The sequence below is a fragment of the Anolis sagrei genome, chromosome 4, assembly GCF_037176765.1.
Source record: "Anolis sagrei isolate rAnoSag1 chromosome 4, rAnoSag1.mat, whole genome shotgun sequence".
Lineage (NCBI taxonomy): Eukaryota > Metazoa > Chordata > Lepidosauria > Squamata > Dactyloidae > Anolis > Anolis sagrei.
In genome coordinates, this window is record NC_090024.1 from 191,506,547 (window position 1) to 191,650,725 (window position 144,179).

At 40.4% G+C, this 144,179-nt stretch overlaps 1 protein-coding gene and 1 long non-coding RNA gene across 3 annotated transcripts; one reads left to right on the plus strand and one right to left on the minus strand.

The window, feature by feature from the left end:
• The first annotated feature begins 26,148 nt into the window (after positions 1-26,148).
• LOC132773659 (uncharacterized) lies at positions 26,149-65,475 on the plus strand. 2 transcript variants are annotated; one of them, XR_009631335.2, is made up of 3 exons: positions 26,149-26,233; positions 41,569-41,619; positions 65,386-65,475. It is a non-coding gene; the product is annotated as an uncharacterized lncRNA (long non-coding RNA). The 2 variants fall into 2 exon arrangements; XR_009631336.2 differs by lacking the exon at positions 26,149-26,233 and adding an exon at positions 31,348-31,470.
• On the minus strand, positions 63,884-87,129 carry FMOD (fibromodulin). The gene is made up of 3 exons (XM_060773034.2): positions 86,885-87,129; positions 74,723-75,733; positions 63,884-65,972 (listed from the first exon to the last, which is right to left on the minus strand). Exons 2-3 carry the CDS (start codon positions 75,708-75,710, stop codon positions 65,821-65,823), a joined length of 1,140 nt encoding a protein of 379 aa, XP_060629017.2. The 5' UTR covers positions 75,711-75,733; positions 86,885-87,129; the 3' UTR covers positions 63,884-65,820.
• Positions 87,130-144,179: the final 57,050 nt, after the last annotated feature.

A 144,179-nucleotide genomic window follows, 5' to 3' on the forward strand; every position in this document is an offset into this window, starting at 1 on the left:
ATGCAGTCTTTGCACTGGTCCTATTCAGTGCTCCTCTTCTGAACTGGAAGTAGCTGCCACCTTCAAAATCATGGCTGCATTATCTCACTTCTCCTCCCTTCCTTCTTGGCTCAGGAAGAAAAGTCCAGTGGTTTTTCAGGGCTCATGGTACTGGAGAACCATATCACATTCTCCTCCTGATCCAGAGAGAGGTGCTGCTATTGCCTCTGAATTTCAACAGCAATTATGATTGACCAATTCAGACATCCTTGTATAATCTGGATGAGTGCCATGACAGCTGCAATTATATGTCAGTGCTGACTTTACAGGCTTCCAAGAGTACAACTGCATTCCCAGCTGCTTCCACACTGCAGTATTAATCCTTTTTGACACCACTTTAACTACCTTGCCTCAGTGTTTTGGAATGATGGGAATCGCAGTTTTATAACTTTAGTTTTTTATACCAAATAATGTTGGTGTTTATTTGTTCAGTCGCTTCCAACTCTTTGTGACCTCATGGACCAGCCCACGCCAGAGCTCACTCTCAGCTGTCACCACCCCCAGATCCTTCAAGCCAGTCACTTCAAGGATAACATCCATCCATCTTGCCGTTGTTCGCCCCCTCTTTCTTTTTCTTTCCATTTTCCCCAGCATCATTGTCTTCTCCAAGCTTCCCTGTCTTCTCATTATGTGACCAAAACACTTCATGTTTGCCTCTAATATCCTTCCCTCCAGTGAGCAGTCGGGCTTTATTTCCTGAAGTATGGACTGGTTGGATCTTCTTGCGTTACACTCTTGCACTCTCAGAATTTTCCTCCAATGCCACAATTCAAAAGAATCTATCTTCCTTCGCTCAGCCTTCCTTGTAGTCCAGGTCTCACATCCATAGGTTATAAGGGGAATACCATTGCTTTAACTATGCGGATCTTCATTACCAGTGTGAAGGAAACATTTTCTGATTTACTGGTTGCAGTCTGCATCTGCAGTAATCTCCACACATAGAAATACAAAGTCTGTCACTGCCTCCATGTTTTCTCCCTCTATTTGTTAGTTATCTATTTGTTGGTGCCTTAATAAATGCCAAATTCCAATGATTCCATTGTATTGAGCCATGGCATTTAGTAGTAATGAACAGTATCAATTCTATAATGTAGATGCAATTTTCTCCTTGTCTAAAGTATTTTCCTTCTTTGTTGCTTGTTTTCAGAAGTCCTTTCAGGCAAGGAGATTGGTGCCACTCCATGCAGTAGTGTTGTAATGGTGTGCATGGGTGCAATGTGTTGCCCTACTTTTTTTTGCTATTATGTGTGCAGGTTAAATGCCTGCTTAGTGCTACTGTTCTGTTCTGAGCACCCATGAGAACCACTTCTAAAAATTAGACATACAAATGGCTTGACCTGGAGCCCTTTCACACACCATAATTATAGTGCTATGAATAGCTGCCCTGTCAACATCCTATGGAATTCTGGGATTTGCATTTTAGGGTAATTTCCCAGAGAGCTTTAATGTTTCAACAAACTATTAAACCCAGGTTTCACAGGATGTTGCCATGGCATTTAAAATGGGATCAATGTGCTATAATTGTGGAATAGGTCTCTGGTATAAGATTAAATAGGTGTGTACAGTCAAAGAGGATGTTCAGAGTTTCTTGGAGGAAGGGCAGGATACACATACAACCAACACTTACTTGGAAATTAAAACAAATCACCCTATGAATACACACAATGGCAACAGCAACAACAACACCTCAACCAATTTCATTAAGGAGGTGTTTTTTTAATATACATGTCTCTTGGAAAAGCTATACTTAAACCCAAGAAAAAGAGTTTTGACATTTGAGCATCCTGGCTGGGAAATGCTGGAAATGTAGTCAATGAAGTATGTTTTCAAGTTTCTGTCTCAAATCATTATTGAAATCTGTATTAAAACAGACAAACAGACATTCACAGAGATAGCTGACATTTTCAACCCTTCCTTCCTTCCTTCCTTCCTTCCTTCCTTCCATCCATCCATCCATCCATCCATCCTTGATTTTCAGTTTGGTTTATACATTGAGTATAATTTGAACCTGGTGGTTCATTACTACACTGAAAACCTTCCTGGAATCAAGATGAAAAATCTAATCGATGGCATTACTCTTCCCGACCCAACTCCATGAAGGAAAAGGGATGTCTTGTGATAAGGTCTTCATAAGTCAGAGTGAACATGAAGGTATATAACGACAACCCAGGAGCCCCCGGTGGTGCAATGGGTTAAACCCTTGTGCTGGCAGGACTGAAGACCGACAGGTTCCAGGTTCAAATCCGAGGAGAGCGTGGTTGAGCTCCCTCTGTCAGTTCCAGCTCGCCATGCAGGGACATGAGAGAAACCTCCCACAAGGATGGTAAAACATCAAAACACTGGGGTGTCCCCTGGGCAACATCCTTGCAGATGGCTAATTCTCTCACACCAGAAGCGACTTGCAGTTTTTCAAGTCAGTCCTGACACAAAAAACCAAGCCCATTAACATAATGGATATCAAAGTGTTGCCTAATGAACATGAACACGCTTACTGTCATTGGTAAAGATCAGGACTAGTGACTGCACAAAGCAACTTCCTGAATGCATGCATTATCATACAGATGTTTGTCATCTTCACACATGACAATACACATCTCTCCATAGCAATGTATTCCATATTACTGTACCTTAGAGGCTTATACAGTGGCTCTTACAATTACACTCTTCAGAACTTTGTGTTGTATAGGCTAGACATTAAATGATAGAGATCTAAGAACAGGGTGTTTGTTTATTTGTTTTGCACATCTGTCACTCAGTTCTGCAATTACTATGTGACAGACAAAGCTCCTGGGGAGATGGGAAAACTCAGATTTCCTGAAAGCTGGAGACAGTGTGTGTCTGTAGTCAAGAGATTTTCTCAAAGACACCCACATTGTCTGCAGGCAGCAAAAAATCCCAGGTGAGTCAAAGGGGGTTGGGAGGAGCTGTGTGGAACAGATCCCAGCTGATAACCTTCTCTTTTGCATATTCTACAGTGCACCAACTGTTCCTTGTTCACAGCTGCCTCTAGGCAGACAAGGAAACAGCCTGCATAATAAAGACTTTGGTAAATAATAATGCCCTAGTTAAAAAGAGCTGACTTTGCTCTCAGATTCATTTCCACTGCTTATTTCAGCATCAATATAAAAGTCCAGATTTTTTAAAAAAAAATATTGTGTTGCTTTTCTGCTTTCTAGCTGAATAAATAAATATCTTGTCACACACAGGGTCATTCTTGTTGCTGTTTGGCTGCATGTAAACATCACAGAATCACATTTTCATGCTCATGTTCATGTTGGACGCATCGACAATCTGTCACCAAGGAGCTAAACATCATTGGGGACTTTTATTCAGCACATCACCATGGGGAAAACTCTATGCAATGCTTCTGGAAATCATTCTAAAATCAAGGCCTTTTTCTACACCAGAGTGGTCACATAACACTAACAAAGAGAATTTTACATGCAATTTGCATATCTTAATGTAGGTTATAATTGTGAATACAGAAATATTAATTATAATTTAAACAGAAATAGAATAGAATAGACTGTGATGAGGTCACAGATATGCCTGTTCAATCTTTTGTTCAGGTGCTAATTGTGGACAGACTATGTATTGTCGAAGGCTTTCATGGCCGGAATCACTGTGTTGTTGTAGGTTTTTGGGCTGTATGGCCATGTTCTAGAAGCATTGTCTCCCGACTCTGACCTTCCTCTATGGCAGGCATTCTCAGAGGTTGTGAGGTCTGGACCTCACAAACTCTGAGGATGTCTGCCATAGATGCAGACGAAACGTCAGGAGAGAATGCTTCTAGAACATGGCCATACAGCCCAAAAAACCTACAACACCTCTGTGGACAGATTGCTCAAGAATCTTGCTCTCCTATGTTACCTGATTTAGTGATTTGCATTGGAAAGGGCTTCTAATAAAAGATCCCTTCAAAGAGCAGGCTGACCCCTGACAGCACTTAAAAAAAGATTGCCTTCTATAAAGCATAACATATGGCTACTCTAGTCCATTTAGCAAAATACTTTCTAGGAGTTTTCATATATTGCTTTGCAATAGTCCAATCACAAAATAACCAAGACATGAATAACTGTTGCCCCATTGGACTGATTTAGGAATGGTCACAGTTGGGACAGTAAAACATGATTATGGAATTCAAAGATATAGAATGCAATGCAATGAAATGCAAAGATACAGAATGCGGGACTCCTGGCTAGACAACAGTACATGTGAAAAAGATATTGGAGTCCTTGTGGATAACAAGTTAAACGTGAGCCAACGATGTGATGCTGCAGCTAAAAAAGCCAACAGGATTTTGGCCTGCATAAATAGGAGTATAGCATCTAGATCCAGGGAAGTCATGCTACCCCTCTATTCTGCCTTGGTTAGACCACACCTGGAATACTGTGTCCAATTCTGGGCATCACAATCGAAGAGAGATATTGACAAGCTGGAATGAGTCCAGAGGACGGTGGCTAAAATGATCAAGGGTCCAGAGAACAAGCCCTATAAGGAGCAGCTTAAAGAGCTGGGCATATTTAGCCCGCATAAGAGAAGACTGAGGGGAGACATGATATCCATGTATAAATATGTGAGGGGAAGTCATAGGGAAAAGGGAGCAAGCTTGTTTTCCGCTGCCCTGGAGACTAGGATGTGGAGCAATGGCTTCAAACTAAAAGAAAGGAGATTCCATCTGAACATTAGGAAGAACTTTCTGACCGTGAGAGCTGTTCAGCAGTGGAACATTCTGCCCCAGAGTGTGGTGGGGGATCTTTTTATGGAGGCTTTTAAGCAGAGGCTGGATGGCCATCTGTTGGTGTGTGTGCTTTTAATGCGATTGTCCTGCTTTTTGGCAGGGGGTTGAACTGGATGGCCCACGAGGTCTCTTCCAACTCTATGATTCTATGGAAATGTTTTCTACACCACCAGCTGAAGATCCAAGGACTCTGAAGGATCCAGGAGCATTCCCAAATGACAAACATGATCTTTCAGAGGGAATATAGATGCATCCAGAACAGACTGAATACAAATCCCTTGGCCATGTTCTCTAATGACCAACAGCACCTTTCTTTTGTCTGTATTTATTTGCGCCTTGCTTGCCCCCATCCAAGCCATTATCAAACTCAGTCAGTGTTCAAGGGTGTTGATTGTTTATCTGCAATCAGATGATAAAGGGCATTGAAGCTGAATGTCATGAGCATATTGATAACAATTCAGTGGTGCTAAGAAACATAAAGGACAGCAGAGAACTATGTAGGATACCACAGATCAATGTCTGTGACACCAGACATAAATTTCCTCAATATGATTTATTGAGCAAGCCAGACAGAAAGATCTGTACAATTCCCCCAAGACTCTGCCTTGCTGGAATACCACAACAAAGGTGGACATCATAGTCAAAGATTTCATAAGTCACCGTAAATCAAGAAGGATTAATACTTTCTCTATCTGATTACCATCATAGGCCACCCCCCAAGATGACCAAAGCAGTCTCGAGCTCTGTCTTGAAATTTAATTGTATGCTTATTTGAAAAGACTAGGTGAGGGTCATTCTTGTCAACGGAGGATGTGCTACTTGAAATGGATTCTTTTACTAATGCTTCCAGTATGGCTTCATTTAAGAAGATCAAACTCTGTTTAGTCTACGTGTTGAACAGAGAAATCCGCAGTACTGCATGTGCTCACAAGTTGTGTCAGTGCAAATATCTGCAGAAACTGTGTCTTCACATATATCTCCCAAATGTCCATTGCTGCAGTTCCCTGTGCTGTATGAAGAGTTTTGATTTCAACATAAAATTAAACAACTCTTTCACCTATTTTTGTTGTTTTTGTTGTTATATGTCTTCAACTTGTGCCTGATTTATGAAAACCCTAGGGGGAACCTATCACAAGATTTCGTTGGCAAGATTGCTGTTCAGAGGCAGCTTGTGTTTGCCTTTCTCTGAGACTGAGAAAATGTGATCCATACAGAATCATCAGGAGAAAATACAGTACCTTTGATCCATCATATTTTGATTCATCAGTCTTTCACTCCTTTGGTTAAGTGGCATGTTCCATCCTATGACATCCTGGGATTTGAATTTTCTTGTGATACTTAGAACTGCCTACTTGCATTGTGGTTCAGAGGACTGGATTCAAATTCTTCAGCAGAGAACTCGGGTACTAAATACTCTGAAGATACTATATCTTATCTCAGAAGCTAAGCAAGGTTAGGCCTAGTTGGAAACTGGGGACTGCCAGAAAATACCAAGGACTGTGGGTTATATTTCAGAGCAGCCAATAGCAAAACCATTCCTAGTGTAAGAAAACACTTTATATTTCACAGGGTTGCCGTAAGTTGACAGATAACTTAAAAACAGGTGTGCACATACACATGCATGTGTATGCACACAGAGATACTTAGCAAAGACTTGTAAGTAGCTTACCATAGCATCATAGAATCATAGAGTTGGAAGAGACCTTGTGGGCCATTCAGTCCAACTCCTTGCCAAGAAGCAGGAAAATGGCATTCAAAGCACCCCCGACAGACAGCCATCCAGTCTCTGTTTAAAAGTCTCCAAAGAAGGAGCCTCCACCACACTCCAGGGCAGAGAGTTCCACTGCTGAACAGCTCTCACAGTCAGGAAGTTCTTCCTAATGTTCAGGTGGAATCTCCTTTCTTGTAGTTTGAAGCCATTGTTCTGCATCCTAGTCTCCAGGGCAGCAGAAAACAAGCTTGCTCCCTCCTCCTTATGACTTCCTCTCACATACTTATACATGGCTATCATGTCTCCTCTCAGCCTTCTCTTCTTCAGGCTAAACATGCCCAGCTTTTTAAGCCACTCCTCATAGGGCTTGTTCTCCAGACCCTTGATCATTTGAGTTGCCCTGCTCTGCACACATTCCAGCTTGCCAACTTCTACCAAACTACAAACTCCAAGATTTGATAGGATTAATCCATGGCAGGGCTATCCAACTTCTATGACTGTGTAGTATACATGCACTCCAACGAATTCAAAACAGGCAATGGGGAAAGGGATTATTGGGCTGCTGTGAGTTTTTTGGGCTGTATAGCCATGTTCCAGGAGCATTGTCTCCTAATGTTTTGCCTGCATCTGTAGTTGGCACTTCAGAGGTTCTGTTGACAGAGGTTCACAGATGCAGCCACAGATGCAGGTGAAATGTTAGGAGAAAATGCTGCTGGAACATGGCCATACAGTCCAGAAAACTCACAGCAACCCAGTGATATTGGCTATGAAAGCTTTCAAAAAAGGGATTTCTACCATGGCCTTTCTTTGGCTTGTATAGGTGAGACATTGGTGGTATCATATTGCTTTTGACAGTGTTTCTTAATACCTAAATGTATATGTTCCTATTCTGACATTTGTACATTTTTGGTGCAACACCTGCCTTTGAATGAATTTTATATTTTAACTCTATATATGGGTTAATTGCTTTTAAGATAAAACACACACGTTTTTACTCACTTTCATATGTTTTCAATCAATTCTGGTTTAAATAATTTGTAAGATGCCTTGAATCCCACTATTAGAAAAAGGTTGAATATAAAACCACAACAATAATAACAGCAACAGATCAGGCTATTGTAAGCGTGCAAACTCAGAGCAGAGTGGAAGTTCCAATGGGTGGCTTCCGAAACCTTGCAGCATTGGTTCAAGTATGCATGGGGAATGTGGTGTTATCTGCAGCAGGGGATGCGACTCCAAGCTGGAAGGCACGTTTCAACTTGCAGTCGTGTCAGGAGGTAAACATTTCATGGCCCCTGGGTGGGACCATGATGAGTGATTCAGCTTTTATTTTTAACCAGCTGGTGCAGAGTGAAAATAGCTGAAGAGCCTTCCTTTCTAGCTGTGTGTTCCTGTGTGCCAGGCCTTGGGCGCCAGGTGTTTCCTGAGTTGGCTTTTGTTTTCGGCTCTGGGGGAGGCAGGAGGGGAGGAGCTGCTGAGCTGGGCTCCATTAAGACCAGTCAGGCAGCCCTATGAGCAGAAACGCCAAGCACTTGTATCTGGGGAAATCAGTCTCTGGCCTAGAGCACAGTTTCAACACCTGCCTGCCTGAAACCGATGAGAATGGGGTGCGGGGACAAAAGCATTAATTCAAGTCATGGTTTCACTGCTCCTCATTCATTTCGGCTCCACCATTTTATTTTTTAAAAAATCCAGGATAATTAGCATATCAATGAAATACAAAACCTACCTGGGCCATGTACATTTTCTAAAGGACGTTTACAATCCTTGTGGTTGATCTCAGACCTTGGGAAAACTAGTGTCCCTCAGAATCGAAAAAGGAACACTAGATTGAAGAGCTGAAGAGTGGGTGGTTTCTTTGATATTTCCATCTTAGGCTGAACTAAAGTAGAAGTTCACACTTTATGCATTTGTCATTAAAACACAAAAAACCAACTTCCATCTTTAGCATTGCAAATTGCACATTGTGGGTGATTTTTACCAAATGTATGGCTGTAGCTGGCTGTAGCTTGACCTGGAAACCTTTCAAATCTTCTCTTTTATGGTGTGTGTTATTTGAGAAAGTGTATTCTCTGCAGAAACAAGTGAGCCAGTAAAATGATCCCTGATGCAGCTTAAGTTAAGAATTGGGGCTTTATAGAACATGAACACAATGTAAAGTAATGGATTTAGATGTCGTATACTTTGTTTGCAGTGTTTGGAGGCTGTGAGAAAAGTGCATAGCTTGCAAGGTTGACTTAATTAACTAAATTAGCAAAGCCACAGACAATGAAGCTCTTTTTTAACAAAGTCTTTATATACTCCAGTTCCCCTTTCCTACTTGTCTTCTATCTAGTAGGAGTTTAAAGCATTGGGAGGATAGTGAAAAAAGGCTGGAGAAAAACAGACATTTGGTTTTGGATTGCAACAGCAAGGCTATAGTAAACAATGCTTGCAATGGGGAAAAAACAGATTTGACTATAATCTATCCTACTGTAGTTGTGTGTGCCTGGCTTTTTTTCATGTCAGGAGTGACTTGAGAAACTGCAAGTCGCTTCGGGTATGAGACAATTGGCCATCTGCAAGGATGTTGCCCAGCAGACACCCAGATGTTTTGATGTTTTACTATCCTTGTGAGAGGCTTCTCTCATGTCCACAAATGGGGAGCTGGAGCTGACAGAGGGAGCTCATCCACGTTCTCCCTGGATTCAAACCCTTGTGCCGTCCTGCAGGCACAAGGGTTTAACCCACTGTGCCACCCAGGCATGTAGCCGGGGGGGGGGGGGGCTTGGGGGGCTTCAGCCCCCCCGAAATTCTGATGGTGGTCCGCGAGAAGGCCTTACTGGTGCATTATTTAAACTGCTATGTTTATTCATATCATGATCTGATCACTATACTCAATATATCCCATATGCATGGGGGTATTGGGGTAACGATACAAAAGGTTTGCTAGGGTAGACCCTCTTTCACTCAGACTCAGCCCCCCGAACCAAACTCAGCCCCCCCGAATCGAACTCAGCCCCCCCCCCCCCCGAAACAAAATCCTGGCTACGGGCCTGGTGCCACCGAGGACTCTTGGTTAAAACAGACAAAATAAAAAGCATCTGCCTCCATAATCTCTTACTGATCACACATGAACTGCAAAACAGAGAGAAAAGGTCTGTGGAACAGTCAATTAACAAGTTATTTTGCATACATAAATCAGTTTCTGTTTTGTGTTTCTGTACTATTACTTCCCTAATTGCATTAACATATGATGGCAATGGATTATAATATAAAGCAAACTGTTACTTACGAAAGAAAGCTATGTGGAGTAATATGAACCACCACCCATTGCATTTCTATTTGAATATCAAAGTGATATAAAATGTGCAGTTGAATTCAATATTTTACTTCCCTGGGTAATGCAATCCTATGTAAAGGAACATGTTGCATCATAGAAAAAGCTGAGGTTTTTGTTTTTGTTTTGTTTTTTGTGTGAAATTTCAGTTATTAAGATATACATGCATGTCCATCTTCTATCTCATTTTCTTTTTTTCTGGTACAAACTCATCTTGGTGTGGGTACATCGACACTACACAAAACACACCAGAGCACTACATAAAACACATTATTAACTGTCATAATAATAATAGTAATCATTTTTATTTATTGCCTACTTCTACTTTTGGCTCGAGGCGGGGCACAACATAGTTAAATACATCTATAAAATCACATATTAAAACATAGTTAAAATGCAGCCATAAAAGCTTATATTACACATATACACACATATTAAAATACACAAGACAAAGGTTAAAATGCAATAAACATAGACTGGAATTTAAAAGTCATAATTTGAACAGACTGGGTAGGCCTGCTGGAAGAGATAGGTCTTCAGCTGTGTTTTAAATTCCGACAGCTTATTTAGCTGTTAGATCTCTTCTGACTGGTCAGTTCAAAGGTCTATCCTATGGAAACCTGCGCAATAATAATAATAATAATAATAATAATAATAATAATTTATTTCTAGACCATCCTCTCTCCCTGGAAGGACTCAGGGTGGTTTACACATAAAAAGGCAAATATTCAATGCCTCAAAGTGGGTACAATCACATCCAAATAATACATAATAATGAATGGTAACAGCAGAAAACTTACAACGAAGGTATTCAGCTTCAAGATTTTTTAAAAAAAACGAACAATCCATTAAGGCATAAAAACTTAAACATAAATAAACATTGCAATGTACACCCTAAAAGCAAATTAAGAGACATTACATTAAAAATGGCTGACAATGGTGTTTCATTTAAGAAGAATCATAGCAGCAATATAATACAAGTGGGTTAGCCAGCATTTAAAGTATCCCAATCCTCTTCTCTCCATACACTAAAGTGCATAAGTACGTTTTTAGGAGTTTCATAAAGGAGGGGAGGATGGGGGGCATTTTTATTTCTTTAGGGAGTGAGTTCCAGAGATGAAGAGCGATCACAGAGAAGGCCCCCTCTCTCATTCCCACCAACCAAGCTTGTGATAGGGGTGAGACTGAGAGGAGGGCCTCCTCTGTAGACTGCAGTGCATGTTTGGTCTCTCCCAAACTAGAAATCCCAAGATTCCATAGGATACAGACATGTAAGAGAGCACAGCATAATTGTGTACTGTGAAAATGGGAGTATATCAGCCATGAGAGTGGAATGAGGCTGGAGCTACACTTCCCTATATTCTGGAATATGATCCCAGATTATCTGCTTTGGATTATATGAGTCTACACTGCCAGATAATTTGGGATAAGCAGATAATCTGGGATCAGATCCTGAGATATAGGGTACTGTAGATGCAGCCTGAATCTTGTTGCTCATTCTCATCCAATTGTGGCTATGCAATAACTGAGTGGCTGGATAACATCTCTATGATTGCCTCTTAATGTGTAGTTCTCATATCTTCACACAGATCTTTGTATGAGGGAAACCCTCGATGAGGAAGTAGCAGTACAACTAGGTACACTTCCCAGATAACTAGGTACAAAACAAATCCAAGATATTGCCTCAATAGCCTCATCCCCATCTTCCTAGGAAACAAAAATGCTCTATATTTATGTCCTCTATTTGCTTAGGTCTTTATGGAGGCTCTTTAAGATTATGCTAAAGCAAAATTCTGGATTTGGATGAAAAATTCAGCACCTTATTCATTTCACACAGAACTGTGGGAATGGAGTGTCCACACCTAAAGTTTTATGTGGGAGTCCTTAAATCTCCATGTATTTCTTGTTCTTAAAATTATAATGCAAGAATGTTAGCCATTGTTTCTGTAAAACTTCCTGATACTAGGATATTTCCTAGTAAAAAAACAATGGGAGGGGAAAAAGCCATCCGGACTTGGAAAGCAGAATGTCTCCAACTAATAACACCCCGACTGAACTTCACTTGCTCACAGAAAAGAATTCGATGTTTACTCACTAAGAATTACCTAATCTTTTGATGAACCAAAATGAAAATGAAATCAAAGGTTCAGGAAAAAATGTTGGATTATCCATAAGGGCACTGATGGCTTCTGAATTTCTTCTTGGTTGGACTCTGAATTTGAAGGTGCTTTCTTATGTGCTGAACCCTACCCACAAATAGGATCAGCAACATGGACAGCTCCCCTAACATATGGACTGAAGCCCAAAACAAATCTGCTACCTTACAAATGCAGATATCACTAGCTGCTACTCGCCATACAGTTGGGAGATATTTAAGGGGTCTCAGAAGATGAACAAGGCTATATTAAGAAGGCCAAGGGACATATGAGATGTTGTTAGGATACACAACAAGAGGGTTGACATATCTTAATATTCTTTACCATTTACCACTAAAACATTTTGTGGGACTCTGGGGCCTGGGTATATTTTGCAGAGGACCGTTATCTGTTTGAAGGGTTGTCAGAGGGCTGGCCTCTATTTGAAGCTGCTCTCTATTTCAATAATAATAATAATAATAATAATAATAATAATAATAATAATTGTTTATTTACATTCCACTTTTTCTCTCCACAAGGAGACTCAAAGCGTTGCAATACAATTAAAAATCTACAAATGTGTTGTTTATTTGTTCAGTCACTTTGGACTCTTCGTGACCTTATGGACCAGCCCACACCAGAGCTCCCTCTCGGCTGTCGCTACCTCCAGCTCCTTCAAGGTCAAACCAGTTACTTCAAGGATACCATCCATCTCTCTTGCCCTTGGTCAGCCCCTCTTTCTTTTTCCTTCCATTTTCCCCAGCATCATTATCTTATCCAAGCTTTCCTGTCTTCTCATTATGTGGCCAAAGTACTTTGCCTCTAATATCCTTCCCTCCAGTGTGCAGTTGGGCATTATTTCGTGGAGTGTGGATTGGCTTGATCTTCTTGCAGTTCAAAACACTCTCAGAATTTTCCTCCAACACCACAGTTCAAAGCATCTATCTTCCTTTGCTAAGCCTTCCTTATAGTCCAGCTCTCACATCCTTAGGTTACTATGGAGAATACCATTGCTTTAACTATATGGGTCTTCATTGCCAGTGTGATGTCTTTATTCTTCACTATTTTATCAAGATTGGTCCTTGGTCTCCTCCCAAGAAGTAAACATCTTCTGATTTCCTGGCTGCAGTCTGCATCTGCAATAATAGTTGTGCCTAGAAATACAAAGTCTGTCACTACCTCCATGTTTACTCCCCTATTTTCCAGTTATCAATCAGTCTGGTTGCCATAATCTTGGGTTTTTTATGTTTAACTCCAACCCAGGTTTGCATTTTCTTCTTTCCCCTTGGTTATCAGGTTCCTCAGCTCCTCTTCGCTTTCAGCCAAAGAGGAGCTGAGGGACCCGATAACCAAGTGGTATCATATGAATATCTAATGTTATTAAGACAGGAATTTAACTCCAGCCTTGGATTCATCAAGCCCTGCACATTAAATGATGTATTCTGCATACAAGTTGAATAGGTAGGATGAGGGTATATAGCCCTGCCGTACTCCTTTCCCAATCTTGAACCAGTCTGTTGTTCAGTGGTCTGTTCTTACTGTTGCTACATGGAACAGTAAAACAGGATTGAATATTGTTGATAGTAATAAAGTAGCCAAAGTATATTTGATGTTTTATTTATCTGCAAGTATACAAGTAAGTAACCATATAAAAGGAAGTTAGTTGTCAAGTACTGTCTAGCCAACTCTTACTTTTGGTGACTTTATCCTAAGATTTTCTTGACCAGATTTATTAAGATGAGATTTACCATTACTTTCTTCTGTGACTGAGAGACAGTGGCTCAAGGTCACCCAGAGAACTCTATGACTGAGTCAGGATTTAAACTCTGATTTCTTAGAATCGTAGTCTAGCATTCATAACACTGCACATGTTCTCTGGACAAGTTTAGAAAATTGTACACTCAATTTTTCCCAACTTTCCCTGGGCACTGGAAAAAGTGTGTAATTCAGCTTTAGTATTCATATAGATTAACATGTTAGTCTCTTTTGGCATAAGTAGACACAAAGGACTTCATTACCATCTTAGAAACAGAAAAGAAAGACATTTCTAACACAAAGTGTAATGGATTTCTGTACACATCATCAGATGCAAGATCAGCAGTGAATATGTTCAAGTCATCTGTCATCCATAAAAGCTTCTGTCAGAAATTTCATTTTCCCAGTTAATACCATGGAGAGCCAGCATCATGTGGTGGCTTGAGTCTTGGTCTCTAACGGTCTGAATCCTTTTTTGCCCATGGAAACTCCCAGTGTGGCCTTGGGCAAGTCAAACTCTCTCAGTCCCAGAGAAAGGCAATGGCAAACCCCGTTCTCAACAAATCATACCAAGAAAATCCTGTGGTAAGTTCACCTTTGGGTCACCATCAGTTGGAAACAAATTGAAAACACACAACAAGAACAGTTAATCTCAAAGGTGCTACTAGATTTCTTTGAAATCTTGTTTCAGTTACTCACTTGCTATGTTTAACTATTCTCTGGGACAACACTGAAGTTGGTAACTTGTGATCATTTCTTTTTTTGAAGTGTTCAGTCATTACTTTTCATAAGGAGCTAAGATTCACATGCCTGCACCTGAAACAACCTTTGAAAAGTTTCCATCATTTATCACCATGAGTGGTGGTATGTTCCCTCAAACAAAAGACTTAAGATACCACTTAAAGATAAACAATACTTATTTCCCACCACAGTTCTCTTTTTTGCACATTGCCTCTTAAAAGCATGTGGGACCCAGATGACAATGATAAGTAAAAAGGTGAGGGAACATCCCTCACAATAAAGTTTAGATCATCTCAGATAACACACTTGCAATCTTTAAAGATTAGGGTTGATATACACACATACACACACATACACCCACCCACCCACACACACACATATACACTCACCAGTGTGAAATTATGCAAATTATTCAAATTATACAAAGTACTCCAATTTACAATTTAATTATGCAAAACTTTATGACATGTATTTACCTATATAATATTTTAAAGTTTACAAATACTAGAACACCAGATATAGTATAATGTTTAAAGTGGAACAAAGACCCAAGTTCAACTCACTGTTTGACCATGGGTTGGCACTGCCCTCAGCAAACCTACTTTAAAAGAGAAAGAGAAACTATATAAGGCAGTTAATCAACCTGAGGGCTGGGACCTCAAGGGGGTGTCTGAAGGGTCACCAAAGACCATTAGAAAATAGTGTTTTGTGTTGGTCATGGGGGATCTGTGTAGGAAGTTTGGCCCAATTCTATTGTTGGTAGGATTCAGAATGCGCTTTGATTGTAGGTGAAGTATAAATCCCAGCAACTACAACTTCCAAATATCAAGGTCTGTTTTCCCCAAAATCGACCAGTGTTCACATTTGGGCATATTGAGTATTAGTGCCAAGTTTGTTCCAGATCCACAGTGCTCCCAGGATGTAGATGAACGATAACTCCAAAACTCAAGGTCAATGCCCACCAAACCCTTCTAATATTTGGTCATGAGAATTCTGTGTGCCGAGTTTGGTTCAATTCCATCATTGGTGGAGTTCAGAATGCTCTTTGATTGTAGGTGAGCTATAAACCCCATCTACTACAACTACCAAATGGCAAAATCAATCCCTCCGCAACCACACCAGTATTCAAATTTCCATGTATCGGGTAATTATGTCAGATTTGGTCCAGTAAATGAAAATACATCCTGCATATCGGATATTTACATTACGATTTGTAACAGTAGCAAAATTAAAGTTATGAAGTAGCAACAAAAATAATTTTATGGTTGGGGGTCACCACAACGTGAGAAACTGTATTAAGGGGTCGCGATATTAGGAGGGTTGAGAACCACTGATATAAAGTGTGTGTGTGCGCACCTTCCTGTTGCCTATTGATTTATCGCAACTCCATGAATTTCATAGGGTTTTCTCAGGCAAGGATTACTCAGGGATGATTTTTCCAGTCCCTTACTCTGAAATATGACCTACAGTACTTGATATTCATTGACAGTCTTACATCGAAATTCTAGTCAGGGTTGACACTGCTGGATTTCTAAGATCTGATGGGATTGGGTGCCTTTAGTACGCCGTTTTGAATCCCACCCATGGGAAAAAGTGGGATAGAAATGAATTAATAATAATAATAATAATAATAATAATAATAATAATATTCTAGGGTCTTTAAGGTCTGGATGTGTGTATTTATAGTGTGTTGCAAATAAAAGAGCAGAACAATTTTAACATATTTGTCATGCACAGACACTTTCTCTTATATTCTCATCAGACCACTACTTTGTTGTCAGTTTTCACTGATACCAAAAACCTTTGAACCCATGGAAATATTGCAAAGGCACTTGAGAGAAACCACCATCTGATTCCCAGAATCAGAAGCAGAAGAAAGTGAGAGCTTAGGCTAGTCATTAAAATGGAGGGGAAGCATGTTTTGATTTTCTTGAAAGGTACACAATAAATATTTTATTATAACTAGAAAATGGTCTACTGCTACTTTATTTCACCTAATTCGCCCTTCATCAAAAGATGCATGATAAGCAGTTGAATGATAGAACTTCTATTTCCCATCTTATTGTAATTGATTAATGTTAAGCAAACCAAAGAGAAATGTCTATACATTTTAGGTTTCCATTCCCTCTCACCTCCCTAATTACAACTTCCCACCCAAACCACATGTACAAATATTTACCAACTGAGGCAACTCTCCATGGAGAGGATAAAGTGGGATGCAAAGATAATAGATCTTGTTGTTTTCCCTGCAAATGAGTAACACAGCTACTCGCTTTAAAAAACTTTGAAAGGTATTCAATGGTTTAAAAGTGAAAAGATTTCAAAGCAAGTGCCAATGCAATGTGGCAGATGTGTTTTCCTCCTTAACACCTTACTTGTATTTCTCAAAATAGTTATTTCTACATCTTCACCCTGTTAATGACTATCGTATATTGTTTCCTGAAAGGGTTTACATTTTCCAGGTAAACTGTATTCCTCTCTTATGCATTTAACTGAAAACTGTTAGTAGACAGTTCAAATGGCCTTAATAAATAAACGTGGAGCTAGTGCATTCAAAAGGAAGTCAGTATGATGTATTGGATTGGGTGTTGGACTACAGCTCTGGAGACCAGGGCTTGACTCCCTATGATAATTTTGCCTTCAGATGATTTGAAGGCAAACAACAACAAAAACATTCTAAAATATGTTACTTTTTCTTTACTACAGTTTGGACCCATTTCTCCTCCTATTCAGCACTCTTTGTGCCTTTTTCCAGGTCTTTCTTTCATCAGAGGTGCATCATTAACCATCTTATCACATGGGGGTCCCTTCCCCCTGGTGCCGTCTGGAAAGCAAATGTGGTGAAATGGCAGGTGCAGTGACACTTTCCCCATCACATAGGGGAAGCATCACCCAAACAGGGCAGAAGTGTGCTGGCTCCATTGGAGCCAGTACAATACAGGAAGGTTCCCATGTTTGGGGGGAAGCATCCAATGATCGCCTCCGTCCCTGAAAAAGGTTCGAAGTGTCCTCCTTAACACTTGTTTTTCTAAGTGTGATGAGGTCCTAAGTAGCCACTTTAGGGAGCAGCAACTTAGAAAGGGATCTGTGAATAGCATAGGTCCCCTCTCCCTGGAGAATCATTGTTGTCTTGTTCTGTCACTATGTTCCTAATTCTCCCATCCCAATTATTCTTCCTCCTTAGACTCCATCATGCCCCTCTCTGTTGCACTTTCTAAGTTGCTGCAGCATCTCCTATTCCTTCTGTCCTTTCTACACCTTGTGACATCAAATCTTCATCAGTACATTTCCTGCTATTTGCACCCTGCCATTGCTACTCTTGTACTCCTTTGCCTCCCCTGATTTCTTGCTCTCCCTTAATCCCTTCCTTCCTACTCACTTTCTCACCTCACCTCACACCCTCACAATGGATCATTTTCTTGTTCTTTTCACTACCCTGCTGGTATCACTTGCTCTCCCTCCTATCCTACTTCTTTCCCTAGCATACTGCCTTCTGCTTGTTCCCACCTCTCTCACTTGCATCACTTTTTGTGATTGTACTCCTTCTTTACATCTTGCACCCAACTGATCTCAGTCTTTGTTTGACTCACCTTTGGAGTTCACTGTAACACCCACCCTTGACTTCTTGAATTCTACCACCAGTATCATTTGGTCTCCCTTCCCTTCCCAGAAATTCCTAAATGAACTTGTTTCTTTCCGAGTGATGCAGAAAATTTTGAGTTTTTCTAGGTCCTGTGGATATTGAGGGTTATTTGGCAAGCTGAGTCGCCTGCGGGCTGATATGGGCGGGATATAAGTGATGTAAATAAAAGAAATAAGCTTTGCTAACCATGGATATCTCAAGTCAGGAATCAAGAACTTCACCAGGTTGAAGACTTTTTTTTCAATTTGGGGACACTCATACAGCATGGATGCTGAAAGGGTACAAGTATAAAAGCCTAATCATGAGCAGACATTTTTATACACAATAATTCTCATGCACTAACATTGCCATGTTTTGAAACTCCCTCCCTTTCTCCTGACTGGACAGCGCTGAGAAGCCAGCCAGCACCTCCCAGGCCTCTGATTAGTCAGGAGGCAGGTCTTAGCCAGTGCATGCCATGACTGGAGGAAAAAATTGATATCCCAGTTTTCTCCAGATTGATCAGGGTTAACCTGAGGTGTCATTTGGACTCCTCAGGTAAACCCTTGATCCATCATGGGTTATAGGGCAGTGTAGAAGGGCCCTAAGTCAAGCTGATTCAAGTAACAGGGATGGTTATGGTGCAAGGCTGCTATTGGGCTGCAATAGTACACCACAAAGTGACTGAAAGTGATATTTTGGCATATTGGAAACCACTTCTGTTTATTTTATGTGGACATTTATGTATTTAATTTACTGTTTGGATGTGAGATTGGAGCAAAACAACATTTCCATGCTTAAATTGCCCATCTGGAGCTAGTTTTGGGGCATATTTAGGGAGTCTAGTGTATAGAAAGTCAAGGGAGCAACAGCTGCACAAGACTCTCCCGAGGACTTTTGATATGGTTGCAAATACTATTTCTGAGCCCTGCTTTAGCTCCTTGCTAAGTTTGCTGACAAAGCATGGTTTTCATCTTTCCCCCAAAAAGGGAACTGGGGATTAGTAACCAATGTTTGCATCATTTTACTGTATAAGGAACTTATTTAGATTCAGAAAATATAATACTCAGTGCTTGATACATTTTCAACAGTCTGTCTGCAGAAACACAAGAATCTGTAAATCTCCTGCCTATACTATAGGTTTTTCAGTCCAGTGCTTTTAGAAACTTTGATGAAATTATAATCCTTGTGATGAACACATGAGAGCTGACAACTCTGTGTAGTATAAATAACCTTGTAGATTAGACAGCTGGTATGCACAGGCTGCTGCCACTCATTGTGCTGACCTGTATTGTCTCATTGTTTCCTCTGGTTCTTTATCTGGTTTGTTGCACTCAGCAGTTGTCTCATATTTAACATCAAAGTGCTTGGGGTTCAGCTTCCTGCTTTGTGCTTGTATGAGTCCTGATGCTTGGTTGCTATAGTTCATGTACATATCTTATATGTACTGTATATACTCATGTATAAATCTAGTTTTATTTAAAAAATGGTCCCAAACACTTGGGCTGATTTACTGGTATTCATGGGTCAATGTAAGTATTGTATTTGATTCTCATCAAAAAAGGAACCATCTACTTCTCTAAGTAGAATGGTGAAAGATGAGAGCTCAGTCTGTTCAGGGAAAATGCAAAAGAAGCACTGACCGCCCTCACCCCTCTTGCCACCTCTGAGTTTTTTGGATGGGAAAACAGCGGGATGGCTGGCCTCATAAAATGGCATTCATACTTTCTCTTCTCTATGGAATGGCCCTTGACTTATCCACAAGTCACTTCAAAATCCATGATTTTGGCCCCCAAACCTGTCCTCAACTTATACATGATACTGATATGTACATGACTATAAGCAGTACTAATACAGTGTTACATGCTTACAGACATGTGTGCTCACATAAGAAAAATGGTGTGGCATAGTGGTTTGCGAGTTGGACTACAACTCTGGAGACCTAGGGTAAAATTTCCACTCAGCAGTTAAAACCCACTGGGTGACCTACTCTCAGCTTTCCCCCCCACATGACAAGATTGCCTTGATACAACTTGTTCACATACATCTGAATGCCTAGGATCACATTGTGCATTCTAGGCTTAAATCCTGCTTACTCAGTGGGACTTGCTTCTGTGTAACTATGTCTAAGAATTGTTTTGTTAATCACTGCAAATTAACCTTTCTCAATCACAATCAAAGTTGTACCCTGTTATTTTTTTTTTCTGGGTGAGTCATTTTCAGAATGCACAGTTAAGCTTCCAAATGGATCATTATTTCTCTACGCTGCCAATATGTACTCCACATTTTCTATAACCAGTTATTCTTAAGGAGTTACAGATATTACTTATTTTTTGCTACAAAGTAATATTTACTCATTATAACAACATAAAATGGACCTCACCTCTAAATCCAATGAATAACAAAACTTCCCACATAATTTAAAAAGAAACGCTCACATTCAGAAGACAACAAATCAAAAATATTCTATCTTTGTATGGTCTTAATAAAACTGGTTGTTGGAATACATCCACTACAAATCCCAGAATTACCCAACTGGCACAGTCAGTCCCCAGGCTGGCTGGGAGTTTGCAGGAACTGTAGTAGAAACCCAAACTTTTCCAGAAATGTTCCTTGGAGAGCTGCCTTTAACACAAAGTGGGGCAAAGTTGTGACCCTATACAGGCAACTGGGATGGAATTTAAACATTTTATCGATGTGAAATCAAACTTTGAGTATGGTCTTATATCATAAGGAGGTGGTTACTGATACATGGATCTGTGCTGGGTTGGCAGTTGTCCAGTAGGAAAAGCACATGGACGAGGCAGCTCCCATAAGCAGACAGATGGGATCCCACGCGGGAGCAAAGAACCCTCCCTCGATTTGCTGATTATCTTCCTCCAGGCTTTGAGACAGGAGCAGACTTGCCTCCCTGTCTCCTGTCCCCCCAATGCCATCCCTGGGTGAAGTGTTTGGCTGCTGCTGTCTGCACCATTCTCATTTATGACCTGTTGTGGGATAAAAGAGGCTTGTTCCCTGTGACACGCAACTGGTGTGGGGGCAACTGTTGCCATCTGTCTAGTGGGGGAGCTTAGAGAGGTGGCGAGGGGAGGGGAAGGGAGGTGGCCTTTTTGTTTTGTTTCTTCTTTCACGCACCACTAAGCCGTACCTTTTGTCTTTTGGGGTGGTGGGGGTAAATGGACCGAGGGAGCTTGGGAGCAAAGTGGCCTCCTTTTATTTGTTCATTATACAGGTCAGAGCAACAGAGCTCTCCCTCGCTTCTTCAGGATTTGCATGTTGATTTCTGTGCACAGAGATGCTTCAAGGGCCTTGCAGCGGCCGAAAGACAACATTCAACCCACTTTCTCTTTTCACCCTACACCATAGTAGGCTTCTCAATGTTACTCTCACATCCCTTTGAGTTAAGAGGCATTTGAAGTTTCTCTGCAGACAATGACTTGCAGTGGTTGCAAAAGAATTCTGGGAAAGGCTTTCAACTTCCTTATTCTTTGGCCTTGGGGACAGTGGTTCATGGAGTTTAATATCCTCCCTTCCTCTCATATTCTGTGGGGTGTGGAACAGGCAAAGTAATTACTTTGAGCACAAAGCATGCTGGAAGAGTTTTATTATTTGAGTGGAGGTGAACTGCTTGATGCCAGTCACCCCTCTCATCCTGTTGAGGTTAAGGTAATTTATTCACATTTGTAGATGTGGAGCTGAGGCCCAAGACTGCCAAGACAGTCTCATTCATGGCTGACTCTTTGCTTTATGCTACCACATCTCTTGACAGGTTTTCCCTACTTCAATGAAAATAAAAATAACTAGAACATCCATCCCAGTTCTTTACATTAGAGCATTTTCTGTGCACAGACTCCAGGAAAGTTTTCTAATGTCTAAAAGCTACATGTGATTGCCATGGTATGAAGGTGTCAATATCTATACAAAGCACAATGTAGAAGACTCAATGGCATTTCTATCCTGTAGGACTAAAAGAAGCACAAGAAGCAATTGTCAGGCCACCACAGAAAGCATATAAAATAGTTTATTCTTTGACAGCATTTTATTACAATAGAAATCGAATTTTAAAAAAGGAGACCCTGAGATGTAGGCTAGGTAAGAGGGGGAGCTTTTGAAACTGTTGTCATCCATATTTATTTATTTATTTACTGCATTTATATACTGCTTTTCTCCCCCTGAGGGAACTCAAAGTTGTTTCCAACATTATAAAGGCAAAATTGAATGCCATACATACATCTGAAAACCAAAATCTATCTATCTATCTGTCTACCTACCTACCTACCTACCTACAAGAAAGGGGATCAATTAACTATAATTCAGACTGTATCACTATGGCCCTAATCATGTGCAGTTGAAACAGCTACTTATTCATTATCATTTCCCTTTATATTGACTGTGAGTGCATCGGGGCAGGGATTTGTCTTTTTGTACTCTGTAAAGCATTGATGGATAAAGTGCTGGCCCAAAAGCTTCCACCATTTTCCAAAGCCCTTTTAGTTTCCCCAAATTTGTTGGGTGCAATTTCCATCTCAACCTGCCCATTCACAACTGTACTCCTTTTTTTGTCTTTTTTTCTGCAAAATGGGGAGAAAAAGCTGAAAATCCCTCAATTTGTATGGTGGCTATGTTGGGTGGGCCACTCTGGGAACTGTAGAAAAGAAAGGACCCATAAAGGCTGTCTTTAATCCATAAAGACAGCCGCTTTCCCCTTCTTTGTCATCTAGCATTTTAATAACATACTCCTGGAGGTACTATGACTCTCCTGTTGTACATTCCAATTACTGTTCCTCAGATGTTTAGAAAAATCTGCCTAATAGGAAACAATGTCAACAAAACTCTGTTATATCCCCAGGCACTCACAGCTGCCAGATAAAAAAGAGATGTTTTCATTTAAGTTTGGGAATGCTTTTGGGAGGATATTGGTAGTATACTAGCTGATTAAAATGTGTCTGCATGGAGGAGGTGAGGGAGACAGAGCTTGCTCGCTGATGGAGAGATACCAGGGACTTAGATGTGCTGACTCAACACACCTGACCCCCATGGAAACTGTGTCAGTCCTTGTGCAGATTATCACTAACCCTAATGAAGAAGCATAGTTACCGTGGGTGGCACAATCTGATATAACACTACAAACCTTGTGACAGATAATAGTCTATCCTCCTTATCCACTGACTCTATATCAACCAGCCATGGCTTTAAAACATTTTTACAAAGCCATGCAAACTTTGATTTTGCTATTTTATATGAGGGGCACCTATTTACTTTGTTATTATACATGCAGATTTTGGTATTCAAGGAGTCTCCTGAAACTCAGCTCCGGCAGATCTCTATATTTCTTCTTAGAGGCATGTCTTGTTTTGGTGCTGCTTTTTGATGCTATGGTGAGGAGTCAGATCAGTTCCATGGTCATTATACGAGCCCTAGCTGATCCAGCAGTAATGTGGGTCAAGGCCACTTAATGTGGCCTTGCCCCACATTACTTAAGGATGATGGATAATTGCAGTGTTTATATGTTCCATTTCTTGTTCTACTATGTTTACAATCCCCAATTCATTAGCACAGTGCTACTCATTCAACATAATCCAGAAGTGTGATGATGAAGCAAAGACAACAAATTTAGTCTGCCTTAATAGGACCGTAGTTTCTAAGACAAAGGAAGTAATAGTCTTCACTAGTCAGTCTTTATCAGGAGTACTACATTCAGTTCTGGGCACTATATTTTAGGAATAATATAGACATGTTGGAGGAGGTTCAGTGAAGAATGACAAGGAAAATAAATACGTAAGAGGTACATATAATGAAGCATATGAAGAAGTGTTGAGGGAGCTAGGCATATTCAGTCTGGTGAAGAGATTATGAGGTGACATGATTACACTCTATCTAAAGGGCTATTACAGAGAGGGGGTGCTGGAGTATTTTCTGCAGCCCCGACTAGTAGAAGCAGATGTAATAGCTTTGTAAGTTACAGGATTTAACATTACAAGGACCTTTTTGACAATAACAACAGTTTAAGCACAGGAACAATTACCTAGTGAGATAGTGGGATACTTTTCTCTAACAACCTTCATAAAGAGGCTAGAAAGCTACCAGTTGAGGATGTTCTATCTGGATTACTTGCATTGAGTGAGGGGCTGGACTTGGTAGCCTTTGGAGTGACTTCCTCCACTATGATTCTATGAAAATGTATTTAGTATCAAACATTCCCAACAGTTAGAACCAATAATCCAGCAATAAAGGTTCAAATGCAAATTTTGAAGGGCTACTGATAATCTTATCATTAACTGGGGATACAGAGAAGAATTGTCCATCTTCGTATAAATGAGTTTTCTTCAAGTGACTATGGGCTCTTCCACACTACCCTTTATCTCAGGATCTGATCTTAGATTCTCTGCTTTAAAATGGAATATATGAGTCCCCATTGACAGATAACCTGGAATAAACAGATAATCTGGGATCAGATCCTGGGATATAGGGGCAGTGTGGCAGGGCCCGATGTGACTTTCTTCCAAGAACTATACTCCTAATCAACAGAACTAACAAAAAGAACCAAATGGTTTTGTTGTCTAAGGGCCCTTCCAGACAGGCCCTGTATCCTAGGGTCAGATCCCAGGTTTTCTGCTTTAAACTGGATTATATGAGTCTGAACTGCCAGATAATCTGGGATAAACAGAAAACCTGGGATCAGATACTGAGATATAGGGCCTGTCTGGATGGGCCCTAACTTAATTTACCTGCTGACTCAACTTCTCTGATAACATATCATTCCAAATCCTATGCCTGGCCGGGACAGAACCCAAAAAGGAAGGACTGAATTTGCTCCAAGGAAACAGTTGGCTAAATATTCCTCTGCCTGCCTCTTTTCTGCTTCAAACTGCTCTTTCCTCAAGCTGTTTTCCCATACAACTGTAGATTTGAGCCACATGTTTTTGCACAGAAGGAAGTCTGTCTTCACAAGGTTAGAACTACAAACCTCAGCAGCGGACGTTCTGTGGCATCAGTGCCATCATTGCTGCTGAGAATGTTATGCCCATGAATCATATGTATCCTGAGATACAGCAAACAGGATATTTGGCACTGGGCACCGATGTTTCTTAAGACTGAAAAAGAAGAAGAAAGTCTTGAATGTGTGTAAGCAATTTCTGAGGAGTATGAATGTATATATCTCTAGTGAGTAGTAATGCATAACTCTGTTTTCTTTTTCTTCCTTCCTTCCTTCCTTCCTTCCTTCCTTCCTTCCTTCCTTCCTTCCTTCCTTCCTTCCTTCCTTCCTTCCTTCCTTCCTTTCTTGTATTTGTAAACCACTTTCTCTCTCTCAAGTTGTTGTGTTTTAGCCACCAACTTTCATGTTTTTTTTTCCATTATATTTATACTGTTTTTATTTTCCCATTGTTACTTTGTTAATCTTAAAACAATTAATAAAAGTTATTTTTAACCAAAGAGTGATGGGGGAACCAGGTATGAAGGCAGGATCTCCAATGGTGAGAGGGTCAACCTTCAATGTTGTGTCATACTGTACTCTGTGCATACCTTTTTTGCATAATGTTTTGTGAAAAACAACCAAACCACTTGTTTTACTAAATATGTATAACTTCTATGAGGTATAAAACTGTGTAAAACTGCATTGACTCTACTATTGTTTGATGCACATACATACAAACTATATTCTTTCATTTGATTCTATCTTCCCCTGTTGTAGTCTTGTTGTCCTCTGCTTTGGCTCCCAGTCCTAGTAGAAAGGTAGAATATAAGTTAAATGAATACATACGCACATAAATAAAATGCTAGAGGGAGTGAAGTTGTATGTGCTATTCTGGAAAGGTGAGGATGACTCAAGAAGAAAATTGTTACCAGCTCTACTCCCAGTTGCCCCCTAAACTCCAAACCCAAGAAAAGCCAGGCACTGCAGACCAAGAGGATGAAAACTACCCATAAAATTGCAGTTTATTGAAAAAAACAGCCTGGTCTTTATTTGTCCAGTGCAGACAGCCAAATAAAATACATGATTTGTGCTTTAAGGCAGCTTTTTATTAGGGGAAGGGGATCTTGGGGGTGGGGAGGGGGGTGAGTGGGCAATGAGTATGTGTTCAGAAGAGGTGTGGAAATTTTAAAGTTCCTCTTGGCTCTGTTTGTTCATAGTATGTGATTGCTAACTTCTTCTTGGCTGCTTCTGATGGTGAGTGTTGATTTATTGTGCAGTCTCTTGAAATCTGAGCTTCTCTTTCACAATGATGTTGTTCAGAACCTTGTAGGAGGAACATCTGCCATGCTATGAGGAGCCTGGTCATTGGCCAGGATTGCCACACATCAGTATGTGTGTCTGCTATTGTCATTTATATTCTTTTACCATTACTCAGAATTCTTATTTACAGTGTCAAAAGTCCTTTTGGTTTAAGGTGCCCAATTGATGCTTTCCAGATATCTTTTTATCTTGGGGGTTTGTTCCTTTGTGTGAGAAACCACTTTTTGTACCTCCTTACTAAACAATGAACATCATTTTCTTAGATCATTTTGCCTCTCTACAATTCTATAAAAGGGGCAATTGTTGCAGGGCTTTGATATTATTAGCTTTCAGATCTTGACTTTATAAAAAATCCAGTTTCCCTTCCAAAGAGGTGCCCTGCTTATTTCATTTTAATGAACTCAAATATGTAGAGGAGGGGAGATTGCATTATTATTGTTGTTGTTATTGTTGTTGTTATTATTATTATTATTATTATTATTATTATTATTACAACTACCTCGCTTTATCTCTCCTGGAAGCGGCTTGACATAAAAGTATTAGATACAATTTAAAATATACAAATACGCAAACATTAAAACAGAACTAAATATAAAAAGTATAAAAGTTCACAGTTAAAATCCATTAAAACATATTCAAAGTGAAAAACAAATACTCTTATTAACTTTCTTCTTTAAAAGCCGATCTGAATAAAAAGGTTTTAGCCTGCTGCCAGGAAGACAGCAGGGAGGGGCCATTCTGGCTTCCTTGGGAAGAAGGGAATTCCAGAGTCATAGAGAAGCCACCAAGAAGGCCCGCTCTCTCATTCTCACCAACTGGGTTTGAGATGGAGGTGGGACCAAGAGAGGGACATCTCCTGAAGAAATCGGGGCCTGGGCAGGTTCGTACAAGGGGATGCGGTCACCCAAATACCCTGAACCATCTAGGGCTTTAAAAGTCATAACCAGCACTTTGAATTGTGCCTGGAAACAGACTGGCCGCTAGTGGAGCTTCAGGGGGTTTTTCTGCTCGCTGTAGCCAGCTCCAGTCAGCAACCTGGTTGCAGCTTTTTGGACCAGCTGAAGTTTCCGGGCACACTTCAGAGGCAGCCCCACATAGATTGTGTTACAGTAATCCAGACAGTATGTAACTAAGGCATAGACCACAGTGGCCAGATCTGGCTTCTCCAGGAATTGGCATAGTTGATGCACAAGTTTTAATTATGGAAAGTCCCTCCTTGCCACCACAGCTACCCGGGACTCCAGGTTCAGTGCTGAGTGCAAGAGGACTCCCAAACTGCATACCTGTGTCTTCAGCACCGGAGCTTGGGGAAACAATACATTAAACACAGAAATTTATTTATGATGAATTTCGCTGGTATCTGAAATAAATTGGATTGCCAAAAGGATTTCAGAATCCAGCAAGTGGCATGTGTTTGTTGATATAACCCTTGATTATGAACATTATCAGATGACAGTGGGGTGTGTGTGTGATCATTTTGTAAAGTGAAGAGAGGAATTGTGAATAGATAGTAACTTTTAGTCCTCTGTCACCTGGTTTCATGACTTTTCCTCACATCAGAAGTATCAAATTTTGGAGTGCTTCTCCAAAGGTACCCGCCATCTTCCTCGTCATATAGAGCCAAGAAGTCTCCCCCCGCCCCACATTTGTTTTTAAGAAAAGTATTTCTACTGATGGGCCCATCTTAAGATTTATGTAATATCCAGGCAGGATTCATAGAATCATAGAATCATAGAATCAAAGAGTTGGAAGAGACCTCACGGGCCATCCAGTCCAACCCCCTGCCAAGAAGCAGGAATATTGCATTCAAATCACCCCTGACAAATGGCCATCCAGCCTCTGCTTAAAAGCTTCCAAAGAAGGAGCCTCCACCACACTCCGGGGCAGAGAGTTCCACTGCTGAACGGCTCTCACAGTCAGGAAGTTCTTTCTAATGTTCAGATGGAATCTCCTCTCTTGTAGTTTGAAGCCATTGTTCCGCGTCCTAGTCTCCAAGGAAGCAGAAAACAAGCTTGCTCCCTCCTCCCTGTGGCTTCCTCTCACATATTTATACATGGCTATCATATCTCCTCTCAGCCTTCTCTTCTTCAGGCTAAACATGCCCAGTTCCCTAAGCCGCTCCTCATAGGGCTTGTTCTCCAGACCCTTGATCATTTTAGTCGCCCTCCTCTGGACACATTCCAGCTTGTCAATATCTCTCTTGAATTGTGGTGCCCAGAATTGGACACAATATTCCAGATGTGGTCTAACCAAAGCAGAATAGAGAGGTAGTATTACTTCCCTAGATCTAGACACTATGCTCCTACTGATGCAGGCCAAAATCCCATTGGCTTTTTTTGCCGCCACATCACATTGTTGGCTCATGTTTAACTTGTTGTCCACGAGGACTCTAAGATCTTTTCACACGTACTGCTCTCGAGCCAGGCGTCACCCATTCTGTATCTTTGCATTTCATTTTTTCTGCCAAAGTGGAGTATCTTACATTTGTCACTGTTGAACTTCATTTTGTTAGTTTTGGCTCATCTCTCTAATCTCTCAAGACCGTTTTGAATTCTGCTCCTGTCCTCTGGACTATTGGCTATCCCTCCCAATTTGGTGTCGTCTGCAAACTTGATGATCATGCCTTCTAGCCCTTCATCTAAGTCGTTAACAAAGATGTTGAACAGGACCGGGCCCAGGATGGAACCCTGCGGCACTCCACTTGTCACTTCTTTCCAAGATGAAGAGGAAGCATTAGTGAGCACTCTCTGTGTTCGTCCACTTAACCAATTACAGATCCACCTCACCGTAGTTTTGCCTAGCCCACATTGGACTAGTTTTCTTGCCAGAAGGTCATGGGGGACCTTGTCGAAGGCCTTACTGAAATCCAGGTACGCGATATCCACGGCATTCCCCGCATCTACCCAGCTTGTAGCTCTATCGAAGAAAGAGATCAGATTAGTCTGGCATGACTTGTTTTTGATAAATCCATGTTGACTATTAGCGATGACTGCATTTGTTTCTAAGTGTTTGCAGACCGCTTCCTTAACAATCTTTTCCAGAATCTTGCCCGGTATCGACGTGAGGCTGACCAGACGGTAGTTGTTTGGGTCATCCTTTTTTCCCTTCTTGAAGATTGGGACCACATTGGCCCTCCTCCAATCTGCTGGAACTTCTCCCGTTCTCCAAGAACTCTCAAAGATGGTTGCCAATGGTTCCGAAATGACTTCCGCTAGTTCCTTCAATACTCTGGGGTGTGGTTGATCTGGCCCTGGGGGCTTGAACTCATTAAGAGCGGCCAGGTATTCCTGGATGACTTCTTTCCCAATTTGGGGTTGGATATCCTCCAATCCCTCATCCACTCCATCTTGCTGAGGTTGAAGACTCTCTTTTTGTGAGAAGACCAAGGCAAAGATGGCATTAAGTAGTTCTGCCTTTTCCCTATCCCCTGTCAGCATTGCCCCATCTTCTCCTTGAAGAGGTCCTATCGCCTCCTTGTTTTTCCTTTTTCTACTGACATAAGAATAGAAGCCCTTTTTATTGTTTTTAATGTCCCTGGCAAGTCTGAGCTCGTTTTTTGCTTTAGCCTTGCGGACCTTTTCCCTACAGGTGTTGGGTATTTGTTTGAATTCTTCTTTGGTGATTTCTCCCTTTTTCCACTTCTTGTGCACGTCTCTTTTGTGTCTTAGCACAAAAGCAGCACAACAGAATGCATGTCTGTTGCAAAAATTCAACACGCAGGGCACAGAGGCACATCTATAGGTTTCCGGGTGCAGCTCCTTTCCCTCCAGTTGTGGGATTCAGAGAGGGCATTCCAGTTGCCTTCAAATAGAATCATAGAATCATAGTTGGAAGAGACCTCTTGGGCCATCCAGTTCAACCCCCTGTGAAGAAGCAGGAAAATTGCATTCAAAGCACCCCTGAATACACAAGAATGACATATGCATGGTTTGATTTATTAAGATATGGATTCTGCTGATACTGAAACAAACAGGAATGCAATACTACAATCTTGTACTATGTTCTTCAGAAGGTGTCAATCCCATGGGTCCATGGTACAAACTAAATGAGAAATCCTCCCCCGGCACAATACATAGTCACTAGTTAGTGCAATAGGTGGAGTGTCTGAGCCAGATTAAAACTATGGCACAGTGGCGAGTTGTAACGCTTCTCCTGTGGTTGTCATAAGAATAATATTCCATCCTGCACTTGTTGCTTACAGTGGGAGAAGGGCCCTCACTAGTATTACAGTTAAAAATTTGAAGAGCAGGTAGGAATTGTGTGATTTTGGTTGAGTCTGCAATGGGTAAACAATCCCTTCCTCCAGTGCTGATCCAATTTTGCATTTTCATACATCCATTTGTTTAAAACAATAGCACTCATATAGCACCCAGTACAACAAGGTTGTATCAAATATGTCCTCAAGAACATTCAGATAGAATAAAGGGCCTAATGCACTTCTTTATTTTTTTCTGTTCTCAATTGTCTAGTTGGCATGATGTTCACAAGTCTTCATATGTATAAAATGCCAAAGCACATTACTATGGAAACATTCATATTGTAATACCTATCGCCTACACCTTCTTGTGTGGCAGGATGTAACATGCAGTGAAAAGGGTTTTCACCCGTATTTTAAAAACCTTTTCATGGAATTCTGATTAATCATTTTTTAAACATTTGCCCTTTCATAATTGTTCTGCAAACTGGTAAAAGCTGTAAAATCAAGATTGTTCAGTCACACTAAATCCTTCCCATTGACTCAGAATGTGTGGCTTTATTGCAAGCTATGCATTAAGTCATCCCTGCCAATTCATAATGTAGCAATATGTTTGTGTGTGTGTTTTTTTAAAAAAATCATTTTTGTTATTTTGAAAATGGACAAAAATTATACAACAAAGTTTGATTGATTTTGCAGCTGCAAAATAGCTGCTGCGGTCAACGTCCTTGCCAAAGATTTTGGATTAAAGGGCTGTGCTGCAACCTCCTCCTCCTCCTCCTGATTGACCAATGTTGTAATAGCAGACTAATTGACTCCCCCCACTGCACACACACACACACACACACACACACACGGCCCAGGCAAAGCCAGACAGGAAAGGAATTACTTGTGATTTGCATCACCTCCCTTCCCTCCTGGTCTAATGGCTTGAGGCACCCTGGAGAGAGATGGCAAGTTTTAGGAGGCAAGAAAGGTAATAAAAGGGGGTAGAAGAGGCAGGCACAGACTGGATGTGCTAACAACTATAAAGATGAGGCATGTTGTTTTAGCTGTGGAGTCTTGATGTGAACCATCCACAACATGCACACACCCACACACCCACCTTTTCTCCTTGTTCTGAATGCTACTTAATATCTTACAAATCTTGGCTCAATAGACATCCCTGTAATTTTACACTAATTTCTACATTGGCTTTCTTTCCTATCTCCTGTTTTGGTCTTGCTTGCATTACTCATGCACTGAAACCACATCTCGTTGCTCCCTAAAGGCAGCTTGGAGTGTCCCTGGCAGTTGCTGGTAGAGGAGATGGGATCAAAGCACTCTTTCAGCAAAGGCGCTGCCAGATACCCTCAGTGAACTCTCAGCTGTTATTTCTGCAGGAATTCTCCTTCTCAGCAATAATGAAGGGTCTATTTCCCAACCCTCTCATCTCATATACTCAAGGAGAATTTTAACATATGGGAAGTGACAGTAACAGCACTTTGGTTACTTCAGACTAGACTTTTGAGTGCATTTGACACCCAAGGGCAAATGTGTCTGCTCATAGTGTAGAATGGCCTATTTGACTAGGGCCCCTTCCACACAGCTGTATAAAATCCACATTGAACTGTATTATAAGGCAATATAGACTCAGAAGATAATAATAATAAAAATAATAATACTAATACTACTACTACTAATAATAATACCCAGGGTCCTTCTACACAGACATAACCCAGAATATCAAGGCAGAAAATCCCACAATAACTGCTTTGAACTGGGTTGTCCGAGGGCCCATCCAGACAGTACCTTTATTGCGGTAACTCCCGCAATAAAGAAGGGGCTGTCCAGACAACGTTCTGGATAGTCCCAAATTAATTTGCCACAAACCAGGAAAACCCTTGTTGTTCATTCGTTCAGTCGTCTCCGACTCTTCGTGACCTCATGGACCAGCCCACGCCAGAGCTCCCTGTCGGCCGTCACCACTCCCAGCTCCTTCAAGGTCATTCCAGTCACTTCAAGGATGCCATCCATCCATCTTGCCTTTGGTCAGCCCCTCTTCCTTTTTCCTTCTACTTTCCCCAGCATAATTGTCTTCTCTAGGCTTTCCTGTCTCCTCATGATGTGGCCAAAGTACTTCAGCTTCGTCTCTAGTATCTTCCCTCCAGTGAGCAGTCAGGCTTTATTTCCTGGAGGATGGACTGGTTGGATCTTCTCGCAGTCCAAGGCACTCTCAGAACTTTCCTCCAACACCACAGCTCAAAAGCGTCTATCTTCCTTCGCTCAGCCTTCCCAAAGGTCCAGCTCTCACATCCGTAGGTGACTACAGGGAATACCATGGCTTTGACTAGGCGGATCTTTGTTGCCAGTGTGATGTCTCTACTCTTTACTATTTTATCGAGATTGGACATTGCTCTCCTCCCAAGAAGTAAGCGTCTTCTGATTTCCTGGCCACAGTCTGCCTCTGCAGTAATCTTTGCACCTAGAAATACAAAGTCTATCACGGCCTCCACAATTTCTCCCTCTATTTTCCAGTTGTCAATCATTCTTGTTGCCATAATCTTGGTTTTTTTTATGTTTAGCTGCAACCCGGCTTTTGCACCGGAAAACCAGGAAAACCCTGGTTTGTGGCAAATTAATTAGATAGTGGATTTATTCTGCACCTTCTTGGGAGGCATGGGATAAATCCACTATTTCCATTCTCACAGACACCATTCTCACAGTTTACCGGTAAACTGTGGGAATGCCCACCCCCTCCCCACAACCCCCCAGACCCCTTAGAAAAGTAATAAAAACTTACCTGTCTTGAAACAGGTTTTGGGCCACTGGCTACTTATTTGTGTGTGTGTCATTTAAAAAAAAACCCAAAAATATAATTGTTTTTATTTAATTGTGAGTTAAACACATATATTTGCTTTGTGTTTTAATTGTATTTTTCTTCAATTTCACTGTAAACTGCAATTTTGAAGAGAAGCATAGAAGTGCTGGACAGAGGAGTATAAAGGAAATTTTTCATCAGTTTGGAATGGGTTGACGAAAGGCCAAGGCGCAAACTGACTTGCCTCAAATGGCAGCCACTGTGCCGAGGAAACTGAATTGTTTTATGGCTGAGGACTGGGGTGAAGTTCTTAAAAGTGACTAATTCCAGGGTGGGGAAATACTAGCAGTTGCCATGAAGCAGCAGTAGCAAGAATAAGAATTGCAACATAATATAGGATAGCATAATATATTTATCTGAAATACCCATTTTCAGTGTTTTATAATTGCAGTCATCTCACAAACGTTTTTGGGCTATGCTGATAACCAGTGATACACAGTCCTTTTTCTAATCTCTGTGCCATTTTCTGGCTTTGATCCATGTGTGTGTGTGTGCATGTGTGTGTGTGTGAGAGGGGGGGGGGGAAAGAGAAATGTAGCCTAGTTAATGTACAGATATTACAATCATACTTGTAACCACAGGCTTAAATGGAAGAGGCTAAAGATGGCTAAAAATACATAAATTTCCCCCCACGTCTGTTGATTTAAGGGGAGATTGTTTGAAATAGCTGACAGGGCATTTTGGAGAGCTGGTATAACAGAAGCTGAAGAAAGAAAAATTGAAATCTGAGGGGTTTTTCATGCAGCATTAAAGTGCCTTTGAGCCTATTGTGCTTTTGTGTGCACATGTGTATTGATGTGGGATATAATGTGCAAGAGTGTCATTTGAAAACTCACAATTCTAGCCAATTCATATCATAGCTATGAATTAGCAGTGTGTGTGTTTGTATACATACATTTTTGTATTTACTCTGCATCACAATCTACTTTTAAGCATTAAAAGTGCTCCGAACACTTCAGGCCAGCAGTATGTGTTTCTAATTTGCCACTTTCTCTACTTCCCTAGATCTTTTACCTATGCACAATTAAGTAGAGTAGCAGGAACCATTCATGGTGACAACCAGAAAATACTGTGTGGGGTGCTTCACTTTAAAAAAAATTACACCTCTGCCTGCAGAATAGACAAAAGGGCAGGAAGAATGTCTGCCTGCCTTTCTTTGCTTCGGAGCTGTGAAAGGACAGGGAGGCAGATGTTAGCTGGAGCCCTGTTTCCAAGGGTAACCCTGGAGTGCATATACACACGCTTCTAGCCAGCAGGATTGGGTTGGTGTCTTTTCACTCCCTACCGTTCCCATGCAGAGTGTCTTGTGCATTAGGGGGAGGACAAATCCCAAACAGAGCTAGGACCCAGAGTGGTGATCCCCTTTTTTCTGGTGTCAGTGTGAAAAACAGCCAGATTTAAAGGAGGGTAAGAGCACAAATGAGCCCTGCCTGCCAGAATCCTGACCTTGTCAAGCATAATCATGGAGGGAAGCCAAAACAGCACAGAATTCCCCGCATGCGATGCCAGTCCTGGGCCTTTGTCCTTTGCAAGCCCCTTTTGGAGCCACGGCATAGATCACCAACATGTCTTTTTGAAAGCAAAACAAAGCAGGACTTGATATTTATGGCACACGAGCTGCTCGCGCATAATGATGCGTGGCGTACAGTACAGTGAGACAGATGGTCAGTTAAACAAAGAAGAGGAGGCATGAATGAAAGCTACAGAGACTGGGAAATTCTTGCTCAGCCTCAAGCCTAAATATAGTTCTTGACGATAATTGTTTTGGTGAACGCAAGGGGAATATTATGGCATTGTCAGAACATGCTTGATGACCAGATGCAATTCCAGACTGAGAAAAAAAACCTGGCCTGGGGGGCGGGGGGAGATTGAGAAGGGCTGGATTTTCATTCTAGATTCCATTTGAGGAACAGTATGGGGGTTAAAGGAATTAGCAAAGTAGATGGGTTTTGGTGTGCAAAATGAATAAAAAAGAACCACGAGGGCTGAATTAAGCTCTCCTTTGTGTTGCCATTTAAAGGGAAGCATGCTCTTCTTTTTATTGTGACCAGGAGTGTTCTGGCTGCTGCAATTGGGTGATGTAACATCTAGTGGTTTGAATATAAGGCAAATTATAAAACCCCTAAGTTTTGTTTAAGTAACTATTGTAAGCCAAACTATATATTTGATCCGCCAGAGTTGTCTTCTTCTGCTGAAAGCAGTAAAATTTGACCATACTGTCAGTGAAGGAGAATAGAACCCTTTCATTCCATGCTTTTCCCCTGATACAAAAAAGGTAGCCCCCTCAAAATGCTATTGAGTAGTAAAACACACAGATACAACTGGACTGAGAAATGTATAAGATATGGTCTGCATGCAGTCTGTTTGACTGAAAGTCCCATTTGGCACTGTGCGTTTGTCCGAACACTGAGCTAATTAATGAGAAGTAGGAATATGCTTTTCATTCAGCTCCAGGGATTGTAATTTCGGGTAAAAAATCAGTTTTTGTATGATTAAATGGGCGGACAATTTGAGAAGGCCCATTCAATTTAGAGAATGGGAACAAATATGGAACAAAAAGTTGACATATACTTATGCCATGGACTTGAAGGAAAATTGGTATAAAATGTTCTATAGATGGTATCTGACCCCAAACAAATTAAGTCACATGTATAAAAATGTCTCAGACAAATGTTGGAAGTGTGGTGAACAATCCGGCACATTTTACCACATGTGGTGGACATGCAGAGAAACATCTAAGTTCTGGTCATTAATTCATGAAGAACTACAAAAGATATTCAAGAGGAAGTTTAAAAAGAAGCCGGAATATTATCTACTAGGTTTTACGGACTCAGACTTAAAATTGGATGAGAATGAAGACAAATTACTCACATATTTTACTACAGCAGCAAGGATTATCTTTGCCAAATATTGGAAAAATGAACAGATTCCGACTATGGACGAATGGAGGGAAAAGGTTATAGAAATAAGAGATATGGATGAATTAACTTTTTTGTTGAAGAAAAATACCGGGAAACCATTAAAGAGAACAGACTGGACTTTTTTCTATGACTATGAAAAGGAAAATATAGAAAAACATTAGAGGTTAAGAAAATATAAGTTAGTTTTAGAAGAAATGAGAGAAGATCCCGAGGCTGGAGTGGAAGTCATTTTAGAATAGATTAGGTGTGTTTTCTTTTTCTTTTTCCTTTTCGTTTTTGTTTTTGTTTTTTGGGCCCTATTTTGTGCCCCCCCTTTTTTTCTTTTCCCTTTGATTTTTTCCTTTTTTCCTTTTTTTGGGGGTATTGGGGATTCCTACTTTCCTATCCTCTTTGTTATTGTTCTCCCTCTTTCCTTGTGTTGATGTGCAAAATGTTCAATAAAAATATTTTTTTTAAAAAATCAGTTTTTGGGCTGCCATGTCCTAAGTAACAAAAATCCTCTCAAAACCTGGCCAACAGCACTTCCACTTGTGAAAAAAGGTGCCAATAGTGTGGTTCATTCTGCTTGGGATCCAAAGATACTGAAGATGACCTTCTAAGCCTTGGCTTACATTGGCATCCCTAAAATATGCTATGGTCCTCTGTACATGAAGAAAGCTAATCCCATTCTCCCCCTCTGATCTAAATTTGTGTAGAAGAATCTTTAAAACATATTGCTATGAGAAATTGCAATGGTAGTGACTTTCTCAATCGCCATGTGATTTCTGCAGGAGTAGTCAAATAAATTATTTTTCACAATATTTCTTACTTCAAATTGTTTTCCAACATTTGCTTTAGTCACTTCCAGTGCTGCATGAAGATTTACTCCCCCTTTCATCTTCAATCCCACTTTGACTCCTAGGACCTCTTCACATGGGGTAAAAACATGTGGCTTTGACAGGGCTTGCCATGCACTATCACACAACGTGTGGCAGGCCATGCCCACTTTCCTCCCAAAGTGGAGGTGAAGCACCGAAAGGCACTTCACCCTCCAGTACAGAGAGGAAAGCACCATGCAGGTAGCTTCGACTGAGCTACTCGCACTTTTGATGCCAAAAGCCCGTGTGATGGCAGAAAGGGTGATGGGGCAATATGTGTTGCTGTGTTTTGCCAGCCTTTATGCCATGTGATGTGTGTGATGTGTCTGTGTGTGATGAGGGAGGACGGGCACACAGAGTCACCCCACAGGCTTTCCCTTTTGCCAGTGAAAGCCAGTGAGACAGAACAGCTCAGGTGGGCCTTGTAACAAGGTTCCCAATCTACCAGTGAAGAGTTGAGTCTGCAAACCTTCTAACATGTTATATTTTTCTTGTGCAAAACTCCGGTTCATACAACAGTTTATGAAAATCCTGCTGCTGCAACATATTTCACAACAAAAGTTTATTTTCTTCTTTTGAAGAGAGGATAATGAAAAGAAAGCAATGCATTGGTGCTTTCTATCTATTTTGGACATCTCACATGCATATCCGCTGAACAGAGCAACGGAAAGATGGGTTTCTGTTCCTGTTACATAGTGCTAAGCAATATCCCAGAATACATAGTGACCATTGGAACATATGATCCTGAGAAAGAATAATGGCATTTTCAATACTGCCTGGTGACTATATGGTAGAAATAGGGAATTCTGTATCTCCAGTCGTTTGTTTGGAGTGGTGCTCACCAATAGTAGTGGCAGTTGCCACTACTGCAGTTATTTGCATTCTGCCCTTGTAACTGGACAGTATGGCTGCAAGTCAACCTGCTTTTTATATCCTTCACAATGAAATGGATGCAGCATGATACCAGGGTTGGTGGTCGTATTATCCTCAAATGATAGAAATTATTCAATAGCTTTTTTAAAATAAAAAAGATGAGAAGTAGGAGGGAGGTCTTCAGTAGCTTTAGTAGAATCTGCACTTTCTTATTTGAACTGCATTATATGGTTGGTGTAGATGCATATAATGCAGTTCAATGCGGTTCAAACTGCATTATATCACAGTGTCAATTCAGCTTTTTTCAGAATAATGCTGTCATTTTGGTTCAGCCCAGTATTTCTACTGAAAAAAAGTTTTGCAAAGTTTTATTTTAGGTATGATTTTAAAAAGTATTCATAAACCATTCATTTTACACATAGATACTAGGAATGATAGAATGAAAACTGAGAATGGCTCTAGTCCCTTTAATAGGTGTGTAGGAGAGGTAATTTAAGTAGGTGTCTCTTCTCACACAACCAAGTAACAAGTAACAGTTGCTGAGATTTCCTCTTCTACACAACCATTTATGGGGCCAGGAACAAACTTCAGCTTTCACTCTGGCAATCCTAACTAGTGCACAATAAGGATTTATGAGAAAATGCAACAGCATAATGAAATCGCCTTGCAAAGCTTGAGGACAGGGTTAGTGGGGGAAGGACCGGGTAGGCACATCATGAGCAACAATTCCATGTGAGATGAGCACCACCATTAACTGTTGTTATTTGAGTGGGAGGAAAACAAACATGGATACAAAAGTTTTTATTTCCTTGGTTTGCTTCTGATACGATACATTAATAAAATAAACAATCTGCTTCCAGCCAAGACTGTCTGGTATCCATTGCCCTAACACTGAGTACATTGCCCAACCTCATGCTGTTACCCAGAGATTTAGCTTTGAGAAAGGTTGTTCCTCCATGCATTTTGTGTAAGACTGTACATGAATGCATTTGTATGTGAAAAATTGTACATGCATATATTTTTGTGTGAGAAAATGCTGCAAATATATGCATGTGCGTGAGTGAAAGGTTGTGCCCAAATTTAAACTGTAACTTTTAACCTACACTTTATTAGTATTAGTGTCATTATTTATTTGTATTTTAATATATGCATTTTAATAGTTATATAGTTTATCTGTCCATTTTAACCATGCTGTATTCTGCTTTGAGCTATAACATGAGATTGGTAACAAATACATTGAGTATGTGCATGCATTTGTGTGAGAGAAAGCTTTTGTGTGTATGTGTTTGTGCATACAAAAAATAGTTCTTGCATGCATTTGTGTAAGATTGTACATGAATGCATTTCTGTGTAAAAAATTGTACATGCATGTGTGAAAAAATGCTGCAAATATATGCATGTGGGTGAGAGAAAGGTAGTACCCGTATTAAACTGTGACTATTAACCTACATTTTATTAGTATTAGTGTCATTGTTTATGTGTATTTTAATATATGCATTTTAATAGTTAAATAGTTTATCTGTCCATTTTTACCATGTTGTACTCTGTTTTGAGTTATGACAAGAGATTGGTAACAAATACATTGAGTATGTCCATGCATTTGTGAGAGAGAAAGCTTGCGTGTGTATGTGTTTGTGCATACAAAAAGATTGTATGTCCATGAGTGAGAAAGGTATGTGCATGCATTTGTGCATGAGAGAAAGATTGTATGTGTGTGTGTGTGAGAGAGAGAGAGCGAAAGAGGCTAATACAGGAGTTGTAGCACTGGTAGAAAAAGTAGTGCAATTTCCTAGGTGTAGAGGAGTGGGGAACAGACTTGATACTGAGGATGCATCTACACTGTGCAATTAATGCAGTTTGACATCCCTTTGACTCAGATGGCTCGATGCTACGGTATCAGGGGAGTTGTAGTTTGGCAAGGCAGGGAAGAATAAAGACCTTGTGAAACTACGCAACACTAGGCCATGGTAGTTAAAGTGGTGTCCAATTGCACTGATTCTAGAGCAGGTAAGGGCAAACTTTGGCCGTCCAAGTGTTTTGGACTTCAACTCCCACCATTCCTAACAGCCTCAGGCCCCTTCCTTTTCCCCCTCAGCTGAGGGGGAAAAGGAAGGGGCCTGAGGCTGTTAGGAATGGTGGGAGTTGAAGTCCAAAACACCTGGACAGCCAAAGTTTGCCCATACCTGCTCTAGAGTGTAGACACACCCTGAGTTTCTATTTGCCAAAGTGATAGGCCAAATTGGGCATGTTGTGATTTTGAGTCCATGGAATAGGATGGTGGGAGCCCAAAGTGCAAGGTTCTCCTGTACCCAGAAGGTTGGGTGGTTTTGCTCTGTGCCAGCCCCCCTCCTGTCACAATTGGCATCCCTGGATGGGGACATCACAAAAACTCCCATCCCTTTAGGCTGGGAAGAGCCCGGCTAGCTGACAAGCGGTTGATGGAGGGCTCTTTGCCCACTCCCAGCCCTGAAGGGAGGCCTGTTGTTTGAGGCACCTCCTCTCTGCCTGTCTCTCCTGGCAACAGAATAAAAAGGCCTCTTTCAACAGCCAGCCAAAAGCTTGCCTACCCTGGCAACAGTTTTCTGATTGGCTGGCAGGGAGAGACAGGGGTCCAATTGGCGTGTCCCAGCTCTGGAGAGATAAAAAGGCGAGGCGTGGTTCTGTCTATTGAGGGCTTTTGTGGGCGAGGGAGGAGGAGGCGGAAAGGAAAAAGGCTTGCCTTAGAAATGAGCCTGGAGGGCCGGGAGGGAGGGGGGCCTTGGCAGCTGCTTGTTATTGCTGCTGCATATTTTCCCATCTCTGACCTGCTTTTCCTAAGGCCTCATCCCGTTTCATTGAACAGCGCACGAAAGGTGACCCCTCACACCCCCCATAAGCCTTACCGAGGCAGCTGGATTAGGCAAGGCAGGAGCTTCAGACAGGCCTTGGTTCCTATCCAGAGTGGGATGCATTCAGAGAATTTGACGTTTTACTCAGACAGGGCCATTTTTCCTCAGCTTAATTTGGAACAGTTCTTTGTACCCAATTTCAGGCTGCAAGGACATTGTCCTTGCTTGAAGTAAACCCAGTTGAAAAGGAAAAAAATAATGTTAGTCAATATATGCGACACCCGTACGTTATTATGGCACACTAGAGAGACAATCCCATCCACACATCCACCCCATGCATTTGTGTGTGTGTGTGTGTGTATAGCTATCGTATATATGACTATGTATCTATTTGTACACATATATGTTAGCATATATACATGGCATTGACCACTGCCTGCCTACTTTCTCCCTTCTCCTGCTCTGAGGACCTATCTCACAATGTCTCCATTGCAACAATCTGGCAATGGCAGGCAGGCTCTCTTTGTGGCTCTTTCCTTCCTTTGTCCCTTATTTATTTATTTATTTATTACACTTGTATACTGCCTTTCTCAGTCTATCGGCGACTCAAGGGGGTTTACAACAAGTTATTACACATAATATCAAAATACAGATTAAACATTAAAAACAGTATAAAAACCACAACAGAAACAATAAAACCCTTCCCCTCTTGCATTTGTCACCTTTCTTTCCCAGTGACATCACAGAGGGCACTTCACCTAGCAACAATCTTTGTGCTACAGGCAGGTAAGTACACATACTATGATTTTTATAGATATACACACATACAATGTATAAGGTACCCCCTCCCCCAAATGTATGTACCCTTGGACAACTTGCAAGAGGTAAGGTGTGTCTGAAGGCTAAGCAAATGTGTGTGTGTGTGTGTATATATATACATAATATATACAATACAATATAATGGTATAGCAACAAATAATCAGAATCTAAAACCTTGCCTTATCCCAGCCATCCTCCCTCTCTTCCTCAAGTTACAGACATTTACAAACTGTCAATCCTCTTACTAATAATAAATGTTATAATGATTTAGCATTACAAATTGCATCTTAAGTTACAAATTTATGTAGGGTGTTCATATCTGTGCAATCATGTATTTCTCGCATTGTGTTGCAAACTTTGTGTGTGCCAAAAATTGCAAATTTCACAATTTTTTCTTGTAGTTTTGTGACACTTTTATACTATTATATATTCATGGTCCAGAAGGTAGAAGAGGCAACAAGGGGATTGGCTACTTTTGATCTCATCCTAACAAATGTGGAGGACCTGATCGAAGCGGTTGAAGTGGTAGGATCCTTAGGGGCAAGTGACCATGTGCTCCTGCAATTTGAGGTACAAAGGGAGTCCGAAATTAAGACAAGTTAAAGCTGCATTTTGGACTTTAGGAGAGCTGATTTCCAAAAAATGAAGGAAACACTGAGCAGCATTCCATGGACACAGACACTAAAAGACAAGGGAGTTACGGATGGATGGGAGTTTCTCAAGAGTGAAATACTCAAGGCGCAATTGCAAACCATGCCAACAAAGAGAAAAAATAGGACAAGTGCAAAGAAGCCAGAATGGATGTCCAAAGAACGTCTAACTGTGCTAAGACACAAAAGAGACATGCACAAGAAGTGGAAAAAGGGAGAAATCAACAAAGAAGAATTCAAACAAATACGCAACACCTGTAGGGAAAAGGTCCGCAAGGCTAAAGCACAAAACGAGCTCAGGCTTGCCAGGGACATTAAAAACAATAAAAAGGGATTCTTTTCTTATGTCAGTAGAAAAAAGGAAAAACAAGGAGGCAATAGGGCCTCTTCGAGGAGAAGATGGGGCAATGCTGACAGGGATAGGGAAAAGGCAGAACTACTTAATACCTTCTTTGCCTCGGTCTTCTCACAAAAAGAAAGTCATCTTCAACCTCAGCAAGATGGAGTGGATGAGGGAGTAGAGGGTATCCAACCCCAAATTGGGAAAGAAGTCATCCAGGAATACCTGGCCGCTCTAAATGAGTTCAAGCCCCCAGGGCCATATCAACTACACTCAAGAGTATTGAAGGAACTAGCAGAAGTAATTTCGGAACCATTGGCAATCATCTTTGAGAGTTCTTGGAGAACGGGAGAAGTTCCAGCAGATTGGAGGAGGGCCAATGTGGTCCCAATCTTCAAGAAGGGAAAAAAGGATGACCCAAACAACTACCGTCCGGTCAGCCTCACGTCGATACCGGGCAAGATTCTGGAAAAGATTGTTAAGGAAGTGGTCTGCAAACACTTAGAAACAAATGCGGTCATTGCTAATAATCAACATGGATTTATCAAAAACAAGTCATGCCAGACTAATCTGATCTCTTTTTTCGATAGAGTTACAAGCTGAGTAGGTGCGGGGAATGCCGTGGATGTAGTGTACCTGGATTTCAGTAAGGCCTTCGACAAGGTCCCCCATGACCTTCTGGCAAGGAAACTAGTCCAATGTGGGCTAGGCAAAACTACGGTGAGGTGGATCTGTAATTGGTTAAATGGACGAACCCAGAGGGTGCTCACCAATGCTTCCTCTTCATCTTGGAAAGAAGTGACGAGCGGAGTGCCGCAGGGTTCCGTCCTGGGCCCGGTCCTGTTCAACATCTTTATTAATGACTTAGATGAAGGGTTAGAAGGCAGGATCATCAAGTTTGCAGACGACACCAAATTGGGAGGGATAGCCAATACTCCAGAGGACAGGAGCAGGATTCAAAATGATCTTGACAGATTAGAGAGATGGGCCAAAACTAACAAAATGAAGTTCAACAGTGACAAATGCAAGATACTCCACTTAGGCAGAAAAAACGAAATGCAGAGATACAGAATGGGGGACGATGATGCCTGGCTTGAGAACAGTATGTGTGAAAAAGATCTTGGAGACCTCGTGGACAACAAGTTAAACATGAGCCAACAATGTGATGTGGCGGCAAAAAAAGCCAATGGGATTTTGGCCTGCATCAATAGGAGCATAGTGTCTAGATCTAAGGAAGTAATGCTACCCCTCTATTCTGCTTTGGTTAGACCACACCTGGAATATTGTGTCCAATTCTGGGCACCACAATTCAAGAGAGATGTTGACAAGCTGGAATGTGTCCAGAGGAGGGCGACTAAAATGATCAAGGGTCTGGAGAACAAGCCCTATGAGGAACGGCATGTTTAGCCTGAAGAAGAGAAGGCTGAGAGGAGATATGATAGCCATGTATAAATATGTGAGAGGAAGCCACAGGGAGGAGGGAGCAAGCTTGTTTTCTGCTTCCTTGGAGACTAGGACACGGAACAATGGCTTCAAACTACAAGAAAGGAGATTCCTCTGAACATGAGGAAGAACTTCCTGACTGTGAGAGCTGTTCAGCAGTGGAACTCTCTGCCCCAGAGTGTGGTGGAGGCTCTTTCTTTGGAAGCTTTTAAACAGAGGCTGGATGGCCATCTGTCAGGGGTGATTTGAATGCAATATTCCTGCTTCTTGGCAGGGGGTTGGACTGGATGGCCCATGAGGTCTCTTCCAACTCTTTGATTCTATGATTCTATTATAATATTTAATCCTGTTAAGGATTGAATTCCTGTTTTAGGGTGGAGGGCAAACAAGTATAAACACATTCTAGATTTGCACACTGTTAACAATGTGTGTATTTTCGGAGGGCACCCTATAGGTAAATACCGCAAGTAGCATTTGCTGTTTTTCTCTGTCATCCCAACTTTATTGTCTGTGGAAGTCATCTCTCTTTACTGAATAGGTGGGCTGATCTTGAAGGAAAACTACATAGCGACCAGATTTCACATGGCCTTTAAGACTGTTTGGCGGAATTGGGCTCAAACAAATTTTGCTGTTATAATGAACTTGGAAAGTTGTGGCAATGAGTATGTCCATTTCAGTATGGCAAAATTCAATAAATTATCTGTAAAACTAACAAACAAATTCCTAAGTTTATAGGAGTACTTTATAGGTTGTAATTTGATTTCGTACTTTGTTTTAAAGTCAGTTGCCTAAAAGGTTTCCAACAATATAGGAAATGATGTCCCGTCAGTCTGATGACAATAGATGAATACTGTACTATACTGTCAAATATATTTACAGATACATATATCCACACATTCATCCATAAGTACCATCAATGTCAATTTAGTTTTTACAGAATAAACTGTAAGTGAGGCTGCTGGAACATTGAACTCACATTTTTAAATGAGCTTCTGCCAGTGAAGAGACAGGTAAAGGGAAGAAGTTTAATTCTAATTTTATAGTTTGCTTTAGCCCCAGGCTATTGCGAAGCCAAGACATCAAAAAGAACCAAATACAAACAAGAAAAATTGCAAAGTAACAACAGCGTGTGACTTTTGTAAAATGGAAAACCTCTCAGTATGCCTTGTCTAACAAAACTCTATAAATTCATAAGATGCTTTATGTCAACAGACAACTTGAAGGCATATGAACACACAAAAGAGGGGAGTGTGAGTCACTTTTGAGTGTGTTTTCTGGATAATACATAAAGGAGGAAGTTGTGTGTCTCCTGTAGAAAATTTCATGGTCTTGAAAGTAGTGTTGGGGAAGAGAATCTGGATCACTCGAGGTATGCTACTCAAAGAGGTGGTCCATGGATCAATGCTGATCAACAACACATTGGCTGTTTGGTCAAGAAAGACAAAAGTTTGTATCCAATGGCCACAAGTATGGTGCTCGTCCCTAGCTATTGGGAAAATCCTGGTGGCCTAGTACATAAAATAGCTTCATTGTTGTTGTTGTTCATTCATTCAGTCGTCTCCGACTCTTTGTGACCTCATGGACCAGTCCATGCCAGAGCTCCCTGTCGGCCGTCACCACCCCCAGCTCCTTCAAGGTCAGTCCAGTCACTTCAAGGATGCCATCCATCCATCTTGCCCTTGGTCAGCCCCTCTTCCTTTTGCCTTCCACTTTCCCCAGCATAATTGTCTTCTCTAGGCTTTGCTGTCTCCTCATGATGTGGCCAAAGTACTTCAACTTTGTCTCTAGTATCCTTCCCTCCAGTGAGCAGTCGGGCTTTATTTCCTGGAGGATGGACTGGTTGGATCTTCTCGCAGTCCAAGGCACTCTCAGAACTTTCCTCCAACACCACAACTCAAAAGCATCGATCTTCCTTCGCTCAGCTAGCTTCATTAGTGTAGCTTTAAATTCAGTTTCCTTTTCTGTGATTACATTGAATTGCAGTTATCTTTCTCCTACATGGTGATGTCCACTGTGTAGGAGGCACGGTACATCAGTAGGCAAAAATCCATCTCTGAGTGCTATTTATCTTAATCAGAATAACGATCTTAGTATTGCTGTATATTCACCAATGCCAGTCCTTGATAATGAAAACAGATTTTGGGAGGAACATTTTCTTTATTAAGATTTCTAGACCAGTATATTCTTGTAAAGGAGGTATTCAAAGCAACTAAAGAATCCCATTGACAACATCAAAGATAAACATAACAAAAAAGCATAATTAAAATCATAAAATAAGGAATATGTACAATACCAAGCCAAAACAGCATAAAGGAGCCAATTTAACAGATAACCAACAGAGTTAAGAGCTGATGGACAAGATAACAGAAAAGAGGAGAAACAAGAAAGATTTTAAGTGTCAGCAGATCCTCATAAGGAAGAAAACAGCTTTATATGGGGCACTATCAAAAGGTCCTCTCACAGCTTGTCACCTATGCTACCAGTTGCTACACATACATGGGCATATTCGTAATGTTAGAGTTATTGCTGAAGTAAATTGGCCCCAAGATGTGAACCAATACCTTGAATTATATCCCAAAATGAATCAGTATCTAGTGTGATGGGTGTGATACTAGATTTGGTTGCTAAACTGTTCTATTGGGCTGATCTGTTGAAATTCTAACTAGGTCAAGAAAGGAAGTCCTTTGCATTGTTGCCTGCATATTTTGGGAGCAGTGGGGACACAATGCTTTGATTGGATAAGCAGACATTTAAAGGACTGGAGGGGGACTGGAAGAGACACACAGATAACCAAATTGTTATTGTGATGCTGACAAAACTGCTTAGAAATCTAACAATGGTGCAGTATCTGTTGTCATGACTGCTGTGAATCTCTCCTTATGTTCAGTATACATGTGTGTGTACATAAAATGTATGTGTTTATATAAAGCAATTCACAAATGTCTCATACTCTAGCAGCATTAGTCCAAACTAACTTTGTAGTAATGGTGGCATTTCTGAAGTTATTACCACTGGAAGAACTGGGATAGGAGAACATGACAGCATCCCTGTAGCACATTTTACTTGGACACACATCTGAACTACATTTCTTCCCATAAAACCTTCTGCTTCCTCCTCTGAATGAAACCTTCTTGAAACACAAGCCTGTGCCAAAATAACCAGCTCTTTCAAGTACATGTAATTCCTCTGCTTGCTTATGTTCTTATATCTAGGACAAACTTTAAGACATTGGAGCTGGGTGGTAGTTGTGGTGTCAGAATATTAGCAGCCTTCCACAAGAAAAATTGGGGTGGGGTGGGGGGCTGTCTCAATTTCTTATGCTTTTCTAGAAACTGTGTTAGTTTTGTAAGGGATCTTGGCACTCCTAGCGACGTTCTGCCCAGAGAACAAAGACTAGTGTGTATTGGGCTTCTGAACACAGGAAAAGGGAGGGTGGTGCTGAGCAGCTGAATGAGCAGGAATTTACAATCTTCCTTGAAACACAAATAGTTTATGGCATGAATGCTTGCTCCACCACAACAGCAGCCATGCTGCCAGATTCTAAGTCATAGCCCACTTGGCAACCTTAGAGCTGGATGTGTTGCTGTTAGTGGTAATGAAAGACAGATGGCAAAAATATATTTTGTTGCCTAGCCCCGGGGATGTTAAGAGATATTGTAGGCTTTAGAAACTTTTAAAATGCCAGTGCATGCTGGAAAGCCTTACCACAAGTACAAAGACCACCACTATTTCCAAACTTCATTCAACTTATTGTGTGTATTTCTGTGTGTCAGTTGCTGGTGTGGCAGTTTGTGCTTTCTCAATGAAAATTTGGGCCCCTCTTCCATTTACTGCTTTTCTAAATCAAATGTTTACCTGCTTTTTGAAGAATATATACCTTAAATGGTATAGCATTAAAGAGTTGGATTGGATGACTATATGGGCCATCCAATCACTCCATTCCATACAGGAATAATCAAATAAAGCACTCCTGAAAGATGGTAATCCAACTTCTTCTCAAAGACATCCAAAATTGAGAGCCCATCACCTTTCAGTGTAGTATATCCCCAAGTTGAACAGCTTTTCAACACTAGAATAGAGGTACTTCCTAATGTCTTTTCTTTTCAATTTGAGTAGCAGATTGAACAGGACTCCTGTGTGCAATGTTCCATATATTTAATTTAAATTATGCAATTTTTCCAAATTGGCGCATGGATGTTTTATGCAACTACATATCCACCTTTTTGGTGATACAGCTAGTTGTATTAAGTATGTAAACTAACCACTCTACTTTCTATTTCCTGTTAAAATTGTGTTTTTTTTCCCTTTTCTATGAGCTGATTGAATATTGCACCCCTGTGAGACTTACATAAAAAAGCAACACTAATTCTATGCTAAGATTTGTAGCAGACCAACTTTTGAGATAACAAATATGATCCTGCCAAATAGGTTTTGGATCATGATCAGATAGACTTTAGTTCGAAAGCCTGAAGAAACATCAGCTCTGCGTGTGGACTTAGAATTAAATTTCCCATCTATGAAGAATGTATAATAACAACTTTTCAATAGGGAGGGTGTTATATAGGGATAAATAGAGTAAATATAAGTCTTGAAGCTGTTATTTCAACTCTTTGCCCATTCAGACTGAAGGCCTGTTTATTCAGAGGTTGGAAAAAATGCCTGTGGGGAGAGAGTGTTATAGTCCAAGAAAATAACTTTCTTGAGATCTTAATTTACATTAGCATTTCACAGTCTAGAACACTTTTCCCACTACAGTGTGGATTTTTAAAGCTACAGTGCCTCATGTCAGGGGTGTTCAGTGACTGTCAACAGACATATGTGGAATTCTGTTGCATAGATTTTGCCCTTGAGTTCAACAGCTTTTCTTTCTTTCTTTCTTTCTTTCTTTCTTTCTTTCTTTCTTTCTTTCTGTCTGTCTGTCTGTCTGTCTGTCTGTCTGTCTTTCTTTCTTTCTTTTTTCTTGGACATGCTAAAGAAAAAAACATGCAATCTACTCTCAGAACTGGATGCTAAAATGCTAAAACTTAAATGTAGAATTCTGCATATTCCAGTCAACAGTCACATCATAGCTTTAATTCACAGTAATGTGGCCGAAGGCAGCTGAATAGGCTGAGTAAAACATGCAGCTGATACAAACCTGGTGTTTGATAGCTGCCCAGAATTTGATGTTCTCTGAAGACCTAAATGGTAAAAGGTTTATCTGTCCATATGAAATGGAGCAATTTGGTACAGCCAGAGATAGTGAGATCTGAGCTACGGATCGCCAAAGCCCGGGACCGAGAGCCAAGTCTGTTAAGTGGTGATTGACCCCGGAGCCTGGTCAGTCTGAGAGTTCGTGCGCTTGGTAAGTGGTAGGAGGCCTAATCTGACGAAATGAAGCTCACCAAGTTGGAGAAAAGCCACTGAAGTTTTATTAAAGTCAACTGAAGTCATGCCAGCAGGCAGTAATCTGCCAAATTAAGCTGAGATACATTGTACAGAAAAAAAGCATTTTTATACATTTTAGATCAGCGGTCCTCAAACTACAGCCTGAGGGCCGAATACGGCCCTTCAAGGTAATTTACCCGGCCCTCACTCAGGATCAACCTAAGTCTGAAATGACTTCAAAGCACACAATAACCACAACAATCCTATTTCAACAGCCAAAAGCAGGCCCACACTTCCCACTGAAATACTAATAAGCTTATACTTGTTAAAATTATTCTTCTTTTTAATTATTGTATTATTTTAAAGTGTGTTTCCACTACGAATAAGATATGTGTAGTGTGCATAGGAATTCATTCATTTTTTTTTCAAATTATAATCCAGCCCTCCAATAGTTTGAGGGACTGTGACCTGGCCCTCTGTTTAAAAAGTTTGAGGACCCCTGTTTTAGATTCAAAGTTCCCGCTACCTTAGCTGGACCCAGCTTTGCTATGATTGGCTAAGCTGGCATGGCATCAGTGAGGACTCCCTGCGGAGGTGGGAGTTTGGTGCGCCTCAGCCAATGAGAGAGTGCTGGCTGTTTCCGATGCAGATTTCCCTCTGTCCAATGGTTGGAGAGGGGCTGGTGGGTCCCTGAACAATGTGTGAAGAAATTACTTGTGATGGGATTAAATATCCCTGGCATGAGAAACACAAAGGATTTAATAGGTCCCTGGAACCTTTATTGTCATTTAGATGGTAATCTTGATTGAGTCTAGCACCCATGGCACTAGATGCCATTTAACTTATGCAGAAAGTATTGTTCATCCATGGAGGAAATTGCTGGGAATAAGAAAGGGGAAATTATTCTATTTTGGAGAGACAGTGGCATGGTTTCCCGTGATTGCAAACTCCATACCAAATGATAAATGTCATCTATTGTCCATGCAGCAATACAAAGGACAATTGGTCCTCAGGGCTCAGATAGTCCTTGATATCGCCTGAGCTTGTGGGTTACATGGAGGTAGCTGATTAAATCCAGTTTCATGCAAATCAAGCCAGGGAAGACTTTATCATGTCTCCCAAGGCAAGGAATGTAGGCGTAAATCACCACATGACTGAGCTGGCAGCTTCTCCAATAATTTTATAAGGAGATATAAAAGTATAGACAAGATTAAACATATAAATATATCAGGAGCCATGGTTACAGGGGATACCTAAACTGGAGGCCCGATCCGCACGTGTTAGGGGCCTTCTATCACCCCTGAGTTTCTGTGGGGAAGAAAAAGAAAAATGAAAGAGGGGACAGATGTGAAAAAGAGGAAGAATGTGTACAGAAAGGTCCTGTGGATAAGGAGGAATCTTTCAGTGGATAAACCAGGACTCATAGGTTAGGGAGAAACATACACAAAGGATCAGTGGGACCATATGGACCCACTGGGCTAGGGTTAGGCATGAGCTATGGGATCTAGGTCTCAGTGGAAGGGATTATGGGTTAGCTAGTTAATAGGGGAAAAGGGAAACGTATGAAGTTTCATTTGGGGCTTCTGGGAGATCCAGAGCCTCTAGAGGGTTTTTAGTTAGGCTGATGGGCTCAGGGGGCCCAAAGAGAGCCTGGAGCAAAAGTTCATGGATACCAGGGGAGGAGGAATGGGTTTCGGTACCCGCAGTGTAAAGAGACGCAGTTCCTTGGCCCGGTGAGGGCACAATATCAGGCTAACAGAGGCTTATAGGTTTGTATAGATGGGATCTAGTGAAGTGTAGACTCCATCCCAGACCTAGGATGGACATGGGTCCCGGGTTTCATCAGCAGTTGCTAGGAATGCATACGTAGTTTGAAAAGGTGGCAGGAAAGAGGCATGGAAAAGTTTGTTTCTCTATTAAAGATAGGATTAGAGGTTATGTAGTTCCCCTGGGTGCTGATGGCCCCTCCAGACCAGGGATTGCTGGCAGGAATTCTTTGAGGCGAGAATTGAGGCAACGTGGACCTGTGGAACGCTCTGCTGCAAGTCACAGTTGCTCAGTTCAATCATTTAGGCAAGGTTGGGTTCAGTAATACATATACAAATCAGATTTGTACAGGCTAGTATGGTTTCATGAACTGGGTGTCAGGCAGAATTTTAAGAAAGCAGAATGGTTTATAGAATTTTGTGAACTAGAAATAGGATTTTGGTCGCTGTATATGGAACCATTGATTCAGCAGTACTTTGTTGATGAACTAACCAGATGCATTTGAGCTCAAGCCAATACACTAAACGGAGAGGAAGGAAAAGTATGTAGTGTGTTTATGTGATGAGAACAAGACTCAGTGAAATATGTATTGGACACATAGAAATATCAACAGGGCTTGTGAATTTAGCTAAGTTAGGATTTTCTCCTTCCATTGCCCAGTCCTTGCTTTTTGTGCATTTTCTTCTTGGTCTTTCATGTTGGCTTGCCTATAACTTAAAGATGTGTGTGTGTATATTTTCACTCACATATCTGAGTGCTTCTTACCTGTTTAAAGATCTCTATCAATGTCAGTCATGCCAAAAGCAGATCTCTTTAAAATGCACTCAGTAAGACTGATTGAAGACCAAAAGAGACAAGCCACAGGACATCTCCCTTCTTTTGTTATAGGCCAGGTGACTCTCCATACCTGTAGGGAGGCAAGTGGGTCAAGCTTGGGTTATATCACACTATTCTTTTGTTTATTGTACTGCCCCAGTTTTCCTGTCGGATACTCTCCTATCTCGCTGACCTGTTTATTCTACTTAAAATAGCCGTGTGCTTTCATTTCTAGAACACCCTGAGGTTTATATCCTTGGTTCATTTGACAGTGTGACTATTTCTATAGAACAAAGGTCTTGCCAATCATTTCTGAGAGTTTCAATTTATTACTAGAATGCAAAAACTTGACTATCTTTTCCCAACCTCTGAGGAAGCCTGCCATAGTAGTAGGCAAAACATCAGGAGAGAATGCTTCCAGAACATGGCCATATAGCCTGAGAAACCTACAACAACCCATTGACCATCTTTCTTTTGTATTCCTTATCCATAAGGGAATGAACGACTGGCACATTTGTACGCAGATCTTTACACTTTGGCTTTAAGGTGCTCAAGGATCATCATGTATTTATCATTTACTAGCCATCCCGTGCCACACATTGCTGTGGCCCAGTCTGTGTATATGTTTGTGTATGTGGTTTTGTGCATGCACTGTAATGTATTTTTATTTTTTGGCTTTTTAAGTCTCTTCTGCTGTGTTTTTCAGTGTTTTTGTGCGTGATGGTCACTTGTTGGCCTGTTAGGTTATTGTGTCCAAATTTGGTGTCAATTAGCCCAGTGGTTTTTGAATTATGTTAATCCCACAAACGAACATTACATTTTTATTTATATAGATTTACAGTATTTATATTCCGCCCTTCTCACCCTGCAGGGGACTCAGGGCAGATTACAGTGCACAAATACATGGCAAACATTCAATGCCATAGACACACAACATATATAGACAAACACAGATGCAATTTAAGCTTCATGAGGGTATGCTTGAATTCTGGCTACCGGGGGAGCTGTCACTTCACGATCCACTTGTGACCCAAGTACTTGATGGAGTACTTCCTAATTCTTTCTTCCACTGCTGGAGATTTTTATGGCATTGTAAATTAGTTAAATTAGGCTCCCGCATAAGCGGTACCTAAATTTTCTACATGCAACTATCTTTTGGGCTGCAAAGGTTGACAGCAAGCTAGACAAATGGTTGGGAGCTTACTCCGACCTGGGCTGGCTTCAAACTCATGACCTTTTGGTAAGTGGTGATTTAATGCATCTGACTCTTAGCCAACTGCGCCACAGCCCGGTCATTGTTTTTGCTGCAAGACAATAAAAGTTACCATTTTGGAATGTACATTTTGGAGTCTTGTGAAGAGAGCATGAAAAAATCCTATGAATTTCCCAGTTGATGAGAGATAACTCAGTAGCAAGAAGCATGTGCTTTGCAGGTACAAACCTCCAAATGTCACAAATTGGCAGCAACAGTCTAAATAATCCTCTGTCCTTTTATTTTTGCAGCTTCTTTTAAAATATCCCAGTTTCTATTTCCCCCTACCTTCCCCTTTCTCCTCAGCTTCCTTAATAGTGCAAAAGTAATCTGCATTCAAATTAACTTAGCAGGAGGAAGGGGAGCCTCAACAAACCATGTCAGCTTCTCCTATCTTGTTTGTTCTTCCCTATTAATTACTTTTGCTGTCTTGACCACACTCTGGTGAAGTTTGATCCCATATATCCTGATTTTCTTCCGTGAAATATTGGAAGATATATGATTTCATTTTCAGCTCTTGTCATTTTCATTTTAAAGTAACAACCAGGAAGACCAGATTTATGTCCCATGGAATTTAAAGGTATCACATACACACACAAAATGACAAAAACAAAAAGATCGCCTCTAAAAATGCCTTCTAAAAGTGTAGCGTACCCTATTTAGAAGGTTAATTGCCACTCCTGAAGTTTGGGTGACCAGGAAAAGGGATATGTGGAGAGTCTGAAAATGTCAAGGACCCAGAAAATGTCTTGAAGATTCCCATGTACATAGATGGAAACTTATCACACATTATTTAAAGTGGTTTGTTATGTTCCAAATGGCCATTCTATTCTTGATATAGAAGACCACGGGGTCATTTTAGCCCTATTTATGAAGAGAGTGGATTTGCTGAATATGACATCTTTCTAGGCCAGTTATTCAAAATATTTCTAGCCTATTTTATTCTTGTGCACTGGTATTCAGGGTAAATATAAACTAGAGGTGTTGTTACTAGGCAGTTAGGTTTTTAGATGTAACTATAGCAATTCATTTTTAAAACCGTATCTGTGAATAATGACATCTCACAAGGTAATATGGTCCTCAACTGCATGTCTGCAGAGTTGCTTCATAAGTGAAGGTAAACCATCTCTTGGTACCAACAGAAAGTAGTGGGATGGAGGGGCACAGAAGGCTGGCATTTGTAGTTGGTACAAATATTTTGACCATTATGTTGTTGTACATCTTAGTTGGAAAATGATTTAAGAAAAGCAAATTCCCATTTCTCATTGATTTGCTGGCCATATGGTCTGTGCATTTGAAAATAGACTAAATCCAAATCGATAATGTTGTGGAGGTGTTCAATTTTGAGAGCAAATGGGGCAAATGTTAGCCTTGGTGAAAGGTAATAAGTTGGTTGCTGAGGTAGCATCATCGGTTGTATAAGCCAGTGCCAGTAATACCATATTACAGATCTCTGCCTTCTCTGCAATTAGCATTGGTAATCATTCCCTGGTACACACATTTATTTTTCTCCCCAGAGCTTCTTCAATCTACTCCTCTAATACATATGTGCCAAATTTGTATTTTTTTTAAAAAAATAATGAAATTGGATTATGTTTTGCCAAGAAAGGTTCATGTAACAATATATTTCATAGTCTTTTATGGTAATGACAGTGTTGTTTTTGTTGCAACAGATAGACTGGGCTATGTTCCTAGAATTTATGTTCCTAGAATGAGGCAAGTACATGCATGAAAAATGCACCACTGACATCTAATGGCAGAGAGTAACAAGCACACAATGATTTTACTTTGCAGAAAAAGTCATTTTTAACAATGCCCTGGAGGACATATAAATTTGAAATTCGCACTGCAACTTGAGGTTGAAACATATACCTTGTTGGACTCATTGGTGATTCCATGCATTCCTAAATTATGTAAACAGGCTTAGGCTACCTATAGATGTCCATGTGAGCATTTGAATATACTTTTATGTTCAGTAAAAAAGAATTCCAGTTTGGAATATTATATAACAGGGTTTTCATATGAGTATTAAAACTGGATAGAGAAGAAAGCTGGCTTGAAGGAAAGTCCAGTCATTTGATATGTGATGCTGGAAGAGAATTTTGTAGATACCATACACTTCTAAGAAGACAAATGAATAGGTTCTAGAGCCAGTCACAAGATTGACTCTAGAACTCTTACCAAAAGCTGAAATGACTAAACTGAGGTTGTAGTGCTTTGAACCTATAATGAAATGACATGATTCATTGAAAAATATGATAATCCTCAGTAAGGTGGAAGGGAGTAGGACAAGTGGGTGGATTTAATCAAAGAAACCATGATCTTGATTTTAAGCAGGGCTGCTAATGACCAGAGCTCATGGAGGTCTTAGTCACAGGGCTTATTCTTCAGTCATTTAGTGGTATGCAGCTTGCTTTGTGCATGATGTCTCCAAGTTCATGTGTTTTTAATAGCAGGTGCTTTTTGCTTGTCAGCACCACAAGTGTAGCTACCTGTGGTCATTCCATTGCTTTCTGGAGACACAGCCAGATAAAGGTCTGGGACTAGAAGGCAAGTGTATTTTGGAGAATAGGCCAGTATAAAATAAAGCATACCCTTAGGTATTTCACGGATGAAAACTGGGACATGTGCCTCCAAACAGCATCGAAATGTGATATGGAAGACAAATGTTATTAATGTAGAAGAATAGACAAGCATGGAGTGGTTGTATCAATTGCCTGAAACTTCATGGCAAGGTACAATTTTGTTTCCCTCATGCTAAGTTGACTACAAACTAGGAGGGAAAGTGGGAAGAAAAGAGAGAAACTGGAGCATTTTAAAACAATATGAAAAAGCAGGAGAATTGAATATTACTTGGGATTGTATCTAAATCAGGACAGCTAAAGAAATGGAAAGCAGAGGTTGTTTGTGAACCTACAAAAGAGAAGGTTCTTTCCCATGTCTTCACATAAGTTATGACTCCCATAAGCAGGGAGGAAAGAAGGACTAGGCCAACAGACTTCAGGCTCCAGATTTATGCCCCTGCCCCCCCCCCCCCCAATGCAGGTTTAACTTTTGTGGATCTGATTATTCACAGATTTGATTAATATGTTATCTCCAAGAGTCACAAGCTTTCAGTGCTCATCATATAATCATCATAGGCTATCATATGTGGCTGAGTATGATTGTCTTCCAAGGAAAAGTCTTGGTGGTGGGTCCATAAGTGACTGTAGATCCACATGGTCTTTCGCACTGAGGACATAGATTTCTAGATGGAAGGCAGTGCCAACAAGGGTTTGCTTAACATGCCTTCCTCTCGGCCCATGTCTCTCTTTTGCCTTATTTTCATGTTTCTTCAAAATTCATAGCACTGTTGGTAATGGCTGACCTCCAGGGCCAGAGTTTCCCAGTTCTTTGTGTTTATTTAACATTTTTAGGTTAGCTTTAAACCCATCTTTAAATCTCTTTTGCTGTTCACTGACATTCTGTTTTCCATTCTTAGGCTGAGAGTAAAATAGCTGCTTTGGAAGACAGTGATCAGACATCCAGACAATGTGGTCCGTCCAGCAAAGTTAATGGTAGAGAATCATTACTAAAGCTGGTGGTCTTTGCTTCTTCAAGAACACTGACATTTGTCCATCTGTCTTCCCAAGAGATATGCAGGATTTTTCTAAGGCAATGCTGATGGAATCGTTCCAGAAGTCAAGAGTAATGTTTATAGATTGTTCATGTTTCACAGGTGTACAATACAGTTCGAAGGAGAATAGCTTTATAAACAAGCATCTTGATATCTCTATGAATGTCCTAAACTTCGAAGACTCTGTTTCATTTGAAAAATGCTGCACTTGCAGAGCTCAGATAGTGTTGTATTCAGAATTGATAATCAACTGTGGGGAGAATTGGCTGCCTAGGTAGTGGAAATGTTCAATATTTTCTAGCATTAAACCATTAATGGGTGAAATTAAAGTTGTAATAGAAATTGTTGTATGGGTTGGGGTGGGGGGGGGGGGGGAGAAAAAAATGTGAACAGAACCAGGATATTTTAGATAAATGAGTAGATAGATAATATAGAAAGGAGGAAGAGTGAGAAATAAGAAGAAGAAGGGGAAATGTTGTAATAGATAAAAGATGTTCATTGAATAACTGTACAAAATATACTCATATAATGGATTATAATGTATCTAATAATAAAAAAAGGTCACGAAGAGTCAGAGACGACTGAGCAAATGAACAACAACAACAACACAATAAAAATAGAAAAAAACTTTAAAGCTGTATTGCTGGTATTGCAGGGGGACTGGTTTGTGCCTGCTGGAAGAGCACTTTGGTTTTCCCAATGTTCAGTGAGAGGCCACACTTTCCATATGCTTCTGCCAAGTTGTTTAAGGTGCCTTGTGGATCTTCCTTTGAATAGGCACATGCTACATTATCTTTAGCATATTGGAGTTCTATAACAGAAGTTGTTTGGTTTTCAGCCTACTATGGCTGAAGAACTTGCCATCTGTTTGATATGTGATTTCCACACTGGTGGGAAGCTTCTTGTCAATGAGGTGAAGAGACATAGCTATGAAGATAGAATATAAATTTGGGGGAATAACACATCCCTGTTTTGATACCTGATCCTAACTTAAATGGATCATGTTGTGAGCCTTTGTTGTCCAAGACTGTGATAATAGATTCAATGATCATAGAATCATGCTGGAGGACCTAGAGATTCTTAGAGGTGATTTGTCAAGTTAAAAAATGTGTTTAAAAATGTGTTTTTACTAGTTTGCAAGGGTCCTGACCCTAACTCCAGACAAGCAGTTAGGGTCAGGAGAAGCATTGCTTAAAGGCTTTAAATATAAAATAATTAAATATTATTTTCAGCACCTATAAGTAAGACTGCAAGCATGTGGACAGCATATTGATCACACCCTTCTCCTTGTCTTATGTGATTCTTGTCACACTCCCTTTCTGCTCTGCTTTGCTGGCTTTGCCCTCCTGCCCTAATCTCCCCATTTCTCCCTATGATTCTGTCAGTCAGATGCTCAGAATTTCTATTTTTGTCTACAAGTCCAGGTATGCTTATTTGATTAACTTTTTTGAAGCAGGCGAGGAGAGAGTTTCAGCTTCATTGCTCACAATATGGCTGATGGCAGAGATCACTACTTGATAATAAAAATGTCTAGGTCTACTGGTTTTGGGAAAAGAAAACTCTCCCAGGCACTTACTCTATGGAGAACAAAATAGATTGAGGACAAGCTGGTTTTGAAGCAAAAACAATTATTTTTTTTATTAAGAAGAAAGAACAAAATAGCAGTAGAAACCAAATACTGTAGTACAGATTCTATTCAGTACAAGTTCTTTCTCAAAGGAAAAAAGACAGGTGCTGTAAACTCTGTGCATGACCAAATTGAAGGGACTATGAAGGATGTAGCTATGCTTCAGTCTAAGAGACACATGGATTTTCTCAACCTCTGATGCGAAGAAAAGTCCAAATAAGGTTGGGAAGCAGGCTCTGCATGAAAGAACCACGTGAATACAACTTTTAAGTGAACTTCTTCAGATTATTTTGAGAAACAGGAAATCCAATGGATAAATGTGATATGATCTGTAATTTAAATAGGAAAAGGAATTTGATCACCTCACTTAAAAAAAAGAGAACCAGACAAAATTACTTGGCTGCATCCTTCATGAAAGCTGTTATTGGCAGGCACTAATTCAGCACAAGGGGATCAAGCATTTGATCTCAGTTCAATTTAGATGATAAAAGGCATGTTCCTCTGTTCTTTTTTTAAAAGTCTGCAATGGGGACAACATGATTTTTAGCAGGTGACATGAGGGAGGTTAAACTTTAATATATGCCAACTACTATGGCACGCAGAGTGAGAGGGAGTGTAAACTAGGCAGTCCCAATTAGTATACTGATGTGAATGGTTGCTTTTCTATCACACCACTCATGCTTGATCTACTGGAGCAGATTTAGGAAGGGTGTGGCCCCTTGATCCTGGCAGGTTTATAATTTCTAAGATGGGATGTTTGGCGTACCTTTAAAGCAGGGGAGGACAATTATGATTCTCCAGATGTTGTTGGACCATGACCCTAGATCACTGGCTATCCTGTTTAGAGCTGATTTGAGTTGCAGTTCAACAACAGGAGAGCCATAACGATCATCTCATGCTCACTTGCTCAGCATCTGAAGGACCCAATGATGGCTGCAGGCAGCCAGCCATTAATAAATACAATTACTGAATCTGCAAAGAGGACTAAACATCAAGATTAAGATCTGTCTGTATTCAAAACATTTTCATGGCAATGAAAAGAAAAAGAAGAAACTCAAGTCTCGGCTTTGGGACCAAGCATTTGGGCAGCTGTCTGAGCAACAACTGTAATTACTCACCAGACTTGTCAGTTAATGGGCTTTGGACTGGAACTCTGAACTATGATTTGGATTTATGGACTCAGACTTGGTTGTGCTAATATTTTAAGGGCCAATATTTTGAATGTATTTTATTGCTTTTTAAATGTATTTTTATTGCTGTTGACCTGTTTTGTTAATTGTTGTTCTCTAACTGTTTCTTTGTTGGCATCTAATTGTAAGCCGTCCTGAGTCCCCCTTCGGGGGTTGAGAAGGATGGGAAACAAATGCTCTAAACAAACAAACAAACAAACAAACAAACAGATAGATAGATAAAAGGGCACCGATCTTGCCTGATTTGGTGCTGGGAAATAGAGTGACAATTACTCAGCTGAAGAATAACAGGGAGGCCCTCTTATGTTTCTCCTTCAGCTTGTAGCATGGCTGAACAGGTGGATAACATTGGATGTGTCTGGAAAATTTCTTAACAATGTTGTAGTTCCTCAATCTCATAAGTTTTTCTGTGTGTATAATGAAAACACATATCAAACTTATTCAAATCTGAGTAGGTTTGTAGTATAACTTGTCTTATTACTGATTAAATTAGAGATTGCACTCAAGAAATCAGAAGACAAGCCTAAGAGCAAATCAAACCTTAACTGTGATTAGAAATCAGCACAATAAAGGTGAGGCTGTTGTATTTTGGTCATATCATGAGATAACATGACTTATTGGAGAAAGCAACATTGGTTGGGAAAGTTAAAGGCAGTAGGATTTCAATGACTTCATTAAGGAAACTATATCAAATTGGGAGGGCCTCAGTGCAGTCGTGAATAACGGGTTTGTTTCTGAGTTTGAAGGACCAAGCAGGGCACTTGGAGATTTTCCATGTATAGAGTAGCCTTAATAAAAGCCAACTTGATGACACATGACAGCAACGCCACAGTCACCAGTGGCTATGTGCTTAGTACTCTCTAAGCACACAGAAAAAGAACAAGTTCATGCCTATTGGTGCTACTTCTCAATATGTTAATTCAACATATCTTTCAGAAAGAGTGCATATTGGGCAGTTACATAATTACGTTTTAGCTCTAAGGGGTACTCTGAATGGTTTGGGACCCGCCTACCTTCGTGACACTATCTCCTTCCATGAACCTGCATGACCCCTTCAATCTTCTGGGGATTCCCTCCTCTTGCTTCCTCCTCCGTCGCAAGTGCAATTTGTGGAGACAAGGGAGAGGGCCTTCTCTGTGGTGGGCCCTCAGCTTTAGAACTTGCTACCTGGAGAGATTAGGCAAGCGCCCAACATGGCAGCCTTCAGGAAGAGCTTAAAAACCTGGCTGTTCTGCTGTGCCTTTGAGCAAGGAATACAAATCCCCACACCATGACCAACTCAGTACAATATGACTTTTGATGCACTTAATCTCATCCTTTAGTGAAATTCACCCCATTGCTTGTCCCATCTGAAATCTCCCACCAGGTACACTACCCTACTCATCCCTCTCACACAGAGCTTTTATATTTTATAATTCTATCCCTTGTAATTGGCCCAGCCCGCTGTGCACATTTCTATTATTTCCTTTTCCTTTTCATGTGTTTGACTTTGTATTAACTTGTTTTGTTTACATTTTATTTGATGTTATTATTTGCTGTATGTATTTGATTTTGATCTGTTGAAATTGTTGGACTTGGCCTCATGTTAGCTGCCCCGAGTCCCCTTGGGGAGATGGTGGTGGGGTATAAATAAAGTTTTATTATTATAATATTATTATTATTACTCAGTGCATTTTACTTGTATTCTTTTCTGCAGGTTTAGCTTCAAAATTCACAAATTATACAAAATATGCATGGAGAGGGTGGGGGCAGTTAGGTTGATATTCCCATGGCGTATTTAATGTACACTGATAATGTTGTTTGAACAATTCTTATGGGATTAAGTGCACATTTGCATTTATTATTATTCATGATCAACAACATAGGTCAGAGACATCTAATAGTCTGAAAAAATCTTGAGCAACACAGAAGGGTTGGTGCATGCTCTAAATATACTGATTTTGATTTGAAGTAGAGCAGATAGAAGTCCACTTTAATGCAAGTACCGAGTTTTGGCCACTGGAGGGCAAAGCTAGAGCACATGATTTCTGGAGCAAAATAAATTCACCAGTGTGAAATAGGGCCCCTTCCACAAACACACCCAGAATATAAAGGCAAAAAATCCACAATACCTGTTTTGAACTGGATTATCTGAGTCCACGCTACCATATAATCTGGTTCAATGTGGATTTTATACAGCTGTGTGGAAGGAGCCATAGGATCATCTTATTGCAGCCCTCATTTTCCCATAAGGACAGTTGCTGAAGTTATGTGTTATGTCTCATTGGAACCCAGTTTTGGCATATGATTCTGTTATAGTACTCAAACCAGGAATATCTTCTTGTGAATAGATTCAGAGTCATCCTAATCCCCTCCCAAAAACCCCTTTAAAAAAGAAAATAACTTACCCAGCAGCCATTACCCTTGTGCCGGAATCCTCTTGGCACATAGAAATGGCATGCTAGGAGAAGGGGGGGGGGGGAGTTGAGGAGGAAAATCGCTCCTTGCTTCCCCTTCTCCTGGCATGTCATTTCTATGCACCAGGAAGATTCCAGCACCAGGGTAATGGCAGCTGAGAGCTCGAGTTTAATCCAGTCCTTAATTAATTTGGAACAAAGCAGGATATTCGCTTTTACCAGAGGCATTGTTTGGACGCCTGTGATAAAGCGTATGAGCTCGCGCGTTTTGGACCCTGTCTGAATGGGCCCTCCATGGAACACCAATATAAAAGACTGCACTGTAAGTGCATTTTAATATAGATTCCCTAAGACTCACCATGGCTTTTGCTTTTCAGGAAGTAGCTGAGAGCATGTGGTCCAATATAGGTTGAAATTATGATGCAAACGGAAGGGATGTACCCTTCCCCTCCATAATCCAAAACATCACCTGAAAGTGTTATTTTCTGCAGTAAAAAGACCCAGATAATATGAAACACCTTTCTCAGAAAGATTAACCAATGCAAGGGACAATTTGGCCATGAAGTGTTGGGAATGTAACAACACTTAGCACTGATGAGTGAAGAGTGCCTCATGGTGGACAGAAGCAAATGTTAGATAGCTTGAATGCACAAAAGTGTCCTCTACCTATCCTGACAGTTCTGTGATAAACATACACTTTCTTCACCTCTTTTTCCCATGAGTGCTCTCTTCACCTTACAAGGTGAGCACAATGAGTTACGACCTCATCAGACAGGGCTGAATTCCTCTCTTGTTTAGCCATGGAGCCCACTGGCTACTATCGCATGATGTACAGCTACTTCCGGTGAGGCTCCTTGGCTAAACTAAAGTGGAACGAGTGAATGCCACCACCGCAGCAACATGGGCGGCTTCCCATGTTGCATTAGCAACAATGGGGAGAAGCTGGACGGTGGACACTTCCCCTGTGGGATGGGGTTAAATTTTGAATCCATGGCGATTCTGGCAGACAATGTGATAAGGTAGTTTCTGTCCTTAGAGTTGAGTTTCTATAATAAAGCTGAGTTTCTTTCTCCATGCCATTGACATGTTTGCTCCTTAAATCAAGGTCTCTAACTGCTGTGTGAAAAGAGCTAGATTCTTAAAATGTTTGCAAGGAGATTAATGAGGAAGCCGGAAGCACTGACTAGGGCTTTCCAAAGGAATCCAGAAATTGGAACTGTACTTTACTAGATCTAGCATGTCCCTTTGATGTCTACCGGCAATCCATATAAAATGGTGTCTCAGAACCTTTCCTCAGTTTTTAGGATTTTAGGTATTAGTGTGAACAGTGATGAGAGAGGATTTAATTGAAAGGAAGGGTGTGTCTTTTCAAAGCCTTTCCTAAAATTCAGACTTTTATTCCTCTAGGAATTATGACTAGTTCCTTTCTGAGGTGTGTCTCCTGATGATTGCATTTCTACTTTGGCACTTAAGCATTGAAACACAAGCATAAAAATCAGCTACCAGTGCTTTCTCTAGAAAACACTGTGAAATCTAGGAGTTTCTGGAGCTGCCTGTTGTGACACTGACATTTGCTGTGTATAGGGTGTCTTGTGGCTTACAGAGAATGAACACGGCAATTAAATGTACATGTGCTGGGCAGAAACATCCTTAGAAGTACAGTCATAAGCTCTTTCAAGGTCTTAGGTTCTGGGTTCAGTTTCCTGCCTTTTCCTTATTAACATCACATGCTTCAAATTTAGTTTGTATACATGTCAAGGCATTCCATGCACTTATAGAAACAATTTTATTGATCAGTAATAATATCTACAGTTCATGCTTCTACATATTTCTTTTATATTATGAGCATGCACTTAAAATACAGACTTTGATGGCATTTCCAACATCTCAGAATCTGTAATATACTCAATTCTTGTTCTATGGGATGAGAGCTCCAAGAGAAAAGGTGAGTTACATTCTTGTAGCAGACTTTGGTGCTAAGTGCACAAAACGCAGCCCAGACACTTCTGCAGCCAAGGAAACAAGTCACAATGAATGCAATTAAAAACATGAAATGGTAGAATGGGATTCTGTTGGAAGAATGAAATTTGATTAGATTTGAATTGGATGGTATACCCAAGAGGGCACTTACAGAATGGAATAACCATAAAGCTCTCCGTTTTTCATGATATGCTTTTGAAATAATACCTTGCTGAATAATGGTGAGTTCTTGCCAGATACTTTAATGCTGACTGGGCTCACATTACATTTTATTACTGGCTGGGAATGTTATTTCAATAACAGAAGTATTCTTTATATGCACTGAAGCAGAATATGGAAAAAAATGTATTTTGCAAGCACTGATTAATAAACTGAACTGCACTATAGTAGGGGCCTGACAAACATCTTTCCAGTCAAGGCTGAAAGAGGTCAATAATATGCTGTGTATTCAAAGCCCCAAGCATGGTTCAAGACCATCATAAATGTACAAATCCATAAAAATTCCCTTTTGTCCTCTATTTTTTCTGCCCATACAGATGTGGTGTGAATATAATGGACCTGCATAGTTGTGAGGAACTGTTAATAGTAACTGATCCAGCAATTGCACTTTTTAATCTATCTAAAAGCAATAGTTTCAAAATCCTAAGTGGTAGCATTTTAAAAAACCTTTCTGCCACACAAAGTACTGACTGCACAAAACTGGAAGAAGTAAAATATAAGGCTGACATTAAAACATGGCTGTTGAACATTTAAAACAGTGTAAGAATAATGAAGTAATGGGGATATTGCTATCCCCAATACATTTATCAAGGCAAAATTGATAAATGTTTTTAATGAATGATATGATTTGGTAACGTCATGGTGGAATTCAATATACAGTATCACAATTATCTCATTATGTTATTATATGTGTTTGAATTATTGTGAGGCTTTTCAATTCTCGTTTGTTTGTGTGCTGTTATAATCAATACCAAAGAAAACTAATGAAAAAACAGAGAAACAAAATAGTAGGAAGCAGGCCCGTAGCCAGAATTTTGATTTGGGGGGGGGGGGCTGAAGCCCCCAAAGCCCCCCCCCCCCCGGCTACATGCCTGGTAGGAAGGTACAATTGAATCCGAATATGGCACCAGCGGAGCCATATTCAGGTTTGAAAACCATCTGAACAGCTGGCTCTTACCCTGTCAGTAATACATTCTCTAGCCATTGCTTTTCCAAACCCTTTCTAATTGCTCCATACTGTGTGGCCAAAAGTTTAATCTGTTTAGTCTTCTCTGTCCCCCTCCCCACAGGCTCCTTTTCCCTTGCAACCCTCCTACATGGAAAAACAAAGCCCAAAGGCACCAAACGTCTACAACTATCCATGTGGAATGAAAAAACAACAACAGGAACAAAAATGCTCTACACCACCCACCCAGAAGAAGAGACAAATATTGGCTAACAGTATCTTAGTGCAAGTTGTGATTGGGCTGTTTAAAGAGAAGGAACAGAGAAGATGAAATAAAGGTGGTCAAAAATTTTGGTTGCATATATGTGTCATCACCAGACTAGCTAATATGGGCAGCATCTGTTGTATCAAGTTATCAGTCTTTCCTATATTATACAATTGCAGAAGCCAAGTCAAATGAAGCAGCATTAACTAAAGAATGTAGGCCTCTGCCCCTGTGTGATCGCAGGAAGGATTTGGCCTTCTTTTGAGTGTTTAAGAAAACAAAGAAGAGAAATTGCTAAATTTCTATGACGCTGGCCCATCGCAAGCAGAGCGGGGCATCCGAGGGCACGTTATTCCGATGGATGTCATTCCCATCCAGCCTCAAGACTTGGAGTTTGGAAAAGTTCATGATGTCTACGATGGTGCAGAAACTGTTGATGGTGAATTCTGAAAAAAGAAAAAGAATGTGTTGTTTATCCTCTCTAAGCTCCATTCTTCTAAACAGAAGCAACTCAGGGAAATGACATTAACATTTAATTTGCAATGCAACTCAAGCAATTAGACAGTTTACATGGAACTAGAGTTATCTTGAAGCCGTAGACCCTCCAGCATTGGCCCCATCAGGTAATAGAAGAAGTCATAAATGTACAATTTAATGACAATTTGTTGGGAAGTCAGCAAATTGGCCTTTAACATCATCACTGTAAACGTGAAAATTAAGTATGGCCTGTATTATGTACGAAACTCTTGAGCTCTAGCTACAAAGATGGCACAGTAGAAAATGATGGAAGCTTGATATCTTTGATGATCTAATATTTAGGCCATTTTCACAAATAAGACAGAAGTCATTAAAGTAGACCTTCCAGATCCACAAATTTTGTGTGCATGGTTTGAATTTTTTAAAATATAAAAACAAAAAAAGATTGATTTTTCTATTTTATATAGGAGCACCACTTTAGTTTGCCATTATATATAATGGAACTTGAGAATCCATGGATTCGGGCATCCTGGAGCCAAACTCCAACAGATACCAAGAGCAAACTGTATCTGCATTGTTTATCAATCCCAGAAAGAATCCCAAACATTTAACATTAGGAACATTTTCTGTCCAAAGCTTTGAAGACAAAACTTGCAAAGCAGAATGAGACTGCTTTTGGGTTTGGGGAGTATGAGTGAGATGATCTGTTTGCTTCATAGGACAAACAACAGCTCCCACTAAAGGTCAAGAAAATATCCAAAGAGTTACCTGTTTGTTAACCATGTAAAATAATGCAATGGAAGGGTATTGTGGGTGTTTTTTTTTATGTGAGACTGGGGGCCATCAGAAATTCACAAGCCCCTTCTTGGCTGCTGGGGCCCTGGACCAATGTAGTAACTGAACATCTTAAAGGTTATCTTCATGTCACAATATTTCCCCACATTGAAGTCCACTCTTTGCTCTGTTTTAGACAGATAAATGGGGAAAGCATGGTTCCCCTTCCCAGAAAACATGAGGTCAGGAAACTTAGGATTTTTTCATAGCGTATTGTGGTATTATTTAACTTTAACTCTGAAACCCTGCTGTTTGTAGTTTAGAAAGACACAGTGTAGAATTATGGTGATATTATTTCACTTTAACTCTGACACCCTGCTGTTTATAGTTAAGAGAGGCACTAGAACTTTCTGGCTGAGAAGTCTAAATGTCTTTCACTAAACTGCAAAGCTCAGGATTCCATAGAAAGGAACCTGGGAAGTTAAAGTGGAATCATAGTGTTATAACTGTGTAATCTGAAAGGCTGTTAACTTCCTAGTAGTAGAAAGCCAACATGAATCTCCTTTCACAGATCACCAGAATAGCAAATAAAGCACTGCATCACAGCATCCTTCCACACATGCATTATAACCCAGATTAAACTGGGTTAAAGGGGGTTAGGAGGCTAAATGATGTTTAGCCAAAATGCAGGAGGAATTGAGTTAAAGGCTGGAAAACATGTGTTTAAATGCTGCTCTTTAAACCCGGTTCTTCCTGAGAAATACACATTTTTCCATTCCTGTGTATTCCTGCAGGCATGGAAAAATGTGTTTTCCTTCTCTTCCTCCTGTCTGGCCTCCCCCTTGCCCCCCATTTCCCTCTCAATTTACCAGAGGAAGCCTTGTGTGCAGGCCTGTGCCTTTGCCTCTCTTCATTCAACAGAAGATCCAACAGGGCCTTGGAGGAGAAATCCCCGCTCCTCTACCAAAAGCCCTCCTGCTTTTCAAAAGGAGGGAACAGAGGGACGGAGGGAAGGCTGGCAGTGCTCATGCCCACCCCAGTATCTGGACACTACCCCTGCAAAACCACAGCATTTAGGTAAGCTGTGTAGCCTCCATCCCAAGACGAAGTGGGATTTAAAATCCCAATTTCTCTTGGATTTGTTTGCCTGTCTGGAAGGGTCCTTAATGTAAATCTGTCTTCTAGTTGGGTCCAGGGTTAACTGTAAGAACAGAGTCTTATATATCACATGCCACCTGCACATGTGCCCCTGTGGAAGTTAAAAGATGTTCATCTTTTTACTTGCAATGCTATATGTCAAGCAAATTAAGGAGTCTAAGAGAACCATACAAACTATAGTAACATGTTCAATATGGACTGCATGAAGAACATAGGGAGAATCTTTAGAGGAGGAAGATGCCAGAACTGGCTTGGCATGGCTATGTGAGGGGGAGGGCAAAAAGAGGGTACTGTACCTCTGAATTAGAATTCTGCCATCCCAGCGAACCTCAAATGTCTAGCATTGCAGACATCATTCACACCTAGATCTCTTGTTCATATAACCATGTCAACTTGATCTGACCCCTTTCTCTGTCATTTTCATTGTCCAACTGAAGTTTTAAGTTACTGTAATGTTAGAAATCTAGTGACTGCAGTAAAATTTCAGTGGCAGAAGACAGTCAGAAGGGAGGCAGAACTTTCACTTTACACCCTAAGCTGTACACTGGTTCTTTTATCCTTTGTCCCCCTACCCACACTAAGTAACAACAGCAGTCTATTCTCACCAGGAATATACTCCCCAGTTCTAGGCTCCACAGTTCAAGAAGGATACTGACAAACTGGAACATGTACAGAGAGGGGAGTCCAACATGGTCAAAGGTCTGGAAGCCGAGCCCTATGAGGATCAGCATAAGCAGCAGGGCATGTTTAGTTTTGAGAAGAGAAAATTGAAAGAGGACATGATAGCCATGTTTGAATATTTGAAAGGATGTCACATTGAGGAGGGGGCAGGCTTGTTTTCTGTTGTGCTGGAGACTAGGAACAGGAGCATTCAAACTGCAGGAAAAGAGATTCCATCTAAACACTGGGAACAATATTTGGATGTGAAGAGCTGTTTGACAGTGGAATACATGTCCTGGAAATATAATAAAGCATCCTTCTCTGGAAGTTGCAAACAGAGGCTGGATGACCATCTGTCAGGAGTGCTTTGTATATTCATGTATGGCAAGGGTTGGACAAGATGACCCTTGTGTTTTCTTCCAACTCTGTGGTTCACGCAGATTCAAGGCAGCCATTCTAATACCTCCAGTGAACTCTGAAAAACCTCAAGGATTGTGAGAGATGTGGAACCAGGATGCCAAGGGTGTTTTGTGTCACTGCAGCAATCCCTTGAGCCGACAGAGGGCAACCAATATCCAGAACTTGCAGCACATTGAGAATTTTGTTCTAAGAGCAGCTGCTCTTGAACAGCTGCCTCTGGTTTAAAAACTAGGGAAGAAATTATGTGGGCATACAATGGCAATATTGTGGTGGGAAAAATCAGGAGTGTAATGGTCTTCTCCACACTGCCAAGGGAAGAAGCAGGCAGCTGAATGTGTAAGAGATCACCCACATGGTTGGTGTTGCTTGAAATATTTTTCTGTTGAAAGCAGAATGCAGAGTCAAGTCTGATACTTGAGGAAAAGGACAGGGGTTATAAAGCAAGCACGGGCAAACTTCGACCCTCCAGATGTTTTGGACTTCAACTCCCACAATTCTTATTTGGAATTCCTATTCCTATTGTGGGAGTTGAAGTCCAAAACACCTCGAGGGCTGAAGTTTGCCTGTTTATAAAGTATCAAACCATGATTTTATATGGAAACAATCTGCATTCCATGAGCATCCAACCTGATGTTTCCCAAAGAGAACCCCAAGCCTAGGTGATCTATTCCTGTTTGGTTGTTAAAGACATCCTGTCTTAAAACATGTGACTGTCTTTTGGTTAACATTTAGAAATGCTCTTGACTAAAGTCAGAGTGGTGTAGTAGTTTGAATGCTAGACTGCAAGACTGGAGACAAGATTTGAATCCCTGCACAGCCATGGAAATCCTTGGAAAAACATCTTGGCCTACTAGCTATCGCAACGTGTTATGGCAATACATTCAATACATTGAGTTAATGTGTTCAATTTTCTTCATCTGGACTCAACTTTAATGAAAGAAAAAGGAGATTGGGGCAAGGCATTCTTTCTAAACTTTCATTCCTCTAGTTTCTAGAAATGATGAAACAATTATGATATAATGATGTGATTTTGTCATGACGATAATGAAGATTTTTTACCATACTCCCTACCCCGAACTCAGAGCAATGTACAAAATTCAAATAAAATATGCCATTGTAGTAGGAAAACAAAGCTATAGTATTTGGATCAAGAGCAGTGGCTATAAACTTCATGTGCATTTCAAGACATAGTTGGGTAGCTAAATTTGATCTTCACCATCATGTCTTCACTAAAATAATGCCAAAATACCCTACTGGAACTATATATTTTTAAAAAAATGAACAGGGAGGGAAGCAAATGGTCCATAAGTGAGAGCAGAAGGTGATAGATGCTTCATTGAGCAACAGAGCTTGAAATACTTCTTTTTCAGACAACAATTTTTGCAATCCTCTAGCTAACCTGGCTGCTGGCCATTCTGCCTTGGGAATTTTGAGTGTTGTATATTTTTTTTTAAAAAAATGTCTCCAAACTCAGGTCAAGAATGACAGTTGTCTCAGAGGATGACAAATGCAGATTCTCTTTCAACAAATCTTGCTGACAAAACCTGATGATAAGTTCACCTTAGGATCAGCATCAGTTGGAAATGACTCTAAGATACACAATGGTAATTTGTCCCTAAATCCCTGTCCCCTCTCTTGGTGGCAGTCTCCTTACAGAAATGATTAAAGTTTGACTGTGAACATCTTCAAAAGAAAAAGACCTGGAGAAAGACAAATGAATATTCTTCATCTGGGATACGCCTCTGAAGAATAGAGTTATGCCTAGCAGATGAAGCCAACATTATCTTAAAAGCCAGCAGCTACCAATTCTGTATACAAAGCTAACTCGGCTACTGAGCCTTGCTGCTCTGCTGCATTCCTCATTTACTATGGAAAAAAAAGCAAAGCCTTCTGAAAAACTCGTTATAAAAACTTTAAAGGTCAGTGGCAAAGCTGCTTGAAAAACAAGTGAATAAATAAAAAAGAAACCCAGAAAGGTGGTTTAACTGCTTTGCTGTTATAAAGAGCCAGACAGGGATTTGGAGCAAAATGCTGAGATTCTCAGAATACTTGTCAGACTGTGCCTCTCTCCTGCATGGGGATAGAAGTGGCATCACTAATGGTGAATTGATAGTGGTGCAGAGACATTTGACTTCTCAATACAGTTGCATGCAGTCTCAACGGTGGTAAAGAATCACTTTGATTATCAGTGTTGAACAGGATTGCATAACAAATCTAATTTGACACCATTGAGTTTCTACAGGTATGCAGCAGAAATGTTAGTATTGTTAATATTCCAGCTTGGCAAAGCATGCAAACTTTTTCAGGCATGGTAAAAAGGTAAAGGTTTCCCCTTGACATTAAGTATAGTCATGTCTGACCCTGAGGGTGGAGCTCATCTCTATTTCTAAGCCAAAGAGCTGGCATTGCCCATAGATGCCTCCAAGGTTATGTGGCCAGCATGACCATGAGCAGTACCTATTGACCTACTCACATTTGCATGTTTTCAAACTGCTAGGTTGGAAGAATCTGGGGCTAACATCAGGAGATCACCCTGTTCCCGGATTCGACATGGTAGCCATGTTTAAATATTTGAAAAGGTGTCAAATTGAGGGGGAAGAGGGTAAGCTTTTCTGGACACATTTCAAATTGTTAATATCCTTCTTAAAATATGATGCCCAGAACAGGACACAGTATTCCAGATGAGGTCTGACCAAACAGAATAGAGTGGCACTATGGCTTCCCTTGATTTAGACACTCTAGTCCTCTTGATGCAGCCTAGAATTGCACTGGGATTTTTACCTGCAGCATCCCACTGTTAACTCATGTTCAGCTTGTGATCTACTAAGACATCTAAATCCCTTTTATATGTACTGTTTTCAGGCCATGTATCACTCATCCTATATCTATGCATTTGATTTTTGTTGCCTAACTATAGTAGGCTAGATTGCTCCCTAATGAAATAATTTTGTTAATTTTGGTCCAGCTCTCTAATCCATTCAGGTCATTTCAGATTGTGTTCCTATCTTCTGGGATACTAGCTATCCCTACCTATTTGGTGTAATAAAAGTTTGATAAGCTTGTCCTCTATTCCATTGTCTATATCAATGATAAAGATGTTGAAATAGCTTTAGGGCCAGGATAGAACCTTGTGTTGCCCCACTGGACACTTATCTCCAGGATGAGGAGAGCCATTGGTAAAAACAGCTTTAGATTCAGCCAGTCAACCAACTCCCAGCCCATCTAACAGTAGCTTCGTCTAGTGCATATTTTATTAGTTTCTTTGTGGGGATATCATAGGGGACCTTGTCAAAGGCTTTAATGAAATCAAAATATGCTACATTCGCAGCATTCCCTTCATCTATTCTTCATCTACCTAATGTGGCAACCCTATGAATTTGGGATTAAATCCCTTTGCAATCCTTGTATCAGAACACACCCACATAGCAATACTTTTGAAAAACTATACAATCAAGCTAACTGATTATGAACTTCCGATGGCATGGTCTGTCAACTACAAGGTTCTCTTTCTCTAACTTAGATCTTTCCATAGATGATAGAAATATGCCATCTGAAGATGATGGGAGATATAGTCCAATATGTCTGCTGGGCACAAGGTTAAGGAAGGCTATGTAATATTGACCAAACAGGATGTATTCGATATGGCAAGATAATTTTCAATTCAAACTAAAAATAAGAAACAATCTTGAGTGTTTTGTATTTATGTTTCTCTCTCTCACTGTGCCATTACTCTCTGAGTAACTGAGCACCACCTCTGTGTATATGTCACAATATGACTATTCACTGTATTTTGCTTGTTGTATGATTCCACACCCTGCTCAGATACTAATTTTTCCTTGAAACATGTTGTACCCACAATGGCTGGCACTAGGCAGTACAATAATATTATTGCAAAGTATAAAGAAAGTAGCAATAAGCTCCACCTAAAACAAAATTGCCATTTGGCAGTAAAAACATCCAATGTTCTTTCTTTAAGCATATTATGCAACATACATAGAGAGAAGAGAATACTGAGACAAATTCAGGTCATGTGTGATGAAGCAGTGCTCAAGGCAAGACTAGCTTTGGGACACTTCGTCTCAGCTGGAAGAGTAGACATTGCCCTGTGTTAACCATCCTCCTACACTCCCATGACTATTCCTTTCCCACAAAATTTAGATCACAACTCCCAGAATCACTCAATCAGCATGGCTTCTAGCAACAGAGCTGGCTATGGGATTTTGAGATGCATTGTCAAAAAAGTACAATTCCTTAGTAAATACACTCTCCAACCTAGCAATTCAAAAACATTCAAGTGTGAGTAGATCAATAGGTACCACTTTGGTGGGAAGGTAACAGCGCTCTATGCAATCATGCTGACCACATGACCAGACAACGGTGGCTCTTCGGCTTAGAAATGGAGATGAGCACCACACCTCAGAGTCGGGCTTGACTAGACTTAATGTCAAGGGGAGACATTTACTTTTTTACACTCTCCTTATCACATGCCTCCTTTTTATTCTTTTATTCTTATCTATCAATCATCCCTGTCCCTAGAAAAGGTCTCAATTGTAGAAAAAGCCACATGACTCTTCTTGCTTCACACCTTTAAGTTCTGCATATTATTTTAAAATGTGATTTGTTACATTATACTGTATCCCAAAAATGACGAGTTGCTGTTAAAGTTACACATAGAAATTAATGCTTTAGTACCCTATTTCCAAAGGTAACTGAATGCTTTCATTTCTTTAAAATCTTAGTGCTGCAAGCCATTGCCATGTGGTTTGGAGTACATACATGTCAATATAAAAATATCAATGGGGAGAGAGAGGAAATAAATACTACCACTAAAATTAATAAGCAGGTGGGGCAGAAATACCATTACAATCTTGAAAAAATGACTCAAAATGCAGTCCATTTCTGCAGAACCAGTTTCTCAAAGAGGAAGAATGTAGATGAATAGAGTGCTTGGAATAGGTTTTTAAATATATTTGTTTGCATCACTGTGGATTTTATTGAAAGCAACTAATTGCACAGAAAATGAAGAGCATCAATGTATTTCAAAAACAATTGCTTAAGATTTTTACTCAGAAGGAACAATGGGTAGTAAAACAATAGAAAAATCCAGTTTCTGCACATCTATTCAGAAGCAAAACACGCTGCTTTATTCAGAAGTTAGCATGGACAGCAAATTCTGAGAGAATCCATCTTCTCTATTTTGCATCTTCTCTTCTAGCAAGAAAACGTATTGCACATAGAAGGAATGTAAATCAGATGACTGACAGCAAGTTATAATAGTTATACTGCAGGATTAAAGCAATCTTGACTTAAGATAAGGGTGTGTAACTTAAGTATAACTATTATTGAAGACTGAATACATGGCCAGTTACCTATTTGTTATTGCAGTCATGACTACTAAGAAGTCACTTACAAGCTCTAAAACAATAACATTGGCTTTCAAAATAGCTAAAAGAGTCTAGTTTATAGGTGGGGAAAATATCCTGGGGCATGCAATACCCAAATATTATTTTTATAGCCTTTGGTCCCCTCCGGATTACCAGGACCCCCCCCCCCCCCATTGCTGTCAAAAAGGTATAATTTTTGTATCTTGAAAGCTCACTGTGAAAAGACCCTCTTCTTCACATTACAAAATGACACATACACTCACAGGATATTCTTTTCCAGTGCTACCCCATAAGAGCTTATTAGCCAGAATGATGTTGCTCACCATTTATTCTGTTCCCTTGGAGGTAGAGATTCTCCAGACTAGTACTGACTCGTGGTATCTTCTGAAGCCTGTTGTAAGAGAGATCCAATTCCAGGAGGCTGCTGGCATTGAAAGCATTTGGGGAAAGTCCTTCACTTGTCAGGCTATTATGAGACATCCGTACATAGAGCAATTTAGGAGATATCTTGAAGTAATCATCAGGAATGGTGTGTATGTGGTTATGCTCTAAATAGAGTTGCTCCAGGGAACTGGGAAGGCCATCAGGGACTCTCCTAAGTTGGTTATAGCTTAGGTCTGCAAGAATCAGAGACTTTAACCCCTTGAGGTTAGCTCCAATTTCATGGATCTGATTGTGGCTGAGATAGAGGGCAGTGAGGTTCTCCAAGCCTTCAAGAGCATTGGATGGAACCTTGGAAATCTGATTATAAGCCAGGTGAAGTTCTCGAAGTGACCGCGGGAGTGGAGTAGGCACTTTGGTCAGATTGTTATGGTCAAGGTACAATCTTTCTAGATTCTTGAGTTTAGCGAAGACCCTTTTGCCCATCTTTTCGCTGGTGATTTGGTTGTTATGTAATGCAAGCCACTCCAGGTTGGTAGCATTATCAAAAGCTCCCTCTTGGATAGCTGTAATTTGGTTGTTCTGGAAGTAAGCGTATTTCATCCTGGAAGGCACGAAAGGTAGATACCTGAGATTGCGAGCATCACAGTACAAGGCAGAAGAGAAGTTGGGAGGGCATTCACATTCCTGGGGGCATTCTCTGGATACAGGTGGTTCAGGGACAAGCTCACCGACAGAGGACTCAGCTGGTGCATAGGAGTAGGAAGAGTAGGGGGGAATCTCATCTTCATAATACGGTGAGTAGCTGTAGGATGAAGACTGGCTACGTAAATATTGTTGCAACCAGAAGATGTCGTCATACTGATCATCATACTGGCTCAAGCCCACTCTGCAGAGACCAGCGATAATAAGAACAGAAATCCAGTGCATTATGCCACAAACTTCACGGCAGCCTATAAAGGGACAACCAAAAAAGATTAAATTGAGAACACACAAATAAACAGCAATTGCAAATATACATTTAGGTTTATGTCAAGTATTTATGTTTTGCATGGATTTCCCAGCAGAGTCATTGATGTGATCAAAAGGGTAAAGTGGCAATGTTTTTTTTAATTTATTTGGTTCATTAATTTTCTGTCTTTGTTTCTGTAAGCCAGCAGTGGTATACATTTTTCTCTTCTTTCCCAATTTATCAACACAACTACTTAGGTAAGTCAGACTAAAGAGAAGGAGCAACACTGTCTAGTTTCATGGTGTAGTGGGAACATAAAATTTGATCACTCGGCCTTTCCTGTCATCCTGTAAGTATATGGGTGTTAGTCCTCTATGTTGAATGCTATGCTCATCCTTCCAAAAAGTCCAGGTCCGAAAATAGACTTAAGCCTTCTTCTCAATGTACTAACATAATACATGTCCATGTTTACTATCTTGCATACACGTTTACCATCTTGTACCTGAATTCTGATTCTGAGTTTGGAGATTTTTATTCAAACTATTCGTGAGGAAGGAAGAAAATGTATCATGAGTAGTCCAAGGAAGCATGAAAGGCCAAAGAATTTGGCTTCATTTCCTATAATCCCTCAACCAACATGGACACTGGCTCTATTGGGTCAGGGATTTGTGGAGTTGTTATTTGTTATTCCCACCTGATGTGGGTCCAATGAAACAATGGGAACTGGGTAAAGTCAACTGCTATGAAGATTCAATTGAATCAATGAATTACTCTGGGCAGCGTAAAAATAAAATATGTACATGACCTTAACATCCCTTAGGTTCACATTACATATGATGAAAAAAACCTGTTATCCTCAGTATGTACCAATTATATAAAAATAGGGTCAGGAATTCTGAAGCACTCCAAAAATTCCTGGGCCACATCCACCAGTATTTGGCACCACTGACTATGTTAATTAGGCCCACTGGAAACTGCAGAGGTCTCTCTTTGAAACAAAAGTTGGCTGTATGAGGTTATGTTCCTGTAGATCTATTTTGGCCTCAAGGATAGACCACTCTCACTGCTGTAGTCATAAGTAGCAACTTCCCTTTGTCCTTGCAAAATGCCTCCGAGTTGGGGCAATTTTCAGTAAAGGAATGGGAGAGGTAGGAATACTACTTATTGCTTAGCATCTACTAGATTTAGCTAACTTTGCAATCTTAGACTCGGTGTCCAGCAAAAACGAGTGCTGAATGTTTCCATTTGGCTCTGCCCATTTTCCTTCCAACATTTGCAAAGTTACTTACATTCAGGTTGCTGTCCAATGGACACCAATCTCATGTAATGAGCTTTTGAAAGTCTACTTAACTATCTTTATGGAGTCATTCCTTTAATACAGGAGTGGGGAAGGGCTGGATTTGTGGGTTCTTCTCCATTGGTTCTTAGAGAGATGCACCCCAAATTCACCCCACCCTATCTCTTTTTTGTAAAATAAACATTGCAGGAAAGGAGGGAGGGAAAAGGGAAACAATTTGGGGGGCAGTTGCAAGAGGTTCTGAGGATTCTCAAAAACAGCCTTCGGATACATAGTTTGTTATTCCCGCCCTATTAAAATGTCTCCTGTCTACAGGATTGTTAAATTCTGCAGAGTCAAATGCCTTTAATTTGTCTTTTAAGAACTATGCAACAACATATTTACTTATCAATAAATATGTAACAGTGTCAGCAACTATAACAGCATGTTATTTGATTGTTTACTTGATGCAGATCCCGTCTCATCAAGATGATTTTTTTGAGTTACCAACACAAATAACAAAGTAGAAACATTGGCATACAAAAGACAACAGTAGCCACAGGGTGTTGTAAAAAGCAGAATTAATGTACAGAAACTGAATACTTCAGAATCCACAAACCACATTAAAAAAGCTAGACAAATAAAACTGTTGACATGTATAAAATGCAGGTGCAAGGCATAATGATCTTACAGAGGTCATTACAAATAAATAACAAAATTTGGGAAAGTTGTTTACAGGCCTGTACTACACTGTCATAAAATCCAAGTTATTTGCTTTGATAATCTTGATTATATGGCATTGTAGAAGGGTCCTCAAAATTCCCCAGCCAATATAGCAAACAGCCATTGAGAATCTGATTTCACAAAAATAACCCTTCCAAACTGAGACAGATCATCCAGTTGCGAATCATCTCCCTCCTCCCTCCATCAGCAGGATTTCTAGGAAGGCTGTACTGATGACCTGTCATACTGGGTAAGAATTGATAGTTTTCAGTATTTATATTATTAAGCACACTATGCAGTATTTTATCAAGGACTTTAGCACTAAAAATGCTTTCATGATGCCGTGAAAATCTCTCTGTCTGTCATCCAGAAGAAGCAGTAATTGCATTCTGTGTGGCTGTTGTGACTGATTATTTAGTCTGATTAGCAAATATGTGAAGTGCCAGTCAAAATTAAGGCACGTGGCCAACAGCTTGCGATGTGCCATACACCACCAGCAAGACTTTTTAAAATAGTTCACATACTTGGTAAGATCAAAGTTGCTTTGTGAATAATGTTCAAATGGGAAAATAATTGGTAAACCTGTATTCCATACATATTTTTTTCTGTAATAGTTTGAGAGCTGCACTAGATTCAAATTCCTGCTCAGCCATGGAAACCCCTTTGAAGAACTTGGGTAAATCCATCTCCTTCAAGTTTTGAAGAAGACATTGTGATTCTCCTATAGAGAAACCTTGTTAAGAAAATACTATGAAAGAGTTGTCATATGTGAAAGTCAACTTGAAGGCACCTTGAAAACAACAAAAATCACCGCAGTGGAGACATATATGCACTTGCGACAATACAGGACAGGATCAAAACCCATTACACCTCTAATGAGAGCTTGAGAAAGCTACTTTTCTGAAACACAGCCTTCTCTCCCGAATCCCCCAGTGGACTCTTCTCTGGAATTATGAGGAGAAGATGATGTAAGCTATGTGAAATTAAATGTCAGCATGAAAACATATTAAAAGGAAAAGGCCACAACATCATAAGGGCAACATAAAACTTTTATCACTTATCTGAAAATGTGGAGGAAACAAAACATAATTTGTCCAAGGCTGGAAGCACAAACATTTAAGTGGTCAGGTGAGTGGGATTTCTTCCATGGTGGTGAGGAATTCGACAGTACAGAACTCTGCTAAAGGAGATAGAATCTTAATTGAATCACTTTCCATCATTCCCAGAAAAGGGGCAAACATCCCAAGAATCGTCTCCTAATCTAGGAAGCATCAATAAAGAGATTTTGGTTCTTAAGTGTTCTGTTTTTCATTTTGGTTGTTACGTGGCCTAATCCTTGGTATAATATTACTGTGAGGCAAGAGTAGGCAAATCCAGTGGATTACGCAAAGCATCAACATTCTCCCCCTGAAACACTTCACATGCCACTCAGATTGGCAGAGAACAAAAACAAAACAAAACCTACAGAAATCTACTTCTGGTTTTGAGAAAAATCTAATTTTTAAACAGTAATTGTCATGTTTTTGGATGAAAAGTTGAAAATCTGTTGAATGCTCTTCTTTTTTGTGGTGTAGGGACCTATCCCTAATTTTTCCATGTCATTTCTGCTTCTGGTAGCAAATTTTTTGTTAAAGAAAAGATGTCCAGAAACACATTTACTTTGTTAACTGAGGTATTACTAGTAGTCTGTGGAATCAAAGGTCATGCTTTCTGTAAGCCCCTCCTGTTACATGTTAACATCTGTCAGAGTATTTATAACCTGAATGAGCATTCCATACAATGAAATTCCTTTAGTGCTAGCTAGTGGTTTCCATATCAGTAGGATAGTTAATCTATTCTGGATTTTAGTCAGAACTTTAAAGGAGCGATCCACTCTGCTCAACCCTTTCTCCAAAATACATTAGGTACTTCTAGATAACACCTCTAAAGTTCAGACTTAACATTCAAGCTATGTTTAGTTCCAAAGTGGAAAAAAATGTTCCATGTCTGGAGCTGCTAACTTTGCATAATCCAAGAATATTCTGCAGAACTTTACAAATTCCACACGTCCATAATGCTCCTTGTTTTGGCAGATGCTCCTGTAGGGACTGGTTGCTAGAGAGCTGTGTGTTTATAGGTGCTTTGACTGCAAAATTCTGGCACGGGAGACAAAGAAGATACAGTACTCTCGCGTCTGTGGTCCTTACTTCAGCCAATGTGCTGGATTTCTGATGCAGCACTCTTGCTGGAAGAAAGATAGATGGAAGCTCCAGTGACTGGAACTAGGCTTCTTCAGAAATTTGACCACTTTTATTTATTTATTTATTATTTACTACATTTATATCCTCCCCTTCTCATCCCCGCAGGGGGATTCAGAGCAGTTCACAAAAGTGTCAAATCCAATCCAATTTTATGAGTCAAATCCAATTTTATGAAGACCTTCTAGAATTCCCCACTCAGACAGAGTCTGAGGGTTGTCATACAAAAAGTAATTTTCCCAAATTCCAACTTTGCATTTCAGTGATAGGTTCAAATTTCTTCCTCTCGGCAGTTCTAAACCTGCACTACACTCTGAAATACCTTGAGAGTTGCACCTGCCTGTATTTGGATTTTTAAAAAGAGCCAAATGACACATTTCATACATTGGTTCATGTCCCAAGAAATCCCACTCTACACTTCAAGAAAAAAGAGGGGGGAAACCCAAAGTTCAAGGATTAATTGAGGCATGACTGGATACAGGTGCGAGAATGGGAAAAGGGACTTTCCCACCCTGGTGCAGCGGGCAGGGAGGGGGAGATTTGCCTCCTCTCCTGAAAGGAAGACCAAAGTGGTTCTGGCTGGAACCACCCAGAAGGGGGCAGAGCCGGGCTAACAGCCTTGGCCCACCTCCTTCTTCATTTGACCCACCACACCCACCCATTAACAATATAATTATGGTTGCCACAAGGGACCAGGTAGGAATTTTCCCCTCCTATGTTGTAGGAGGGTTTTTCACCTACCCCATACTGTTCTCAAAGGCAAATTGGGATGGTGTGTTTTAAATAGGCTTTAACAGAAAACAGCTAGGGAAATCCAAATTTTGGTGTACATCCAAAGCACCCCCTCAGGGGTGAAGGCCATTAACCAGAACACTCACCTGGGGGTTATTTTGACCAGGTGAGGTGAAACAAAATGGCCTAGGAATGGGAAAGTCTGGCCTCAACAACTTTGAAAGAGACTTCTCCGACACATTTTCCTTAGAAGTTGCCTAGGTTAGGTCACCAGGGGAGCCAGGTGTTTTGCCCGAACTAGCCAAGGGGTAGGCTGGGCAGGGATGCTAACTCGGCTTGGCCACACCAAGTTCAGGGCACACATAGAGTTAGAGTTAGTCACAAAGTTAAATAGGTAACAATTAATAAAAGTTGCCCATATTTTAACCCAATAAACTGTTCTATGGTCTCCTTATTTCGGAAGTCAGAAGGCAAAAGAATAGCCTGACAACTACTGAGACTATTAGCTTTCTGGAGGAGACTAGGGTTCTATATTTAACAACAACAACAACAAGGCTTCAAAGGTCAAAACCAATGCTTTTCACTTTGCTCAGAAACTAATTGACAACTTATGGAGTGACTGCAGTATACATGTAGCAGGCTCATGTTCCTATAGCTAACCTAGCTACCATGTTTTGAACTAAAAAGCATTGGAGATAGTGTGTAATACTAAGGGTGCTTCCAGACATAACTGAAATCCATGTGGAAACAGGTTAAAATATTCTTCTTTGTGCAGGCTTTAGTCCCCACCCCCAGCCATGAAGCCATGAAGCCTCTCCTCACATTGTCCTGAGTGGAAGAAATGACACCTGAGGAGATGGGAGGAGTGAGGAGGAACCCCCCCCCCCCCCGGCCATCATTTCCTTCATTCAGGACAATGTAAGAAGAGGCTCTTTTTTAGTAGGGGACCCTTTTTAGTAAGTTTTAGGGGAAATATTGGAGCTTGGGGGGAGGCAGTGGGTGCCATCCTTCTCCTCTGGGCTTTTCAAGGCCCAAAGAAGAAGGATGGCCATGGAGATTCACCTCTGGCACTGCAGAAGCAGTCCCGATAGTCAGTCTCCACAGGCCCAGTACCTCCACAAACCCGGGCCTTTCAGTAAGCCCCGGATTTGCTGAGATGTTTAATTAATGCAGAGTAAACTGGGAAACCCTGGTTTAATCCACATTAGTTAATTTTTACTGGAGGCGTCATTTGGATGCCTCTGATAAAAGTGTCACATATCCCGCATTTTGGGCCTGTTGAGATTAAGCACTAAAAAAGTTGATCAAAACAAAAGTGAAACATAAGGATGAAACATTATCCACAAAATATCTAGATGTGTAGAATTTTCCGTTACGTACAATAGAATCTTGCTTTCTCCTCTTTTTGCCTCAGCACAATAACATAGTGGTATCATTTGTTGTTGACTGCAATCAAGTTGACTTTGACTTATGGTGACTGCATGAATAATCTCCAGTACACCCTATCATCAATAGCTCTGCTCAAGTTTCCAAATTTAGGGTTTTAATTTAGTCTCTCAATTTGGAATGAGGTCTTTCACTTTTCCTACTACCTCACCAAAGCATGATTGTCCTTTCTAGTGTGTCATGTTTTCTCATGATATGGTATGACAGTCTCAGCTTAGTTATTTTGGCTTCTGCAGGGAGTTCAAGCTTGACTTGTTCTGGGATCTATACATATTTTTTCATATTAAGTAGATACAGTGCTTTGAATCTACTATAACTTCTGTGACTACATCCTGTGGTGTCTGTGGTTTGTTGAGGCACTAGGGTTCTGGCCGAGAGTTCTCAATCGGCCTATCTAACCTGCCAATCTCAGGATTCCATAGCATGTTGCCATGCCAGGTAAAGTAGAATTATAGTACTGTAACTATGTAAATGTGAAATGGCCATAGGACATTAAAGGAAATGGGAGATTTTCCCAGACCTTTGGTATTTTCATCCGCCTTGTCCAGCTTTCTTTTTGGTGAAACAATGTAAGTGTCTGCTGGTTCGTGGGAGGTGGGTAGGGGAATGAAGAAAGAGCTATGCTGTGTCCTGTAGCAATGAGTCTTGAATCCTTAGATGCAGAGCTCTGGGAGCAGAGGGATAGCCTTTTCAAGTGCAAAAACATAGGCACCTCACAAGGACTACACAACAGCAGTGCAATAAAGTTTTATTACTTGTCACTATAGCATCACAAGTCCTTCCAAGATATTGCTGAAATTACAGTAGATGCACTTGATAAAGAAAAGAATATTTTCCATTGACACACACACACACACAATAAGTGTTACTAAGACACATGACACTTGACTCTTATGACATTTTTCAATGAAAGCCATATAGCTATTCTATGCACACACATGCATAGCTTGAGCTTAAAAAACTACATGTCACAGAAATTCCTGGGAAGATTTTGTTAACAGTAGTCCAAGAGGATCCAGCAATTATATTTGAAATATTACACTGTGTGTTTAGACATGATGCGCTGAGGTTTGGCATGGATAAAATGCAATTCTTCACAAACTTCTAGTGTCTCTGTGCCTAAAAAAATAAAACATTCCCTCTGTTGCATGGAAAATGGGTTTATGCCACTTCTGCCCACATTTAAAAAAACATACAAAGGTAACCTTGTTGGCCATACAAAAAATCTGAAATCCATGCCCACATTTTCATGTCTGCAGAACCTCTTCATTAGGTTAGGTGAGAAAAGCTACATGACTGCCCCCTGGGTCTATTGTGGACTAATCCAGTCAACAAACTTCTCTTTCCTCAAGGTTGCACACATTTTCAGAGTTATAAGGAATGCCAAATGCCCTCCAACATTTTACAGATGAAAACTGGAACACACGTGGCAAACCAATAAGAAGGAAAAAATATTAGCAAGGGACAAACACAATCACAAGAGGCTGCCTACTGGAGCCTACTGGAAAGGACAGGTTTCTGTTTTCTTCTCCTCCAACTGTTGAGTTAAGGGCAAACTGTTTTTGGCCCTTCAACTCAATTTGAAACAATTGAAGGAAGTTGAGGACAAAGAGGGAAAGTAGGAAGAGGAGGACAACTTTGGCATTTTAAAAGCAGCAGAAAGAGTGCTATTAATAATTTAAATAAACCATCATCTAGTAACTGGGTTGTGTTTAAAGAAAGAAATCTCATCTTTAAGTACTATGAAATCACTTTGTTTGACTGCAGGACCCTGTTACTAAAGCTACATCGTGTTTTTGGTGACATATCCTCCCACATGCCATCCTAAGACTGTAAAGAGGGGACAGCAGGGGAAATCCCAGAATCATTGTTCATTGCTCATGTTGGCAGGTCTTTGGGGAGTTGGAGGTCAGCTGTGACCAGCAGTGCTGCAGAATTTGAAGAGGCACGAATGGAGGGTGAAAGAGAGAAATGTGCCAAGAGGAAGGCACGCCAAGCCAACCCCGACCAAGACCGCCTTCCACCTGGAAACCAATGCCCTCACTGCAGGAGAAGATGCAGATCAAGAATAGGGCTCCACAGTCACCTACGGATCCACAAGAATACTGATCCTGGAAGACTATCCTACTCGGCCAATGAGGGATTGCCTAAGTAAGTAAGGGGAGTTGAAATAAAAATATGCAAAATATTTGGGGGACTAAAGGTTGAGAACCATTGATTTAGCCTGAAGCATTCTGGGCAATCTGAAAACTTGCACATGATCTTGAGACATTATGGTTAACCTAGCAGGCACCAGATCTGTCTGATCTTAGAAGCTAAGCATGTTCAGTCTGGCTTAGTATCTGGATGTCAAACTGTCAATGAATACCAGGTGCTACAGGCTATATTTTAGAGGCAAAACTACCTATGAGTATTTTTCCCATAACTTGACAGGCGATTTAAAGCAGAAAAACACAACAGGATTTTTTGGGGGGTGAGGGAAAACTTTGGTTTTTAACTTTGAGAATGCCATGTTTAACCATTCAGCAACAGTATCTCAGACTATGGGAATGTCAAGGGTTTCTTTTTCAATATGTGGTTCTTTGGCAAGTGGGTGAGAATTTGCTGTCTAAGATTTTTATGTTAACCCAAAACAGGTTAAATGTATATTTTATAATGTTACAATAAATGTTTCTGTTAAACATTATGGATAATGAATAAGACAATAAATATGAATAACTTTTTCAATATATGACAACAGCAGCAAGAATATTGTTTGATCAAACTTGGAAACAGACAGAAGCACCAACAATTGAAGAGTGGATTGCTGAAATTGCTAAGTTAGCTCATGTCAATTAATGTGGGTGCGAAAGAATAAGCCAATTGAAGACTGGGAGCCCTTCCACACAGCCATATAACTCAGAATATCAAGACAGAAAATCCCACAATATCTGCTTTGAACTGGGTTGTCTCAGTCCACACTGCCACATATTCCAGTTCAAAGCAGAAAATTATTTATTTATATATTTCATGCATTTCTACCCCACCCTTCTCCCCGCTAAGGGGGACTCAGGGTGGCCTCACACAAGTATCATATGATGCTATCAGCATATAAACAATCAAAAATTACATTTAAAACATTAAAAATAATTAAAACACATTATACAATTCATTAAACAATAAATTAAACATGACAATTAAAACTAATTTTGTTCAGCTGTATGGAAAGGCTCGGAATGTTTGAAACTGTTTATGGACTTTTGGGGCAATATGAAATTTTACAATATAATAATATGTGTTTATGGTTATTAGTAATTATAGAATTATTTAGTTGGATCTGAAATGAATAATATATGTTTCTTTTTTCTTTTTTCTTTTCACTGCAGAGGGATTACCATCTTTTAGTTACATGTTTCTTCCTCTTTTTTCTTTTCTTTTCTCTTACTTTTGCTTGTTCTTTTTCTGAATATATATTACTTCGTTATTTAGTTTGTTAGTGTTAACAATTCATTAATCAATGGTCAATAAAAAAGCAATTGTACCCTTGACTGGAGATCAAGAGTACAATTATCTGAAGATGAGAGTCATTTCTCTATCACATCATTTCAAGCTTCTAAGTTAAGCTGCCCAGTTAGGCTCCTATTGGCTTAAAAACAACCCAATACATCACTCAAATGTATTTCTAGTCCTGTTAAAATTTAAATTTCCTAGTTTTCCTTTACATCTGTTGTAATGAGCATCTATGTTTCTACTGTGGATGGAGACAGATCTAGGTAACAGATGGATTTGACAGTTTAAAAATGGAGGACTAACTATTGTGTCTTCTTCACCACCGAGACAGTCCTCGGTTGAAACATGAAAAGATCACAGCACTTGGTTGGTAGAGTATTGTTTGATAGTCAGCTCCACAGTCTTCTCCCATATTCTATAGAAAGACTAAGGGCAGACTCTATGGCTTTAGCATCAGACAGATTTTTACACAAACACCCCACACACTTTATTTACAAATTATCTGATGAACTTAAACCATATATCTCTACAATTCTACTTCTGGACATCTATCCTGTTTATAATAGCTTTTTTCCACCACTGTTCTTGAATGGTTTCATTGCCTGGCGAGATCTCTTTAGCCACATTTATAGAAGATTCTTTAGCATCTGTTATGCACTTGCTACATGTCCTTCTGCAGTCTTAAACATTCTGAATATGGATCTTATCAGACTCCTTAAAGTCATCTATTTGATTTCTTCAGATTATCCTTGATCCCTCATCTAGGTCTCTGCAGTTTTGGTGTTTCCATAGTGCCTTTACATGCTTCTCATATTCCACCAGTTTTCAGCTCTTAATTCCTCCTTATGCTTTAGGCACTATTTGTTGTTGATAACCTGATGCATATCAGTACACAATAACAAAGTAGCTAGGTACACAATGTCCTGGGCATGGAGAGGAAAGAGGCTGAGCAAAGAGGTCTGGCAAGGTTGGCGTGTGTCTCATCTCGCCCATTCTTGCCAAGAATTTCACAAATTATGGTAGTGGAGAAGCCATTATTAATGAGGTCAAAATGTTTTCCTCCCCCAGTAACCAAAACAGGTCTACCCTTTTGCAACCCATGCCATGTTATTCACGTATCAAGACCCTACGGTAGTCCATGTGCTCTTTGGCAAGTGCAAGTCTAGGAGGCAACAAACTTTTGTCATGTGTATGCCAAGGGCTGCTGAAACATCCATTTACAAAATAGGCAATTCAGAAATCAACTCACCTAGACCGAGAAGAGACACCTTTTTCCAGAGCTTCAGGATTTGCCTGTGTGATCTTCCTAGGTACTAAAGAGCATGTGTGTGGAAGTTTCAATTTGCCAAAATTGGTGCCCGCCCAGACTTCTGATCAAATATTGTGCTGGAAGGCCATGGGGTTTGCTGGGATTTTTTTTGGAATGACCTGCAAGCAGCAGGCAGTTTGCAAACTAGAGTGAAGAGATCTTAAAGCTGCTTGGCGTTATAAATAACTAGAGATTTCTCTCTCTCTCCCTCTCTCTCCTTGCAGAGGGCTTGGCAGTTTTTTTAAGGCTTTCTGTTTAACAAGTTAGTGGAACCCTGGTTGTTGTTTTTAACAGACTCCTGTTAAAGCTGCCTGCATTTCCCATCAGGAAGCAGCAATGAGACTGGAATGAATCTAGAATTTTTGGGGACTCGGGCTGAAATGTTGAAAATAATTGTGTTGTTTAGATCTGAAGGATCTATTTACCTTTACTGAGAGAAAAGTGATGAACCCTGCAGGTGGATCCAATTTTGCACCTGAATATAGTATTTGTGACAACATTCCTCGAGAAATTGCTTGTCCCTAGAGACTGCAAAGTTCAAGGACCCATTAATCACATATAATCTCTCTCTTATTGGTATTGTTGACCCAAAGTTCTGATCTTTTGGATTTATGGTACTGTACTTTAACAATCTCCCCTTATGTTGGCTATTACTATTCCAGTCTCCATCCAGATGTCCCATAATAAACTCTGTGTTAGCAGAGGCTGGGTAGAAATCAGATTTGAATACTTCAAAACTTCTGCAGATTGTGAACTTTTTCTTCCTACCACCGTCCAGAATTAAATAAATAACTATTAGGAGACAATTAGAATGAAAAACTAATAAAGAATTAGAATTCATAAAGGTGGCATTTTTAACTTTCTCTAAGTACTTTTTACATATTCACTAAAAATGCCCTCTACCTGGTGATACAGCTTTTATTTAGTATTCATGTTTTGATGTTCCGATATACCTTTTATCACACCCCCGTCCCCCCATTATAAATTCCTGGGGTGTTTCATTTTCAGTTCTGAAATCTTCCAGTTTTGCTTGTTATCAGGGGTTGTCCACTATGGTACATTAATCTGTGTGTACGTGTACACCTTTCCAGAACCCTTTTCATTGAATTTACATTGGTCCACTGAAATAAATTTCCATGTTGAAATTTCTCAGGGAGGGTGTGTTTTGGGAGCTCCTGAGGGAAAGAAGTGAGTTCTTCTGAAGTATAAAATAGCTTCAATTTTTGAATGTTCTACTACTTTACAGCAGACATAGATACAAAACAGAAATGAAAAGGGATTGATCACCTCATCAGTTTTGGCATATATTGTGTAATAGAGCCGTGTGGAGTGAAAAGAGACAGTTTTTACTTGGTTACTCCCCTGATGAACCATTTTTTGTGGATTTTAATCTGAAATTAAAACTCTTCTTGATGAATTGTACTGTTTATTTTTGCTCTCTGAAATACCTGAGTGAACATTTAGTAGCAACCTTCAACATGACTATTCCTTTGGAAGAATGAGGAGCCTTGTGTTGTTTGTTTGTTTGTTTATCAGGATACTGGCTAATCCAAGAAGGGGAAGGATTTGCAAAGAGAGGCTTAAGATACCAATGATCTTTAAAGCAGCACCAGGTCTGCAAAAGCAAATTATGACCTTACAGCTGGGTAAGGCTACTTGCCAACAGCTGCATAAACAAATCTTGTCTCTTTTGCTAACTAATTTCCATCCACCTTGATTAAGCCTCCACTTTGGCAGATGGGTGTGTGACCTGTCATTCCTAGCTATAAGCACATCAACTCCACCACTAGTCACCATTCAGCAAACATCTTTAGGTAGCAGCTCCAACAAAAGCCAAGAGAAATTGTCTTCTTTTCACTTGGTACACAATAACATCCCTGCCTCAGAAGATTAAAGCTTGCAGCACAGTTAGAAATTTTCAGATACATCAGCATACAAGTTGCATGTTTAACATACTCAACTTTTGTATGAACAAGGACAGTAAGAAAGACAGCAACTGTGCTTTGTAGCACTGACGTTTTGCGATCTGAGTGATGCACCTCCTCACTAAGTTTTAGAACAACTCAGTTTTTATTTCAATTGTGTTTTTCCCCATAAAAGCAGAAGACAAGAAACCTGCATTATGTTCTATGCATAGCTTGCTGTGCAACCCAGGCTGGGTGATCTTTCTTTGTAACAAATGCTACTTATCTGTGATGATCTGTGACAGCAAGGCTTTCAAAGTGCGAGGCACCTCTCCCGACAGACCTGTACATTTCAGGTCCACAACCAGCCATACACACAGCTCCCTCAAGTACCTTTGGACTGGTTCTGGCTGCCTCTGTAGGCAGTTTACCCCTGGCCACTGTGCGTTCTCTTCCCTTGTTAGCCCCTGGCAGCAGCACTAGACATTAAGTTTTCAGGGGCTTATTATAGACATCTTTCCTTGCAAAACATAAAAGTAAAAAAACCAAAACAAATGCATGCACACACACAGAGTATTGTCTTCTTTGATCTTCTTGCACCCCACAGAGATGGGATTGACCAACATCAACTCAACCATTATTTGTTTTGTCTTTGCTAAGGAAACTCAAAGAACATCTTATTTTATTTTGAAGAAATTATCTCCCTGTGGGTTACTTAATTTAATCCATAATAAAGTGTTCCAGGAATTGTTTTGATGCTCCTGCAAACTATATATGATGTTCCTCCTCAACTTTCTGATTTGAATCCTTATGCAATGTGTTGTATTCTTGAAATGTTCATTTGTTTTTGCCTTCCACTGCATTTCAAATGTTGTTGTGTGAGTTTAAGTAATTTCTGACTTATGACAATACTACTTTGGAACTATCATGAGATTTGTTCAGAGGGGTTTGCCTTTGCCTTCCTTTGAAGCTGAAAGAATGACTTGCCGAAGGTCACTTTGTGATTTTTCATGGCCAAGTGGGGATTTAAACCTGGTCTCCCAGAACTGTAAATCAGACTCTCAAAGTACTAGACCACACTAACTCTCTTTTCAAGCTATGTGTGCATGAGTAGCCCTTTGGCCATTAAGAGCAACAAAGGCCATTACAATAATTTGATGGAAGCATACCCTCAAATCTCAGCATTCAGAAAATACTAACCTAGTGCCTTGGGGCAGGGCTGTTGATAACTGGGGCTATTGAAGGTTTCTCATGCAGAGACACCATACATCAAAGTCAACTTGAAGGAAAATAAGTGGCTTTGAAGGAATTTCCTCTCACCTTCAACAAGTTAAATGCAATGGATTATATATTTCTTCTGGAATAGAGCAAGGAGGGAGAATAAATGCAGACTAAGAAAAACCTGCTAACAAGATTACACAGTTTCATGCACATATGGCAGATTATTTCTTGGGGGGAAGAAGTAAGATGTAAACCAGTTAACAGCAACCAGAGCTTGAAAAAAGTTTATTTATTATTATTATTACAACTCCAGAAACTCAGAGACAGCATGAGGGCTGGAAGCTGTGGTACAATAAAAAAAAATCCACATAATCCATTTTATCCAGGAACTCTTGGAGCTGGGAGGCTATCAGAAGTCCAGAACCTTGCCCCAGAAAGGAATATTGGAGACTGGCTGATAGTTATCCATGTTAGTCAGCATTCAGGGAGGTTTTCCTTTTAATAGGAGCTTCTTTTGGGCAGTATGGAACTCTGTTTTACTGCACTAAGGCCCCCTCTACACTGCCCTATAGCCCAAGATCTGATAGCAGATAATCTGCTTTAAACTGGATTATATGAGTCTTCGTTGACAGATAATCTGGGATCAGATCCTGGGATATAAGCGTAATGTGGAAAGGGCCTGAGACATTCACTACTCCTGTTCTCCACTCAGCTTTCCAAGGATCTTGTCCTTCATCCCCAGGATGCACATACTGAAACATTTATATTAACCTGGGACAAACAGAAGTCAAAATTGCACCCATTGGACCTGTAATAACTATAGCATTGAAGTTCCAAGAGCAGATCCAAGTGAATTCATTTGCACAGTGCCATACAAACTTTTCACAGTGGAATATTGACTTGCCTACAAAATGCTCCTATATGACAGAATGTAAGAGGCCCCTGACCATTCAAGGCAGTTGCACCTGACAAGACTGTACAATGGTGGCAGAGAAGAATTATTTCTTTGCTGCCACTAACACCATGGATTGGCATGCCAATGGGTTACCGTCTATATCTGTAACCGCTGTGAGTCGCCTAAGGGCTGAGAACAGTGGTATACAAATAAAGTAAAATAAATAAATGGATTTGCTCTGTGTTTCCTGCCATCAAAACCCTAGCCTCCATCTTTCTTGTTTCCTTACTACCAACTCCCCACTGAATCAAGTGTTCATTTAGCTTTATATTCCTTGGAATAGAATGCTCAGGAGCAATTATGTCCACCATTCTAACTATTTCTCTATTCCAGAGATTAGTCAGAGTTCAACAGGATCACCTGCCAAGGTCAGAGGGAACTCTTCAAGATCAATCAACTGAGAAAGGTTCTGGTGGCATTTACATTGATCACACCTATCAGTAATCACTAGGAGTGTGCAATTTGGGTAAACCCTGTGTTGTTTTTGGTGTCTGATTTTGGAGTGCCTCTGTTCCTTTTTTTTTGGGAACTACCCATGTTCAGGAGGGGGAAATTATCATTTACCAATCCATCACCTGAAAGTTCCATTTCTGGGAAGATCCGGCCCATTGGTGGCAACTTCCAAGGCTCCCTTTTCCATCAATTTTAGAGCTATTGGGGTGATAATGGCCACACCCGGAGTACACATTTACCACTGCAAGCCAGCCAAGTTTCAGAATTTTTGGGACATCCACTAATTTTTAGGAAATAACATCTTTACAAATAAATTTTCTAGAAATAACATCTTTACAAAAAAATCCAAAAAGGTTTCCCTTGGAATTTCTCCATAGCAACAGTATAAAAGCAGAAGCAAGGCATTATTCCCGCCGACTTTTGTAAAGATCCAATTTATAGGAATTTTAAAAAGTTTTTTTTTTACAAATAAAAATGAATATTGTCCCTAAGCTTTTGCATTTCTATATTGTTGTGAAGCCAGGTGAACTCATGCAGGAGTACATAAGCCAGAAGGTAGGGCAGGAGAGAGGAATAAATGAGTCAGTCAAAAAGGTGAACAAGAAGAAAGGGGTTATTTTTTTTGTAAAAAATATATATAATATTTAAGAGGGGGGAGGAAGGTGCAGGACAGAGTACAGAAGCAAGAAGATAGATAGGGCTGGGGAGGGATTGAATTACACAAAGGTAATTTTTTTAAACAATCTCATATTCTTTCTTTTTATATATATCTCTTTGATTCTAGGAACACCCATCATCATCCTTCTCCTTCCATTCCCATGCTTTTCTCATTTTTCTACCAAGAATTCACCTTGAAATTCTAGGTAGAATGTGCTTACATTATTATGATTTTAAAGTCTAAATCCCATTAACTCAATAGAGCTTTACTTCTGAAGGCACAAGTAGGATTTCCCAGTACAATTTTTATTATCATGATCACCTCCTTCTCTAAAATCCTGAAAATTGTTAAAAGCATTTTAGTGATTATTATTTAGGATTATAAAAGATTCTATAACCAGATAAGGAAAAGAAAGGAAAGGTGGTTGGTCTGGAACACTGATTAAAAGGGAGCAAACCATTACAAAAATGGTTTTCTAATTGAATCTCAAGATATTGACACTTCTGTTCTTCCCATATCTGTTTGGGGCCAGGCAATGCCTTGGCTCCTTTGGTATTTCTGCCTGCGATATGAAATGCCTGTACTTCTGGGGCTGAGTACTCTTTGGAGTCTGGATGTCATTAGGCTTGGGATAGCAATAAAATGACCACCAAAGGTTCTCAGCCTATTCTAGCCACATGAAAACTTCCATGAGACCTACAACAGCACGTAGTGATTTGAATTGATAGCATTGGACCCAACTCCAAACCAATACTTCCACTAGAGTCCTTTAGCCAATGAAGAGTTAGCTTGAATATGCTACTCGAAGATGCAAGCGTGGAATCATGGCTTCCACTTCAGATCTTTCAGGCACTGCCTATACTTATCTTCAGGGTATTCAGAGTAGCTGATTTGGGCTTGGCGTAATTACCAGCCATCTCAGGTATCATGGTGTCTGCAATGTTTCAACTGGGTCTGTCGAAAATGGAATAACTGAAGGCCAGTATTGTCCTGACCACAACAATCCTCTCAAAAGTGTTTTAAAGCACTCCAGGGTCATCATCTTGGGTATCTGAATGGATGTTTGTATCCATTCTGTATCATCAAAAACATTCCCTCCCCATGTTTAATGCCACAGTAACAAAAATTGAAAATAAATGACCTTTTGTCTGATTCAGCCATCTTCTTTTGCAATGCTTTTTGCAGAAAACGATAGCAATATTAGTGTGATACAGCAAAACCAAGAAAATTTTGTAGCCCCTTGAAGATTGACATGTTTTATTTGGCATAAGTTTTGTGGACAGTAGCTTGCACTTAATTGCAAGTTAAAGCTTGCCACTGTTTAGAGTGCCACAAGATTCTTTATTATTTTTATCAATACTGTTTTTGCTTCTTGGAAGCAAGTAATCCTTATCATCTGCATCACAATTATAATTCTTACTGTTTTAGAATGTCAAAATGTTTTTGAAAACCCTTGCTTGAGAACAATCTCCTGGTATTATTGTTTATCTACACAACTGGATGGATTGGTCCCAGGCTCTCTTAAATTCCATCCCATTCCCAATGAACTTGTCTCAGGATGAGCAGCAGAATTCAAGGCCACAGTATTCTGCCAGCATCCAAATGCTTGTGATATTTTACAGCTTCAAGACATAACTGTTGTTATTAGGAGTTTTCTTTTTTAAAAAAACTTTGTTGCTGAAAATAGAATGGCCCAAATGTCAGTAAATCCGAGCGATAACTGCACTTTTTGCTCTAAGGCCTTCTTCAAAGAGTTTGACCACCCAAATCGCTTTGAAATGCTATGGGAATTAGGAGCGTTTGAACTTCCTAGAAACGGTAAAACTAATACTGTTTTTCCTGCTTCTTCAAAAAGCCATGAAATATAAGAATGGGCAGATTGAGCCTCTATTCCTTAGGTCTTCCTGTATGTCCAAGTAACCTCTGCATGTGGTCAAATGGCAAAAATGATTATGGCTAAGAGAACTAGCACAACTTTTATATGACCCCACTCTACTCCCCCTACTGAACTAATTGAGTGCAAACTACTTTTCTATCTTGAATTCAGTTTGCAGCAACTGAAGTGAGCAGAGGATGGAAGCAGAAAGTAGAGGAGAGAGAAACTGGGGTATTTTAAAAGCAGCAAGAAATGTGGGATGACAGAGGATTAATTGGGACTGTCCCTGCCAAATCTGAATGGCTAGAGGATATGCTTTAGTTTAGTTTATTACTGTTCACTTTTAAGCACTTGGATAATAAAGTTGAAAGTTCCCCTCACATACACACATAATTTTGCTCACAAAATTGTGACTTTTTCCGCCCATATGAGCTTGCCTGGTTTTGAGATTTGTGGAAGAGAAGTTTCCCTTTCTTCTACCACTTTCAGAGTTCTGCTTGGTGGCTGCACAAGAGAGAGACTTCTTTGTGGTTGATTCTAGACTAAATAATACCCCTTCCCTGGCAAATTAAACTAGCTCCCTTTGTATTGTCTGTTTTTAGCAGGCAAATATATTTTTGATCATGTTGGACTTTAATAGGAAAGATAGAAAGAAGACCTCCATTAAAGGAAAGCATTTAAGGAGAAGCTTCTTCGTTGAAAGGAGTTCTGATTTCCAGATAGTAGGTCTCAGCCTTTCTTTCTGGCGATCTCTTGCTAAAGGATCACAGAAACGCTGCCTTATTCCTTTTAAGCTGAAATCACCGAAGACAAGAACTCCAAGATTGACTGAAATTTCTCTCTTGCAGATTTTCTCCATAATCCATTGTTTTAGCCAGATGTTCTCATTAGCTTACATCTCTCTTAAAGTCCTGTCTCAGGTTTAGAGAGTTTCAGTTAGTCTTCCTTCCTCTTCTTTGCAGCACTACAACCCAAAGTACAAAACACCTCAGCTTCTCTTTAGGGCTCCTTCTACACTGCCATATAATCCAGATTATCAAAAGAAATAATTCACATTATCTGCTTTGAACTGGATTATATGAGTCTACACTGCCATATAATCCAATTCAAAGCAGATAATCTGGATTTTATATGGCAGTGTAGAAGGGGCCTAAGGAACTCAAATGGAACCAGTGAGTTAATTTCTGTCATTCAAAAATGTAAAATTTTGTTTCTCACTTAACAAATGCCCTACATACTTTGGTTTTGATGTCAATGTAGCTTAGGGGAAGTTCTTATTGGGGAAAATCATCTCATTCCCTTCTCCTCCTAGCAACCCTTGCACTTCAGATCATGTCACCGAAACCCGTCAGTCTTGTTGGCTTTCTATTTCAGTAAATATTTCCCTTTTCTGAAGTAACTACACTCTGTTAAGCATTTAATGTTTATCATTCATGAAACTCTACCATAATATTTGTCATTCCCCAATGCAATCATTGTGTATGTCTTGAGTCTTATTCAGTAAAAACTCCCTTTAAAAATCTCAGTGTGGATATGGATTAAGGAGTCTGGTCTGTCTAAGACATGTTATTGCCAATGGCAAGAGAACCTTTGCAGAAATTTCTCAGGGTTTATTTACTACACTCTGAATATGCATGAGTCTGTACATGTGGTCTGAGTACTTACCCGAGGAGGGGAAAGTGTGGAACCAGGTCATCTCCAGTCTGGCAGTGCTGTGGCAGGGATGGAAGTATTAGGCATTGAACACCAAAGCATTCCTACTGGTCAGCAGTCCATATGCACTACCTTCCTATGTCTAGCATAGCCCCATCCCTGAGGAATGTGAATAAAGTAATGTGAAAAATGTTCTCTATTTACAATGTTGCTGAACAACACAGAGTCCAGGACAGACCCCTGTGGCACCCCAATAGTTGCTTATGTCCAGGATGAAGTGCAACCATTGGTATGTGAATGAAAACAATAAATGCTCAATCACTCTATATTTCTGAACTTTAAGGATTAACAACTGCTGCAGTGAATCTCTAAAATGTGAGGTACTTCAGTGTGCTGCAGGGATTACCTTTTAAGTCACATTTTGATAACATTGTCAGTATTTTACCTCCATGTTTCTCAGAGACAACAGCAGTAGCTCTATAACTATGACTCACTGGTACTGCCAAAAAGGAGACATGCTAAACCACAAAAACCCTATGATAAGACAATCCAAAATGAAACAAAAGGTAGAGCCAGAAGATGAAACTCCCAGGTGTCATCTGTGGGACACCACAGAGGCCAACTACAAGTAGCACTGTGGCTGTTGATACAACTGGACTCAAGCTGAAAGGATGTTCAGCTGTTGACATGCTCAGAGATAAATGGAAAGTCTGAAGCTGCACAACATATAGTATAGGAACGTGATGCTTGAATCAGGGGAAGCTAGACATAATAAAACAAAACATGTAATATATAAACATTGCAATGCTTGGAGTGAGTTGAAGTGGAAGGGAATGGGACATTTTGAGTCAGATAATTACACAGTGCTTTACTCAGGAAATGAAAAAAATGAAATGAAATGAAAAATGAGGCCAGAATATGGAAAAACAGAAAGGTTTCCAAATAGCAAGGAGTGTCAGACAAGGGTGCATTTCATCACTGTATCTGTTTAATTTGTATGCCGAATGTATCATATACGCTGTATCACTGTTTTCATCCTGACCTGAATATGACAAAATTTGAGAAAGTTTGCAAATGCTTAAAAAATTATTCTCCATGTCAACTAGTCAAATTAGAAGTATTTCAATTAAGAGGAGGGACATGTACATTCTTGCATGTAGGTGTTAAAAGACACACAAAAAGGTGATATTACTAATTCAGGTCTAAGATGAATTACACAAGTATTCAAAGATTTCATAGAGTTAAGTACCCAAAGACCTACATGAGAAAGTGAGTCAGATTTGGTTTCTCCCAAATTCAATATATTTTTTAAATCTATTTTTTCCATCCTAAATAAGAATCAACTAAGTTCTGGTAAATTCTTATTAAAGATGAACCAAAATAAAATTATAACCCACCTTATTTATTTTTATTTATTTCATTTACTTATACCCCGCCCTTCTCACCCCGGGGGGGACTCAGGGCGGCTTACAGAGGAGGCATAATTAAATGCCTAACAATTGACAGTAATACAAATACAAAAAGCAATAAGCAATTCAACAATTAGAATTAAAAACATCAGCGCATAATAAAATATTAAGACAGTCTCATGCTCGGGTACAGAGTCCATATATCCATTCCACTCCATTGTCCTTGTCTGTTGTCAGATCCTTAATTTAACTGCCAGCGAGTCCAAAGGCTTGGTCCCAAACCCAGGTCTTTAGTTTTTTCCTGAATGCCAGGAGGGAGGTCGCCGATCTAATCTCCCCGGGGAGTGAGTTCCACAGGTGGGGGGCCACCACCGAGAAGGCCCTGCTCCTTGTCCCCGCCAACCTCACTTGTGAGAGTGGCGGGGTCGAGAGCAGGGCCTCCCCAGAAGATCTTAAGCTTCGAGGTGGGATGTAGAGGGAGATCCGTTCGGACAAATACACTGGGCCGGAACCGTATAGGGTTTTGTAGGTCAAAACCAGCACTTTGAATTGTGCTCGGAATTGGATCGGCAGCCAGTGGAGCTGGCGCAACAGGGGGGTGGTATGCTCCCTGTACGCTGCTCCGGTGAGCAATCTGGCTGCTTCTCGCTGGACTAGTTGCAGTTTCTGAGCAGTCTTCAAAGGCAAACCCACGTAGAGTGCGTTGCAGTAATCCAACCGGGATGTGACAAGAGCATGGACCACCGTGGCCAGATCAGACTTCCCAAGGTACGGGCGCAGCTGGCGCACAAGTTTTAATTGTGCGAAAGCTCTCCCGGCCACCGCTGAGACCTGGGGTTCCAGGCTCAGCGATGAGTCCAGGATCACTCCCAAGCTACGAACCTGCGTCTTCAGGGGGAGTGTAACCCCGTCTAACACAGGCTGTAACCCTATACCCTGTTCGGCCTTGCGACTGACCAGTAGGACCTCTGTCTTGTCCATTAAGTGCTGTAAATCAGGTAGTTTCAGATGAGACTATATATGAAACACTTGTTTGGAATTGTTCTTCATGTGGGCTACTCTGTTTACTTCCTATTTGCACATGGTTTACCATGCAATGGTTCTGTGATGCAAACCCTTTTTATCTTGCAATATAGAGAAGGAGGTCCATACTGTGCATTGCACAGAACATTGTAAGGAGGGACTTTGCTTTTAATGGCCTTCATGAGGAAAAGCTCAGTGGCCTTTGCAAGTGACACAATATACATCATCATACAGGGCAGAGAAGAGATATAAGGCCTGGCCACATTCTATCTTTCAACATACAGAAAGTTGCAAAGGGAGAACCATTTCAGCTGTTTTAATAGATGCAGTGATATAAAGGACTTATTTCCCCAGTAAACCGACTCTTTTCTCTGACACAACAGGATGGTTACAAGATATACAGCTTCCAATTGACTCCCCCACATTCAGTTCTGTACCAATTTATTCCACTTCTTATCTTGGCCCCAACATTTGACTTCTGATTTGGAGCTCAGCCTATTCATCACTGCCTTCATTTTCTTATTTACTGAAGTTGTAGCCAACTTAGTTACAGGAAATTGAGTATGAAGCAAATGCATTTCAATATTGAGAAACGAACATAACCCAAGGAGAACAGATTTGGTCATGGCTCTATCAAAGCCCTACAGATGTTGTTGTGTCCCTTCAACTTATTTATAACAACACTACCAGTATCGCTGTACTTAAAGGTAATAACTTTGCTATCACAGCTTATGTGCATGTGTGTATATGTGTGTAGGGAGGGATGTTCTATTGTGAAAGATGCCAAGTTGCAATCTGGACATTACCTCTTTAAATTATCTCGTAAAGAAGAGATGCACTCCACATTTTTTGGCAGTAGAGGTAGTTTCCCACTCCACCTTAGGGAAAGGAGTATGAGGAAGCAATAAAAGGCAAACCCCTTTGCCACTAAACTTTAGAGAATGGAATTGGGAAGTTGAAAGCTACCTCTTTAAACTACTTTAACACTTTGATGCCAGCTAAGAAGAAAGGTGAAAAGTGAGGGAGAAGAGAGACATTTAGATAATATGCAGCACTCAAGGGCTTCATCAACAATATAAATGGTGCCAGCTTCTCTGCAGTTGCCAACTATTCAACACTGGGCTCTGAAACCACTGTTTCATGTATATTTGTGGGAAGCTACATTACATGGGTTTGGCCAAGAGTGTAACAGGGGGGCTCAAAATAGCAGCATAATTTAGCTCAAAGCAACCTTCTTTACAATTAACACATTTCAATCTATGACAAATGAGATAAAATGTGTGCAAAAGCTAGGAAACAACCAACCTATTTATTTATTTATTTATTTGGAGTGCTTCTACCCCGCCCTTCTCAACCCCCTAGGGGGGACTCAGGGCGGCTTACAAAAGGCACAATTCGATGCCCAACAGTTCACTTAATACAATATACAAAATACAATATAATGACAACAGTTATAACTAGTTAAAACAATCAAATTAACCAAGGTGTCATGAGAAAGGGAACATGGCCACTCAGAAAATAGACTGGGCCCAGGAGGGCAGATTCAAACTCAAGGTCTAAAGCTTCCCATCTTATGCATTTTGAACACATATCTCATGGTCCCCCTCTCTTCCAAGTGCTTTTTTTGTAGAGAAAGCAAGTATATATATATATATATATATATATATATATATATATATCTGCATACTTTTTTAAAATATGAGTTGACATTCACAGATATTCAGTGGAAATGTTTTCCTTTAGAAGAAGAGAAAGATCTCATAATTTCTACAATAAGATTCCTGTTTGAACATGATGTATAAACAATACAGATATAATAGACATAGATGAAACCAGGAAGCAGCTGGAACAAACAATTTCAAATCTGGAGGATTTCAAGGAGAAGAATAGAAACAACACTAATTGACTTCAGACTCTGCAGATAGTTCCCTGCAGGACTATGGATAACAGGCCTCGTGCTTCCTGGCTGGCTTGTCTGAAAGTTTTCATCCGTGCAGACTCCTTCCTGCCAGTTCTGCTTCTTTCAACTATCTTGGAAATACAGAAAATATTCTCATATTGACACTGGCAATGAATGCCTTTTTCAATTTTTTTTTTTTGTGCTCTGGCTTACTGAATAAGTTAGGTCAGGACAGAATGGCAGTTCTTCTCTACTGTCGGGGCTGGTGGGCTGCTGAAAATGTATGTGTGGAAATGTAAAAGATATGGCAAAAATAAAAATAAAATTCCAAGTTAAGGTTATCCTGTGCCCTATGCAATCACTTACTTGGAAGTGAGTCCATTGAATTAAATGGCAACTACATCTTAAAGAAGTGTGCAGGCCCGTAGCCAGGATTTCGTTTCGGGGGGGGGGGGGGCTGAATTTTTTTCAGGGGGGGTTTCGGGGGGGGGGGCTGAGTTTCGGGGGGGGGGCTGAGTCTGAGTGAAAGAGGGTCTACCCTAGCAAACCTTTTGTATCATTACCCCAATACCCCCATGCATATGGGATATATTGAGTATGGTGATCAGATCATGATATGAATAAACATAACAGTTTAAATAATGCACCAATAAGGCCTTTTCGCGAACCACCATGAAAATTTCGGGGGGGGGGGGGCTGAAGCCCTCCGAGCCCCCCCCCCCCCCCCCCGGCTACATGCCTGGAAGTGTGTAAAGGATCAGGCAAAATGTTTGGAAGGTTCATCATTGGTTGCTAGATGCACAAGTGGATTTACTGAGGTTTTAAATTAAGAAGTGGGAGACTCAAGAACTGAAGGCTGAAGATGAATAATGGCCTACATTTCTCCTGTTCTTTTGTTTATACGCACGTAGCATAATGGTTTAGACAGAAGTAAATCTAATATAGTACTGTGGTAGTAAATCCTAGATTGAAATCTTAGGGCCCGTCCACACAGCCTTATAGTCTAGTATATCAATGCAGAAAATTCCTCATTATCTGAGTGTGGACTCCGATAACCCAGTTCAAAGCAGATGTGGGATTTTCTGCCTTGATATTCTGATATATAGGGCTGTGTGGAAGGGCCCTGAGTATGGACTCTGATAACCCAGTTCAAAGCAGATACTGTGATATTTTCTGCCTTGATATTCTGGTTAATATGGCTGTGTAGAGGGTTCCTTTGCCTCAATCACAGATATCTGTAATCCAACACTGCTTTTTATCCTCTGCTCCTCCTGTCCCAACCTGGAATGTGGGAATAATAATGAAGCTCTTCTTATTAAAGTAGTTGCAAATTCATGGAGTGATGTATGTGTAGCATTTTGGATACTTGATAAAAGAAATACCAACCTTATTTCCATAAACTGTGTGCAGACAGTGGCTAATTGTTTCTCTCTCAATAAATTCAAAGGTCAGAACTGCAGTTGGATAGCTTCCTTTTTGGATTCTTTTCACTCATGACCTCACTTTCCCCAATAACATCTTGTTAATATACCGTGTATAACAAAACAAACCCAAACAACATTCTTAAAAGAAGATTTCAGTTCAAAAAATGACAAATTCTCTGAGACGATGTGGCTACGCACATCAGCTTCACCATCATGCTGGAAATTCTGAATCCAAATAGGCTTTCCATTACCTTCCTTTAACAAGCTCTTCTTGTATATAAATGAGAGCTTTTCAACATTTGTCGTCTAGAGCCCAACAAGCCATAAGAATATAGAAAGTTTACTTGATATGGACCCCTGGTCCATCTAGTCCACTGTAATCAATTCTGAATGATAGCAGTGGTTTCATTATCCAGGGTTTCAGACAGATTTCCCAGCTGGAGATTCCTGGTATTGCCTTTTTATGACCAGTGCATGTACTAACAAGACTGATTCCAAAATCAGAAGCTTTCACGTGTGTTTCAAGTGCTACAATGGCTATCACATATCAAACAAGTCCAGCAAGATAGTAGAGGCTTAGCTTAGTCTTTGAAGAGGCAACATAGGCAACTGGTATCAGTGCAATTACTAGGGTTGATGTCACCCATTATGGTAACCCATAGTGTTACCTACTGGACCATAGTACAGGGTTAGTCAAAATGCATAGGCCAATAAGCCATTCAATTGAATGGCTTATTGGCCTATGCATTTTGACTAACCCAGTACAATGGACATCATCCTATAAAGGGGGAGGGGAAGCAGGTGGAATTGTCTTATTTGCATGGCATTTCATGTGTTTCCATCTTTAAAGAAGCTGGAGAATTTACTCACAGTATCAAGATCTCTTTCTCCACTTTATAGCTCAACCACTTCAAGAATACCAACATACTTTTTAAAACAGGTATCCTTTTTGAAATACCTCTTTCCATGGGATTGTTTACCTTACACCCCTACACCAAAGGAGACAGTACACTTTTAAAAACGCATACCAATATTTCAATGGGACCCACACCATCCTTAAACCACTAATGGAAACTGAAGGAGCATTAGCAGACTGCTCACATGAATGTCCACACTGAAATGTCGCAAAGTAGTCAGGCAAATCCACCATTTTCCATCAGAAGGAAAAAAAATACCCACTTTAAGCCACTGGAACCAATTTCTGTCCGTCTTTGAAATCCTCCTGTTTCTACATGCTGTGAAGATGGAGTCCCATGAGCAACCACCAAAAGCACCCCTGTGTTGGCTCAGTAGGAGTCCATCTTTGGTAGGTAGAAATGGAGGAAAACTATATGATGAGTTCCAATATTGTAGCTAAAATGGTTTTTATTGATCGTGTCAGGGCAACCAGTCGATTATATTACATTTCTAACAGAACAAAGCAAACAAACAGACAAAATACAAAATTTGTGAGTTTGGTAGTTGATTAAATGTCCTTTGACCAGTATCTGGCTACTTGGAGTGCTTCTGGTGTTGCTGCAAGAAGGTCCTCCATTGTGCATGTGGCAGGGCTCAGGTTGCATTGCAGCAGGTGGTCAGTGGTTTGCTCTTCTCCACACTCACATGTCGAGGATTCTATTTTGTAGCCCCATTTCGTCAGGTTGGCTCTGCATCTTGTGGTGCCAGAGCGCAGTCTGTTCAGCACCTTCCAAGTCACCCAGTCCTCTGTGTGCCCAGGGGGGAGTCTCTCATTTGGTATCAGCTAAAATGGTGAAAACCATGACAGCAACTATAAAAGACAACACGGTATTCTTGTTGATGAATGAAACATGATTCAAAGCATCATGGTAATTGGGTAATAATGACAGTTCTGATTGGCATACCTGATAAAGTTGGAAAAGATAACAAGGGCCATGCACTCCTGATTATGAAAAATAGGTTTGTGATAATATCCAGCAGGGATATTTTTTAAATTAAAAACATATTTTTGCTGGAGCATGGCACAGAAAATTTAAAACAGTCATTTAGGCGTCACTCCCCTCTGATGGCATTATCATTATCCAAAATTGTTCACTATCCTCAACACTCCTCTAAGTGACACCACTGAATGGTAAATAAATGTATGAACAATTATTTTTTAAAAGTGTATGCAAAAATGCTAATTATTATCACCTTGGCAACCCCAAATTCTATTTCAATTATTACTCCTTCCTCTTGTGTGCATGCCTGTTTCTTAATAACTTTGTATGAATCTCTCTCTCTCCACAGAGCAGCAACATCTCTTACAATTTTGCAGGTTCTTATTAGGAAACCTAGAAGCTCTTACGAGAAAAACAGTCAAGAACCATAGATCCTCATTAGGAGTTCTTGAGAACAACAACTAAAAGAATGTCAATGTGCACATATTGGTTTGTCATATGTGCACATATGTGTAGAATAGTTACAACCTGCAATCAGATTGTTACTGCAAGACAGTTTCTTACTGGCCATACAGTAGATTGCTAAATGCAGGCTAGAACTCAGCAAGGAAACACCTTCCATGATTTCCATCATCACTTGACTCACCTTCATTATGGATAAGACCAAAAACAAAGTGTCAACCCTTCTGCAGATTATCACTGCAGTGCTTTGATTTTCAGTATTCAAAGCTCTTTACTCTAAATCTCTAAAAGGCTTACTTATATCACCAAGTTTCATTCCCCTTATTTAATATCTTTGCCATCTGAGGGCGCTTTCAGACAGGGCTTAAACCTGCTTCTAAGTGGGCTAAAGAAAACCATTTCAAAGAGGGTTTCAGTTCCCACACCCACCCAAAAATAACGGATTTTCCCTGTTGGTGCTCCCATGCCATCCCAGTAACTTCCAGGAGGACATAGGGCCATCAACACCCCCCCCCCCCCCCCAAATGCTTAAAATAAGAGAAAATGTACCAGGCAACCATGAGGCTTCTCTGGCAGGCCTCCTGGCACATAGAAATGACACACCAGGAGGTGGGTGCGGGAAGCTAGTTGTCTTTCATCCCAGGTAATGATTATATGCAAATATCTGAAAGAATAACATAATGTTGAAGGAAAATAGGAGACAGAACAAAAGCAAGTTGCCTCCAAACCAAACATATTATAAAAGTATTCAGTTAGCTAACAGCAGAAATCATAGAATTTCTTGTTGAGCTGAGTACTTCTATTGGGGAAGGGAACAACACCCAAGCCATATATTATATGATCATCAAGCAGCAACTTTTCAAATGCTGGGAAACTGCTTGACTCATAGCAGCTCTAAGCTGTTCAGTCTTAATTATTGAACAAATCATGGTCTGTGGAGCCAAGAGTAAGTAATCCTGTATCTCCATACTTTGAGTAGATACTGAAGAACTTAGAGGCTCTGTTCTATAAATGACAGGTCTTGTATTTAATTGAGGATAATGATGAGGTGAAGCTTTGAGAACATGGATACTTGAAGAACTTCAAAATGAGTAATAAAAAAACCCCATCCAATATTCAATTATATTCCTCCTCCTTATGTAACATCATGCAGAAATTATTAGAAATCTTTCTTCTGATCTATCAGAGCTTCTAAATTGCCAACAACAATAATGAGAAAATATGATGGGTGTATCCAATAGGCAGACCTGGACTTGATGATCGACAGCATGGACCTCATCAGATGCAAGCTCCCTCCATTTCTACTCACTTCTGAAACATTTCATAGACAAACTGCCACAGAGCCTTTCACATGATGCAACACTATTTCTGGCCATCAACCATGGTGTTTTGATCTGGGGAGGAGGGGGAGGAAAGCCAGGTAGAAATAATCTTCTGAGCTCATGATTTGCATGGAAATGAGAGAAAGTGAGAAAAACATGTGGGATAGGATCTGTCAAATTTGTCTGTGTTGGCTCGCTTCAGTGACATGGAGTAATGGGAGTTCCTATGGATGGCCTCCTAACAAACATTGACATTTATCTCCCAAAATCCTGCTTCATGACCCTGGCACAGTAGTCTTTTAAATTAATTTAATCATTAGGAATACTGCAATTTCAAGATATGATCACTTATTTTTTTTCCTGTAATTTCTCTTTAATAATAATCTTGGCTTTTGAAATTGTGTTACTGTTAGATTTTTAACATTGTTTTCCATTTTTAACCAACTACAGTAAGTTCTAGTGCCTAGTAAGTGATTGAGACTAAGGAGATTGGAAGGGGAAGGAGAGGAGCCCAGAGAAGTGTTTTCTACCTTAAGAAGGAAGACATCTGTTTCCTCAACAGATCGTTGAGCTAGAGATGAGAAGAGGCAATCCTGTGTGATGGGGGTAAGTAAATTCTCCATCTTCTTTAAAAACAGAATCCCACACAAAGAATATGATTCTACACACAAAGAAGATAATTTTCCCTATTTCCCCAGCTCTGTCTGATGAAGTCCTATATCTAGTGCAAACTTTAGATATATTCTGTTATATATCTAGTGGAAGAGAACTGTTCCTACACAAATCATGTGCTTATTTGAGGAGAGAAAGTTATTTTTATGGAAACAAGAAGAATTCACATTTATATGAAGGATTGGTGGGTAAAGGAAGACAGATAATGCTCTGTATCTTTCTTTGATCTGTATGTTCAGTCTCTGTTCTTACTTCTTACCTATTGAAGTCATGTCCCAGATTTTAAAAAGAGGCTGGATGGGAATGCTCTGCTACGTGTCCCTGCTGGGCTGGGTTGGATGGCCCTATGGTTCTATAAGTATAATTCAAGGATTTAGTTAGTCTTTCTGTTCCTTTTGACCAATATCAGTAGCTAATTTTCTCCCACACAGGACACAGCTTTTCAAAGCTCTTGTAATCAACATATTTTGTTTATAACCTTTCCTGAATTTCATGAAACAATAAGCCAATGTTTTTCTTTTACCTTATAAGAGCATCCTGAGTAATTTATCATGTTTCTACCACAAGCTTATATTACACTATATCTGTTGCATTTGGCTTACTATACTGATACTAAATATTCCACAATTGGGCCTTATGTGTTGTTGATGCTGGCATTCTCTTGAAACTAGTTGAAAAAAAAATCATATGTTAGTGCTTTCTGTAGGTTCTTAGTGAGAGCAAACACCTTGCTTGGAATGCAGTATGCTATTTGGAATCTGCCCTAGTTCTTGGAAGAATGCTAGATGGTCTCTGCTCACACAGAAGGAGTGGGCCAATGTTGGAGACTACAGGACCACACTAGTCTGAAAGGAGGATCCCACCCCTGTCATAAAGAAATCTTTGGTGTGTGCAGTTTCAATACAAACAACAGTCAGTCACAGCCACCCCCCCCCCCCCCACTTCCCCATGACATCAACTTTGTTCAGAGTTAACAGCAGTCTAAGAAGCAGAAAATGTTTTTCCTTACCATATTTGCACTTAAGTTTGTAAAGAAACTGAATAAGTTTGTAAAGAAACTGAATATCTCACACTGCTCAGGAAATTGTTTATTGTCCTAAATAAACATCCCATTGACAGCCAGTTCCCAGAAAATTCTGGTTGGCAGACCAAGCAGAATGTTCTGTAAGCATTTAGGTATCTCTCTGACACAAACTTTATATCCCACTGACTTCAATTTTGTGTAAATTCTTTCAGCTTTTCACATACTGGTAAAATTCACACACAGTTAAACCCTTTTTTCAATTACACATTCTTTAAAAAGCAACAACAATGATGTAATGCACTGTTTTATTTTAAAGTATTTCAGCAATTTACACTACTTCTTGTAGAAGTTATTCTTGTTCCCACAACATCAAATGTATACATTTTAAAATCACTATGGTTCTCCCAAAGTGGAAGTAGTTGGGGCATGACCAACTGTGTGGTGACTCCATGGGCATGCTGCTTTCAATGTTGCCCTCCCCTTCCACTCCAAATTGTCATGATGTTCAGTCTGCACTGACTGACTAGCCTTTCATATTTAGAATAAAAACTCTTTCTTCCATTTCAATTTTGCATGCTTGCTTTTGATGAGCCTTTGAAACTTTAATTCATCTTACTCCTACAAGAAAAAATAGCATAGGTCTACTTGAATGAATACCCATTGTTTTCAGTGGGACTTATTCCTAAGTAAATTTGGGAATGTGCTAATATGTCATATGGCAGTTCTCAACAGATGTGTCTGAGCATGCGGCCAGGCCCCTTGGGGGTTTAGGGGGGGGGGAAGGATGGGGGTTCCATCCATGATAACTTTGAAGCCTAGTAATGACATCAACACAAAGGCCAATGGATTCACTACGCATTGTGGCTTTATCCATGGGCTCCCAGTGGGGTGTGTGTGGAGAACCTGTTTCTCCACACCCTGCATTGCACAATTTACTTTGACCCCCATCCCACAGGGGGAAGTGTCACTGCTCTGCCTCCCCTCATTGTTGGTAAGGCAACATGGGAAGGCTCCCATGTTGCAGTGCTGGCAGCATATGCTGCTTGCTCTCCCCTTTCTAGATGGAGCCCAGGCAGAAGTACATGTGCATTGTGTAATGGGCTCCATCCTGAAAGGGGAGAACAAATGGTGTGTGACAGGCCAAGTAGCCCATCTGATGAGGTAGTTAATCCCTGACACTTTAAGCAATATCCTGGAGCATGGAAGTAGCTTTCTCTATAGTGAGCAGACATAAGAACACTGCTACTCTACCTCATTAGATGGAGACTATTCCCTTTTTATAAAAGGCTCTTTGATCAGGACAAGGAAGTTATACTAACTGATCCTTAACAGTAACCAGTTCTACAATTTAAGGTAGAAGCTATATAATGATACACTCTGTACAGAAAGAGAAACTAGAGAACGACTAGCAAATCCTACACTATAATTTGCCACTAGCACTATCTATCCTGGTAGCATACTGGATCAATAGGATTCTTCTTCATGGGTGCACCTACACTATAGAATTCAAATGGTGTCAAACTGTATGAATGCTCCAGTGTAGATGCATCCCTGGTTTCTTTCTGAACAAGATGCTCTGTTCCCTAAATATTGCTACACGCACTCAACTTCTTCAAGCAATAGGGGATCATTCAGGGTGTAGTGGTCACCCTGGTTTTCTGTGGGAGGATGACACTGAAGGCTTGTGGTGTTTTACAGAATACAAAACAGATAGGCTGAACAAGGATGAAAGCACAACACTCAAATGAACCAGAGGGCTTCTGGTACCATTAATACAGCCCTATGTCTTCCCATAATATTTTGCTAAGAGTGTCCTTTCAGCTTCTCAATGGAAACATGTCTTAATACTTCTAACTTCACCAGCAGCTGGCAGTCTGTAGCTCAGGTTGACGGGCACCTCAGGCCACAGGACTTGTGGAATGTCATGCAGTCAGAGCCAAATATCTTTTCCATTTTCCATTCCTTTGGAATAAAATTACTTGGCAAGCTTGAGGGAAAAATACAGCACAATGCTCGTGGATTGGACAGAAATTGGCTCTTAAATGGGGCAAAGGGAGGGTGGATGTCTCTCATTTGAAAAGTGTCTGAGATATGACATGAAGAAAAACACCAGGTCTCTGTAAAAGCTATTAGAATTCCACTGAGCCTGACCAGCACCTGCTTAATAGTTAAACAAACAAAATATCTAAATGAAATGTCTTTGAAGTGTCTTTCTGTCCTCTGGCGTCAATCACCTAATTTCTCATCTTGGTTCCCTCAGTTAGTAAACAGCTAGCACCATGCCTGAACTTATTTATATGGCCAACTCCTTCTGCTCTTACTAAATCACAGCTCCTGATTTAGACATTCTCTTCCAAACACACTAATGTTATAGCCTTACTGTAGAAAAAAATGGAGTTCTTTTGGTCTTCTTTGGTCTTCTTTGCCAAAAGAATTGCTGATTCCTCGCCAAACTACAACTCCATGGCATTGGGCCATGGTAGTTAAGGTGAGGTACAATTCCATTAATTCTACAGTGTAGATGCACCCTGAATCTACACCACTTTGACTAAAGAAGAAAGTTGGTAATTACAAAGTAAACTTTGCAAAAAATACCAGAGCCTGAAGTAAAAATAGTTTCAAAACCGAGCTGCTCTTCTGTACTTGAGAACACTCATGATCCAATATTTCTTGGATTGATGTGAGTTTGGACTGCCTTGATCTTTGACAAAAGAGGATGGATTCTTCACAAAGGTTTGTTTAAGACATCAGTTGCCTGATGATAACTTTCTTCAATGGCCCTCACTTTTCAAATATGACAAGTCTCAAAGTTATAGCAAGAATGAAGGTCAATACAACTGGTATTTGCAGGTGGAAGAGAGAAATATAGAAGATACGCACCAAAGGAGATGAAGAAGCAAACTGACATGATAAGATTAATATCCAGGAAACTTTTACTACAAAACAGACTAAAAAATCAAAATGAAAGAACACTCCTACTGGTCACCTACAGCTCCCTAGTGACCACTTATACACATAATCAATGAGCTACTACCAGTTCTGATGAATTACATAGCCCTTTCAGAAACTATTGGAAGCACACCTTTATTGGCCTACAGATATTCTCTAAATCTTAGCTATCAACATACAATATAACACAGAAGGTAATACAGGAATAAGAGCCTGTCACCAAGCTAGATACCAACTCTGTCACCACATCTACTTTCAGAGCAATAATATAGGGGGCCACTGCCAGGACCGTAGTCAGAAAAATATTTCGGGGGGGGGGGGTGTGAAATTATTTTGGGGAATTATGAGAAGTAATTCCATAACACAAAATAATTTAAATAGTATAATTAATTCTATATTTTATATAGACTTAATTAAATCATTTTTTTCATTTCCTTCATGGGGGGCTTCAAATCCCTCCCATGCCTTAGGCTTTGCCTACCAGTTACTACAATGCAGTCTGAGTCCTGCCACCTGCACAATTGAGGACCTTCTTACAGTGACACCAGAGGCACTCCAAGTGGCCAGCTTCTGGTCAAAGGAAATTTAGTATAATGTCAAGTTTTTTTACGTTATTTGTGATTTTTCTATACATTATAACTGTATTCTCAATTTGCTTCTGACATGATAAATCATAGAACCATAGAATCATAGAGTTGGAAGAGACCTTGTGGGCCATCCAGTCCAACCCCCTGCCATGAAACAGGAAAATCACATTTATAGCACCCCCAAGAGATAGCCATCCAGGCTCTGCTTAAAAGCCTCCAAAGAAGGAGCCTCCACCACACTCCCGGGAAGAGATCCTCCAATATGGCACCTTATACTAGTAGTGTTCTTTTGGGCTCTAGATTAGAGAAACAGGACAGTCTCTATGCATCCAACATTAAAATTAATTAGGAAATCAGAAATGTAGACTAGAAAGAGAAACTTCTGAATTCAATTATATTAAAAAATCCCAGGGATCTGAACAAAGACAATAGTTTCACGGCACACCACTTATATTAATACAACAATTCACACGACTGTAACAAAAGACATCTTCTCAGAGAAGGTTGTGAACCCAAGAAACTGGCTTCCAGTAAGCAGATTTACATCAAACATCTATACTGACCTGTACAGATCTGAAAGACCTGTATCGCATTATACAACTTTTTGAAAGTTCAGGGGTAAGGGCCATGATTTGTGTCTTGCTGGATTCCATTCCATTCCATCCCACTCCCACATCTGTGTAAATATGCTTCCTGGGTATTTATTATTACTCATGGTTTATATCCACGCAAACTCTTGCAAAAACAAAACTGGCAAAAGTGCTATTCTATTTCTCTCCCCCGCTTTTTCCTTCCTCCTTTTTTTTTAAGGATTACAACTCTCAGAACTTCTAGCCAGCACGGACAGCAGCCAGAAAAATTTACAGAAAAAAGAGTGCATCTTTTTGTTGTTTTGTGCCTTCAAGTCATTGTCAGCATATGGTGATCCTAAGGTGAACTCATCACAGGGCTTTCTTGGCCATATTCCTAATTAAAGCAACTGGCATGGCTCCCCTTACAGAATCCTGGGAATGTATACTGGTGAGGCACACGATTCACTGGTAGAGAGTTCTAATGCTATCATTCAGTGGAGCAGATTAAAGCTTTCTAACAGAGAACTCTAAGTACCTCACTGATATACTCCATCCCAGGATTCTCCAGAATGGAGCCATGATAGTTCAAGTGCTCAGCATCAAACTGTTATATGTGTAGCATAGAGGCATTTCATGTCTCTGATGGTCACCCTGCCAAAAGAAACCAAATCTGGAAGTGTTGCTGCTCCTGTGAATGTGGATGGTTTCTGAATTAGTCCTTGATTTTTTTTCCTTGCAAAGTTTGTGCATGTGTAATCCATGAATCCCTTAGTTGTTTTACTGCTGTTTATGCAACATACCATGCGTTGACAGCTGACAGTGCTATTGAACTGCAAGCCAATGTTATGTCTCAGAGATTTCATTAATTTATTGCAATACATTTAATGATGGATGTAGATTTTAGACTTTCAAATACAGTATTAGACTTGACTGACTTTCTGCTTCCAGGCAGGATTGTGTAAATTTCTGAAAGGAACCTGAATAGAAATGTTTCGTCTCTGGCTTAATTTTTCTCTCTCAACCACTCAGTCTAACTGAGATCTATTCCCAGATCACTATTTCTACTTCCCACTGCAGTGAAATCCAGCTCTAAACCTAGAGCAAATCTGACAATGTAATGGCAGGCAATTCAGTGATTTCCAGATATTTTAGGTGCACAGCTTCCATACTTCCAATGGTCATCCATTGGCCATACTATCTGGGAATGACAGGATTTGTAATACAAAATAGCTGGTATGTTCTCTGATAGCCCTAGATCAGTAGTTCTCAACCTGTGGGTCCCCATTTGTTGGCCTTCAACTCCCAGAAATCCTAACAGCTGGTAAACTGGTTGGGATTTCTGGGAGTTATAGGCCAAAACACCCGGGGACCCACAGGTTGAGAACCACTGCCCTAGATGGACATCACAAGCAAAAATCAACATAGCTTTGCCCATTGGGGCCAAATAACATTTTTTTTTACTTTTAACTTATGTGAACAGAAACTAGATATGAGAAAGATTTTTTTCTTGCATTGACATTCTTTTGCACCATTAACCCCATTTCCATCTCCCGGACCTAATTGGGTCTAGAATGCAATTTTGGGCTACAGATTCAAATATTCATAAGTTCAGTTTTGGAACAAAATAATACAATTGAATTTAAATCCATATTTCCAAAAAAAAAAGTACAGGAAAAACATGGAAAAATAAAAAAGCATGTACAAGCATGTTTTAGTGTTCTAGACAGAAGACGCTATGTTGTAGTTCTGTATCTTCAAGTTATTTCCAACTTATGGTGACCCTAGGTCCTCATCACACTAGAGAAAAATCCACTTAAAATCTGGTTTCTGCCTCCTGCAGAATTCTGGGATTTGTAGTTTAGGGAGGAGCCTTTAACAGCCTCACTAAACTACAAACTTCAGAATTCTGCAGTAGGCAGAAACCAGATTTTAAGTGGATTTTTCTCTAGTGTGATGAAGTAAATGTGAACATTTTACAGGGTTTTCATTGCAATATTTGTTCATGGCAGATTCTTTTGTTATTGAGATAATTTGATTTGCCAAAGGTCATCCAGTGGGTTTCCATAGCTGAGTAGATATCTGAACACTGTTCCACCAGAAACCCAATTCAACACTAAAACCACAACACCACTCCCTCCCCTTCTGTATGGGGACCCTCTGTCCTCCTCTGCATGCTTATGGTGTGATTTGGACTTTCGACAGAATAACTTTGGTAAAGGAAAAAAAATAAGTACTTCAGCAAGATCAAACTTGACAGAATCATACACATGTTTGAGAAATTCCTTTCTTCCATTGAACCAGTAGGGTTCAGCATCTGGGATGCAGTTGATTGGAAGATTAATGCCACCTCCCTTCTGGCCAGAACAATGTGTATTTGTGGTGGTGCACAAGTGGAGCCAAACTGCATGTAATCATAGGATAATAAAGAGCCAGAACTGTATGTGTCCTCAACATAGTAACATAAATGCATGGCATTCTATGAGTGGATCATTGCTCCTTTGATTATAAACACAAACACTTCTGGCTGTTTTGACATCCACCAAATAGGCTGTAATTTTTGAAATTCTTACTCTGAAGAGATGCAAAAGCTGAGATTGTCTCCTTGTGTGTGTTGACAGCTTCACAGGTGCTGTCAACGTATATCCACACAGCCGCTAATCCTGGTGATCAAAGCTTCTTGTGAGCAACAGTCATGACAAACTAATAGAGAAAACTTCTATTGAATAACGAGTTCTCCCCTCTTTATTCTGAATATTTGAAGCAACAGTAGGGGAAACAAATCATCTCACATCTCCTATTTCAAAGGCAAGTGGGACACGCTGTACACTGCATATAGATATCATCATCAACATTGAACAGGCCTTGCAGAGAAAGTTCAAAGTGGGTAACCAAAGCCACACCCAGCAAGGAACCCAGAGATGAGTAGCTTTCATGGGGTCATGCCAGAGGAAAGAGCCCATAACTCTGTGGTAGATCACATGCTCTCCTTGTTTTAATCCCTGCAATTTTCTGATTAAGATGTGAAAGACTTCTGTTTGAACCTCTGGATAGTGTCAATGTAGATAGTACTGAGCTAGATGTATTGATATAATACAATTTCAGACTTCAAAAGAAATCATTCTTTTTACACTAACATCCGCCTCCCTCTTTCCAGTTTATAGGAAAAACTTTGAATGAAAATATCAAAGAGCTGGAAGGAATGAAATGGGGATTCTCAATCATAAAGAACACACATAAATCAGTGGTGAAAGTAGAGTTAAACTGACTCACTGGGAAAGCATTACTAGCAAGCAATGGTGGCTTTCAGGTTAATGGAGTGATGAATTTGTTCTAGGTTTTAGTTTGACTTTTAAGGGAGCTGTTTAAGGATCTGTACCCAATCCCCAAAATAGCAATGGCATTGAAGACAGATCCCTTAAAATCCAGATCGATATCCACAATAGGTTTATAGCTTCACTGACATAGAAGGAAGCAGCAAGCATAATACAGCAAATGTTTCATAGATATTCATTGGCTAAGATGGCACCATATAAGGACAGCTTCAAATTCACATTTAGGATCACACCGCTGTGCCATCAATTATAAGGACAGCAGGAAGGCTGAGTAGTAGAGAAGATTTTAAATAATTTGAATTTATCAGACAGGGAAAGATATAAAAATAATCCCAACGCTGCTTCACCAAATTATAAGGTAACTCTCACGCCAAGGATCACACCACTGTGTCACCAATGATAATGAAATCTTACACCAAGGAACTTCTTTTAGCAGGGAATATCACAGGAGGGAAATTGATAAAACAGGGAAAGATATAACTGGTTATAGATATATTTGAATGACGTCTGAACTGTGAGGGCTTTAAAAGGCTTTTTCAATTGGGTACGCTGCCACTTTATTTCTTAGTATTCAGGCTGAGTTGTATGTGTGGAGAGGTTACTTAGTAATGCCCTTCTGTGTTACTATAGTGTTTATTTTCTTCAGAGGGTTTAAATCCCAATGATGTTCACACTAAGGCTGTTATAAGGTGTTAACAATAATAAAACGTTTATTTAACAGGCTTAAACTTCTTCTGGTACAAATGCGTAGTGGTTTCCATAAGTTACTAGTACATAAGCTTCTGGTTACGTTTGATGTACAATTCTTAGATGGGTTCTGGGTTCAAATCTTGATGTTAACCAAACAGGAGATTATCTCAGGAAATTAATCGCTGATAATAATTCCAAACAAAATTCCCCCTTTCTGGAACCTAGCCAATAGCCTTTGGCCTAGCCTTCCTCAGGGACAGAAAACAGATCACAAGCAAGGTCCTGTTCCCACTATCTGTATTCTTGCTATCTATTCCTATAGCTCTTGAATACCACAAAAGATTAACCCAGCTCTCCTATCTAACACCAACCAACTGTTATACCAACTGACTACCTAACTCCCAACTGACAAAAACCAACTGCCAAACTCAAGCCTCAAATTCAAAAAGTAAACTTTTTTCCTCTATTGGAATGTTAGGCTCCACCCCCTATTCTTAACCAATCCTGGCCATCTATTCTTTGCTTACTGGACTAGGACACACCCCCTCTAAGAAAACCTGACCTAAGATGGCGTCTCCCTGTTTCCCTACCCTAAGATGGCTGCCAGGTCTTCGCTAGGCCCATATTCTAACTGTTCAGGCTGACAGCTTTGCTAGGTCCATATTCTGGCTCCTAAAGGTAAGGGTTCTTCACACACCACTTCTCCAGAAATAACAATAGCCCTGTTTTTTCTCTCTTCAAATTTGTTTGAGTTTTAAAAAAGGGTTAATGACTCTCTTTACTACCTAATAAATTTAAATGCTTGTCTGACCAGGAAAGCATTGACAGGAAACTCACTCTGTTGGAGTTGGAGCAATGCTGGTGACTCATGGATTGAGTGAAGGTATGATGGACAGTCCACAAGTTGACCATGGACAGTAGGCCTGTTTGATCAAGAAAAAATTTGTTTCTAAAATCGATTCGTAATTGGGGTGTTTTTTTGTTTCGATATTTAAAATATTTACAAAACTTTTCAAAAAAATGTTTTGTTATTTACGAAAATTCGTAAATATTTACAAAACATTTTTTAAACTCCATTTGCCCTAGTATTTTAAATATCGAAATTTTTTCTTGATCAAACAGGCCTAGTTCCAACAGACCTCTGAGGATGCCTGCCATAGATGTGGGCAAAATGTCAGGAGAGAATGCTTCTGGAACATGGTCCAGCCCTGAAAACTCACACAAGCGGCCTCCTCCTCCTCCTCCTCGCACTTCCTGCAAATCAGCTGGGAGGAGGAGAAGGAGGGGGCAGAAGCCGGATGGCGCGCGGGGGCTCCGGCTTCTGCCCCCTCCTTCTCCTCCTCCCAGCTGATTTGCAGGAAGTGCGAGGAGGAGGAGAAGGAGGGGGCAGAAGCCGGAGCCCCCGCGCGCCATCCGGCTTCTGCGCCCTCCTCCTCCTCCTCCTTCTCCTGCTGCTGGCGCCGGATTGGCTCCCAGGCACCAGCAGCACTCAGTCAGCACAGCAGCCTCCATCCCATTAACGAGACGAGCTGAAGCTCGTAAAAAAAATGGGGTTGCTGTTTCGATATTTTTAAACCCTTCCGGGTTTAAAAATATGTTTTGAAATCGCTTCGGATATGGTTAAAATAACGATTTAATTACGAATTAACGAATTAACGAACTAAAACCGACAGGCCTAATGGACAGCATAGATGGTGGTGAAGTAGTGACAGGACAGATTCCTGCTGCTCCCATTGCACATGCCATTTATGTGCATAAATAACTGTAAGAACATCAGCAAATATTTCTTTAGATTATTTGAGTTTTTATTAGGTATAATTTAAAATTGTGAGGAATGTCTCCCGGTTTTATGTTTTACCAAGTTTTACAGGTTTCTAGATGAGATACTTGAAGAATAAGTTTCCTTTAATAGCTACAAAAGAGGTGGGAAGACAGGCAAAAATTCAACAAGATGCATTACTATATGGAGAAATTATGATGGGAAGAACTCTGTTGGTTGAATCTCTCTATGGCAGAGGTGTCAAACTTGTGGCTCTCCAGATGTTTGGGCCTCCAACGCTCAGAAGCCCTAGCCAACTTGTCCAATGATTAAGAATTCTGAGAACTGAAGTCCAAAACACCTGGATGACCACTAATTTGACACCACTGCTCTGTGGTGCTTGCCAATTAAAATTCTATGAAAAATGCTTATACTTTAAACTGTGTGCTAAAAAGAAAAGAGTGGGTGGGTGGGGGATGTCAGGGAAAGAAGGGAAGCTTGTTTCCTTCACTCAGCCTGTGCTTGTTGCTGACTTGGCACAGAGGACATGAAGGTATTTAGTGCAGAGGTAGCTGCACTGTGATCTGAAGATTGCTGCCCACTCAAACTGTAAGGTCCACAAGTCCTGGAAATTAGAGATACTCTGGATCCACTGCTGGGGAGTGGGCATGCTTAGGAAAATATATATCTCCCATGGCTGACCAGTCAGAATAACGGCATGCAGGGAAGTGGTAGACTAGTAGCACCTGTGATGGAAATTGGAGAGAGACTGCTGCACCTAGAGTTGAATGGATTATTGTCTGGGGAAGTTGGGAAATGTAGGAGACTCATTTTGACCACTGGAGGTGATGCTTGAAGTAGTTTGCTTCACATGGAAAGTTATAAAGCTTTACCAAAATCTAGCTTACTTCTGCAGAGAGCTATTTTGCCATCCAGGAGTGCAAAGCAAATCAGATATGACTCCCTACTCTGTCTGCTGAAAAAGGAGATTGCATGCTGTCCTGACTTTCCAGATTTCTTTCCTTGGTGCTGTTCACTCTGCTTCTAACAACTAATTGAAGAATGTTGTTAGGCAGTTAACTTTTTCAAATAAATGCATTGGTTCTCTTTCCTTCCTCTTTCTCTATACTCCCTTCACTGCTAATGAAACCCAGCTCCCATCCATAACTGTTTTTGAGGGGTGGGTGGGGCGGAGCTGTTGCTGGAAAAGGAAGCATGTGGCTGGAGGCTCTTTCTCACTCAACACCAAAAAAATGAACATGATTAGGACAGCGTTGTGCTGATGTGTAAACTCTGGGTCTCTTTGGCTCCCTAGGTTCGCTACAGCTGGAAAGAAAAACTCCAACCAGCCAGAAAAGAATTTTAGCATTTCCTATAGAATCTTGCTCAAGTAGCTACATTTCTGTTATGCTCATTGCTGGCTTATGTGAGCAAGGGGGGGGGGGGGGATAGGGAGGGGTGAAAATGAGAGAGAACATACCAAGCCCTCTACTGAGCCAAAGCTGTTAGAGTAACAGGTACAACTTCATCCACACACAGTTCTTGGAATACAGGGGCCACTTCTACACTGCCATATAAAATCCAGATTACCTGCTTTGAACTGGATTGTATAGCAGTGTGGACTCATGTGGATTATCTGCATTGATAATCTGAATTATATGGCACTGTAGATCCAGCTTTGGAGAGTTAGGTTTCTGGGAGTGGTGTTTTTGGTTTTTGTATACTTTCTCAACAGAATGGTCTCCAGAATTCCAGGAATTTGAGTTAATCAAACCAGGGAGAATTTATATGATGAGGTGGGAGAAAACAAACAGATACAAAGGAAAATGCAACTCAGCTGTGACTGCACCTATTCTTGGCACAATTGGTGTTGCTTCCTCATGCCTCTAATTCTGGCAAGTTTAGAAGCATCATTCAGTTGTACATTTCAAGAGCATAATATTGAGTTAACTCAAAGAAAGCAACAAAGAATTGTTGCACATTGTACATATTAAGACTTAAGCATATTGGTACACATATTTGTATCCATAGTGGATCCTGGAACCAAACCCCGGCAGATACCAAGGGTCCACTGCAAATGAATAAACATATACTAATTAATATTCTCACTTATTTTGTTTACACAAAACATCCTCAGACTATATTAGTATTTAATAATTAATATAGGGGAAAATTGTATTAAAAATACAAAGCTTTCCTGCAGCTGTTCCTTCGAGCTTCCATTCTTCTTGGTTATTTCTTATTTGTGTAATTTTCAGAAAAGTTGGCTGTATCCCTATTTAGCTCATCATGCAGACTTCCAGTCCAGACTGGTGCCATTGTGCGTAACCAAATACAGCATGGAGGAGGCACGCTCTATGTCTGAAAGAGAGAAGCTGGGTGTTTGCAATGTTCCATTCCCTCTATTTTTAGAAAAATAAGCATTTCCAAAAGCATGTCAGCTCCTCCATTTTAGAAACACTGCTTTCCTGTTCTTGCTCTTATGCCTTCAATGGCAACTTCATTCTGCATTCTAAATCTTCTAGGTTATTTGGATTGTGTTTAAGAAACCAGTATTTCCTGTGGATCTGTCTTCTTTCAATGTGTTTTGAACAAACTGTAGTATATTATCTAGGTTAAAATAATATTTCCTCCCTATAATTCATCCCATACTTTTGGTAGATCCTGAAATAAACAGCCTCCTTCCACACAGCTGTATTAAATCCACATTGAACTCAATTATATGGCAGTGTGGACTCAGATAATCTAGTTCAAAGCAGATATTATGGATTATCTGCCCTGATATTCTGGGTTATATGGCTGTGTGGAAGGGCCCATAGTAAACCTCATTAAAAGCAACAACCACCTCAAGCACCTTAATAGAGATAAAGTTAGGTGCATGATTTATTAGACAAAATTGTTTCATTGAGGCAACATGTCTTATCCTCCAAACTGTTTGTGTATAGGCTATTAATGTTTCCTTGCAAACTGTTCAGTAAAGCTTTGTGAAGTTGTCCCCAATGTCTTAGGCCCCCTCTATGTTAGCATATATTGTTATATGAAAATTGCTTATAGTTTAAACTGTGTGGTTTCAGTAATGCATGAGTTAATACATAGAGATGTGAAGTATTGGTAGAGCATCACTTTCGGAGGTTCCTGTGCAAGACGGAAAAGGAGATTGACTGATAAGAAAGGAATGTGCTTCTTGCAGTGTGCCAAGATATGAGTGGACATGATTGATGATTGTCTTATGTATATATTGTATAATAAAGATTAAGTGCCGCTTTCTAGTGAAAGCTGAACTGAAGGAGTCTGGTGTCCTTCGTGCCTTCAAGCAGAAGTTTGAAAGGTTGAAGCAGCTGAGATAATGAAGGTGAATTATTTCAATTTACCAACACTCTACACTGCCATATTATCCAGATTATCAAATCAGATAATTCACATTGTCCATTTTGAACTGGATTATATAAATCTATAAATCATATAATCCGGTTCACAACAGATAATATGGGATCGGATCCTGGGATGTAGAGCAGTGTAGATCCATCCTCTGGTAAGGCTACATGTATTCAATGCCATGTAGATCAACCCGGCTTAGCTTCAAGTGATCTCTTTTGCCTGTCTCCAAACATACAAATACAGAGGGTTTTTTTCCTTTAAGATATTAGTAACACTTTTCCATCACAGTGACCAAAGGCATCATACTGGAAACAAGAAAACAGAATTCTCATAGGAATCTTAAAAGGAAAACAGTTACTTATCAATTTACTTTTGCAAGGGCAAGGTGGGCTTCACTTTTCATCTATTCCATGGATGAGCAATGTGTGAGCCACAGTTTACTTCACCTGATATTTTAAAATACTTAATTGATATCAATATAATAATTTCCTGACCCCACCCTCATGCAAATTCTCAAAAGTTTCTATCATGCTTTTTTCCTGCCCCCCCCCTCCCTGAGCTATTCATAGATAATATTTCTCCATAGGGGTGTAGCTCTGTGCCCAGATAATTTTCTTTCTGTCTGTTCCTGCACCTTTTCCTGTTATTGAATTTGGACGTTGTGAGTGAGTCTATTTTGAGTTAAACAATTTACTAGCAGAAAGGGAGAAAATTCAGCTAGCAAAGAGCTTGTTCTGTTGAGAACTGGGGACAATTGATAACAGATGTGGAAGTTTGACCTCTAGTGGCTACAACAAATACTTGTGAAGATCCAGCTGTGAGGAAGGAAGAAGGAATTAACTGATAGCAATATACAGAGCAACACTTAAGAAAGGAAGGCAATTAAAAGAAGTGTTTAAGATTTGGCAACTCAAAATTATACAACTAGGAAATTTCCAGATGAAGTCTGGGTACTTAAAGAGAGCCTTGCCAAACCAGGTATTCCTTGGGAAGCACACAATAAGGGCGAGAGTTCAATAAACAGATGTGATGCCATCTTCTGTTTCTTCTTACCAAAGGCCAAAGTATATTGTTTCTGAATTGGAAAGTTCTCTTTTAGCTTTATAGGCCAATGATAAGCTTGCCTCCATGTCTAAACTTTTGCATAGCCACCAAGGAGCCACATTTGGCAATTGAATCCAAATACAAATGTGACAGGCATAAGATTGCTGGATTAGACCAAGAGCATTTCCAGCACTTGACAGACAGATGTTGCTCTGAGATAACAGCTCTTTTCTGTTTAAACATCTGGTCCCTTTCTGCACAGCAAATGGTACAAATGATTCCACATATTATCCTTGCAAATAAGGTAGTAAAATATGTGTTAAAACAATCTTACTATGAGTTCATATTTGACTAGCATATATATAATTGGTTGACCAACCAAACCCAAAGGGTGTTCAAAAATGGCTTCAGTGGAGAAAAGTGGGGTGCCACAGGATTCTGACCTGAGCCCAGCATTTTTCAACCTATTTATCAATTACTTGAATGATGGAATAGAGTGAAAAGTTGCTACAGTTTCAAAACTAACATTACTTTGCTTGAGCCTCTCTTAAGACTTACTCTTTCATAATGTGTGATATTATTAATCAGTGTTCTGTGCCAACGTCTCTTCATCCAATTTCTATTTAACAGAGGTGGTAAGTAGCAAGATTTTTCCTCACTGTAATAGCATTTTTAAATATCCCAGAAGGAGTGTAATAAAATGTAATGGAAGTTTTGTTCCCAGGTAAAGGTAAAGGTTTTCCCTAACATTAGGTCTAGACGAGTCCAGCTTGGGGGAGGGAGGTGCTCATCTCCATTTCTAAGAGCTGATGTTGTCCATAGATGCTTCCAAAGTCATGTGGCTGGCATGACTGCATGGAGCGCTATTACCTTCCCGCAGAAGCATTACCTATTGATCTACTCACATTTGCACATTTTCAAACTGCTAGGTGGATATGGTTCTCACACTGAATTTAAGACTTTCGGTATATATTTCAGATTTCAATATTAATGTCAAAAATACGTAGTATGATTTTACATAGAATTTTGTTCCTGGGTTATAAAGGTAAAGAGATGAATTGGATTGTTTATTGATATATGTATTGTGGATCATGTTTTTATGCTTTTAAACTGTATACTGTTGTTTGTTATAAGTTGTTGTAAACCGCTTTGAGTCGCCGGCTAGGCTGAGAAACGGCGGTATACAAGTATAGCAAATAAATAAATAAATAAATTTCCTCATTGGTTCTATCAGAAAAACATGGGGAACATTTATTAATGGCAAAAACTTTGTCATTTCAGGAGGGCTATCGTCATACACCAATTTAACGATGTCTCTCCTGCAAAGACAAAGTTTTGTCCATTTAATAAACTTTCCCCATGTTTTTCTGATAGAACCAATGAGGAAATGACATTTATAACCAAGGAACAAAAGTCATAGTGTAGAAATATATTAACCAATTCTCCACCCCTTCTTCCATAGACAAACAAAACTCTCAAGACAGATGGCCATCCAGCCTCTGAATAATTATAATTATGAAGAAAATATGTTCTTAGTTTGAAAGTATTATTTCCTGCATAATTCTGTAGTCCTTTGAAAGTAGTTGTACTCCAGAAACTTTGCTTCTGTGCCAAAAACTATGTTAAATTGGTGGATGATGATGTTGCTCCTGCAACGACAAAGTTTTGTCCATTTAATAAACTTTCCCCATGTTTTTCTTTTAGAACCAATGAGGAAATTACATTTATAACCCAGGAACAAGAATCTTTTATTTTCCGAGTGCAGGGTCACACAGCGGTGCGAATATCCACATCTTCCTGCCAGAATCAAGATATTCACATAACTTTGAATCTTGTGTTTTTTCGTGCTTTGGTGTGAATCATTGTGGAATTTCCCCTGGTGTCATCTATCCACCTGCCATTTTGAACTGGGAACCTATGGGATAAAGATACTGTCTGGATGGGCCCTAAGCTTCCAAGAGGAATCTTGGTGGCATTCTTGAAGAGAATATGGTGTGCTAGGTAGGCTGCTAGTCTGTTCAGAATGGAGAAAAGTTGTTATTTAAAAACACACAATTCACAGAAGCAGTCCAAATTTTCCCTTGCAAATTCTGAATATGATTCTGTTCTGGAGCAAATCTGTCAGAGATGATTTAATTGTACATTTCCTGAATTAGCAGGAGCTTGACTAGATGATCCTTGGAAACATTCCAGTCCTACAGTTCTACAGTTGTATAATGCACAGGCCTGTTTTTATGCACTGTAAATTACATACCCCAAGCTTTAAAGTGAGTCAATGACTCAAGCTGTGATGGAAATTCCAAAGTTTTGCTTTCCACATTTCTCCTCAAAACATAAGAAGAGAACTGTACATAGAGAAAACGGAATGTTTTGCAAACTGTAGTGCTGCTCTGCTTAGAGATGGCTTCATGAATTTGGGAATGAAAGTGATTTGCATAACTTCCTTAGGTTAGAATCTTAGCATGATGTAAATCAATAGAGACTGACCTTTCCAGCTATTTTTGTTTTGTTTTTGCCTTCTTTTTCATGCCAGCTATGATTCTGGCTCTGTTGCCTCTCATCTTTCCTTACATGTGACTACTGTTTTAGAAGTAGAACCAAAAAAATAAATACACTCCCTTCTAGCTCACATGCTAGCAAAATGTTACTATTGGCTTCGTTTGTGAAACCTGGAGCACAAGGACTAAAGGGCTTTTGTTGGGGAAGACGGCTGCAAAGTTAATTTCTGAGTGATTTCCTCCTTGTTTTTCTCCATTCATTCCTATTCATCCTGGTTTTTCAAATTAAACTACAGGTTGAGTATTCCTCATCTGAAATTTTTGGGACCAGAAGTGTTTTGGATTTAATTTTTTTTTCAGATTTAAAATACTTGCATTTGCATATATGTACAGAATCAAATGCCTTGTAGATGGAACTCAAGCATACACACAAAATTAATTTATGTTTCATATACACATAAACTGAAGGTACTTTTCTACAATGTTTCTATAATAATGTTTACGGAACAAAGTTTTCATACATTAAGCCATTAGAAAGGACAGGTGTCACTGTTTCAGCTATCCATGTGGACAGTTTTGGATTTTGGAGTATAGGTAGTCCCCAAGTGACAAACAAGATAGATTCTGTAGGTTTTTTCTTAGGTTGAATTTGTATGTAAGTCAGAACAGGAACATTTTAAAGTATAACACTATCTATCTATCTATCTATCTCTCTTTAGATAGCATAGGAAAGGGTTAATACCCCTGTGGTTTTTGTTTGGCTGCCTGCGCCCCTGTTCAGAAAATTTCACCTCACTTTCTGTCCCTGTGACAATTGGATTTGAAAAGTTTGATTTGTTATGGAGACACGGTGTAACAGAATATCTAATTATAATGTAAGTTTTGAATTTGTTTATTAATGTTAGTATATGGCAAGCGCAGGCCAGCCTTAGCTACAGCTGATTGGTTGATGCATTGCCATAGTAGTGAAGTTCCTGCAATAGAAATGTATCCATTTCAGAAGAGTTAGGAGGAAAAAGGGGTGGAGCTAACTGACAACAGAAGAGTGAACATTTTAAAATATGAGCCATTCTTTAGCCAGTTGAGCTAAAGGGAAAATGTCTCTGGCTAATTGAGAGCTGGAGTTAAGGAGGTTCCTATTATAAGTTTAAATCTTCAGCCTTGATATTTTAAGTGTTAAAGGAACAATTCTGAATTAGAAACTAGTGTGTGAGCTAGGGAAAAGAAATTCCCAGTAATATATCATGCCTTCAGTGGCAGAACTGAAGTAAATAAAAGGATCATCTGTGCATAAGTATCAGTCAGTGGGACTGAGGAGAAAAGTGTTCTTTGAGAATAAGCTTAAAGTTAAGCTATTGATAAGAAGAAGTAACTACAAGATTTAAGTTGCCCTGTCGGGAGACTGAGAAAGAATTACATTTCAAAGTGAAGGAAGTTACTAAACCAAGTTGGCATAAGATAAGCCATTCTGAATGTTATATAGTAACAGTTTCATGTGTTCATAATAATAACGATTGTAACAATATCCAGGAAGTACTGTGAAGAAAATACTGTGTAACCAATACACTTTGTGTGCCTGAGAATCCATAAATAAACATTTCTTTGTTCAATTCTTACAATAAAGACTTGTGTCAAGTTACTGAAGTGAAGATATACTCCAAGTAAGACGGCTGAAGATCATATTGGAGCTGAATACAGTACAGTATTGGGTTGCACATTAAAGTGTCACATACAAACAGCATTTTAAAAGTCAAACCTCTCTCAAACATATATAATAATAAACAAGCGATCAGCCTTCTCTCTTCTTCTCACCCCACATTTATCCTCACATATTTATTGTTGGCGGCATCTCACATGGCTTGGTGAGAAAGCTTCAGCAGAGACCTCTTTTCCGCATGATAACTCTTTCAGGATTGAATTTCACTTGCTAGAGGTTGATTTCTTTCACTTCCTGTTATCTCACCCCTGTTCTTAACAATGAGTCAGATGTTTTTAACTCAGGCACTGCCTGTAGTTTGGATTTTGGAATTCCAGACGAAGGGTGCTAAGGTTATTTCCCTAAGCATCCTCAAATATGTTCACAAAAAGCCTGAACCCTATTTTAGTCCTGGCTAGCATGGACTCACTGAATCAATTATATTTACCAGTGAATTAACTTACATTTCAACAATCAGTTCAATGTATTAACTGTAATTGGGACTAACCAGTAGGGGTGTGCAATTCAGGTAAGCCCTGTGCCGTTTTAGGTGTCCTGATTTCAATGCCTCCCCCTCTTCTGTTTTTTTCATCTGGCAACCAAAAGATCAGTTTTCACTCCAGGAAGATTTGGCCAATTGGCGGCAATGGAGAACTTCCACAGCTCCCCTTTCTGTCATTTTTAGGGTTAACAGGATGGAAATGGCCACACTTGGAGGAAATATTTACCACTGCCAGCCCCACAAGTTTAAAAGGGTTTGGGGCCATCTCCTGATTTTTAGGAAATTCTTAAAGTTCCTAGGAAAAAAAACCCAAAAAGCTATCCCATGGGAGGATCTGATTGAGATCACATTGTGTAGGGCAGAAGGTGTTACAAGTACAAGATTCTGTATGACTTGCCACAGCTTTTAAAGTGGAATATAGCATTACAACAGTGTAGGGGGGTAGAGAATTAGCCAACCACGAAAATAAAAGAGAGCAGTGCATAACAATGGTGTACCAAAAAGACAATCTTGATTAACTGATTACAGACAAGATCAGATTGCAAATGCTTATGTTTGCAACATCTGAAGGTTTGTGAGGTGTGTGCATGAAGCTTGGATTTGGATCTTGGGTCAAACTCCATAGTATATTTTCCATGTATGACATAATAATATGAATCATTTTACATCCAGACTCTTGTGGTTTCCTAAGAATAGTTTAAACACTGCCAGCACCAGGGTGTGTCAGGAAACACTTTTGCCAGTTCTAGCATAATCCATACATATATATTATTTAAACTGAACAACTATTTGGGGCCCTAGTCTCAAGAAAGAACTCAGAAAGTGGAATAGTGCCTGTTCCCCAGATCCTATTTCATTTTGATGGGGCAATGCTTAAAGTTCCAAGAGAAATATATGGAGCAATGATGGATAAGTGGTTCTAGATGGAAACTGGTTAGCAGGAACAGTTTACAAGCCCACAGTGCAGTTGATATATAGATCTCGGTGTGTGGCAGGCTTAACATCTAAGCCACATAAAAACCTTGCAGTGTATCAAAACAATCTCACTAATGGCCTCCAACAATGCAAAATAATCATTTATGCTTCTAGTCAAAATCCATCCAAGATCACTAATAGCGTCATCATCAAAAAGATGTTTGGCAGCATTCAGATAATAAATCTACTGAGAATCCAAGTCATTTGTAGATTTAACAATATGTTAAACAAATAGAAAATCCTATGAGAAGTTATTTCCAAACCCAGATATTAGAATATACATAAAACATAAAAATCAAGATTGAAATGTTAAATGCCAATGACACAAAACAACTCCTTAGTGCTTCAGGGCTGAGCTCTGTAGAAGCTTGTCAACCATACAGCAAGAGCTAATTGTCCTCAAATTTAAGCATTTTGAGAACATTATCACATAAGGATTGGAGTGTTCATTTGCAACTGTTCAGCAGTGCATGATGACTGTGTTGCTTATCACACAACATTGTTGCATATCTTGGTGCTACAGGTTTCCCTCTGCTGATTGGTCATATCTTTCAATTCACATGGAAAACCCATGGAAAGGCTCCTAAAGGGGCATTATTCCAGCATTGACAAGGGTGCTACCTTGATGTTAAGTAAATCCATGTGGTGGGGCAAGCATGTTGTGGGCATAACTTTTTGTTCACTCTATTTCCTTGTTCTCAAGCTCCTACAACAACAAACGAGGGATGAGCTTGCAGCACCACCTAGTTTGGAAGAAATCAGCAATGCCATCAGCCAACAAAAAAAAATAACAAAGCCAGCAGACCTGATGGGATCCCTGCTGAAATCTTTAAAGAGGGAGGACCTGAACTGACACAACAAATCCACCAGCTCATAGAAAAAGTGTGCGTAACCGGAAAAATCCCAGCAGATTTCAAGGATACCACCACCATCACCCTCTTCAAAAAAGGGGAAAGAACAGACTGCAGAAACTATTGAGGTTGTTGTTGTTCATTCATTCAGTCATTTCCGACTCTTCATGACTTCATGGACCAGTCCACGCCAGAGCTCCCTGTCGGTCATCACCACCCCCAGCTCCTTCAAGGTCAATCCAGTCACTTCAAGGATACCATCCATCCATCCATCTTGCCCTTGGTCAGCCCCTCTTCCTTTTTCCTTCCATTTTCCCCATAACCTCTGCTGGGAAAATCCTCGCAAGAATCCTTGCAAACCGCCTTCTATCCCTCTCAGAAGACACCCTCCCAGAATCCCAGAACGGCTTTCAGCACTCCAGAGGAACAGTAGACATGATCTTCACTGCACAACAGCTCCAAGAAAATTGCAGGGAACAAAATCAACCTCTGTACATGGCATTCATTGACCTTGCAAAGGCATTTGACACAGTGAATCGCAGTGCTCTCTGGACCATCCTCCAGAAAATTGGCTGCCCTAACAAATTTGTGAACATCCTGCGGCTCCTCCATTTATTTATTTACTTTGCTTGTATACCGCAATTTCTCACCCTTGTAGGCGACTCAACGCGGTTTACAACAAGAGCAAAAGTCAATCCAACAGCATACAAAATTTAAAAACCATTAACAGCATAATATACAAAATGACACATCAATAACAACACATTAACGTCTCGTAACTAGAATCGTGATCCAATTCGTCTTCCATAATTCCGTTTCCTATATTCATCGTGTACATCGCATTGTTTAACCGAACGCCTGTTCGAACAGCCAGGTTGACATGATGGCAACAGTCTTGGACAGCAGTGGCTCCCAAAGTTACCCATTTAAGGTGGAATCAGGTGTCAAACAGGGATGTGTTATTGCCCCAACTTTATTCTCCATCTTCATCGCTATGATACTTATCTTGTTGATGGGAAGCTTCCCACCGGAGGGGAAATCATCTATCGGACAGATGGCAAGCTATTTAACCTCAGCAGACTGAAAGCCAAAACCAAGGTTACAACAACATCTGTTATAGAACTCCAGTATGCTGATGACAACGTCATTTGTGCGCATTCAGAAGAAGAACTACAAGCCACTCTAAACACCTTCACAGAAGCATACGAGAAGCTCAGCCTGTCATTGAACATCGAGAAAACCAAAGTCCTCTTCCAGCAGTCACCAGCCAAACCCTCTCCAATGCCAGAGATACAGCTTAATGGTGTAACATTGGAAAATGTTGACCATTTCTGCTACCTTGGCAGCCACCTCTCCACAAAAGTCAACATTGAGACCAAAATACAACACCGCCTGAGCTCTGTGAGTGCAGCATTTTTCCAAATGAAGCAGAGAGTGTTTGAGGACCGAGAAATCCGTAGGGATGCCCAGGTGCTTGTTTATAAAGCTATTGTCCTCCCAACCCTGCTGTATGCCTGCGAAACGTGGACTGTCTACAGATATCACATGCAACTCCTAGAACAATTCCATCACTGCTTCCTCCGGAAAATCCTGCAAATCTCTTGGGAAGACAAGCAGACAAATGTCAGCGTGCTGGAAGAAGCAAAGACCACCAGCACTGAAGTGATGGTCCTCCTTCATCAACTCCTCTGGACCGGCCACGTTGTCCAGATGCCTGACCACTGTCTTCCAAAGCAGTTGCTCTACTCTGAACTCAAGAATAGAAAATGGAATGTTGGTGGGCAGGAAAAGAAATTTAAAGATGTGCTCAAAGCCAACCTTAAAAACTCTCGCATAGACACTGAGAACTGGGAAGCCCTGGCCTGGGAGTGCTCCTGCCAGAGGTCAGCTGTGACCAGCAGTGCTGCAGAACTTGAAGAGGCATGAATTGAGGGCAAAAGAGAGAAATGTGCCAGGAGGAAAGTGCATCAAGCCAACCTTGACCGAGACCACTTTCCACCTGGAAACCAATGCCCTTACTGCAGGAGACGATGCAGATCAAGAATAGGGCTCCTTAGTCACCTACAGACCCACCCTGGAGGATTATCCTACTCGGACAATGAGGGGTCGCCTAAGTAAGTAAGTAAGTAAGTAAGTAAGTCTCAAGCTCCAGCCATTCAACTTCCAGTGAGCAGACAGAAAGGAGCTTGTCATTAATTCTCTTTTGCCCCATTCACCCATAGTTTGTGTATGTGTGTGTGTGTGTGTAAAACTGTGCAGTTTCACAGCTCTGTCCTGTCTCTCTTCTGTTTTTTCCTTTCTTGTATAAGTATCCCCTTCCTGTGGGATATACTTGAGAGATATTTTTTTTTGAAAAAGTTACTGCTTCAACTATGTTCAAACATGTGCTAACATTATTGATGTTTTAACATGAATTGCCTTGTGAACATGGACACACACCTTTAATTGTGATGTGGTGCATGGATTCAAATTAACAAACTTTGTCACCAGTTGACACCATTGGAGATCTGCTCTTGTGACCCCAATACCTGAACATCAGGTTGGCACTGATAACTGTACCACTACCTGGCAGCATAAATTAATTTGTACAAGGCTGGGATTTGTAATATATTGTCAACCATTGGAGTCGACAATGCATCCATACTTGTTATGTTGGGAGATGTGGGGAGAAGAATGGATGCACAGTATGTTCATCAACATAAGCTGAGTCTTTCTTCCTCCATCAGTGATTAGCATCTTATTGGAGTTGTATAAACACATACATTTGCTCGTGCACGTGGCTATAATTTTTTGTTCATGGTATAATGATAATATTCAATTCAGATCAGAACTGGGCTTGTTAGTAGATAATTATTCAGTAGGCCAGCAAAGATTCCTGGCATCACAAAAGTGCAGTAGAATTAAGGCTATATCATTCTATGTTTTCCAAAGAATTCAATTCTGTTCTTGAGCTTTTCCTAATATCCAACACTATCATAAGATTTACTGAAATGGGTGCCTCAATATCATGCTGCTTAAATGAGATCCAAATTCTTTAAAAACATCTGACTTTGATTTTTGGATGAAGAACATTTGAATCCCCCCCCCCCCCCCCCATAGGAACCAAGGAAATAAATGGAAAGACAGGACTGGGCCACAACTTATGCATTTATCAAAGGGATTACTCTGGGATTTGATCACAGCCTAGATTTCAGCAACTTTGCCTTTGGTTTTATGCCAGTCTCATGATCATTTTAGTAGTTCCCTAGCTTCCTTTTCCTTCCATATTTTCATTTACTCAGAGCTATTTCCGCTCTGCTCTTTGCTGACTTTGGCCATTATTTTATATATTTTTTCTCTCTTCACTGTCATATTATGGGCTACCTTGAGATATGTAAAACCCTGGATTAGTGAAGAAGGATAGAAAGAAACTTGAACAGAGGATAACACGATTCAGCAGTGGCAGCAACAACAAAGATCCCTTATGTAACAGAGAGGAAAAATGAGTGAGATGCATGAAGTGGCCATGAAGCATTCCTGGAAAATAAACTAAGCCAAATAGTAGCTTAGACTCAAATGGAAAGTATTGATGGTGGATAAGTCAAACTCTGTTATCATTCTAGGAGACATTTCTTTATGTATGTAAGTAAGTATAACAGTAAAGCTCTGAGAATGAATAATAGCCAACACTGCTAAGTTCCAGTTTAGTGATTTTTTCCTCTTTTACGTTTGTCTTGTATTTGGTAGTCTCTGTAATAATCTTCATGGATCCCTTTCTCGTTAGTGATCAGACTTCTTACTGTGCTATGACAATATTTCCCACAACTAATGTTTCATGTAGCTTTGTCCAACAAAGTCGAGCATGGATATTTTCTGGGATGATGATCTGTATCATAATATTGACAACTTCACATAACATGTCATGAAAGGGCCCACCTGTTCTAGTATAAGAATAGTAAAAATGCAGCTCTCCCACACATCCCACAATTTTTGTAACTTTTGATCTCCCAGCTCCCCTGAAACACATGTTTGCTGGCTTGATTTTTTTTGGAAGCCTCCACAAAAGGAGCAGTTAATCTATATCTATAAATTTGTAAGGGGTGTTAAATGGAACAGCAAAACTCAAAAAACCCCCAACGGAAATTAACCAAAATTCCCATGCACATACCTCAACCTCCAAGGTACAAACAAACCGAATCAAAATGAAAAACAACACAACACACTCACAAAACAACAAAACAACTGAGCATGCGCAATGGCACCCAGCCGCAAGTTCCCTGGTGCATGCACATGGCCTGCTGGCCAACGCTCCCTCAGCGCAAGCCACGCCCTCATCCTCCCGCCGTGCCACTTCCCGCCCTGTCAAAATCATCTCCTCCTTTGTCTTACCCTGCTCACGCCGCCTCCAAGCCCCGCCCTGCCCACTCCAAGCCTCGCCCACGCTGCCTCCAAGCCCCGCCCATTCTAACCCCGCCCACCCCTTCCCACCCTGTCAAAACCATCCCTCCTCCCCTCCTCCATCAAACGCCACCGCCGCCAAGCCCCACCCACTTCTAACCCTGCCCACCCCTTCCCCCCTGTCAAAACCATCCCTCCAACCCCTCCTCCATCAAACGCAGCCCACGCCGCCGCCAAGCCCCGCCACCTTCTAACCCTGCCCACCCCCTTCCCCCTGTCAAAATCATCCCTTCTCCCCACCCCTTCTAACCCCGCCCACACTGCTGCCAAGCCCCGCCCCTTCTAACCCCGCCCACCCCCTTTCCCCTGTCAAAACCATCCCTCCTCCCAGCCCCTTCTAACCCCGCCCACGCCGCCGCCAAGCCCCGCCCCTTCTAACCCCACCCACCCCTTCCCCCTGTTAAAACCATCCCCTTCTAACCCCGCCCACCCCCTTCCCCCCTGTCAAAACCATCCCTCCTCCCCTCCTCCATCAAACGCCACCCATGCCGCTGCCAAGCCCCACCCCCTTCTAACCCCGCCCACCCCCTTCCGCCTGTCAAAACTATCCCTCCTCCCCGCCCCCTTCTAACCCCACTGTTGTGGTTCAGCAGCATGATTCAGGGGAAAGTGCAGAAAGTGCAGCTGATGATTTTCAGTTTTCTCAGTCACAGCCTGTTTCTGTAGAGAGGCCGCGTTTCTCACAGGAAAGGAATGCAGATGATAAGACAGATGCTGGGAACCAGGGTCAAGGTGCCCAGGTGCTGAGACAGAGTCCACGGATTGCGGCCAAGTGTTGAGATCATCGGTGTGATGGGAAAGCTACTTGTTTTGATGTTTAGTGAATATATGCTCAGCTCTGGGGCTGTCTCAGTGTCAGTTCCAACGTTGCTCTAAGGCTAGCTCCATCTTCGGGCCTTGGGAAAGGCTGCTTCATGCTTCATGCTATTTCATGGACTTTACACTGAACCTGTGCTTCAAGTCTCCTGCTTTGGGCAATATGGATTATATTGGATTATAGCCTGTACTATTGATCTTTTCACTGCTTATGAACTGCCTTTTGTTTGAATACCTCACAATAAACTATATACCTCACAACTCTGGCTGGTTTGTTATAGAGAGCAAGGTGAATCTTATTCTGAGACACAACACCCACCCACCCCCTTCCCCCCTGTCAAAACCATCCCTCCTCCCCTCCTCCATCAAACACCGCCCACGCCGCCTCCAAGCCCCACCCCTTCTAACCCCACCCACCCCCTTCCCCCCTGTCAAAACCATCCCTCCTCCCCTCCTCCATCAAACGCTGCCCATGCCGCTGCCAAGCCCCACCCCTTCTAACCCTGCCAACCCCCTTCCCCCCTGTCAAAACCATCTCTCCTCCCCGCCCCTTCTAACCCCACCCACCCCCTTCTCCCTATCAAAACCATCCCTCCTCCCCTCCTCCATCAAACACCACCCATGCCACCTCTAAGCCCCAGCCCCTTCTAACCCCGCCCACCCCCTTCTCCCCTGTCAAAACCATCCTTCTAACCCCTCCTCCATCTTACCCTGCTCACGCCACCTCCTAGCCCCGCCCCCTTCTAACCTGTGAAAACCATCCCTCCTCCCCTTCCTGAAAGGCCCAGGTCTAATGGAGTATGGGCCCTGTGGGGACTCACTCCCAAGTAGTCCTGGGACTACCCAGGGGACCATTTCCACAGGCCATCATAGATGCAGGAAGAAGAGAAGGAAAGACGGGAAGGAAGGAAAGAAGGAAGAAAGAGAAAGGGAGGTAAAGAAAAAGGGGGAAGGAAGCAAAGTAAGAGAAAGAAGGAAGAAGAAAAGGAAAGAAAAGGAAAGATGGAAGGAAAGATAAGAGAGACAGCAGAAGAGAAAGAAAAAGGGGGAAGGAAGGAGGTAGAGAAGGAAGAAATGAGAGAAAGAGGGAGGGAAAGAAAAAGGGGGGAGGGAGGAAGGAGAGAAGGAAAGAAAAAAGGGAATGAATGAAGGAAAGAGGGAGTGAAGGAAGGGGGAAGATGTAGAGAAAGAAGGAGGGAAGGAAAGAAGGAAAGAGAGAGGAAGAAAAGAGAGCAGAAGAGAAAGAAAAAGGGGGAAGGAAGGAAAGAGATAGAGAAGGAAGAGGAGAAGGAAAGATGGGAAGGAAGGAAGGAAGGAAGAAAAATAAAAGGAAGGAAAGGCAGGAAAGAGGTAAAGAAGGAAGGAGAAAAGAAAATAAAAAATGAAAGAAGGAAGGAAACATGGAGGGAAGAAAGGAGGCAAAGGAAGAAAGGGGGAGGGAATGAAGGAAATAGAGAAGGATGAAACCAAGGAGCGAAAGAAGGAAAGAAAGAAAGAAAGAGGTAGAGAAGGAAGAAAGGAGAGAAAGGGGGAGAAAAAGGGGGAAGGAATAGGTAGGTACCTTTCTTTCATAATACTCCAGATATCTACCTCTACTTTGAAAAGATTTACTATAGGCCACAGCAACGCGTGGCAGGGTACAGCTAGTCTTCTATATTTTGTGGAAGGTTTTCATGGCCAGAATCACCAGGTTGCTGTCAGTTTTTCGGGCTGTGTGGCTATGTTCCAGCAGCATTCTTTCCTAACGTTTCACCTGTATCTGTGGCTGGCATCTTCAGAAGTTCTGTTTGCATGGCAATGAAGCAAATGGAGTATATACCAGTGGAATGTTGAGGGTGGAAGAAAGATCCCTTAAAGCAGTGGTTCTTAACCTCTGGGTCACGGACCACCAGTGGGCTGCAAGGACAAAAATTTGGTCCACGAGCCTCCTTCCTCTTTATTTAATTTAATTTTATATTATTTTATCTCCACTCCTTTTGGGCCATCTGCCACTCCTTTCCTGATACAGAAGATATGCTGACCATAGAATATCTTCTGTATCAGAAACTAGAGTTGATGTGGTCTATCCAATGCAATATTCTTAATCTGTTGCCCAAATAACCAAACTGAATCAAATAACCAAGCCCTTTCATTTTCAACTCAACAAAGCAAAGCCAAAATGGCTTCCTTCATCTTTGAATTAATGGGTCTCACCATTAGGAGAGGGAAACAGAAGGGAGAAAGCAGAATTTGTTGGGAAACAGATGAAGAAAGCACAGAATTCTGGGAAATATAACCCCAAACAGAATGGGGAGGGATTTGTTCCTCCATAGCAGCAGCCAGCCAGAGTTCAAATAAATTGCTGAATCTGCAAAGAGGAGGAATGACTGATGCTTCCAGTAAGTAAATCTCTGTGCTGGGCTGGGAAGAAATCCCTAAATGGAAGTTCTATTGGCTAATATGTGGCATTATAAGTCGCCTTAAGTCCCCCTGTCGGGGTAGAGAAGGGTGGGGTACAAGCATGGCAAATAAATAAATGAATAAATATGAGACACATTCAATGAGATAGCTGTTTTGGCTTTTTTCCCCTCAAAGTTTTTGTCAAAACTTTTAATCAGTAGATATATGAATATTTCTGAAATTTGGGGAAAATGGTCCTCTGTTATATTGTGTCATCATATAGAAAATTCAAGGAGATAGCTCTTGTAGTCTTTTTAAAATGTTGTTTATAAAAGCTTTGAAAATTCCCCAAAAATCTGTGGATAATTGAAATGTTCTGAAATATGATGGGCTAACTGTGGTAAATGTGTTCTACCATTGTAGCAAGTTTCACCCCAATAGCTGTAAAAATGAGGGAGAAAGAAACCCCTGAAATTTCCCCACTTTCTCAATTACTATAATGGATAATAAAATCCCATTACTCTTATTGGAATAACAAAATTTTCACTAACAACATTTTAGAAAAACTTTAGAAACACAATACCAGTTCCCCCTAATTTTGTAATGAGTTTTGAATTTTTTTTCATCAATCACACAGCCCTAGTTATTTGCCTTGATATTTTACTGGGAACAAAAAAAAAAAAAAAAAACAGACAACAGCAGAGAATGTTTTTCAGAATGTACTGTGATCAAGCCTATTAGCATCTTCAACTTCAGTCCAATGGCACTCCCAGACTCCTGAGGCCAATAGAATTTTTCATACATTTTTCTACCACTCGGATTTTATGAAGGTATGTATGCTGAAGTGTCTGAACTTGAAATGAGGAGCAGTGACCCTCCTATCCCATCCAATAAGAAAAGCAACACCTTGACATCTGGAGCATAATGAAGAACACATTTTTCTCACAGATGCAAATGGAAAATCACTATAGCAGATCCCCTCACATGTGCCAAGAACATGTTTAGTAGCCAGAAATACTGAGTCAAGTTTAAGTCACTAGCTGTTTTTCTTAGTGGAAGTTCTTGTATATTTTCTAAGGTTGCATCATTTTTAGAGAATTGCTTCATCAATGCAAGATATTTATTCAGGACAAGGCAGTATTTCAAAACAGGGTATAAGAAAAGAAGGAATCAAAATGATTTAAAAATAGTGCTTTTAAACAAGACTGCCTTTGAAATTCAATGACTTTAATGGTGCTGGATTTCTTATTTTTCAACCATGTTTTTGTTTTCCCTCTTTCTAAAGGGGAGTGCATTGACACAATGCAGCTATCAAAAAGGTGGCATGCAAGGAATTGCCTCAGCAAACAGACTCTGGATCTTCTTGGGGAATACACTATAGAGAAAGATTGCGATGGCAGGTAGCCATTGTCTCATCATGCTGACCACTTTGACTATGTTCTCTTAGTAACCTATCTAATATTCGCCTTGGCTAATAGTTAACATGTTATTTTGGCTCTTACTTATGTAAATCTTTAATGTATGGTGGCTGCAGCCTTGGAAGGGAGGGAGATGTCTGTACCAATGTTTTTGCTAGGATACATCTTTACCCTCTTAAATGTAAACATAGAGACTTAGTGATTGGAACAACTACTATTAATTAGCCTGTGTAGGAAGATGTAGGAAATTGGAGGTATGCACCCAACCTACTTTAAGTGTGATACCTCAGGGAAGAAGAGATGCTTACAGATTAGGGTGTGCTATCCTATGAAAGCCTGGCAGATTCACCCTGAATGAGTTTGGTACAGACCAGGAGATCTAGCAAGGTGTAACACAATTGGGGTGGGATGTCTTGGCTGCTGCTTTCCAGGGCTCCCATCTGCAGGAGGGAGATGAGAGTTTGCTCTGTGATACGATTTCACTGTAGAGATAGGAATTGTTTTATGACATCTAGAAAGCTTGCCTGTTACTTTAATATGTTTAGCCTTCCATCCACTGGTTGTTTTCATTTTTTAAAAACTCAAAATGATGCCTTACTTTGAGAAAATAGACAATCTTGTGGAGTGGCAGGTAAGCAAGTCCATCACAACCGGAATCAGTTGTGCTAGATTTCTCTAAAGGGGAGTGTTGAGGTTTTAGTGCAAGGAAGAAGAATCAAGCTCAAAACATATAAAAAGTAAAGGTTTCCCCTGACATTAAGTCTAGTCGTGTCCGACTCTGGAGGGTGGTGCTCTGTTCTGTTTCTAAGTTGAAGAGCCAGTGTTGTCCATAGATACTTCCAAGATCATGTGGCCAGTATGACTGCCTGGAGTGCTGTTACCTTCCTGCCAAGATGGTACCTATTGATTTACTCATATTTGCATGTTTTTTAACTGCTAAGTTGGCAGAAACTGGGTCTAACAGTGGGAGCTCACCACGCTCCTTAGATTCAAACCACCAACCTTTTGGTCAGCAAGTTCAGCAGCTCAGTGGCTTAAACCACTGCACTACCATAAAACATGCACAAACACGGTGGAGTTACTGCATTGTATTCTGGATAAGGAACACTTACTAAAGCAGAGTTAGTTTTGTGGACAGGTCTATAAATGGCAATCAGTCATGAAAGCCAAATAAAAACCAATGTTTAAGTATAGCAGTAAATGTGGAGGTGATATTCTACAGAAGCACACCCTCAAGCAGTATACTCTTCAATTGTCCTGATTTGACAGGGACAATCCTGATGAAACCCGTCTTCCCATTTTTCCAACTGCTACTATAAATCCTCCTTTCTCTCTTCTGTTGCTTTTCTTTATTGTCCTTGCTGCAAACTGGGTTGAATGCTGCAAACTGAGTTAAGTGCCAAAATAGTTAATACAGCAGAGGGGAGAGATAGAATAGAAAATGAGACCAAAGGATGAAAAGGAAAGAGCAGCAGAAAGAAGAACTTAGTAACGTGAAGGAACTGATCATTGGCATGGGATGTAGCATTTTTCAGCTGTTTTTGTCTAGGGTGTCTTTTAAAAAAATTAACATGGAGTTCAAGAATGCAACATCAGATTGTCTGAAATTTATTTTCTTTCTGTAATAGAAAATATTTTCACAGATTCCCAGTGTAGAAGCCCTGGGTCTGAATATTGACTTCAATCTCGGAAGGCTGTGAAAATAATATGATGGGAAACAATTCACAGGGAACTGAATCTGTTAATAGGAAATGTACTTTATTGATCCATTCAGCTGAAGATTTTTCTGCTAAATCCAGGTTCAATGGAAAGTGCTCTTGAGTTTAGTTTGAAATTTAAAGGCACTATCTAAGGTACTGTAACCTATCCCACCCCCAAAGTTCAGAACTTTAGGCAGCTCATTTCAGGTTTAGACTAAAATGTGCCTTGGATCTTCTCTAAACAGATGGTTGAGGCAGGAGGAGGCGATCCTGTGTGATGGGAGTAATTCTCCATCTTCCCATACAAAGATGATTCTATACACAAGAAGATAATTACCTCCACTTTCCCCAGCTCCATCTGATGAAGTCTGTAGTCCAACATTCAAACCACTACACCACACTGGCTATGTAAATCTATTAGTTTTGTGATTTTCGAAGCTAAAATACACAATAGTTTGCCACTAGTAAATCTATGCTAACACTCTGCTTAATATTCTCATATTCAGATGCAGTTTCCTCCAGTGGTGCAGTGGGTTAAAACACTGAGCTGCTGAACTTGCTTACCAAAAGGTTGCAGGTTTGAATCCGAGGAGTGGCGTGAGCTCCTGCTGTTAGCCCCAGCTTCTAGCAACCTAGCAGTTTGAAAACATGCAAATGTGAGTAGATCAATAGATACTGCTCCGGCGGGAAGGTAACAGTGCTCCATGCAGTCATGCTGGCAACATGACCTTGGAGGTGTCTACCGACAATGCTGGCTCTTCAGCTTAGAAATGGAGATGAGCACCAACCCTCAGAGTTGGACATGACTGGACTTAATTTCAAGGGAAAACCTTTATCTTTTACCTTCTTCCGAAGAGGAAGGGAGGGAAAGAGAGGAAAAGATTATTCTTGTTTGACTCAGACTAGCTATTTTCTATCTACATTAGATTAGCAAGAAAGGAGATATCGCTTCCTGAAAAGAAAAAAAAAGAAGGCAGAAACAAGTAGGCAGTTATGAAGAGTGATACAAAACCTCTTTATCTTCCCTTGTAACATGGGAAGAGAAAGCTGAGATATCTGTGATTGCAAAGCAGCTGCTGGAAAGGTTACCATGTCTGGGAGAGATGGCCGGACAGTAGGTTTGATAATATTTTTCCATGCTTGTCTCTTCAGTGTCTATTTATTTTCTGTGTTTTGATTTTCCACAAAATTCTCACTGTTTTATTTCCTCTGTGAAAAGCAAAACTCTGGAGAAGATAAATTCCTCTTGGCCCAGCCTACATCACAAGACAAATGGCCTGCATAGATTTTATGTACACATAGATCTACTTCTCTGGCCCTTGTTTCACACCCACGTTCTCTTCATCTTTCCTATTTGAAGCTGGGGGTTGTTTGCATATTACAGTGAGTTATGGGCCTCAGAGATGCTGAATCATGTAACTATGATTAAAGGCAAAGTTTTCTTGGCTCCTGACATCCCTTTTTCTGCATTGTTATATGCACATCATCTTCCATTTTAGGGCACAGTGTTTAGAGTTTGGTCAGAGATCAGACCTCTGATTACTAACTGAGTAAAGCTTGTAGAAAAAAAACCTTCTAACTCCATGCAAGGAATGTAGTACTGCATATTCTTTTATGGATTTCCATCATATCTGTCTGCTCTCTTAAATCCTTTGACAACTGATTGAGTATCCCAGGGATAGACAACCTGGCATCCTCTAGATGCTTTAAACAACTAACTTATAACCTCTGGAAAGTTTAGCTGAGACATATGAGAGTTGTAGTTGAAAACATCTAGAGCAGAGCTTCTTAAACTTTTTCTTTTTGCGACCCCTTTTCTCCAATTTGTACAGGGACAATCCAGGTATTTAGGTACATAAAATAGTTATACAAATAAAACAGTTACTGATAATAAATAATAAATAAATTTATTTTAAAACAAATTTTGGTATACATATAATTTTACCATTTATTAAAGATAAAGGCAAATTTGCATGCTAGTAATAAGATAGATGTGCTTGTTTATTTTTACATGAAGTATTAAATCATGGTGCCATCAACATTTCTCATGCCATGCTGCCTTGCAGTCTGAAATAGCAGAATATGCTCTGGTGGGTCTCCATTTTTCTCTTAAAATGGGGAAAACATTGCAGGGTTTTGGGAATCTGCCATTCCAGCTTAAAAGATCCCAGGCCCTAGAGTGGGTCATGCAATTCTCATTTGTTCCCATCATGGACTGTTCACATACATGCATGCAATCCATATCATTTATCCCATCAGATTGCCTATGCTGCTATATGACACCTGACTCTTATCCCCCCCCCCCCCTCTCTATATAGCATGTACAACTGAGGAGTACCACTGCTTAGTGTCTGATGGTGTATCTAGAACCTGTTTGTTGCTGGGCATCCTGCAAATAAAGCAGGATATGACGAACTTTGATTTGATACAGTCATACTCTTTCCTACATCCATATGCAAGAGTGTAAATTGAGGATCATTATATATATTACACATTACATACCATATATACTCGAGTATAAGCTGAGTTTTTCAACCCTTTTTGAGGCTGAAAAAGCCCCCCTTGGCTTATACTCCAGTGAGGGTCCTGGCGGGTTGGCGTGGGGCTGAAAGAAGCCCTTCTTTGAGCCCCACGCCTTCCCACCAGGACCCTCACCTCTCTGCACAGCAACCCAGCATGCTTCTCTCCCTCCTCCTCTCACCGCACACATGCCTCCTTTCTTCCTCTTGCTGCATGCGTGGCTCATTCCCTCCTTCTCTTGCCAAATTTAGAACAGAAACATGGTGATGGCAGGTGGAATTCATCCAGAACTGGTATTGCATGATATTTGAATGGAATCGCAGTGAGCAGTTTAGCATTTTGCACTTACTGCTTTTTCCAAATCATTTTCAAGGTCAGCCTCATTGCAATTGGGGAGCTTTCACAGTACTATTGTGGCTACATTAGGACCACATATTTTCTCTGGGACTCTAGTGGCAAGGGACAATCTATGACTCCTCTTAGACTATGCAACTGCTCCTCCAGGGAAAGTGCAATTCCATCCATAAGCGATTACCCACCAATTCACGGAGCCTCAATCATATCAGAATTCATTTTCAGTTTGTTCACCCTTGTCTAGCCCATTACAGCACTAGCTAGCACATCAACACCTCTACAGTCCAGCTGATTTCAATGACAAATAGAAATGAGTGCCATCATCCAGCTGCCCCTCTTTCCTACCCCAGTTTTTCCAGCTTTTCCCAATCCTCCCCTTCACACTCTAGACTGGGTTCTTTCTCACTTTTCCAACTCCCTTTCTATCACAACCTTTCCCAGTTTCCAGTCCCCCTCTCAAATCTCAGTTATCCCCCCTTCTCCATTGCCCCCTTCCCACCTCAATCTGTCCTACTTTCCCAGTTGTTGTTGTGTGCCTTAAAGTCATTTCCAACTGATGGCAACCCTAAAGTGAACCTATCACATGGTCTTCTTGGCAAGATTTGTTCAGATATTACCCTTCCTCTGAGGCTGAGACTTGCCCAATGTGACCCCATGGGTTTCTATGGCTGAAATGGGGATGTGAACTCTGTCTCCAGAGTCATAGTCCAGTGCTCAAACCCCTACACCATGCAGGCTCTTGACCCATGTGGCTAAGCACATTGTTTCCCACACTGGCTGACTATGGGAAGCCCACAAAATGGGACATGAATGCAGTATCTTTCCAAGACTGTTTATCCAGCTGGAGCAGACCAACAAATGGTTCTGGAACACTTATGCACTCACATCATGCTACATAATACTAAGGTCATGCAATTACACTGGCATGCATATGAGGCAGGGAAATCCCAACAAATACTTCTCATCTATTGCTACCAGTAAAAATGCAATGACAAAGTAGCTAAGTAACTAACATTTCGCTTCCCCTTTGTGGTGTTGGAACTTTCTGAGTTGGCCACCTTAATTTTCTTAATGGTAGGTTGGACCTGGTTTGCCCCCAATAATTTGAGTTCAGAGAGCTAATGCCTCAATACATAGAGGTTTTGTTTAGGTTTCATGGCTCCCAAAAGGCCACAAATCCTCTCCGCATTTCAATTCTCCCACAGTTTGATAGCTATTGTCTATCATTACTTTGTCCTGTTTATTTCCACTGTTTGTTCATTTATCATTCCAAAACAAATGATCCTTTGCGGTCTATGACAGAAAACCTTTCACAATAGCCATAAGCTATCTATCTGGCTCTGTTTCTATAATACATGACGCATACTGAGGTCTTTGAAATCCTATTAACAGTGCTATAAAATAATGATAAAGGTAGCAACAGTCACAGGAAGCAGACATTTTCTTTCACAGAAAAATCACATTGGTTGTATTTATCTTTAGCAATGGAGCTGGCCTGGGAAAACTCCCTTCCTCCAGAAGATTTCTTTTTTATATATATTTGTCTGCAGATGGCTGGCCATCTGTTATCATGCAATGTGCTCTGGATCAACTCACATTTTTATTGATACCTCTATGTATTTGGTGTAGACCAATCTCATGCTAAAGCAGGACACATTAGTGAGACTTGGGATTTGTCTGGCATGAAGCGTGTTCTTCTTCCTGAAGATTTGGGTCCACTTTCAGAGATATCAAGGAACAAAGAGACCCAGACAGTATGTCTATGAAAACCGATATCCCCCACTTCACACACAGTATATGTGGAAAATAGTAAAAAGGAGAGGGAGGGGGGCTAATCATTTTTTGACTGATAGCTGTAACATCAAACCAGAGCATGGCTTCATCAGGGCTCTCCGTTTTTGTACTCCCAGCCATAGTGCCAGAAAGGAATACACAACTGATCAGAGCTTGTGTTCTTGTGTTTTTCATATATGTTGTGGTCATTTATCTCTGGCAGTAGAGGTAGCGAAAATGTTCAGAACTTCCAATAATGCCTTCAGAGGAATCATTACTTGGCTGTCTCATAGGCCTTGCCTGCTCAGTGAGTGGGTGGCACTGATATCATGTGGTACCCAGATATATAGGGTTCTATCAGGTCCATGCAGTCTGAGTCAAACTGGAGTGCTTCTACTAGGTCAACCATTTTTATTTATAGCCAACCACGCAGGGATCTCTTTCTCAAAAAACAAATACATATATTAAAGACTCATATTGCAGAAATGACTGTACATGGCTGTCTAATATCAGGTAGACATAAGCCTTGTGGCATTAGAATTGACAACTGCACCCACACATTTCATCTAATTCCACCAAATAATAAAGAAAAAGCTCTAAATTCTCTGGTTTAAAAAGACAGTGCTTAAATGTTATCTGCACAATATTTAGAAGTTTTAATCTATTTGGAAAGGACTTATGCCTGCAAATGTCATCCAATTCTATTCAAAAGTGTGTGTTGGATGGAAGACGGGTGGGAGGAAGAGCTGTGCTTTATGATGAATTTATTCTTATGAGCCAATGTGGAGACATCAGAAGCTTCACATTTTTGAAGCCAGGTGCTTCAATTGAAGTATCGGTCAGTCCTTCTCTTTGTAGACTGTCTGAAGCAGGTGTGTTCTGCAGGTCTTACAGATCTGTTTTTCAAAGTGCCCACAGGGGTCTGGTCCATATTTTGACTTTACTGCACATTTCCATGTGTTAATATCATAATTGTAGAAGCTATCTGGGAAAAGTTAACAGATCTGATCAAAATACTACAATGTCAACTAAAATGAAATATCTAGGTTGTTCCTGCTCAGAGAAAAACATTTGAAGAATTTTGAGGAAAAGAAAGGAGATAGACTGGTAAAATGAACTATTTTTAGGAGTGTTCATAAGTGTTTTTTTCT

Excerpts from the sequence above, each read along its gene's own strand:
- FMOD (XM_060773034.2), bottom strand. The coding sequence starts at position 75,710 with ATGCACTGGATTTCTGTTCTTATTATCGCTGGTCTCTGCAGAGTGGGC. Across the intron at positions 65,973-74,722 it reads CCAAGGGAACAGAATAAATG|AATTCACCATCAACAGTTTC; the intron begins GTGAGCAACATC and ends TTCTTTTTTCAG.